The 138841-nt window shown below is 49.8% G+C and overlaps 10 protein-coding genes, 2 long non-coding RNA genes and 1 other non-coding gene across 32 annotated transcripts in view; 9 read left to right on the forward strand and 4 right to left on the reverse strand.

Annotated features, from left to right (window-relative positions):
- Positions 1-665: 665 nt before the first annotated feature.
- Positions 666-19820, forward strand: LOC122370172. The gene is made up of 23 exons (XM_043345534.1): positions 666-1713; positions 2124-2413; positions 3560-3735; positions 4506-4660; positions 5797-5917; positions 6169-6359; positions 6695-6888; positions 7306-7434; positions 7811-7963; positions 12505-12693; positions 12978-13229; positions 14515-14700; positions 15028-15187; positions 15345-15485; positions 15710-15867; positions 16381-16488; positions 16793-17054; positions 17341-17493; positions 17784-17957; positions 18220-18395; positions 18681-18858; positions 19073-19212; positions 19453-19820. The coding sequence occupies exons 1-23, from the start codon at positions 666-668 to the stop codon at positions 19645-19647; spliced, it is 4929 nt and encodes a 1642-aa protein (XP_043201469.1). The 3' UTR covers positions 19648-19820.
- A 5324-nt stretch (positions 19821-25144) lies between these two features.
- LOC122370173 lies at positions 25145-27224 on the forward strand. The gene is made up of 2 exons (XM_043345535.1): positions 25145-26403; positions 26693-27224. The coding sequence occupies exons 1-2, from the start codon at positions 25528-25530 to the stop codon at positions 26942-26944; spliced, it is 1128 nt and encodes a 375-aa protein (XP_043201470.1). The 5' UTR covers positions 25145-25527; the 3' UTR covers positions 26945-27224.
- Positions 27225-31375: 4151 nt separating this feature from the next.
- On the forward strand, positions 31376-31457 carry Trnal-aag. The gene has a single exon. It is a non-coding gene; the product is annotated as a tRNA-Leu (tRNA).
- A 240-nt stretch (positions 31458-31697) lies between these two features.
- On the reverse strand, positions 31698-49838 carry LOC122370176 (ruvB-like 1). 6 transcript variants are annotated; one of them, XM_043345542.1, is made up of 8 exons: positions 49698-49838; positions 46237-46405; positions 46001-46129; positions 45567-45741; positions 35931-36133; positions 33095-33263; positions 32566-32764; positions 31698-32176 (listed from the first exon to the last, which is right to left on the reverse strand). In XM_043345542.1, the coding sequence occupies exons 1-8, from the start codon at positions 49805-49807 to the stop codon at positions 31822-31824; spliced, it is 1509 nt and encodes a 502-aa protein (XP_043201477.1). In that variant the 5' UTR covers positions 49808-49838; the 3' UTR covers positions 31698-31821. The 6 variants fall into 6 exon arrangements, with proteins under 6 accessions (XP_043201477.1, XP_043201474.1, XP_043201478.1 ...); XM_043345539.1 differs by having other exon boundaries at positions 49672-49780; XM_043345543.1 differs by having other exon boundaries at positions 49720-49758.
- A 125-nt stretch (positions 49839-49963) lies between these two features.
- Positions 49964-51688, forward strand: LOC122370179 (swi5-dependent recombination DNA repair protein 1 homolog). 3 transcript variants are annotated; one of them, XM_043345553.1, is made up of 3 exons: positions 49964-50019; positions 50566-50969; positions 51126-51688. In XM_043345553.1, the coding sequence occupies exons 2-3, from the start codon at positions 50718-50720 to the stop codon at positions 51324-51326; spliced, it is 453 nt and encodes a 150-aa protein (XP_043201488.1). In that variant the 5' UTR covers positions 49964-50019; positions 50566-50717; the 3' UTR covers positions 51327-51688. The 3 variants fall into 3 exon arrangements, with proteins under 3 accessions (XP_043201488.1, XP_043201487.1, XP_043201486.1); XM_043345552.1 differs by having other exon boundaries at positions 49984-50030; XM_043345551.1 differs by lacking the exon at positions 49964-50019 and adding an exon at positions 50043-50211.
- On the reverse strand, positions 51635-61936 carry LOC122370178 (beta-centractin-like). Of its 4 annotated transcripts, none has more exons than XM_043345547.1 (11): positions 61859-61936; positions 60627-60754; positions 59344-59408; positions 58743-58844; positions 58520-58619; positions 57933-58057; positions 54146-54289; positions 53565-53730; positions 53123-53296; positions 52780-52842; positions 51635-52466 (listed from the first exon to the last, which is right to left on the reverse strand). In XM_043345547.1, exons 2-11 carry the CDS (start codon positions 60672-60674, stop codon positions 52323-52325), a joined length of 1131 nt encoding a protein of 376 aa, XP_043201482.1. In that variant the 5' UTR covers positions 60675-60754; positions 61859-61936; the 3' UTR covers positions 51635-52322. The 4 variants fall into 4 exon arrangements, with proteins under 4 accessions (XP_043201482.1, XP_043201483.1, XP_043201484.1 ...); XM_043345548.1 differs by having other exon boundaries at positions 61871-61916; XM_043345549.1 differs by having other exon boundaries at positions 61863-61914.
- A 214-nt stretch (positions 61937-62150) lies between these two features.
- LOC122370180 (protein Churchill-like) lies at positions 62151-66384 on the forward strand. Of its 2 annotated transcripts, XM_043345555.1 has the most exons (4): positions 62151-62235; positions 65378-65511; positions 65640-65775; positions 65897-66384. In XM_043345555.1, the coding sequence occupies exons 2-4, from the start codon at positions 65473-65475 to the stop codon at positions 66064-66066; spliced, it is 345 nt and encodes a 114-aa protein (XP_043201490.1). In that variant the 5' UTR covers positions 62151-62235; positions 65378-65472; the 3' UTR covers positions 66067-66384. The 2 variants fall into 2 exon arrangements, with proteins under 2 accessions (XP_043201490.1, XP_043201491.1); XM_043345556.1 differs by lacking the exon at positions 62151-62235 and having other exon boundaries at positions 65243-65511.
- Positions 66385-66664: 280 nt separating this feature from the next.
- On the reverse strand, positions 66665-76741 carry LOC122370177 (tRNA (adenine(58)-N(1))-methyltransferase non-catalytic subunit TRM6-like). The gene is made up of 9 exons (XM_043345546.1): positions 76336-76741; positions 71967-72124; positions 71313-71448; positions 70828-70971; positions 70107-70280; positions 69375-69837; positions 67839-68009; positions 67333-67416; positions 66665-66956 (listed from the first exon to the last, which is right to left on the reverse strand). The coding sequence occupies exons 1-9, from the start codon at positions 76425-76427 to the stop codon at positions 66846-66848; spliced, it is 1533 nt and encodes a 510-aa protein (XP_043201481.1). The 5' UTR covers positions 76428-76741; the 3' UTR covers positions 66665-66845.
- A 2747-nt stretch (positions 76742-79488) lies between these two features.
- On the forward strand, positions 79489-82150 carry LOC122370181. Its single transcript, XR_006254531.1, has 2 exons — positions 79489-80006; positions 81139-82150. It is a non-coding gene; the product is annotated as an uncharacterized LOC122370181 (long non-coding RNA).
- Positions 82151-83522: 1372 nt separating this feature from the next.
- On the forward strand, positions 83523-100452 carry LOC122370182 (Golgi apparatus protein 1-like). 7 transcript variants are annotated; one of them, XM_043345558.1, is made up of 21 exons: positions 83523-83588; positions 87468-87766; positions 88085-88126; positions 90321-90486; positions 90749-90879; positions 91234-91311; positions 91757-91924; positions 92161-92359; positions 92561-92650; positions 93458-93600; positions 94141-94256; positions 94617-94740; positions 95131-95277; positions 95665-95834; positions 96070-96187; positions 96734-96936; positions 97276-97366; positions 97740-97862; positions 98079-98273; positions 98579-99214; positions 99445-100452. In XM_043345558.1, the coding sequence occupies exons 2-21, from the start codon at positions 87509-87511 to the stop codon at positions 99610-99612; spliced, it is 3366 nt and encodes a 1121-aa protein (XP_043201493.1). In that variant the 5' UTR covers positions 83523-83588; positions 87468-87508; the 3' UTR covers positions 99613-100452. The 7 variants fall into 7 exon arrangements, with proteins under 7 accessions (XP_043201493.1, XP_043201495.1, XP_043201497.1 ...); XM_043345560.1 differs by having other exon boundaries at positions 83525-83577; XM_043345562.1 differs by having other exon boundaries at positions 83584-83623.
- Positions 100453-113697: 13245 nt separating this feature from the next.
- Positions 113698-115787, forward strand: LOC122370184 (EKC/KEOPS complex subunit TPRKB-like). Of its 2 annotated transcripts, XM_043345567.1 has the most exons (4): positions 113727-113738; positions 113945-114316; positions 114689-114811; positions 115173-115787. In XM_043345567.1, exons 2-4 carry the CDS (start codon positions 114164-114166, stop codon positions 115425-115427), a joined length of 531 nt encoding a protein of 176 aa, XP_043201502.1. In that variant the 5' UTR covers positions 113727-113738; positions 113945-114163; the 3' UTR covers positions 115428-115787. The 2 variants fall into 2 exon arrangements, with proteins under 2 accessions (XP_043201501.1, XP_043201502.1); XM_043345566.1 differs by having other exon boundaries at positions 113698-114316.
- A 2715-nt stretch (positions 115788-118502) lies between these two features.
- Positions 118503-138841, reverse strand: part of LOC122370183 (splicing factor 3B subunit 3-like) — a 57926-nt gene continuing 37587 nt past the window's right edge. Inside the window, exons 16-22 of the mRNA XM_043345565.1 lie at positions 125274-125479; positions 123760-123879; positions 123102-123267; positions 122681-122893; positions 122198-122347; positions 121643-121840; positions 118503-119015 (exon numbers count right to left, since the gene is read on the reverse strand). Coding sequence (XP_043201500.1) covers positions 118875-119015; positions 121643-121840; positions 122198-122347; positions 122681-122893; positions 123102-123267; positions 123760-123879; positions 125274-125479 — 1194 coding nt within the window. The 3' untranslated portion in view covers positions 118503-118874. The remainder of the gene's footprint in view (positions 119016-121642; positions 121841-122197; positions 122348-122680; positions 122894-123101; positions 123268-123759; positions 123880-125273; positions 125480-138841) is intronic.
- LOC122370185 lies at positions 129810-132088 on the forward strand. Of its 2 annotated transcripts, XR_006254533.1 has the most exons (3): positions 129810-131453; positions 131763-131843; positions 132045-132088. It is a non-coding gene; the product is annotated as an uncharacterized LOC122370185 (long non-coding RNA). The 2 variants fall into 2 exon arrangements; XR_006254532.1 differs by having other exon boundaries at positions 131763-132088.

The raw sequence follows: 138841 nt of genomic DNA on the forward strand, positions 1-138841 counted from the left end.
AGATCTCGTTGAGAGCAATCCGTTGGTCTGTTCCGCTAAGCTCTACAACGCTCCGTTTTCAAACGCCAGGGGGAGGGGGGTCGCACCAACGCCCTGCATGGGCGAAGGTGGCAAAACACCGTTTACGGGCGAGGGTTAATCAACGTCCAATCCCAATCATAGACATCTGTATACCCGGTATACAGAGGTCCATGGTCCAATTGATCCCCATGAGCTTACCACTAACATTTTCAAGTAGGTGCTAACTATAACGACCTCGCCCTGTGGCAGCGGCTCTCCCTGCTCCCCCGCGACCGGCGTTACCGCGCGGGACCGCCGCCGACCCTGACAGGCCGCCGGCCGCCGACAGGGGCCCGTCCAGGCCTACCCGGCGAGGGGTGCGCAGCCGGCGGCGCGGCTCCAGGGGCGGGCGGATCTGGAGAGCTGGAGAGCGGCCAGATCAGCTGTACATCGCCCAGCTTAACGTGCAGTCGGTGAAACCAAAACTGCTCGAACTGCGTGACGACATCGCGCAGCACAATTTTGACCTCATTGTATTATGTGAGACGTGGCTTAAGCCGGCCACACCCGATCGACTTTTACCGGTTCCCGGCTACCAGCTGCTGCGGAGAGACCGAGCTGACGGCAGGGGCTACGGCGGTGTCGCCGTTCTGGTGAGGGAGGGGATGGTGGCCACCGTGCTGGACGGACCTGACCGAGTCACAGCGGACTCCAGGCTAGAGTCGCTGTGGGTCCAGATCGGCACGGGCCCGCAGAAGGTAGTAATCTGCTCCCTCTACCGGCCGCCGGTGCAGACACAGGTCCGTGTCACCGCGGACCTCGACATACTGGAGCAGCAGCTGCAGCACCACATCACTCGCCACAGCGGACCGATCGTCATAGCCGGCGATATTAATATCAACACCGCGGACGGCGGCAGCGCTACGGCTACCAGACTCCGAGAGCTGTTTACCGCCTACGCAGTGCACCAGCATATCGACGGTGCTACGTTCCGGTCATCAGGCTCCACCATCGATGTGATCGCAACGAATCGTGGTGTTGAGCGGGCCGGGACGCTGCACTGTCACTACAGTCCTCACAACTGGTGCCGTGCGGTGGTGCCGACCCCGGGCCGCCGACCGGAGCGGTGCACTCTGGCAGGACGGAGCTGGCGCAAACTGGACACCGCCGAGGCGTGCCGCCGCCTGTGGGCCGTGGACTGGAGCCCTGTGTACCGCAGTGCTGACCCGGGCGAGCAGTGGGACTATTTTATCGCGGTGACTATGCCCATTATTGACAGTCTGGCCCCGGCCAGACGGTTCCGAGTGCGTAACCCGACGGCGCCCCCAGTGACGGAAGCCACAAAGGACCTAATGGCCCGGCGGCGGGCGGCGCTACGTGCCTCAGATCGTGCCTTGTATAAGGAACTGAACCGGCAGGTTAGGTCGGCCGTCCGCCGTGACACGCGAGAGGAGATCGACCGGCGCGTGCGGGAGAGCGGGCCGAGCTCCTTGTGGCGCAGTGTCCGGCCGGTCATCGCGGGGAAGCGGACGACCAAACCTTCACCGGACGCTGACACGGACGCAGTTAACCAGTACTTCGCCAGTATTGGGACCGCCACGGCCCGACAGGTGGACTCCGCGGGGCCCGAGCTGGCGGTGCGGCTGCCGCGCGTTTCCACCGGCCGTTTCCAGGTGGCACCCGTTACACCGGAACAACTGTCGTGTATCGTTGGTAGGATGGCCAGCAGTACATCGTGTGGCGCTGACGGACTATGTATGCGTTTTATCAAACAGTGTTTTGGCTCCATCTATCCCGTCATCACCCACATCGTCAATTCCAGCATCACCAGTCACAGCGTCCCTAGCTCATGGAAATTAGCCTTGATCCATCCCATCCAGAAATCACCCAAATCCACAGACGTAACCAACTTCCGCCCCATATCAATCCTTCCCACCATCGCCAAAATCACTGAACGCGTCGTTTACGAGCAGCTTTTTACCATTTCACCTGTCATCATTTATTCTCGTCTAGTCAGCACGGTTTTAGGACGAACCATTCTACCGACACCGCACTTTTAGATGTTACAGACCGAGTGTTTGAGGCTATGGACCGTAAGGAAATCACACTTTTGTGTCTTTTAGATCTGTCCAAATGCTTTGACGTCGTACCGCACGCCGGACTTTTACGTAAACTCGAACTGTACAATGTCGACACGCGCTGGTTTGAGAGTTATTTGGCCGACCACCAGCAGCAGGTGGTAGCTGAGAGCCACTCTGGCTCTCGAACTCTGTCGGCGGCGCTGCCGAACCCGATCGGCACCTATCAGGGGACATCGCTCGGACCGCTCTTGTACAGCATCTATGCTAATGATATGTCGCTATTCGTTGATGACGCGAGCATCGTGCAGTACGCGGACGACACTCAGGTTCTCGTGGGCGGGAGGCCCGGAGACATTGGCGCCCTGATCGGATCCATGGAACGAAATTTGTCACTGCTCTCGAACTGGTTTGGCAAAAATGGTATGAAAATCAACGCTCAGAAAACTCAGCTCATTGTTCTCGGCACTCGTCAAAATCTCCGGCAGCTTCCAACAGTCAGCATCAACTTTATGGGCGCCATTGTCCCCGGCTCTCCCGCGGTGCGGAATCTGGGTGTCGTATTTGACCAATGTATGTCGTTTGCCGCCCATACCGATGATGTCGTCCGGCGCTGCACAGGTATTTTAATCGGATTGAGTCACTCTAGACATATTTTACCACATTCGACGCTCACCACCCTAGTCCAAAGTCTAGTCATTTCGCTCATCCGCTATTGTATCAGTGTGTACGGCTCCTGCAATACCACTCAGCTCGCACGTCTGCAAAAGCTGCTGAATTTCTCAGCCCGTGTGATATCGGGGCGTCGGAAGTTTGATCATGTTAGTGACGTCCTGCGTGACCTGGGATGGCTGTCCGCGCGTAACATGTACTCATATCATGTGCTGACCCTATTGAAACGTATGCTGGTCACTGCGCAGCCCGAGTCAATCGCGAGTAGAATAGTGCATAGACGTGACGTACATCAGCGAGCCACAAGACAGACAGATATGCTACATGTGCCAAGAATCAAATCGGAGTCCGGGAGGAGACGATTCCTCTTTACCGCCGTGACAGCTTTTAATAGCCTACCACCGGCGATGTGTGACCTGAACCTGCGCGCGTTCAAGGCAGAGTTGCGCCGGCACTTGTTGCGACAACAGGCGGCTGACCGTTAGCAATGCTTCATGACGACACGTTTGTGAGAGAGTGACTGCGAACGAATGTCTGTCTGTGTGCGTGCGTGCGTATGTTTTTCCCACGACACCCATCATTTTATATTGCGACCCTGGTTCAGGAATAGCCATTTTTGTGGAATGAGCCTACGATGTCAAATAAATAAATAAATAAATAAATATAAAGGTATCACGCATCTTGTCTCTAGTTACTTTCGGCAATCATTCCTATCGCTATCATGAGTTCCCTTTGGCACGTGTCGGTCGGTTGGTTTGGATGACTCCGAATTCTCCCTCAGCTCGGTTCCGATGGCACGCGGTGAGCAGTACCACCTGAGAGTGAGCCAGGTCTCCGACTGGAGCGGCGCGCTGCGACTGGGGGTCACCTGGCACGACCCGGCCACGCTGACCTCCCTGCCGCGCTACTCGTTCCCCGACTTAATCCGGCGGCCCGGGTTCTGGGTGCGCACCATCCGCGAACAGCACCTCAGTGACGGCGCCAGGTGAGTGGGCGGGGGAGGGAGAGACAGGGAGGGACAGGGCGAGTGATTCGACAGAAATAAGACGGGATAGAGTTGGGACGGAAGACGGCTTAGGTGACGGGACGGGGTCAGCAACGGGACGAAATAAAATGAAGGAAGAGGTCTATACTCATTCCTAAACTTAAATTCACTCATTTCCTTCATTCAGCGAGACGGGACAGATAAAGGAACGGGTGACAAAGCGGGGTGTGTTATACGGGGTAGTGACGAAACAGGAGGTGTTACAAGATGTGGCCTGATCACTGTGTGGTCGTTGGTGGCCGGGCGACGGGACAGAGCAGCTGCCCTGTCGCGCGCGGAGTCGGGCGTCCACTTAGGGCGAGCTGATGGCGTGCCAACGGCTGTCCCCAAGGAGGCTGTCTTCGTCCCCAGTAAAAAGATTTAATTGGCCAATCGAAGATCCCATCAATGTGGGGCCGTTCGATTCGTTTGATTGATTTGGTCAGTCCTACATCGGACCACCGTTTATCGGAGCCACAAACGGAAGTGGTCGCGTAAGCTTTCAGGAAACGTATTATTAAACGAGACATAAACGTTCAGTGCGAAATTGACTTATAGCGTATGGGAAGTCAACATTTGCTGAACCTCTGTTCACTGAATTCTCACTAATAGCTGTTCAAAACGTGCATTCACGTGTGTAACGTGTGCAAATTTACCGGTCTAATCTGTCTAACCAGCTCCGCTCACCCCTGCCCTAATCATCTAACACCATCCACCTTCTGCATCCCCAGGATCCACTTTTGGCTGACACTGGACGGAGTTCTACACGTCTCGGTCAACCACCAGCAGGTCACCCGGCTGGCCACCGGCGTCGGCGAGGACAGGCCGCTCTGGGCCCTGGTGGACGTCTATGGCAACACACAGTCGGTCCAGGTCACCGGGGATGGTGAGATGATGGGGGCAGGTCACGGGGGGTGGTGAGAGACAAGGGTCAGGTCACTGGGGGTGGTGAGATGGAGACAGGGGTCAGGTCACCAGAAATGGTGAGATGATGGGTCAAGTCAGGTCACAGGAGATGGTGAGATGCCGGGGCCAAATAAGGTTATCGGAGGCATAATGAGATGCTGGGGAAGGGTTATCGGGTGCGGCGTAGTAGTTATTACATATACTGATGAAAACGCTACGGATTTGTGTTGCATTGAGAATAGTTTGACAGCCATCTTACTAGAGAGTGTACCTTTCCTCAGGAAAGAAGGGCTGTATGAACAGACCTGGTGTAATGCATGTCGGCTGTCCGACTCAGTGAATGCGATGGCGAAAACCACGGTGACGTGAAAACATGGCGCGGCCGGTGTAACCTGAGCAGGGGTTACACGAATGACGCGCAGCGTGACGCGTGACGCGAATATGTCGAGTGACGTGTGGCGCGGGCCTTGAGTGGTGCCGAGGGATTACGGCTGACACGGCACCACGGTGGGTCTGTCTGTCGGGGTCACGGCACGGCAGGTCTGTCTGTCAGGGACACGGCCATGTCTGTATTGTCAGGGGACAGGGGCACAGTGCGGTGGTCAGAGGCGTGTGATATATTGGCCCCTGTCTATCTGTGGGGATCGGGGCACAACATCCCGTTTCTGTCTGTCTGTTAGGAGCACAGCGCGGTCAAGGTCGTTTGACAGGGGATCCCTGCCGGAGGCTGCATGTCTGTCAGGGACACAAACAATATCTGTTTTCAGGGACGCAGCGCGGTAACTGGTCGGAAACGTCCAATGTAGACGCTTGACCGTGCGTCTGCCCCTATCGGGAATACAACATTCCGTGTCTGTCCATCGGATTGTGGGTCATTGGGGATCACGGTGCGGTCGGTCCAGTCAAAGGCGTGTGACGGATAGCATTCGTCGTGTAACCTCTCTCCAACAAAACGTCGATAGCAGTGTTGGTGGAGGAGTACGATATATAGGTTTATTATGCCAGTGTAGGTTATATGTGACATCTGCCAGAGGGGACACACCGATGCAAATCTTGTCGCGCTATCAAGGATCTAGCACCAACAGTTCGTGACCTATGCCCTGCGACCCGTTCCAGAGGAGACGCCTCTGGAGATTCTGGCCCGCGGTCAGGCGGCGCGGGACCTGTACCGTCAGGTGCGCAGGGCCGGCACTGTACCGGTGTACCGTAGTCGGCTCTTCATCATCGGGAACTGCGGGTAAGGGGTCACTTCTTACGACAAACGATGGGTATGATGCCGTGTAACGAGGCAATATTCCGCGCAACGAGGTAATCTAAATGTAATGACCCGACGACTACGACCTTGGATAGCCACAAAACGTCCCAATGACATCGTAGCCAGCACAGCCTTGTCTTTAGTACAACTATTGTGTCGCACCACTATCGACTGCCTTCATTTCACTCTGTCTGTGGAATGAAGACCCAGATCGACTGTCCTCCTTGCGCCAGGGCCGGTAAGACGACGCTGCGTCACCTGCTGCTGGGCAGCTCTGCCGTCAGCCAGCCACCGCCGACCGCCGGTCTGGACAGCTCGGATCTGTTCACATTTCCCGTGGACGACCCGTCGGCATGGCAACCGGACAGCGCCTCGGTGGGCAGCCGCCGGCCCAGCACCGGGCGCTGGTCGAGTGCCCAGAGAGGTTAGAGGGGGCTGTCTGGAATCGGTTACTGTCACTTTTATGTCATCAGCCAAAATCAATTTCACATGGGCCGCCGTCATCCCAGTGAAAGGTTTCCGGTCGCGCGCACAGAGAAATTAGCTGACATCTGACGAAGAGGACCATTCACTGCCTTTAGCTTGGAGGTTAGCTGTCTTGGACCATGAGGTACAGTCAGTCACTGTCACACTGTCTGTCGCCAGTTGCAAGCCAGTTACCGTCGTATTTCTCAACGTCACGTTTTCACTTTTTAGTATCACCTCTTCCCGTTATCGCATCACGTCTTTACATCACGTCTCTACCTCCACTTCTCTCAGAGCCGGAGGAAATTGAGGAAGAGTACCAGACGGCCATCGCGCGGAACGTGGTCAGAGAGCTGCTCAAGGACCGAAAGTCGCGGGAGATGGCCAAACGGAAGAGCCGCTCATCGTCGCGCCACTTCTCCAGCACGTTCAGGGTCAACCTCAGCCGCAGCAGCCTCAACAAGGTCATGCCCAGGAAGGATTTCGAGGTCAGTTAGACCGCTGAGCAAAGGACATCGCTCGATTGGTTTTTAATTGAATGTCCCTTAGCGTGGTCCCTTAGGTCAGTGTCACTGTCTGGTGTCTAATGCAAGGTTATCGATTTGGTAGAAGGTGCCACGCCCGCGGATACTCAGAATGACACATAAATAACGCAGCAGTCACTCCGGCACGCTCATTACCTATTTGAATATTTCATACTGAAATGACTGTCTGGTCACTGGACGAGAATGGCTATACGAAATTGGAGCTAATGCATATCATGAGACATTATGTCTGTAACTACTCGTAGGCTGTCCCGCATGACATGCATGTATTGCGGTACAGTATGCCCACACTCTCGGCCGCAACGAGTGATGCAGCTAGGCAGCGGAAGTGAGTCAAGTGACTTTTTCTGATGTGTTCAGGTAACTGACGAGGGTGCACTGAAGGAGCTGCCCCCGGAGATTGTCAGGCTGGTGGAGGAGATGCTGGCTGAATCTCCCGACAACAGCCAGGAGAGGAACGAGTCGCCCGAACCGGGACAGAAACAGCAGGTCGGTGGGACGGGACAGGGAAGGGATGGGACAACACGAGGCGGAACGGGACGATAGAGAACGAGCAGTAGTCACTTAAGAACGTTGGAGTGTCATAGGGGTTGATGTGTCTGTGTCTGACGTTTGTCAAGGGACGGACCAAGGACGGACGCGCTCCCTGCAACTAATGTAGTTATAATGCGCGGGCTGGCGGTCACTATGGCATAAGGCAGTAGTCACCCCAATTAAGCATATTCAGCCCTTATTGGGATAGCTGACAGCCCTGTACCGTTATCTAGCAGTCATTGTGAGATTGGTGGCAACTGGCAACCATTGTATCTGAAATGTGCCAGTCGCTGTATCTGACAGGTGACATCGACATGCCTACATTTAACAGGTGACGGTGAGTGTGTGGGACTGGAGCGGCGACCCGGAGTACGAGGCCGTGCTCCTCCCCCTGCTGGGCTACAGAGGCGTCTACCTGCTGGTGTTTGATGCCTCTCAGCCGCTGGATGGACCGGCTACCATTACCACCTGGGCGAAGGGTCAGGTGAGAGCAAGGGATAAGTTAGGATGGGGATTGGGGCATCAGGACAGGTCAGGGTGGGGTATGGGGATAGGTCAGGACGGGACACGGAATAGATCAAAGAGAGATCCGGTGAGAGATGTAAAGCGGGGCGCAGGAATATGCATAAGCTGGACACAGAGGTCAGAACCGTCAGGGCGAGGCACAGGGACAGGTCAGAGACGTATGGTACACAGGATATGTCACGGAAAGCCACGGGGATAGGTCAGTGCAGGGCCGAGTACAAATAGGCTGCAAGCCTGGGACACAGCAGATGCGGGTACGTGCTCACTTAACTGCAGCCGCAACGATCAACGCTAATCCAATCAATGCTTTATAGCATAGACTAAGTAACTTAAGTTCGGCCTTGCCTGTTAATGCCATCCATTACGATTAATTGTTAATTAAAAACGCATTGAAGAGGTTACAAAAATTAATCATGGTTTATGTCTGTCTATATTTACCTGGACAAGCATTGATTTTTCACGAAACGTCATCATTGGACTGCTTGACATTAACCCTCGCCCGCACATGCCATTTTCCCATCCTAGAACGCACATGGGGGGGGGGGGGTGGTTGCCACCACCCCCCGCGCCATTTCGTTCCTGTTGGAGATAGAGCTTAGCAGTAAAGACCAAAGATTCTTTGGGAAGAGACGAATCCAATGATACCCAGTTTTACCTTCTCAGGTCAGTCATTGACCTTCCAGGTCAGGTCAAACTAAAAAATGTTGCTGTTTTGGGTCACCGTTGGATATCAAGTGCGCTTCTTATCAAATACCGATGACGATGCTGTTTTCTGGTGCCAAGCCAGCTAGAACCTCTTAGTCACACTACCCGACCAGAATTTTGCTGCTGAGGTCATTTCAGGTCAAGTTAGGTCAAGGTCAATTATATGTATAATATATGACTGCGAGGCGCTGGTGGTGCAGCTGGGTACGACGCGCTCTGCATTTCTGGCCACCTGTTACCGCGCTCCAGACGCTGACCGAGAGATGGAGGCTGTGGCGGACCTCCTGCGCGGGCTCCACAGGACCGGCCGCCCGTTCCTCCTGGTGGGAGACTTTAACCTGCCAGAGATCCAGTGGTCGGGCGACAGAGAGGCCGAACTGAGGAGACGCACTGCACGAGCCACCACCTTCATCGACGCCCTCGCGGAGTGTGGCGCGGTTCAGTCGGTGACGGCGGCAACGAGAGGCGTCAACGTCCTCGACCTGGCGGTGTCATCAGGAGGCACTGTGACGTCGGAGGTGCGGGACCAGCTGTTCGCCTCCGATCATCGTGTGGTCGAGACGCGTCTCAGAATCGACACCGGCCCCACGCCCCGAGCATCCAGAACCAGGGTCTACAACTATAAGCGCGCTGACTTCGCCGGCCTGCGTCACGCCTTGCGCGCGGTGCCCTGGACTGTGCTCGAGGCTATGGACGTCAACGGTGCAGTAGAGTTTTTCTATGATGCCGTATTCGCCGCTGTTAGTGACTATGTGCCTATCATAGAGCTGCGCCAGAAATACCCACCATGGTTCGATCGCACTATCAGGGATCTCCTACGGGAGAAGGAACGGGCCCACAGGCGTAAGAAGGCGGACCCCTGCGCTGCGAATGTAGAGCAGCATGCTAGAGCCAAAGCTGAGTTTAAACGTCAGGCTGATGCCGGATATAGAGCGTATTTGTTGGGCCTCGTCCGTGATTTTAAGGATAATCCCAAGCGATATTGGACTTTTATCAAGTCCCTGAAGTCAAATAACCACGTATCTCCTGTCTTAGAGTATGCTGGTAGGCTGGTGACAGAGGCGTCTGCTAGAGCTAACTGTTTCAACCAGTGCTTCTCAGAGAAGTTCAGCGCGCCCTACGTCGGCGACTTACCAGCCGCCCCTGTTCTCGACGCCCCAGGCCTGTCCACGTTCACCGTACCCTGTGGTCGAGTGGCACAGCTCCTGCGTGAGCTCAGCCCTCACAAGGCCTGCGGCGCTGACGGCCTCAGTGCACGAATTATTCACGAGTGTGCTGAGGAGATTGCGATCCCTCTCGACATCATATGTCGATTGTCGGTGCGGTCCGGAGTGTTCCCATCGTCATGGAAGCGGGCCAACATCATTCCCGTCTTCAAAAAGGGCTCTAAAAAGCTTCCATCTAACTACAGACCGGTATCTTTATTATCACTCTGCTCAAAAATTCTGGAGAAGGTAGTGTGCGAGGACCTGCTCCGTGCATGTCTTCCTGCACTGCCTCCTTCCCAGCACGGATTTCTTCCAAAACGCTCTTGCATGAGCAACCTTACCTGTTTCTTGGAACACTGCTGGACCTCACTGACAAAGGGATCGCAAACGGACGCTATCTACACAGATTACTCGTCAGCTTTTACCAGTGTAAGCCACAAGCTGCTTTTACACAAGCTGGAGCACTCTTTTAACATATCGGGTCTTGCACTTGGCTGGGTTGAGTCTTACCTTAGCCAGCGGTCCCAGCGTGTAGTGCTGGATGGAAAACACTCTGACTGGACTCCGGTCATCTCCGGAGTGCCGGAGGGCAGCATCTTGGGCCCCCTGCTCTTCACCTGCTTTGTCGCTGACCTCCCTAAACACATCGGGTCATCTTGCTTGTCATACGCTGACGACGTCAAATTTTTTCACCGTGTATCCTCTCCTGAGGATGCCCACGCCCTTCAGGCTGACTTGGACCGTCTCAGCCGGTGGTCAAGGACCTGGCACCTGAAGCTCAACCCGGCCAAGTGCAAGACCATCACCTTCACTATGCGCTCATCACCTCATGTCGCTTCATACGCGCTCGACGGTCACCAGCTCGAGAGGTGTGTTAACGTGCGTGACCTTGGCATCATCTTAGATAGCAAGCTTAACTTCGCAGACCATGTTGATGCTATAGTCTCGAAGTCGAACCGCATGCTGGGCTTGCTGATGAGGAGCATGCAGGTCTCGACACGGGTGCATCGAGCGCAGTTCGACTGTGTCGCAGCCCTCACCGCCTACAAGGCTCACGTGCGTTCCGTAATGGAATACGGCTGTGTTATCTGGTCGGGTGCCGCTGTCACCCACCTGCGCCGATTAGAGCGACTACAGCACCGTTTTCTCATGTGGCTGGGCGCCCGGACACAGGCGAGGTGCCCTTCACTCGACTATGCATCGCTGCTTAAACTGTTCGGCTGCGAATCAGTGAGGTCACGATTCACACAGTGTGACATCAACTACATGCGCTCCGTGTTCAGTGGTCGCTTGGACTGTCCCGACATCTTGGCCATGTTTTCTCTATCGGCACCCGGCCGTCGCACGCGCCGTCCCGAGCTCTTTCATGTGCCGCGCGGAAGAGTGGACACTGTGAAGCGAGGATTTCTGATTCGTCTTCCCCAGCACGTGAACTCGCTTGTCCACAGCAGCCCCGACGCCGATTTCTTTATGCCTAGCTGCAGGCTAAGGTCGGAGATAGCCAAATTTGCTGACGACCAGGGAACATACTTAGCCTAAGGTCACTGATGTAGCTCCTCATGTAGCAACTAGCCGTTACCGGTTTTATTCTCATTGTCATTGTCTACGCTCATTTTTCGTCTTTTTTGTCTTTTTATTTCATCCACTGTCATTCTTGCTTATACCTACACTCTTTTAGGATTTCAGGCTATTGCCTGTGCTGTTTACTTTTAGGGGATTTCTCATGTCAGTATACTTTTAGCCTCGCTCATTAGCCAGGTGCCTATACTTGTATATTCTCTTAGGCTTTTGCTCATGTCTTCTATATTCTTAGGCTGTTGCCTGTCGGTTTACTTTTAGGCTCTTGCCATCTTGTTAATTTATTTGGATTTTGATCAGTGTTATCATTCATATTTATTTCCATCCAGTGTGTGTGAGTGGTTGTTATTGTCAGTGTGCGACTGCATCCGTAAGTGGGGCTTTGCCTGTGGACGCTATGCCAATAAATAAACAAATATGTGTTTGTATGTCTGTGTGTGTCTGTGTGTATACTGATGTGTGCACCGATTGTTTTTGGGTCCATATCACATAAAATCATGATCTGAGAAGCTTTTACCAAAAATGCAGTCAAAAAACTTCACAAAAAGTAAATTCAGCTTGCCTAAAACGCAATTATCTTAGATGACCTAGGTTGACCTTGACCCTGACCTTGACCCCTGTACATCGTCGAACAACATGTTCCATGATAGGTGGGAGGTAAGACTGGCAAAAAAGGCCGAAATCAGGGTGTCAAAAGCTCACAAGGCCCATGGCAAACGCAAGATGTTGAGAATTGGCCATTTGGGTCATGACATGACCTGAAAAACAAGGTCATATCTCCGAAACCAAAAATCACAGAAACTTGAAATTTTCAGTGAACGTCAAGAAAGGATAGTCGAGCAGCTATACAAAAAATCAGCCTTCTAGCTCTAAAAATGTTGAGTGCAGAGCAGAAAGACTGCCTGGGGGGGTGGCAACCACCCCCCCCCCCCATTGTGCGGGCGAGGGTTAACAAATGTCACCGAACCCTGACCTGACCTCCCCTGACTGCCGTTCGCGCACTGCACAGGCTAGCGAGACTCCGGTGGAGGGCCGCACTCGTCTGGACCAGCTGCTCGACTGGCTGCAACTGGTGCACACAGCTGCCACACCGGGCTCAGCTGGCGAGGGGCTCGGCACGGGCACCCTGGCGCCGCCCGTGCTACTGGTGGGTGTGTGGAGCACACAGGACGACCGGCCGCCGCCCACAGAGACGGAGGTGGGTACGGGAGGCGCAACGGAGAATTACACAAAACATCCGTTGTTGGTCGTTTGCTGCACGGAGAATGAGGTTGCTTAGGGTCTTGGCTTATCGGTTTAGTGAAACTAGGCAGTATGGGAGAAGGGCAAATAAACGATTTCATGGTTGCAACACTCTCCTCCACATCTCATAGTGCAAACTGTAATGCGTTCATATGATAATTTTCGATATGAACGCATTACAGTTTGCACTATGAGAGCCTGCCACTCCCCGTGACGCCAACTCCTCCCATCTCCCCGCAGCTGCAGCAGAGCCGTCAGCTCATCCGTCAGGCCCTGGAGGGCCGGCTCAGCGGCCGGCACGTTCACAGCCAGGTGTTAACCGTGCCAATATCGGGGGACGCGGCGGCCCTGAACGCCCTCAGAGGCTGTCTCGGGCAGCTGACTCTGAGCCAGGCGTATATGGGTGAGAAGGTGCCCGTACGGTGGCTGCGGCTCGAAGAGGAGGTGGCCAGGAGGGTGCGATCCGGGCTGGTGGTGGCTACATGGCCAGAGGTGAGAGGGTGGAGAGGGAGAGAAGGAGAGAGGGAGAGAGAGAGTGAAAGAGAGAGAGAGAGAGAGAGAGAGAGAGAGAGAGAGAGAGAGAGAGAGAGAGAGAGAGAGAGAGAGAGAGAGAGAGAGAGAGAGAGAGAGAGAGAGAGAGAGAGAGAGAGAGAGAGAGAGAGAGTCGTAGAAAGACGGCGAAAACGGCAATCGAAAGCTCTCAACAAGGCGGATCTTAAGAGCCCAATTTTTTTTTGCTTAAGTAAGTCAGAGGTCAGGTCAAGGTCAGGTCAAGGGTACAAAATGCAAGTTTCTACAGTATCGGCCTTGCACCGTAGTTGCCGAAGAATGGACTGAGACTGATTGCCCAAAACGTGTTCTTAGACTACCAAGACAATATTCGTTGCATACAATGTCATTCAAAGGTCAAGGTCAAGGTCAGGTCAGGTCACCAAAAACAAAATATAGAAAAGGGCATGTGCGACACATGTTTTATGGGTCATTTTACTCATAGAATCAATCGGCACACTCAATAAGTGATATGGACCACCTCTGGATGAATCTCAGGTCGAGGTCAGGTCAAGGTCAGGTCAAGTGAGGTCAAATTTTGAAGTTGGTTGTTAAGGCCTAAAAAGGTGTCTATCTGATGCAGTTTTTCACGGCGAATCGAATGGTGCTATTTTTGTTTCTGTACGAGGTCTAGAACTTCCAAAAAATCATTTTTCAAAATTTTTGTGTGTCGTGACGTCATACAATTTTGAATAACTCCAACATTTTTGAACCGATTCTTCTAAAAATTGGTATGTTGGTGCACATAGACCACTTTCTGACATATATTCCGGTTTTTTCGATGCACTCAAAATTTTGGATTTTATAATTATTTTCCCAAAAAAGTCAATTTTTTGAGAAAAAAAAAATTGGGCCAAAATCCAAAATTTTCAAAAAACCGAGATAGCCATTTGATAGACAAAGTAGAATCACGTATAACCTTTTTTGTTACGTCTTGATTCCTTTCAAAATGAAGATGTTAGCGGCGTTTGAAATTTTGCCGTTTTTGAGGCGAAAATGGCGAACATGACGTCACTAAAACGTCAATTTCTCAAAAAATTTCCGACGGATTTCGCTCAAATTTTCAGGGAACGTGTCAAATTGATGTATGATAAGGTATCGAAAGTTTGACGTCACTGGCGTAACGCGTTTAGAATTTATTGGCGAAAAACGGGAGGGGGCAGATTCTGCCCCCCCCCCCAGCGGGGCGCGGGACATACCTCTCACTGCCCCACGCCCCTTCCCCCAGATGGAGACGATGGCGGCGGAGCACGACGTGGCCGGTGAGGAGCTGACGACCTTCCTGCGCTTCCACCACGACCAGGGCAGTCTGCTGCTGCACGGAGACGGCCCGCACCGGCTGGTGCTCCTCTCGCCCCAGTGGCTCGTTCAGCTCTTCGCTGACGTCATCAACGCCAAACGGAAATACTACCAGGTGAGCACGCTTCACTACTAGCATTCGTAAATGAGTTCAACATATATAATTGGAGCTACTATGTAGTCGGAGCCACTCATTACCCATATAACTATCTTGCATCAGTTGCGTCTGTTGCATATTTCCTGTCACTACTGGGCTCATAGATGGAAAAAGCTAGTCAAAAGAGCCTGGACTTATGGAAGCCATCCCAAAGAACCATCGCAGACAGCCCTCGTCTAACCCACTGTTGCCACCACTAGACCAGCCTGACCCCTAACATCACCATCAAGTCGAACGACACTGTTACAATCCGGTGTGATCTTACCGACTCATTGTTACTGACAGTCGGCGCCCAGCGGCTGGCGGCGTCTGGAGTCCGAGGGGGTGGTGGAAGCGGCCTTGCTGAGTCGACACTGGGACCAGTTGACCAACAGTGCCATCACATTGGGCGTCCTGCGCCGACTGGGGCTGGTCTGCCCGCTGGCGCCGCCGCCGCCACTCTACGGTTAGTCACTGGGAAGTGGGATACCGACGTGGCCGGTTGTGAGCTGATACGTCCATTTTGCAAATTTATCTTCCATCGGATAATATCCGATATTCACATCACTTCGAGATATGACCTGACTCTGACTTACCACCTGACCTCTGACCTCTGTTCCCAGACCTGGCGGAGAGCGTGCCTCTTCCCGAGCTGCTGCTGCTGCCCAGCCTCATCTCCCCTCAGGCGAGGAGCTCAGAGGAGACCCCTCGGTCACCCTCTGACTCGCTGACCCTCTTCATCGACTTCTGCGGCTTCCTCACCGGTGAGAAATGACCTTAAATTGAGATGTGACCTCTAGTGCTGAGCGCAGACCTCCACCACGATTGTCCTATATTAATCGATAATTTGCATCGATGACCTCATCAAACGATTATGACTGAATAGTTTCCCGTCATCAACTGAATTCAAGAATCATTCATCGATGAGGCATGGCCGAACCACAATGAGCCGTACCAAACTATGCTAACTTCACCCTCTACTGTCTAGCGAGTCTGGTGAGTCAGCTGGTGGTACGGCTGGCCGTCTGGACCCAGGAGAGCTCCCACCGGGCGCCACACGTGTCCTACGGCCGGGCGCGGCTCTTCGTGGACGGCTCGCACGAGCTGCTGCTGACCGCGGCGCCGCTCCACCTGGCCAGAATACAGGTGAGCAGCCATCCGCTCTTTGGAAACTGAGAAACCGTCCTATCTTCGCCCACTGAGGAACCGTCCTCTCTCCGTTCACCGAGAAACCGTCCGCTCTTTGTCCACTGAACAACCGTTCTCTCTTCGTCCACTAAGCAGCCATCCACCCTCCATCAACGAGCGACCGTCCACTCTTCGTGAAGGGTTCATAGTTGCTGCTGACCGTGGCACAGCTGCACCAGGCCAGAATACACGTGAGAGGAGACCAAACCCACCATTGGATCCAGCAGTCCCGTCCTTGGTCCGAATAGCGACAACATCGTAATTCGTTCGTACCGATATTCGAGTAGGTACCCAAAGATTTCAGTATGGAGTTCAGTGAAGATTTAGGATAGGTTAGCAGTGTCTTTAGGAGGAGCTGTTGGCGTGCATTGTGTATGCGGCAGCTGGAAGTTTCAATGAAACCGGCTATCGCTGGTAAAGTCAGCTGTCAGCTGGCGGCTGATCGTATAAAACACGTATGTTGTCCTGCAGGTGACGGTGGCGCGGATATCTGTGCTGATGGAGGACGGACTGGAGTCGTACCCCACCCTGCCGGACTGCGGACCCACCGGGGGACCCAGCCCCGACGCCTGTCTCCAGGTCAGTACGAACCCACCGGGGACTCGGCCCCACGTGGGGACCCAGCCCCGACGTCTGTCTGCAGGTCAGTCACGAGACGTGGTCTCTAATTAACGGAAGGCAGTCGCAAATATCAGTCATAGAATTTGGTCAAGAAGGCCAGTCACTTGACAGAATCACGGAGGTCGGCTTTGCTTGAAATGATAACGTGGAACGCCATGGTTTCTTGCTAATACAAAATAGCAATACCATGTAGACAGTTTTAGCATATATACCGACTTTCGTCGACACGATATCTGTAGCATTCACCATTGTCCCGTTCCAGATACATCGCCGACTGGACTCCACATTAGCCGAGGTGCGCGCGGCACTGTGCCGCCGTCTGCAGTGGCAGTTTACCGTCGAGTGTCCGTGCGGCCGTCCGTGCACCGTCCACCGGCGCGCCGACTGCCCGGCCCCCGAGTGTCTGCACACGCTGCCGCTGAACCAGTGCCTCTCCGGAGACACCGTCTACTGCGACTTCCGACGGGTGTCCGTGGAGCACGTGAAGCGCTGCTTCGAGCGCCGCCAGCCCGACCGGACGACCGGTCAGTGGACGGGGCAGATGAGGAAAGTGGCAGATTGAGAACCGCCATATCCATTCTTTCTTGATGAAGTGGCAAAAGGTTCAACGTGAAATACGTTACGAACTACATGAGGCAGTAGCTACTCGTGGCATTGCTTGCTTCAAGTGACGCAAATGGCCATGTCAGGTTGTCCGAACCATGTCCCATACTCATCACACCTTTAGACTGTCACCCCAATGGGGTCCAATAAAATCTAAATCTGAATCTGAATCAGTCCCAGCTGATCCCCGCCCTGATGTTCCCTCAGAAGTCAGCCTGGCACCTGTGCTTCCCGCCCGCTACCTAAGTCGCCACGAGAGTCTCAGCTCGGCCTCTGCGCCTCAGTGGGTCAAACAGGCCGCCAAACTGCTCAACGCCGGAGGACCCGGATCAGACTGGATGGCAGTCGCCAAGAAAATCGGTCAGCTGGGTTCTGAGGCGGACGGGTTGGGAGGAACACTAGCAGGGATGCTGGAATCGTACATATTCTGTTGGATGTCCAATACAGGGAGCTGAGAAGATCAGTATGTTAAGGTCACTATGTATTGCATGGGAGAAAACACGCTAAAACGTATTGTTTCAACGTATTCGTCTTGCAAATTCCTTGTAAAATGGTGCGATTTCTAGCGGCGGAAAGTCGAGGCTTCGTTTCCTTCAGCCCGGTACCCATTACCGGCACTCAAATTTGTCTTAAGGGCATTCCACCGGCAGGATACCGTGAGCACAAGATATCCGAGTTTGACGACTGTCTGGACCCGGGCCTAGCGCTCATCACCGACTGGATGCAGATCTCGGGCAACAACGGCTTCAGCTTGGACATGCTCTGTGCTGTGCTGGATAGTCTGGCCAGAGACGACATCTGCGCCGTGCTGAGGAACGTCTCCAGTGAGTAGATACGGTTGGCTTCTAGCCGCTAAAAGAGCAGTGAGTGCCAGTTCCTTTCTGGAGTAAGCACTCCATCTGACACTCATTGAAACATTTTATTCACCATGAGGAGGGAGACTTCGATCAAAGCCCGTTAATGTGAAATGGCTGTCTTACCATACACATTCCACCATACTTTGACTATCCCTTTTGGATGTGCATCCAACTCCATGCATTCCGTCTTCCCAGCTACCCACTGACCGGCCCACTGCCCGCGCCGCAGAGCCGGAGAGCCCAGCGCCAGTGTTTATCAGCTACCAGTGGGACCACCAGGAGGAGGCGGTGCGGCTGCGCGGACGGCTCGAGAGCACCGGCCTCCGCTGCTGGATGGATGTCGGACAGATGGGCGGGGGCGACCTGCTCTACGAGAAAATCTACCAGGGTATCAGCGGCGCCAAGGTGAGCAGGATGACTGAGACTGCGACTGTGACCAGTGGACTGTGACTGTGTTAGGTCGACTAGCCGCGACCTCACGGCACTTACCGAATGCGACGAATCCCGATGGGCATTGGAGCAATCCCGTGCGAGCCAGGGTGATAATGATAAGATTTTATATGTAGAAGACGATACGTCATAAAATGAAGAATTTGCGACGCTGTGTACAAATAAATTGCGAACGACGCATTCACTTGCCCCCGAAGGCAGAAACTCCCGCAGCTGACCGGCTGGCTGGTGTTCTCGCAGGTGTTTGTGGCCTGTCTGAGCCAGCAGTACCTGCAGTCACAGCTGTGTCTGCGCGAGGCGCACCTGGCCGACCTCCTGCAGCTCAAACTGGTGCCCGTCCTGCTGGAAAAGATGCCGTGGCCTCCTGCCGGATCGCTGGCGCTAGTCTTCTCACAACTCGTCTATGTGGACTTCGCAGGTTAGTGAGACCGGAGGCGGGGGTTAAATACAGGCTAGGGAGATCAGCGTTTGGGCGAGGCTAGAGAGGCCTGGGATTCTTCGCCGGCTATTGAGACCGAGCTTTCGGTGAGGGGAATGCCCGTGAGTTAGACATGGATATTGTGAATTGGTGACGCCGGGCATGGTGGCTGTCCGCCTGTGTGACCGTCTGTGACTGAGTGACCCCTCTGTAGGTGTGGGCTGCCACGGCGGCCGCGGCAGGAGTGTCGACTGGGCGCGCCGGGCCGATGAGCTAGTCCGACAGGTCAGCCAGCTGCTGCCGGTGGACGAGCGAACCGACACCGGGGTTGTGCAGGAGCAGATGCAGCTCGAGGTGAGTCGAAAAACCGGGAGAGGTCGGGGGCATGGGTCGATAAATTTCTGTCCCAGCAAGAAGTCGGTCACCTGAGATAAGGGCATCGCTGAGGTGACCAGTTATAGAAGTGCAAAATGGAGTCGTTTTGTCAATAGATCCATTTTGTAGAAGAGTTCCCTATTGGTTTACGATTCAGAAACGAGATTGGGTGTGAGACAGCGATGTAGCCTGACCCTGACCTGGGTCCCCCGTCTGCAGCAGGTGACCGACGCCGGCACGGGCGGCTCCGACTCTGACGCGCCGGCCGAGTCGCCGCCGCCGCCCGAGCCGCCCGTCTCGCCGCCGCCCTGGCAGCCGCCGCCGGCCGCCGAGCCGCCCTCGCCGCCCTCACTCAGTCAGAGACTAAAGATGGCCGCCGTCGGCTGCCTCACCTGCCGAATACCCGTGATCTGAATCGCGAAACGAACGGTCTGAATATGAAATCGTTCGAAATGGTGCTTTGAACCTAGCCTCTTGGAGTACACTGGGCCATCGCATCTTTGTGAGCTGCTAATGGGCAAAGAGCTGCACAGACTTCGTGCGTTTCAAAGTGTGCGGCTACGGAGGAACTACAAGCAGAGGCTAAGAAAAGGCGAAATGGCATATTTACGTCTGGACAACGAGTTGCGTTGGAGAGGCCGGAAATAGTGGCGATTTCAGGACCGCAAGAATGGACCGTCATTGGAATGATTCTTTTTTAAACCGTGCACTGTTTTCGGCCGGAATTTAATAGTTGATACAAAATATTTTGTAATTACGTTGTCACCAAGAATGAATGCAATCAGGGCTAAATTTTTAATACTATTGCATTTTGTCAAGAAGCATATAGTGCTGTTATGTTGCAGTTTTAGCGCGTTTGTTACAAAATATGAAGCGAATAAGCGTCAGTGTAATTCATCAACAGTGCCAGAAGTTAACTTGATGGAAAGATATGCTAATTGCTCTTGTCCATCCACTAAAATTTATTAAATATTTTGCTTTGTGTATTCCAAAAGGAGAGGGAACCATTTCATTTGTGCCTTCATGTCAGAATTGAAGGTGGATCATTAAATTTTCAACGCAGTTTACAAACAAGCATTTCAATTTGGTCTTTCTCGTTTATAAGCAGTGGCTAAGAAAAGGTTGATCAATCCTGAAGTTCAGTCATCGTACCTCAACTTGGCAGCAAGATTCCCCAAGGACAGAGGATATATTGTATACATGTCCTGTAAATCAAAACAAACAAGCATTTGGTCTTTCTCGTATATAAGCAGTGGCTAAGAAAAGGTTGATCAATCCTGAAGTTCAGTCATCATACCTCAACTTGGCAGCAAGATCCCCCAAGGACAGAGGATATATTGTAAACCTGTCCTGTTAATCAAAACATTTTTGTGCCTACAAAGGCTTAAGTTATCTGTGGTGTGTTCGGAGTTAGGCTATATGGCTGTTTTTGTTGTATGTTTATGTGGAGATTGAATATAACTGTGACCCTGTGCTTGTTTGTATACTTACGGTCAAACAGGGAACAGCACATTCACATAACATACTCAGTACCTAACTCATAGCTGAACCCTGCAGGATCTGTACTTGTTCATGTCTCGAGCATTAACAAAGCACTAAAGTAGCTTAGTAATCATTTCCCACATTTTTTGAGCATCTAACATGACATACAGCAGTGCAGAGCAGCTTCAGAGAAGAAACACTTTAAATGCACAGACTCACACCAGCCACCCAATGAGCCAGTTCCTCAGTTGACTGTTTCTCTGGATGCAGCTTGGCAATGTGAGCTATAAGTCTAACTTTTGGCAAGTTGAAGGTTAGCAGGTAAGATTGAGTTAGGGTGAGTACCTACCTATAACTGGGTGCTACTGCCATGCAGGTCTTGGGTAGGCTGCTAATATGTGTGATGATTGAGGTTAGGTCAGCTGTCAGGTTAGTCAGGTTCAGGTATGCTCATTGCTCAGGTCACATTTTTATGGACATTTGGCAAATTAAAAACTAGCAATCTAATCTCAGCTAACCCAACTAAACATACACAACTATACTGACTATAGGAACTGAGCACCTACCTACTTGTGCCTACATCTCATACCACGTCAAAGTAGAGTTCCTTGGTGGAAGATTACCCTCAGTACTTTTTATCCCAGCCCTGTAAAGAAAACTAATACTTCTAAGCTCTGAGTCACTGCTAGCCATCCACAGGAAGAAACGCTGAGACTGAGAGCTTTGCCATTGTATATTGGACCAATAATGACTATCACGAATGACTATGAACACATAATATGATCACCTCGTTGCATGGATTGTCACATTGACAATCCTTCTTTGACAATCCTTTACTACAATCCTTTTTTCAAGAAATACAGTGATGATGATTAACATCAAAATCAACATAAAGTGGATTTAGTGATCCAAGCTTTCTCCTCCAGTAGCAATGGAATGATCGCATGTTTCATTTGCCAGACACTGAGTATACTGATGCACTGGCACATTACAATCTGCATAGCATCTAAGCATAGTAAAACTGCCCAAGTCCATTCATTCTAGATTTAAACTTGATAGTTAGCACTAATTTATCTTGCTGTTGTAAGTTATCATTCAATATTCATACCAATACATCAATATGCGCTCATCAGTCAACATTTTCTGGCATGATCCTGCTCAGCGTGCTCTTCAGTATTGCTCCAAGGTCTGCAATACTATAGCTTGTTTTTGGACAATAAGCTCTTTTAATTTTACTTTTTCCTGCTGATATATGAGCCCGATCAACTTGCGTTTATCAACCAAAATTTCATAACTTGTTCAACTTGATATTGATATTGCTCAGGAGTCAGGAGCTCTGTCAGCCTCCTGGATACTTAAGATTGTTTTCGGTAAAACTTCAGTTTTTTACATTAAAGAAACACAATTTTGATTTGTTTTCAGTCAACATGCTTCTTAAATATGATATAAGTCAATCTTCAGGGATTCAAAACGTCCAACAAAACGACGTACAAGAGCAAGAAAACCAACAGATAAACTAAAAAATGGCCTTGGAACAGAGCCAAGTGGTGCTCCATTTGTTTGTTTACAATGATTGTAGTGCTGATGTATTTTTAGGACTCTGAACGTCGGCTTATAAAAAATGAAACGTTTTTACAAAAGTTGTAAGGCAAGTAATATTTATCTGAAAGAACTAAAATATTCAAAAGCCAAACACTATGAAATACATGAATCGGAACGAAAAAGTAACCCAAAAATCCAGCCTAATCACCGACTCCTAAAACTGCAATACAATCAGCACTTTTCCCCGCAACTCGTTGTCCAGACGTAAATATGCGGCGAAATGAAGGCCCTCATCGGCTCAAGCTAGTCACCGGACGAGTCCTGAATAGACTATTATTAACCCGCGACCTGGTGGGGGGGGGGGCTATTTTTTGCCCCCCCCTCCAGACTTTTCGATATATCTCCAGAACCACTGCGCCGATCGTCACCAAACTTTCAGTACCCTCCCGGACATCAATTTTACACATTGTGACCAAAAATTTTTCCAAAGGCTATGATAGGTTGGCCGGAAATGACGTCAGAGTGACGTCATGTTCTGCCGTTTTCGACCCAAAAAAGGGTTTCGCGGGAAGAGCTGTCAGGCCTATAGCTTTGCAAATACAGAAAAATGATATAGACATAAAAGCTGTAGAATGAACAGGGCTACAAAACTGCTATCTCGGATTTTTGAAATTTTTGGATTTTGACCCCCAAAAATCAAAAAATAGATTTTTTGAATATAATAGCCGAAAAATCCAAAAAGTTTTTTGAATTTCGAAAAAAACCGGAATATATGTGATAGTCCTTACCGCCTTCTATCTACATACCAAATTTGAGATCGATACCTCTTTTTTTGGCCAAGTTATAGCGAAAAAACTGTTCAAAATTGATGACGTCAAATTTTCAAACTCAATTTTCAGCAATTCTAGACCTCGTAGCGCAAAACAAAGACCACCATTAGACTCCCCGTGACGAGCTGCATCGAATCAATACCCATTTTATGCAAAAATATTAACTTTGAAATTTGACCTTTTTTGACCTGACCTTGACCTGACCTCCACCAGAAAGTGACCTAAACCGTACCTGATGGTCTTATAACCAACACCATTGAGTTGGAAATGAAAAACTGGCCATAAAACATGCATCGCATAACCTTAGTAAAGTTGGGTTCATGTGGTGACCCTTGGTGACCTTTGGTGACCTGACCTGTGACCTGACCTGGTATGACCAGTGACCTCTAACAGCAACATATCTACTAGGCAACTGACGCCCTATCGCTGATTCCCGACAAAATGCGTTTTTCTCGGTGTTATAGCGCATTCCCTAGAAGACCCGTGAACGGTGAAACATTTCATCTTTGACCTGACCTGTGACGTCATCGGTGACCCCGAGGTCAATAAAATTTGGTTTCCCTCAACAAATTTGACAGGCCTTTCGAACGCCGTTTGAATTTTTCGGATCCGTCCAGTAGTTTCGGAGATACGAGGGGGGGCAAAAAATAGCCCCCCCCCCACCAGGTCGCGTTATAAACAGACCCCACCAGGGCGCGGGTTAAAGGACCAGGGTGCCGATTGACAGCGATAGCTGTATGAGCTGAGACAATCGGTGATTGTGTGCTTTATATGTGACTGGAGGACTTTGTAGTGCGACCTGTGTAAAGAACCGGCGGTGCTACCAGCTGGTAAAGCATGGGTTGCCGAGGAAGTGTGTAAATCAAACACAACCCTTCGGTGACCTTTGAGATAGACATTGTGGATTGTATCGACCATGAAACTTTGTAGTTTTGGAAAGATTTTGTGGTATCTGACCTTCGCATCGGGTTAGAAAGAGCAGATCTGAGGCAGGTATGCCGATCAGCCACGGCATTGACCAACGATTAATGAATCAAACCATAGGCATTCGGTCCAATTAAACATTAGGTGTGCGTCCGAGGACAGTATTAGTTAGCAGTCAAGTGAGGAAAGTGTGTTGAAGGTGGCACTTGCTAGTCGCGGAGCGGACCAAGGTAATCCGGGGCTAATTGTACCGTAAGCCACGGCAAGAGGGTAGAGATCAAGGTGTGAAATTCGATGCAACATTTTATACCGAACTGAGGTGGCAATTGCCGTGTTGAGCTGTAGCTGGACTGTAAAGTTGCAAACTATATAGGTTGTTGCATTCTAAACGTCTCCGTTTTATATCTCGCATACCAGCGATCTCGCAGGCAATCAACTTGATTTGAGGACAATCGGTAGGCGGCCTTGAAGAATGTACATACCTACGCATTACACAACAAATGTTGTGCATGATGCACACTTGAGGTTTAAAGGGTAAATGTTATCATGTAGGCCCTCAAACATATCTAATTCGCTGTGATGTACTCACCACCAGAGACGTTTTGTTCAATGACTATCTTCGGAATGTTGCGTGCCGTACTTGTTGGATGTTTTGTCACAATCAATTGCTATTACCGCGTTACAACGATTTCACCATTGTAGCAATCCTTATTGCAGTCTAATCTTTGTGCAATGTGTCAGACTGCTTACGGCCTGAACGATATCCGGTTATCATGGATGACACCAAGGTGATGTCACTTATTCCGTCCTGTAAGATTTTTATGTCGATTGTCATCATGTTGGCCGGTGTATTGTGTCATGAGTCATAAGTCATGTATTATGCCGTATTTTCGAAATGCAGTACCTATGTTCGGACATGAGCGCGACTATGATGGTGAGGTAGAAGCTTTAGATGAGGGATAAATGAAATCGTCCACATATGCTTGTATCGCTTATCGCTTGATAGCAATGCGAGGGCTACTATATCCAAGGTCCTAAAACATAACTATATCGACCCCAGTATGGAACTTTTCTGATCTCCAATGCCAATTGAAGCGATAAAATACAATAAAGTAGATGACCCAGGGCCACGTAGTCACGAGAGTGCTCAAAGTTTCGTCATGTTTCATTGCCGTTTGTGATGCCCTGTTTTTTATTTTGTTTTTGGAAAAATACAGATACCAGTGTTGTGCTCGATATTTTTCATTTTTGGGACAGTTATGCACAATGTTTGCGCGTCCATTCATTAATTATCTTCGAAATGTTTCTACCTAAGTACTTTTCTTTCACATGACACGTGGAATGACAGACATAACTCGGCAAAGCATTCCACATGAAACTTTGATAGCTCATTCGCATTCAGTAAGGGACGGCGAAGCAACCAATATAATTCGTGATGCTAACAGAGCGAAAGTCTCCATACCCTTTCATTGAAATTCCGGGAACGAATGCTCAAGCTTAGCAACCCACTAAAGCCATGGCATTATCGCCTCGATCACAGCGAACAGTGTCAGCGCCGCGCCGCTCCCCCGGAAAATGGTCCCCGGTACGGGGCACGCCGCGACTGGCCGACCTCGCCGAGGACGACAAGGAGAAGATTGCACTGATCGTCAAACAGTTCAGCGAGGCGTGCCGCCACCGAGACGAGCTCGCGGACGTGGTGAAGGAGCAGGAGAGCCAGGTGCACCACCTGATCCGAGAGAGGTGGCTCTTCACACAGGAAAACACGCGACTGGCCAAAGAGGTGGAAAATCTCCGACAGAAGCTCAGAGAAGTGGAAGAATCGCAAAACGAACATGTTTCTGAATTGAGGGACAAAATGAAAAAGATCTGCCTCGCAAACAAACAGCTATCTGAAATATGCACTGAGCAAAAACACCGACTTGCCAAACAACACACCAAGGCGGAAGAAATGGACAGTCGCTACCAAACCATGGTGTCTGCCATGAAATGTCTCGAACTAAAGCTCGAGAACAGCAAGAAGTCCATCCGAAAGCTACGCTACCACCTGGACAACGCCCGTAACGCGCGCACCTTCCCTGCGCGCACGGCCGAGGGTTCTGTGCAGACCGAGCCGGCCCCGGTCGGGACGGGGACGGCCTGCCGCTGCTGCGGGGCGCCTCCGAGCTACAGTAACGCGGTCCGGCCGTGTCCACTGACCTCCTCGGGGCCTCTGTCGCAGCCGCCGGCCACCAGACAGGTGTCGGAGGTGTCCACAGGACCAGTGAGCCAGTCGGTCGACACGGTCCAGCCACCGCCGGCAGCTGACGGAGCCGTGACGGCGGCCCGACCGCAGCCGGGACAGACGTGCTCGGAACCGGCGGGCTGTCAGCCACACGGCACGGCGTCACAGGTCAGTCAGGAGACAAAGGTCACGGGTCACGGTTCAGTTAGTGGGTAAAGGTCACAGGTCATGGGCCAGTCAGTGGCAAAGGTCATGGGTCGCGAATCAGTCAGACCCGGGAATCACCCGTATAAGCTAAAGACGACATTTAGATCGTAGTCGGAGCACCGTCTAAAATGTATGCAGCAGACATCTTCGTCTTATACGCTACCTTTTCCCTGTAGTAAATACGCCTCATTTTCTGTGTATTTCCATTCTGGTTCGCCTCAGCTGACACCAGCGCTCTGTTCTGCGGCAGGTGACGTGTCAGGGCTCAGCGGCCAGTCGGTGGACGCTGCCCGGCGCCGCCTGTCCCCCTGCTCCCCCCGGCGGCGGCGGCGGTCTGCTGGAGTGGGCGGCCGCCGAGCCGGCCGGCTGCCCCTGCTGGCACCAGGTGTCCCCCGCCGGTCAGCTGGCCCTCTCGCCGCAGGCCGTCGAGGACTGGATGCTGACCAAGCTGTTCTTCAGCGGCCGGGCGCCCTGCTCCGTGGCGCATGTTCAGCTGCAGTGAAATCCTTGCGGGGAGATTCCTGTGTTAGTGTAGCCATTGTCACAAGCCATCACTGTCATAGCGCCACGCTGCTTTTGTCCGCTCAGTTCCGATCGCGTGGGTCGTAGTCGGCAGTCCGTTGTTCCTTCATCTCATCTCAGAGTTGTCCGCGTTTGGACGAAGGTGCCGCTGTCGGTCGGAGGTGTCATTGGCTATCACCAGAGCCGCTGCCCTCTGTCTTGTTCTGTTCAATACAATTGTGAAACCGTTCATATGATGACATACAGTTGATAAAAGCTGACTCGTTTCAGTTTCAGGTTACTATTCACTGTATCACGACCAGTGAGGCGTGAGCTAAGGTAACCACCCACTCTATGGCCTTGGGCACTGACCAATGACCACGTGTGACAGCAGATACCTGATTTCGAAGCAGATCCACTAGCTGATATCGTGCCATATACTAGAAGCACACGACTGATGCCAGGAGCATACACCAGTCCGGGCTCTTAAAGAGGGTGCGTCACCCACCGAGGCAACTGTTATGATTATGGCAACTGTTAGGTAGATACGGTACGGAGACCGCTGCATATCGGTCATTGCCATCTATATAGCCAACAACAGAGGCTGACATGATGATGGAAATAAAATAAAAGGGCGCCTCAACTGGAAAAGAAACAATAGCGGTAGGGAATGGGCATAGAAAAAGAATAGCTAAACGAGGATCTAGGCCAAGACCGAATAGATGTCGGACACTGAAAGATCTGCTTATCCAATAAGCAGCATCTTGTGGTGAGACCTCCCTTCTACCTACACATGAAGTGACCGTCTCGATAGAACCTTCCGACAGAAGAGACTTGATGAACACCGTTCCGTGTCGTTTCCATCCCCAGGACCTTCGAATCGTTCTCCTACACAGGGTATATCTCCTACATACCTCAGCCTCCCGTGCCGGGCTAGATGGGCAACTTTATCCCATGTGGGAATGTCCGTAAGAGCACGCTCGTAGCCGGGTGTAGTGAGTGTCAGGGGGCTGGTCCGCCTGTCCTCTCTGGACGGGCTCAGCCCCGGGGACTCACCAGGGTGCTCGCTCAGACCAATGTCTCCCCTCAATTCCTTTCATCCTTCCGGCCTTGAAATGATCTCGTCAGACTGAAGGAGCCTAACCCTGACAAAACAAACAACCAAGACAGGCCTGTCGAATTTCGAAAGAGAGCATGACACCTAATATGCCGATATTATATGATTTATATGCTTAATTTGTTTCCCTACGTCAGCTTAGCAACGCTGCCGTGCAGGGGCTAAAACTACTGTGTTGGGTCACCCAGCCCCTGACCCAACATAGCAGTTTTTGCCTTTGCACGGCAAAGCGGTTGACCAATGACCACGTCTGGCCACCTGCGGGGCATGCTTGCATCAGAACGGCGGCCGGTGAGACAGGCCATCCGGTCCCTCAAACGGTCACCGGGGGAGGATCGACTGGCAGACTGTGGGTTGGGACCTGCCTGTCAGCAGTCAGAGAGGCCACTGACTCACTGGGCATCAGGGGCGGATCCAGGAAAACTCCAAGGGGAGGGTCATGAATCGAAGTGGTGCCCCTACCTATACCCAAAATTAAAAACTCAACGGATTTCGTCCACTTCATTTTGGTGGTGCCCCCATTTTCAGTTTTTTATTTTTATTTTTTATTTTTAGTCAGTATCTTAACTCTTAGCCACAACCACATTAAACCAATTGTAAGCAAGTATATATGAATGTGCTATGTGTATATGTTACGGGTATATATGTTGTGGACGCTGAGTAGTGAGTACTTACCAGGAACGTTATCAGGTAAGCAAATCGTTGTCAGTCCGACGAACTTGACCCTGGCGTCTAAAGGGTCTGTCCTTGACACTTCAGGCTTGTCAGGGGCACCAAAGTCCTTCCAGGGACACCACAAACCTGTCAGGGGCACCTACCCCAGTAAACATGACGACGTCGGCCCGACGTCGGGCCGAGGCTCGGCCCGACGTCGGCCCAACGTCGGTTCAACCTCGTCCCGACATCGGCTGGACGTCGGATATGCCCGCATGTTCCGACGTCCAGCCGAAGTCCAGCCGACGTCGAGCCGACGTCGGGCCGAGATCGTTTGCCGAGGTTGACGAGATCCTTTGTCGTTGGACCGACGGGGCCGACGTCGGCATGTTTATTGGGACAACGCGCCAAAAATATCAACCGGCGGCGGGATTCGAGCCCCCCAGTCGCCGACGTCGGCATGTTTACTGGGACAACACGCCAAAACCATCAGCCGGCGATGGGATTCGAACCCCGTGTCTTTCGAACGCGAGGTCAGTGCGCTAACCACTACACCACGCAGCCAGCTAACGAATCAGGTTTGTTTTGTTGGGTTATGCCCTTTCGGTCTGACAAGACCATTTCAAAGCCGGAAAGATCATAGGATGGAGACATTGGTCTTCTTGGCGAGCACCCTGGGTCCAGTTCATATAGAGTCCCTGGTCCCATTGCTGTTACGTGCCACTTATTGGAAAGGGCGACCCCACAATGGGTTCATATAGCCACTCTTACACACCTGCACCAACGTTTCCCAAAGTGTCCCTTTGATAAGTGGCACTTTGGCAAAGTGACACTTGCCGACTGGCCTTTCTATATGAACTGGGCCCGGCCCTGGTGAGTTGCCGGGGCTGAGCCTGACCAAAGGATAGGCCGAGCAGCCCCCAAGCACTCACCCCACCCGGCTACGGGCGAGCTCGGCTTACGGGCCATCCCAAATGGGATAAAGTTTCCCGTCCAGTCCGGATCACGGGGTTGCGGCGTGGAGGAAGATTTGAGTTTCCTGAGGATATTTTGAATACAGAAGCTCTTTATGAAACATGAAACATGTATTTTATATTATTTTAACGGTCAAAACAGCGGCCGATGTCGGTCCGACGTCGCCCCGACGTCGGCCCGACGTCGGCTGGACCTCAGCAATTGATCTCGGTCCGACGTCGGCCCGACGTCGGCTGGACCTCGGCTGGACGTCGGAACATGCGGGCATATACGACATCCAGCCGACGTCGTGCCGAGGTTGGACCGACGTCGGGCCGACGTCGGCATGCTGATGCCGAGTTGCCGACGTCACCCCGACGTCGGCCGACGTCGGGCCGACGTCGGCATGTTTACTGGGACGGCCTTGTAGGGGCGCCACAGGCCCGCCAGGAAGCAGGGGCACCACAGGTCTAGCAAGTATACACGACAGGAAGGGGCACAACGGGCCTGTTGGGCCCATGAGCACCCCTAGGGGCAGGGGCACCACAGTCCTTCCAGGGGCACCGCAGGCCTGTGAGGGGCACCAGCGGCCTAGCAGGGGCACCAGTCAACACAGGCCTGCCAGGGGCACCACAGGCCTGCCAGGGGCACCTCAGACCTGCCAGGGGCACCAGAGGCCTGCCAGGAGCACCACCGACCTCGCAGGGGTAACTTGGGCCTGTCAGAGCCCAGGGGCACCACGGGCCTGTCGAGAGGGGCACTTCAGGCTTTTCAGGGACACCATAGTCCCCTCCGGGCGCAGGGGTAGCAGGGGCACCAGAGGCCTGCCAGGGGCACTACAGGCCTAGCAAGGGCACCACTGGCCTGTCAGGGGCACCTCAAGCTTGTCAGGGCCCAGGGGCACCACAGTCCTTCCAGGGGCATTACAAGCCTGTCAGGGGCACCAGAGGCCTAGCAAGGGCACCACAGGCCTAGCAAGGGCACCACTGGCCTGTCAGGGGCACCTCAAGCTTGTCAGGGCCCAGGGGCACCACAGTCCTTCCAGGGGCATTACAAGCCTGTCAGGGGCACCACGTGCCTGCCGGGGACACTTCAGGCTTGTCAGGGGCGTTACAGTCCTGTCAGGGCCCACGGGCACCAGGCCCGTGGTGTCCCTGCTAGGCCTGTGGTGCCCCTGGCGGTCCTGTGGTGCCCCTGTCAGGACTGTGATACCCCTGATAGGCCGGTGGTGCCCCTGGCAGGTCTTTGGGCCCCCGGGCCTCAAGGGGGGGGGGCATAACCCATGTGACCCCCCCCCCTTGGATCCGCCCCTGCTGGGCATAACCGCAGGTTGTTTGAAAAGACAAACACTATTCGTTAGAATTGTGTTTTTCTATTGAAAAACAACCGGAGCGGTCCTTCTCCGGGCTATGTTTTGCATGGCTGGCAGCGAATCAGTACAACTTGACAGGGGCTTAGACGAATCGCTCAATTTCCGTAAGTTCAGGGTATAGGCTCCCGCAAGCGATCTACCTGATGGCATCGGTCGCTACTCGCTTAAAACCTCGTGGCACGTGGCACGTGCGATTCAATTTTCGCCCCTATGCAGTGGCGCAGCTTCAGTGGTGAATAAATGTGCCCGCTCGGCACTAAAAACCAGCAGCTCTATGTACAACCAGCAGTAACGTCCACTATACAGAACCGCTATTGAATCACTCACGACCATCTGGTAGCGTGGCCGAGCGGTCTAAGGCGCTGGTTTAAGGCACCAGTCTCTTCGGAGGCGTGGGTTCGAATCCCACCGCTGCCAAATCTTTATCGTCGTTTTACACTGGGTCATAGCGAAGAAGACTATCAGGCAATCCAATCACCCACCAACACTGACACACCACAACACCACCTCTACCCATTCACGATGATAATGATGCTAATGGCTTGGTGTGGCGGGGCGCACCAGCGCATTGAGGATATTCATTTGCAGCATTGGGAGACTGGGAAGAAAATAAAACTTATCGATAGGTTTGTCGGGTACCCTTAGCACAGAGCCAGATCAATTTCCAATATATTGTCTTGGAACAGCATGGAATGAGCGACAAAGCAAGCATAATTGAACGATGACTTGAGATGCACCAATGTGGCCCGAGGGCCCTGAATGACCCGTCCTACCTCCCTAATCACTTCATAAACTTGTCACTGTTGGCCGCCAGCACCTTGGCCGACGCCTTGGCGTCGTGGAAGAGCTCGGACACCTCCTTGAGATCGTCAGCCGTGATGGTGGACCTGCCGTTCACCTTGGCGGTGAGGTTGGCGGGCGTGAGCAGCTGGACGGCGTACCTGAGCGTGGTGTCGGCGCCCACCTGGCCGAACGCCTGCAGCGCAGCCGGCTCCACCGTGAGGCCCTCGGCCTGCGCGCGGATCTGGATGATCTTCACCATCTCCTCCTGCGAGTAGGGCAGCGTGCGCACGATCAGCAGCCGGTCCAGCAGGTCCAGCGGGATCCCGTGCGGCGCCACCACGTCCTCGCAGCCCCTGAGGGAGAGGAGGGGGGAGGTCAGATGGGGCGACAAGATCGCACCACTCGATCATGACACTGATAATTACACAAAGCAGGCGATAACCTTGTGTTGATGGGGCAGTCAGCACAGGGTTGGTCAGACACGGTCAGGCAGTCGTCAGTCCTTGTCACGTTTCTCGACACAATTAAATAGCTTTCACTAACCCTGCTCATATATTGCCCATATATCCAGAGATAGCCACGAACCATGTCGGATCCCCGTCACCGTCATTTGCTGTCTCAGGCCTCAGCCGTCTCAGGATCAGTTCCACGTGGATTGCTGCATTATGTGCACCGTCCAGCGCGGTCAACCTTAGCATTTCTCGAAACAAAAGCGACTACATCCACACCCAAGTTTTCTCACCTGACGGCGCAGTTGCCTCGGTTGGTGGCGAAGATGACGATGGGCGCGATGGTCATCTCCAGCGCCCGGTGCAGGTAGGTGAAACACTCGATATCCAGCATGTGGACCTCGTCGACGAACAGGACGCCGGGCACCAGCTCGGCGATACCCTCGTCGATATACTTGTTGACCACCTTGTTGATCTCACGTCGGAGCTTGTCTGTCGGATGGGGACAGCTTATTAGGAAAGGATCGCGTGAACAGTGACGGATTAGGAGACCAAAAGCTTCCCAGCTCTATCAAATTTTCTGTAAATCAAAAGCACCCACCGATACGACAATCTTTCCTGCCAATGCAGCCCATCTACCTATCGATCAGGCTTCCCGGTCGACTCCAAATCTCACATAACCACTCCAATCAGATTGCACTGGGAATACTTGGTCACCTATCTAGTACCTAGTTTACCTAACCAGCAACATATCACACCTGTACCCCACCGTATCCCTTCAAACGAACCCCTTTTGCCGCCAAGCCCCGGTTCCGGCCTCACCTGTGATCTCGGTCTTCTTGGGTTTCATCAGCTGTCCCATCATGGAGAGAATGTCCTGGCCGCCCTGGGGCCTGGCGTTCGCCACGTCCAGATCGTGCAGAGTGACGTCCTGGATCACCTCCTTCTTCTTGTGCACGTCACCCTTGGGTAGCGGTACGTACTCCTCTGCCTGAAGAGGGGGAAATGTGTCATTGAACTGCATAGTTGGGTGAGGGGTGCAGCGCAGCAGCATCGGGACATACAAGAAGGAAATCAGAGACACCACGAAGGATGGGAAAGGACAATGACAACCAGCCCCGATGATATTTATTTGGCTTTGGGTCGCGTCCCAAACAGCAGCCGTCCAAAAGTCTCTTAGAATTCAACTATTAAGTCAATGGAACATCGCATTCTCTTTCCACAATTACGCAAAATGAAAAAATAGCAACACAATACGCATCAGCTCATTCACTTTAGTACCCAAACTTCTTCTCGACCCACCACCACCACCAGCCCCCGTTCACGCAAGATTACTTTACTACCGTTCACGAGCTTCAGAACTCCTTTACCGTGACGTCATCACGGCGCATGAATTTTCCTTCACCCATAGAAATGCATGCAAAGCATGGTGTGTTTGAGGCGGGCTAAGGAGAAATCTAAGGCCTACATGTGTTCAAAAGACGTACCACTAAGCCAATGGATTCGTCTCATTACGATAAATGGGGTTGAAATCGAAACATTCGGCCTTTATTTATCTAAAATGGGCCAATCAAATGGTCCCTGCAACTCATAATGAAGGATTTCCTCTGCGTTGAAAAATTTGTTTCAAGTGTTTTTTCATCAGCGACAGGGGAAATCCTTCATAATTGCTACCAGATTACTACCATATTCCCTCGCATTTCTGTTGCGCATTGCCTCACAAATCAGAGTTTTGTGAAGTTTATATTAATTTAATTGTCATATTTTGACTGATTTTGGCGATTTTCAATTATTTCAACGCAGCATGGATCAGATAGCTCTCATAGTTTGCTGAAGAATGTGGCTTTTGCTTGGTTATTTTCAAGTTATCTGTGATTTGGTGCGCCGTGATCGTAGCATTATACAAATTATATGAACTTTATATATTGAATCAACTTTTGAAGTGAAGTTCACATGAAAAATCAAAAGTTCAAGCATAATAATTGTTAAAACATAATGATGCAACATGTGTCTCCCAGATGGAACTTATATTTCAATTGAAAACTGAAAATGGAAAACAGAAGATGGATCTGCGGAGTTACTGAGATCACAAGGTGCTCTTGATTGTTGGTAATTGAAGATGTTGAGAGAACTTGTGAATCTGCATACCGGTCCTGACTTGCTTGATTGTTTAAAACTATTTTAATTCTCATAATTGTGTAAAGTGTAGTGACTGTGCACACTGCGCAGCACATGTGCGCAGAAATGTGCAGGTGGCTGGTAGGTGGGTTAAACTTCGGAGATGCGAATTTGGATGTCAGTTATAAAATTAATGGTTATGCCTTGTAGAGTAAGCTCTGCTGTTTTTTTTTGTAATTGTCTTTTTTATAATTGTAACCTACAATGCTGTTAGTTTCATTTTTATTAAAATGCTCGACCAGAATTTGCACTTGTTCATGCATGAATGGCTAAGTTTGGGGTGTTTATTCAACCCTGACTGCTCAAGTTTTTCAAAGGCACATGACACAGCACGGCTAGATCAGCTAGTACCTACCTGTTGACTATTTTTGTTTTTGGTGGTGATGTGTTTGCTGTTTGTCTTTTGCAAGGTGGTCAATGAAATAAAATAATGCATTATTTTGGAATGTTTCCTTGACAGAAGCCAGGAGCCGGATTGATGTGTGCTGGTGAATGAGATGGTTCAAAAGCATTATCTGATGTTTTTCAATGTGCATAAGCCATAACATCCCTTTCATACGATGGAGTTTTAATAGCTTCTCAGTCTCTGTCATTTTCCTGAAATATTGGTGTAGATAAGAGATATCAGTACCTTCTCAGAGGTACCTGCCTTCTGCTGGATAAATATTTAATTGGTTGGACGAAATGGACAGGTAGCCTTATGATAATGTAATGTGAAATCTTATTTCTATAAAACTTTGAAAATGAAGTTCTAATTATTCATAAGTGCATACATTTTTGATGACTAAGAAAGTTTTCCACAAGAGTAGAAAATGTGGGAAAGTCTATCAAATAACACATTCTGAAGGCTCAATGCTGACAGAGTGCTGCCTCAAAGAATAACTGACTTGCTGGGTTACGAATATTTCTTTATTTTAATTTTCAAATGTAATGTACAATACATTGCAGTGAAATAACAAAATAGTGCAGTAAAATAGTATTGGCGACGATCAAACAACACGTGCGCCATTGATGTCTGCAAAAATTGCTACCAGATTGCTACCAAATCCGTGACGTAGCTACGGCGCCTTTATTTCCCTAGTGAACCCAGCCCCCGTTCACGAGCTCCAGAATCCCTTTACCGTGACGTCACCACGGCGGCAGAATCTCCCTTACCCATAGGCATGCATGCAAATTTCATCATCTTTCGGGCAAGCTGGATAAAAAATCAAGGCTTATATGTCATCAAAAGATGTACCAATGTAACAACGAATTCGCCTCATTACGATAAATGGGACTGAAACTAAAAAAGTAGGACTATATCGAGCCAAAATCAGCAACTCAAATTACCCATTCATTTGAATGTGAAGGATTTCCCCTGATAACGTCACCACGGCGCCTTTATTTCCCTAGTGAACCAACCTGAGTAGTAAAGGAATCTTGAGTGAACCAACCTGAGTAGTAAAGTAATCTTGACCACCACTATCCCATCCCCGCTCACCTCCAGGTCATACTCTGACGCGAACGTGTCACTGCGTCCCTGGCGCTTCACCGAGCCGCTGTTGGCCTCGATGTAGATGACGTCGCCGACCTCCACCTTCTCCTTCTGAAGCGACTCGTAGATGGAGGGGTCCAGCTTCAGCTGCTTGGTGCCCTTGGCCGTCTTCAATCCGATCACCACAGAGCTGATTGTTTTGCCGTATCCTGGACAAAGCCGAGTGGCGGGGGACGGATGGGTAAATCAAACGGGTAACCGACGTAACGAATGGGCGAACAAGCGGATAAACGGGGCAGGCGAGTGGTCTGGGTACGGAGGAGCGACTGCGGGTAAAATCGAGACTAGAAAAGTGAGGCAGCCGATGAACGGTACTAACGAACGATTAATGGGTCATATAGTAAAAGGACTATCACGGCATAATGCCACTAAATATCTTGGTAGCTTATCTCCAGGCCGGATCGATTGATATGAAACGGTTGGCCAGCAGTACGGGACTTTCCGTATGGGGTTTCCACACTTATTTCCAGCGGTACAAGGCTTCACGTCATTGACTTGTCGTAACTTTTTGGGTCTACAAACATTACCGTTACCATGGATGATATAACACTGGATTGGTGTCTCGTGAAAATTAACATTGGGATCCGCGACATTGGGATCAGGCCTGCCATCTAGCGAGAGAATTGTCGTCAGTTAGGAGCAAGCCGAGTGAACGCCATCTCTCAGCATTATGACACACGTGGGTGTGGTGTGTTAGTTGGCTTGAAGTGCATATTCCCACGAGTTGGAGGTAATCTTACTGGACCTGAGACGACAAAAAAGGTCTTAAATACTTGAAAGCCAAAAACATCAAGCAGTCTTTAGGTAATACCGAAAATAAAATGCGTAAGACGGTGTGCATTGAAACACCCAGTCCCATCGGCTTGTACGACCTTTTATATGGTCATTTACTCGCAATGGTACAGCAGTTTGACAATATGTCATACATATTTGGTAGGCTTATTCCTTCTTCTCCGAATTTCGCCCGATTTTCTTCATCTTAGTTAAAGGGACCCTCCCACCTTCAAAAAAGTTTATGAATTGGCATGAAAGTGATGTCGCTCGGTTCAGAAAGAGCGAGGACGAATATCTACCAAATTTCACCGAAAAATATTCACCCGTTTTCAAGATATTAGACTTTTACTTTTGTTTACTTTTTAGGGATCTCCGCTGTTTCTAGCGACTTTATTTTAGAAGTGCGGCGTTTGCGGCAGATGCTGCGCGCAAATAGCATATACCACCGCATGCTACAAAACATTTTAGTCAAACATTTAAAAATCGTTAGATATCTGCGCTGACGTCACACATTCAGAGGGGTATTCCTAAGCATTAGCCCCTCTGAATCAAAATGCTGCAATTTTAAAATTCAATATTTCCGATTTAAGGGTGCGTTAACTTCGGAGGTGGCTCCGCTCAGCGTTGGTGTCCGAGCACTACTATTCCGATTCTCAGCCAGTAGATGTCACCAGGGTAGAGCGTTTTTTTCCCACGTTAATGACCTTCTCCCCCTCCTCATTTCACGGCCCTTACGATAACGACGTTTGGTTACTGCGCCGGCGCGGCGGGCGGCGCCGACTGAGGGAGATCATGGTGTGTAAACACCGCGCGGAAGGAACACGTCTCTCGACAGGCCTTGCCGGTGCCGTCCTTAGCCTGGTGTAGGTACGTCCTACCCAGTTAGAACGAAAGTGATTATTTGATATGGATACATGTTATCAAATATTGAGTCTGCCGCAGCTCTAGTCACAAGAATGCGTCTGATATCCTCACATGATTGACCTGACGGCATTGTTTTAGTGAAATGCAGTGCTAGATTCACATTGCTACACATACAGGGTTGGGCAGATAAATTGGGAAAAATTTCAACTTCCTCTAAAACGACTATTTTTTGAGTGATAAAGATAATTTTTGAACATAAATATAGGCTAATGAATATTTTTCCATGTTATGCAGGTTGCGTTGTAATTTTGAGTCGGCTGGTCACAGAACGTGGCCTTAAGCAAGCCACTATCAACTTAGTCCGCGCCCACATGCATGCCAATATTCTAATTATGCTCCATCAAATGGCTGAAAGCGGTGTGTATCGAATAGACGTAAACGTTGGAGGAAGAGATGATATTGACTCAATATTACATACCTATTGCGTTGACACCGGCCGCTCCCCCGGTTTTTCAGGGGGGTTAAAAGGCAAAATTCAGTTAAGTCAGAGGATCCTCGCGAAAACAGTGGCGCGAGCTTACAGAAAAGGTAGCCGCGCCATGAGAAAGCGATATACCAGCACCTCAAAACATGTACTCTTATGCATTTATGCATATCAAAACCTGTTAACATAGATGTTGAAGCAGCTGTGACGTTAAAAAGATTGTTTCCTCTTGAAGGGCTTGGAGAAGCGAGCAAGCACGTGCAGGTCTTTTCTGACGATGGTGTCCCCATAACCGAGCATATGAACAACTGCAAACACCATGTAACATCGCAACCAGCCCAGAAGACGTGATATTAGTTCCAAAAAAACATGCAGCAGACATCGGTGATGGCATTCTACTCGGTGACTTCAGACGGTCACGTGGGGCCCCCTTATTTTACGGAATCGGGAGGGGGTTCGCCATTAAAGGGTACCTAACCATTATTCCGGCAGTTCAAACCAACAAGATGGAAGAAGGCAACATCCTGCATGGGGTGATGCTCTTCGAGAAGTCAGCTCCCCGGCATACAGTAAATTAAATACAAAATCTCCTGAAACGGAGGATCCCGCAAACTGTACCCAAGGGAAAATGCCCCCTTCCTCATTAAACCTCAGCCCACACAAGTTCTGGTTGCTGGGGCGTTTTTGCGGGTGAGTCTAACGAACGTCCCCATGTGACTGTGACGAGCCTCAGCAGTGCCAGTCGGCTACAATTACGAGCCATTTCAGACGGAAGATCTCGCCGCGCGTGCAGTCAGTCCAGGCACCGACAAGGACTGATGCAGGTGGACCACGGTGACCATATTTAGTGATAAATGTGTAAAATTGGTGTGACAATATGTGATCCAAATTTGAAATGCCTATGTTTACAAATTTCTAAACTACGGCGTTTTAAATGCAAATACGTATTTTGTCCCAATTTATCTGCCCAACCCTGTACTACCAGTAAAACGCCTTTTGGGCGAAGAACGAGCGAGCGAGATAGTGAGCCCTGCACGTGCGGAAGGGCGAGAGGATACTTCCAACGGGGCTTGTGCAAAGCACCCTTCTAAACGGTCGCTAGCGGTGTGCCAAATTTGAACGCAATCGGCCCAGCCGTTCCTGAGATCTGGAAGCGGCATTCTGCACGTGTGCACGTGCAAACGGGTCCAAACTGACTTTTGCACGGCACTCTACTAACCGGTCCCCAGCCGTGTACCAAATTTGAGCACAATCGGCCCAGCCGTTCTCGAGATCTGGAAACGCCCCCTGCACGTGCGCACGTGCAGTAGCACCCTAACCGCAACACATGGGAATGCATTGCCTGGTGGGTGCCGTTTATGCCCCTGCAGGATAAACGGTGGACCTTACGTCAACTCTGAGGACATGCTAGCAAAAGAACGTTAACCCTCGCCCTGGCAGGGGGGGGGGGTCGATGCGACCCCCCCCCTAAGGTTTTTGGAAGACAGCGTAAAAACGGCGGCGCGTTGCGCAGCGGCGCTTAATTTGGCACGGCCTATGGGGCAACCTTTTGACATATGACCTGAAAGTTTCAGGTCCGGGTGGCCTTGGGTCAGGTTACCAGGTCAGAAAAACCGGTACAAGGTCATGGTCAAATTTCAATTTTATTTTTGCACTTGTCCAACTCACAGTTTTTGACTGATTTCCTTCAAAGTTTCAGGGTGTGCTAAGTTCACCGAGTTGTATAACATATACTTCGGGTTTTTTGATGTCACTGACCTGAGGTCAGTTAGAGGTCATTACGTCGTAATGGGAAAATACTATGGGAAAATACTAAATTCGGAAAATACTGGAGATATCCGCTTCGTTCTATCACTTTTGTTCTTTGAAACCACAGTACTTGACAGCAGGTCACTTGGTGCTTCTTTGTTTGGTGTACTTATCTATGGGTCAGGTCAAATGAGGTCAACTGAGGTCAAATGACGTTTTTGCCAGCGGGGCGCCGGTTAGTAGCTGCTGGAAGTTTAGTCAAGCCAATTTCCTACTAAAAAGCAGACGAGATCTAGTTTAAGTAATTTCCATCTGTTAAAACAGACGACAGAACAGACCCCTAAAGCCCCTAGGCAAAACTGCGACCAAAGCATTGCACTGGTTGCAAACAAAATAAAAAGAGCTGACGGTTGCACAGCGCGTTCCAACTAAACAAAAAACAATGAAACTCGAAAAACTCAAGTCATCGAAGCGATAAATCGAAAAATCGAAAAACCGACGCCAAAAAGCGATAAATCGAACCGAAAAAGCGAAAAACCGAAAAATCAAAAACCGAAAAAGTGTCCCGTGTAGCTTGACCTTTATCCCTTGCCGGACCTATTGGTTTTCTACATACGCGCCGGCCGAGGGGGGGGTACGACCCCCCCTCGCCGTTTCGCCCCTGGTGGAGCTAGCGCGTCGCGGAAAAAACGAGCGTGTGCGCCGTTACGAGACGCAGAGATTGGTACCCGATTTTAAGGTCCTAGGTCAACCGGTGACCTCTGAGGTCAGGTCAAGTGCCCCAAGGTACGGTTCAGTTTTTGGTGAATAACTTCGCGAAAAACGGCCGCAGAGCGCCGATTTTGGCAGCATCGTGTTCGCCTCGCTCAGGCGCGTCGAATGATATACTTTTTGTCCGGGTCAGGTCAACTTGGGGTGCTGACCTCAGGTCAAGGTCAGGTCAGCACCCCCAGGTCACGAAGTTGGTCGAAAGAGGTCATGTCGCATATCATTCGATTCGGCAGGCCTTCCTCCTGAGTCCATTGGTGCTTTCCCCGACTCGCTAGCTCAATTTGATCAAGAGTTATTGACGAAAAACTAATTTGACCTTGATGACGTCATAAATGACGTCACGCAAGGTCAACATTGCAAAAGTGACGCATCTAACCTTGCAAGGAGTGCATCAAATCACGATTCTGTGTGCTTGAGATAGTTGGAGATCGTTCCCGGCGCCAGAATAGCAGTTTTCATTTTTCCCCATTGACTTATAATGGTGAGGTCACGAAAATGACCTGACCTCATATGACCTTTAGGAAAAATCCGAGATATACAAGTTGTGGGACTCATAATGGATACTAGATCCTGCAAGTTTCATTTCCCTGTGACATCTCCTCTGGCAGTGAGGGCGTTGCGAAGTTGCGACATCTGAAGACCGTGCAGAGGTTCACTTATGACGTCATAGGTCAGTGACCTGACCTGACCCAAAAATGCGGTTGGTGTCAAAAGATGCGGCTTGGATCAAAGGTCAGGTATGCCCAGTTTCAGCTCTCTCTCGCCAGCGTGTTCGGAGCTATCGCGAAAAAAACCCTATGGGGGGGGCGGCACCCGCCCCCTCCCCCCTCGGCCGGCGAGGGTTATAGGACGACAAACGGAGCGAGCGAGAGGGTGGGCCTTGCACGTGGGAAATTGTGAGGGGGTACCTCCAACTGACTTGTGCACGGTACCCTACCAACCGGTCTCTAGCAGTGTGCCATATTTGAGCGCAATCGACCCAGCCGTTCTCAAAATTTAGCAGCGGCACCCTGCACGTGCGCACGTGCAAAATGGATGGGTCCCAACTGACGTTTGCACGGCACCCTACTAACGGATCCCTAACCGCTAACCAAATCTGAGCGCAATCGGTCCAGCCGTTCTCGAGATCTGGAATCGACCCCTGCACGTGCGCACGTGCAGCAGCACCCCACATGAACTGTGGGACATGAAAATGCATTGCCTAGTGGGTGCCTACTGCCTACCTACATGCAAAGTTTCAGCTGAGAACACTGCTGATGACAAGGAAGAGTGGCACCGCGAGCGACGCAAACGCGTCACTGCGACAACCTTTCACCAAATAGCGAATATGCGAGACTCAACGTCAAACAAAAACATCATGAACAGACTTCTTTACGATACAACAAAAGATTTAGATACACCTGCTCTGCAGTATGGCCGCGTCAACGAGGAGCTAGCTATAAGTATACAAGCATATGAAAAGCAAACAAACACTGAAGTGAAAAGACCAGATGGGCTGGTAGTGCACCCGAAGCATCCATTTTTGGCCGCCACTCCTGATGGAATCGTTTCTGATGACATCATAGTAGAAGTGAAATGTCCCAAAAGTGCAGAGAACACTTCACTGGAAAGACTGGCAGCGTCTTCTAGTGGACAAACTAGTTTTTTTTTTCTTGACGACAAACTTGAGCTAAAAAAGAGTCACCAATATTACACCAAAGTTCAGTGCCAGTTGGCTTGCACTGGTGCAAGGTTCTGTGACTTTTTTGTCTGGACACCAAACGAAACGTCATGTCAGCGCATAGCTGCTGACGAAACGTTCATCGCAAACAGACTGGAAAAAGTGAAGGCATTTTATGATGAGTGCATCGTGCCTGAAATCGTAGATCCCCGCAAAGCACGACACATGCCGTTCCGTGAGCGGTCAAGGTATAGGGAGCCCAAGGGCAAAGACGTGAAGAAGAAAAAAAAACATACAGGATGAGGCGACTAGCCCCGCCACACATCTAACAAGCTGAAACTTTTTTTGTCACTCATCCGGTATCCCATCATGGCAAAAAGGGTAAAAAAGGGAGCGACTCACAACAGTGAATGAGACTTCGATGTAACATATCATTGGCTCAGATGTCGACCACGCATCAGCTAAGGTAATTTCAGCAATCGTGTCAAAACTGAAGCATTCGCTCAGCATCATGCCGATCTCATTTTGTGCTCCTTGTTCTGTGTCAGTTTCGTGTCATGTACGAATGCAATATGTCAAATCAATGCATGCCATGGATGTAATATTATGTACCGGTTATACTGGTATGTTTTCATTGGCTTCGCCTCTGCACTGTGTCAGCAGAGCAGACGCCATACTGGGGATTTATGTGTGATGCATCGCTGATGTACAACTACTGATGCACTGTTTTATTACTGTCCGTGAGTATTACAATACATAGTGGTACTGGTTCTTCCTTCTTGGTCTTGAGCTTCACCATGTGGTTGCTATATACCGATACCACATTATTTGTCGACGTGTTGTGAATTGTGATCGCTATACAAATGCAGCTTCAGAGTAGGTACTATGCGATTGTAATATTACTGACATATGGACAGACTGGCCACAATCCAATTCAAGCATGCCATCACAGTTCACATGCAATACCCATGTTTATTTAGGGGAAAAGGTAAAGTAAAGGCGCCAAGGTTGGTAGTTGGTAACCTGTGTATCGAATTATCGATATACTACTTATATATAAAATCCACTAATCTCATTCAATCCACCCACCATCCGTATTTTCCTCCGACAACCCCGAGCTCGCTTCTGTTCCGGCAGAGTTTCACGGCCACCGGCACACGCGGGAACCCCAGACCGTAAATCACCGTGTGTTGACAGTCCCTCCCCGCCGGTCGGCGCGACTCGCGGGTTTTATTACATGGGGGAACGGCAGGGACCGAGGCGGAGACCCATACGACATCTAGCGGCACTCCCTTGAACCATCAAAACCGTCAAAAAGTGGATATGAATCGGGCTTAATTCCAGTCACAGTTCAGATATTTCTGAAAATTAAACTTCATTTTCTTGTGAAGAAATGTTCTGTGCCCATTTCTATGTAGCCGGTTTTTTATTTTATGCCTCACACAAAAAATGAAAGATGAGCAAAGTTTTACTTTCATTTTTTGCAACATTGCAAAAAGAAAATGGAAAATCGGAGTACATAGAATTGTTGTCCACGTTGAGGAGATGCGGGTGCCATTCATTTTTTGCGCCTAGTTTGAATGACATTTAATGAATTTCGGCTCAAACTTTTCAGTTTTTCCACCTTTATCGTGCAATATCAACGTGAATATTGCACGGAATCAAACAACTTGTCCAAAGTAGGCTTTGTATACCCATGGAGCAGGTACATGCCAAATTTGAGGCTAATATCTCTATCGGTTTTCAAGATATTGCGGTTTTTCACCTCCCATTGACTTAACATTAACATCGCACCCTTAAGGCATTTCTCGATGTTGTGAGTGCCGAAACCGGTAATTGTGAGCCAGGGACCCCATTTTGGCTATCTCAACTCAAATCTAATGTTAAGGTGGGAGGGTCCCTTTAATGTTACGGCACGTGCCACGTGCCAACTTAGGGGTGTCGAAATTGTTCCACATAAAGTAACTCCGCAATGGCTGGGCCCATTACAGTAAAACTTCGTCAATTGTTAGGCACCCAGTGGCCAATGCATTTCCATGTGTCACTATGGGGGTGCTACTGCACGTGCACACGTGCGGGGTGCCGCTTCCATATCTCAAGAACGGCTGGGCGGATAACACTCAAACTTGGTACACAAATGTCACATCGATGCTCGCACTGAATTGATCAGTGCTTACATTGGTGCAGAGTCGTTAGGAAAACGATGAAAAGAGATGCGTGGTGTTTATGCCTTTCTATTCCAGCAGCTGATTGACCCGCAACAGGAGATCCCTGTTTGTGAAGGCTTCGTCTCCCTTTTCCACTCGTTGTTTGAAATAACATTAACAATGTACGAAGAAGATCACACGTCAAAGTTGTTTTAGGCGGCTATCTTGGGCCAGGGCTGCGGAGTTGTAGTCAGAGCCAGCGGTTCTGTTCCGACTCGGAGTCGGTTGATTTTTAAAAGCTGTAGTCGGAGTATGAGTCGAACGTCACCGAAACGTCATGGACTCCACAGACTTACCAGGTCTGCAGAGTCGGAGTCAGAGTCAGAGTCTGTGTGAATTGACAGTTCTGCCCGAGGAGTCGGAGTCGATATTTGGATACCAGAATCGGAGTTGGAGCCAGAGTCACTGAAATTTCATCGACTACGCAGCACTGGTTGGGTCCTTTTCATAGAGCGTCTTGAATGACATATTGAGCGGCAATGACGTTAGCAGTTCCGTTTAAGTTTTTCATTAGACTTATAGATAGTACTTACGTTCGATTTGTTCTTTGATCGGACAATTTGTTTGATTTAGGCCAAGTAACGACTCATGTGAAAAATAGCGAAAACGACACGTGCTGGCGAAGTCTCCAATAACTCCCTGTTTCACGATTTAATGAGGAAATGACATGGAACTGCTTATCTTCTTACTAACCCTGCACATAAATCTATTAATTTCTTCGCTTTTACTGACACATAAAGACATAACCTTTTGAAAAATTGCACAACAAGCCTGCTACTGCACCACACTCCCGTGTGTCACAATGCTAATCAGCGGCGTTCACTCGGCTTGCTCCTAACTTACGATAATTCTCCCGCTAGATGGCAGGCCTGAGCTCAATGTCGCCAAAAACTGTGAAGACACCAATCCATTATTATCTCATCCATGCCGTTACCAACGGGGGCTACATTACATCATTTCAACGCTCTTGGGGTTCGCAGCAGTCTCCCTTCTCCACTACCATGGGGCTCCACCTTCTCCACCCTCCAATCGGCACTTACGCCCCATGGGGTTATCGGTTTCTTTCCACTCACCTCCCATGGGGTTCTCGGTCTCCTGCGGGGACAGCTCGGTCACCTCGCCCTCATACACCTCCTTCATCTCTTTGATGCGAAGGCCGATGGCGCGCCGGAAGTTTTCCATCAGCACCTCAGTCTTCTTGATCTCAGAGCTAAACACTTCGGAGCCGACCATAGGGCAGAACGGTACCTGCCGAGTGGCGCGACAGCGGTGAGCGGCAAAGGACCACGGCCGGTTCATCGGACGGATTCACCGTCGGCATGGGGACGTATCACTCTACAAACCAAGTGCGCTGTCATAGGAATAAAAAGCGCACATGCAGCGCGACGCAACTCTCAGACTCTCCGTGAACCAGGACTTACGATCGTCATTTCCGAGACAATTATGGTTTCAAATTCATCACACTAGCTACAAGTGTAAGCGGCGGGGACCGCTGTGTCGCGCTCACCTTTGATCCGAGCTCCTGCGACACAGCCAGCGCAACTGCGGTTTTACCGGTACCCGGCGGGCCGACCAGTAGAATACCCCGGCCCGCCATCCGCTTTGACTTGATCAGGTCCACAATAATACCACAGGCCTGTGTACAAATGGCAGTGTTAGAAAATTACATAATAGGGGTCTTGCAGAGGTAGCATGTCCAACTCAAACAAGTCATGTAGAAGGTAGAAAAATCCTCTCGCTCACCTCCCGTGCATCCTCCTGCCCCACAAGACCTGCAGCACATGAGACGGCATGACCAGCCTCATTCAGACCCAGTCCCTTGACATGGCTGTGACTGGAGACACGCTGTGCCTTGGTGGTGCTTTTGACCTCCTCAATCTTCATAGCTGGAGTACTGGTGGGATCAGGTGCTCTGAAACATTGGCTCATGTTACTGCGCAATGTTTAACATTCTATGTAATTGAATAATGCATGAGAGATTAAGAAGCCACACTAAACCAGGTACTTAGGATACTGGACATTGTCACCATCTAACTGCATTCAGCAATGCATAGCATAGACATTATCAGAGATTTTAGGCTGGGAAGACAATTCAACTTTGGTGTTAAGTGAAGCTTTCCAAAAGTTACTTGTTCTATATGCCATTTTAAAATTTGACATGTCATGGAGTGGAGTGAGGAATAGGTTGGAGAGTGATGCATTTGAAAAAGTTCAAATGAATATATGAGTGGCTAGGCTAGTGTGACTGTGAACCCTCAAGTCTTTCTAAGCAGTGCTTAAAGCGACTGGTGCTGAGAACCCACCACCAGACCTTGCTGGCAATGACATCAAGTTCAACAATCATTTAAATGAAAAATTTAATGATTATCAGGTAGGTAGCATAATCAAAATAGTCCTTCCATATTGATATCGAAAAATGACTCCCTGCCAAGATGCCAACTAACTCAATGCAGGAAAGTGGGTTAAACAAAGTAAACTTGGAGGTTCTCAGCAGGGCTGCGGAGTCGATGGATTTTCGGCGACTCCGACTCCGGCTTTCAAAAACCAGCTCCAACTCCGGGCAGAATTGTCGACTCCGACCGACTCCAACTCCGACTCCGACTCCGTAGACCTAGCAGGGTTGCGGAGTCGACAGATTTTCTGTGACTCCGACTCCGGCTTGGGTTTCTAAAATCGACTCAGACTCTGACTCCGACTCCGGTCACAACTGTCGACTCCGACCGACTCCGCAGCCCTGGTTCTCAGAAGCTTGACCACAGGGCACAGTGACTACCAATTAGGTAGGGATGAATTCACTGCCACTAAATTACCAGGAGGATGCCTTATCCACTTGTGGCTTGTGCTGTAAGCACACAGCGCACATTCAAATTGAGGCTCAAACTACTATTGAGTATTGGGCAACTGGGTATAAGCGATATTGCTGTGGTAGGGTGCCGAGTGGAGCATCTTGATCTGTGATGCTGCGTAAAAAGCTCCATTTTCTGGATACTCAAGGCGGCAGATTAATAAGTAACCACCAATTCATCCTTTCAGAATACTGCTTTTAACCCAGAAATTGCCTTTACTTAGCTAGCTAGGAACCAAGCAGCTCAACCATTCCAATTCTTTTAAAATCGAAATTGAGATGTCATGAATCCCGACTGGAAAAAATGCACACTTTCGTCGAGAACTCGAGCGTAGTTGGGCGTTTGCGCCGAAAATTTTCGGCGTACTTCGGCGTAAATCGACGGCTTGCGCCGAAATTTTCGGCGTACTTCGGCGTAAATCGCGAAAAAAACGTCCGGGGGTGGCACCAACCCCCCTCGGCCGGCGAGGGTTAAATGTCTTCGGGAGTTAAACATCTTAAATATCACTTATCTTGTCTCGTGTTCGTCTCAGGGTATTTAAGTCATGTTCAGTGAACCTGATTGCGACTCTCCCACGGCGGGAACAGTTCACCGATCCAGAGTGAGGTTATGGATTGTCGGATCCCCTAGTTCAGATAACGTATGCTATCGTGTGCGTATTGACCGTTGTGATTCCTGTATTTCCGGCGTGTGGTTTGTGAGCGGACGCTGGCAATCGGTCCCGCGTGGCCTGGTATCTGCCCGATCCCATCGGCCGTGCTTGCACCACGCCTGTTGAAGGCCCCGTCAGGCGTCAGTCACCGGCTGGGCACTACTGCTGATCAGAGCCGGGCAACAAAATAAAGGTTACGTTATGGAACATGCCAGTGAGTTTGTGAGTCAGGAGATTTTGTGATAGCGAACCCCGACTGGAAAAAATGCACACCTTCGTCGAGAACTCGAGCGTAGTTGGGCGTTTGCGCCGAAAATTTTCGGCGTACTTCGGCGTAAATCGACGGCTTGCGCCGAAATTTTCGGCGTACTTCGGCGTAAATCGCGAAAAAAAACGTCCGGGGGTGGCACCAACCCCCCCTCGGCCGGCGAGGGTTAAATGTCTTCGGGAGTTAAACATCTTAAATATCACTTATCTTGTCTCGTGTTCGTCTCAGGGTATTTAAGTCATGTTCAGTGAACCTGATTGCGACTCTCCCACGGCGGGAACAGTTCACCGATCCAGAGTGAGGTTATGGATTGTCGGATCCCCTAGTTCAGATAACGTATGCTATCGTGTGCGTATTGACCGTTGTGATTCCTGTATTTCCGGCGTGTGGTTTGTGAGCGGACGCTGGCAATCGGTCCCGCGTGGCCTGGTATCTGCCCGATCCCATCGGCCGTGCTTGCACCACGCCTGTTGAAGGCCCCGTCAGGCGTCAGTCACCGGCTGGGCACTACTGCTGATCAGAGCCGGGCAACAAAATAAAGGTTACGTTATGGAACATGCCAGTGAGTTTGTGAGTCAGGAGATTTTGTGATAGCGAACCCTGGTGCTCGGTCCCGCATGGCCTGCTGGTGTCTTTTGTCTGCCCGATCCCGTCGACCGTGCCAACAACCGTCTGTAGACAGTAGTCACTGGAAGACAGTCACACACACACGCCAGCCCCCCCTCGACGAAAAGTGCGTGGCTACAGCCTGCAGCCATCAGTAAGCCTTGAAAATTTTCGGCGCATGAAGCATGGCTTGGTAAAATAATTTCGGCGCATAAACCCTTGCGCCGAAATTTCGGCGCATCACCTCCGCCGAGAACTTCAGCGTAGTGGAGGCATTTTTTCCAGTCGGGTAGCGAACCCTGGTGCTCGGTCCCGCATGGCCTGCTGGTGTCTTTTGTCTGCCCGATCCCGTCGACCGTGCCAACAACCGTCTGTAGACAGTAGTCACTGGAAGACAGTCACACACACACGCCAGCCCCCCCTCGACGAAAAGTGCGTGGCTACAGCCTGCAGCCATCAGTAAGCCTTGAAAATTTTCGGCGCATGAAGCATGGCTTGGTAAAATAATTTCGGCGCATAAACCCTTGCGCCGAAATTTCGGCGCATCACCTCCGCCGAGAACTTCAGCGTAGTGGAGGCATTTTTTCCAGTCGGGTCATGAATGAAGACGGAAATTTTCGAGCCAGAGCTCATTGTCATGTTGATGCCGCGCTCCGCACTCCGCAGTACACAGACATATGTAATACTGATACTCAAGCCATCATCATGGGCTCAAATTATGCAGGCAATAATATTTTAATGAAAAAATCCAAAGAATCTAATCAAAATACGCTGTAATCTTGAAATATAAAATAAAAGAAACGCACGATGGAAACTGTCACTTGCTACCCACGAGGCAGTATTGAATAAACAACCAGCGGAAAATGAAGAAAGATTTGATGAGTGACGCCAATAGCCAAACTTAGCAGAATAGCCGTTCGTTAGCCAAACAAATATAATCATAGTGTATTTTGCTATTCTAAAATTTAATTTTTTTATTGTGAAAAAATACAAATAGCAGTATTTTGTGAAAATATTTATAATACGTCATTTTTAACTAAATTTTATTATCTTCTGCAAAAACTGCGCAGCTAGGACATCCATGGCGCAGTCTGATTTTTGGGCGGGTGTGGTTGAAAGACGTTGAATTGAAATATTCCAGTTTGATTGCAAATGTTGAAAAGGGGTGATGAATTTTCGTATTTTTTTTATTTATTGCAAAAATAAAGGAGTTAATTCATGAGATTTCCATGAGATAATTACCTACGCATTGTAGATATACCATATAGCATCTTAAACTTGCTATTGGTTATTTTATTTATCATAATGCTTTCATGATTTATAGAATTGGTAGAATGAAAAGAAAGGTATACCACAGCTGAAATTGGTGCATTATAAGTCAAGCTGAAGTGATGTAGTTGTTGGTGAAGAAAACGAATGTGCATGCCTTCAACTTAGTCCATAGGACTGCATGCTCGATGACAGACTCATTGTCCGTTGCGCTGGTCAAGATTATCTCAGACATTTTAAGTCAAATTATGATACTAATATGACAATCAAGTGTAGATATTGGTTAAGCCAGTACCCGCTGAATTACTGAGCTAGCACTTGGTACATACTGATATTTTTTACCATTGATCAAATTCCAAGAATGCCAATGTGGGTTGTAGGCAAAGTCCTGCCCCTAACTGATGACTGACAAGTTGATGACTTTATTTCAGATTCTGCCACTGCAAGGCCTAGCAATTGGTGAACCAATTCACACCTAATTGCCAATCTTTTGTGCAATATATGATTATTCTGGTCTCTGGACTCTGGAGCAGCCTCTGGAGAATCACAAGTTACTGGCATTGGACCTAGTTAGGTGGTTACTATGAGTGCATGTGACAGCACACCACTTGCAGACAGTTCTGCTGAAAGCCTTGCCTCTGCTTCGCCATCTCATGGCGCCAGCGGTGGAACCTTTAACACTCCTGTCATCAGAAAGAGGTCCAGGGATGGGTCGGAGTCGTCCGAGCCGCGACCACGCTTCAAACGGCGACAGCTGAGCCTGGGCAGTGCTGAGCTGCGTGAAAAGGAGGACAAACTGCAGAAACTGCGGCTCGTCAACCACTACAGGCAGAATGTGAGGATTAAAGCAATATTTTTGTCATGTTTTGGAGCGGTAAACTCGACAAAACACGTTACCGGGACATTTCCATTGCATATCATTTCGTCAGCTCCCCTGGCTGACGCCCGTTCCGGGTCACTGCCCGGCTAATCCCTCTCCCCCCGTCCCCAGCACAGCCTACCGGAGCTGGCCCGGCTGACGGGCTGCTGGCGAGAGGCGGCCCAGCAGGCGCTGGCCGAGCTGCAGCAGCGGCTGGAGGCGCGCGGACAGCCGACAGACATGGCGCAGCTGCTGCGCCACCTCGGCATCGACCCGCACCTGGTCCGCTACGACACGGAGGAGCAGGAGTTCCTGCCGCCGAACGGCACGTGAGTTGGCACGTCCCAGGGATGATCTGTGGATATGCGGCCCCTGTTTGGCCTTTCGGACGTCCGCCCCAAACCAATAACAACTTATCCGGTTGAGCTCCAGTGAATGTGATATTCCGCGCCGGACCGTGAAAGAGCTCTAGTTTATTGTCCGTCCCATTGTGTGGCGTGTTGCATATTTTCTGTCAATGAAATAAGCTTAATGGAATGATCACTCTCAGCAAAGTAATCAGGGCTGTGACGTGTATCCATGACTGGGCAATGCTTCTAACATGCAAGCATCGCTCCGATTGGATTCCTGTACAAATACAGTTTTGTTTGTAGTCTTGTATTCGTGTTGACTTAGTAATATATTAACGCCCTTTAGCCTGCAATGAGTGGCCGACGAAGATAGTGACGTTGTTCGTTGCTGCCCGTCATAACTCCAAAACCTAGTCACAACCCGCCCGAGGGACAGTTCAATGGTTACTCCCGCCTTCACGCCTAGAGTCCGTAACAGGGGTGTCAAACTAGAAGCGTCCGTCGCCGCGCTCCGTGGCTGTGCTCGGGAAGAAAGGTGCAGTACACTGACAGGCCGCCGCCACACTCGCAGCCGTCGGGTCGGCGGCCCCCGCCGGGCCTCCCGCGGAATGTCGCCTTCAACGCCGCACGCGGGACACCATAAAGCCGCGCAAGGCATAGACGCGGCGGCGGCGCCCGCGGAGTCCCAAAACCGCGCGCCGCCGCACCCGCGCACACAGACTGACATGGATGACAGATAGACACGCACATACCGCGCCGGACAGCAGCTCGGCCACCACCGGCGCGCCCGTCCAAAATAACTTATCACACACGTTCCGCCGCCCATAGAAAACTATAAGCACGCAATGAGAGATGCGATCACCAGTGACCCGGGCCGGAAGGCCGACCCGGTTCAACTGACGCACCCCAAGGCTGCGCTGACAGCGAGGTCACTGGACCCCGCTCCTCCCCGACCTGCGGGGTCGGGCTAAAGGCGCGCTCAGAAGGTCTTACGGTGGACGGCCCGTGCGCCCTCCTCCTCGTATTCCTTTTTGCTGACCCACATCTTTTTGAAAGTATCGAGCGCGGCCAGGATCGATCCGCCGATCCAGGTGGAGTAGACGCGCTCCTTGGGCGCGGACATCTGACGGGCGGATGGACAGTGGTGGGTGAGAAAAGAGACGACATATACACCAGGGAGCGGCCGGCTAGCGTGGCATGGCAAACAGCAGACATAAGTAACCGGTGCAGTCACTCGAGATCAAGTGTTCATACAAGGGGATGTTTGGCTTTGGCAAGTTTGATATAAAACCTAAGTACTCAGTGAGACTCAATGCTCCTTATTATCGTCGTTTATACACGATGAATGGGTTAGGTAGGTACTAATTGCCAAAGTGAATGGGTTGCACTGTTGATAGCCAAGTAAGTGCGATGTCTTACGTCTGTTGCTCGTTTACCTTTATTTTGATGTCTTTCGGCGCCAACCGCTTCACTTCACTGAGGAAACGGTCTCCGAAGCCCTAAAATCATTCACATTGTCATTCGATTTTCCGACGACGAACACCACGTCGGTAAACACACCCCTGGTTATATTTATGCCCAATACGTGCAACTTTTGATTCATCTGGTTATAACATCTCCGATCTCGAGAAAATGCAATCAAATGTTATACATTAGCTACCCTTTTATAAGCATATTAACACGTAACAAAAAGTCTATCGATAAAGTAACAATCAAAGGTGTTCTTCTAGACCGACTTCAATTAAGAATAAGCCATATTTTGAGGTGTGCTTCACCCACCTTGATGAGCGTCGATCCGCCGGAGAGGACGATGTTCTGGAAGAGCACCTTCCGGAGGTCGAGGTCCGATTTCTGAATAGAGTACATGAGCACCTCGTGAATGCCCTCGTACTCGGCTCCGATCAGGTCGGGCCGGAACAGCACCTCGGGAGCGCGGAACTGCGCCGCGCCAATCTGACGGGGGGGGGGGGGGGCACGGGTCATCAGCTGGTGGTCACAATAACACATCAGCCACGCCTATCTGACGCGGAGGAGGGTCCGGAGGGGTGGCATAAGTCAGGCTGGTTAAATCTTTCAAGACACTCCCATTCTCTGGGCCACCCCACCCACTTCCTCCCCACGGAGACGTTCGATAAGTGGACATCACTGCACTTTCCTAGCACCGGATCCCCCACCAACGCTCCACAGCGTCCGCCACTCGGTGTTCGCCGTGTCCACTGACCTCCAGGTGGCTGCCGTCGGGCAGTGTGTACCGCACCCGCTCCGGCTCTTTGGCCTCCTCTCGGCTCGGGTCCGTGGCCACGTAACAGGCACGCTCCTTGATCGCCTTCACCACCTCGAACTCGGCCGTCGTGTGGAAATTGACGCCCTCCTTCCGCAGCAGAAGCCTGTGACGTCAGAGCGAGAGAATAAGTGATGTCATTGGACCACACGACCGACGTGGGTTTGTAGGTGGGGTGCTACCGATATTCAGGTGTGCCAATGAGACTGAAGCGAACTACACCATTGTACGGAAACGCTGTCGGCGGGAAAGGCCAAGTGAAATGCCAACAATAGCGTCGTCTGGGTCGAAAAAAGCTGGTGCATCAGCATGACTTAAAGGACTCAAATAAATCACATCGCGAAATCCATGACGATGGCAGGCGTCCGATAAAAAAAAAACGCCCAAGGCATAAAGACACGGTAAAAAGTATAAATAAACGTCCATTTCCACCAGTCCTATCCGCCATTGAAAATATAAGTAAGATAACCTTGCATGCATCGAGCGCACATCCGTTTCCAACAGACGCTCGGCTGACGTACCTTAGGTAGCGGGAGACGTCGCGACCGGCCACGTCCACCCTCATGATGCTGTGCGGCAGCGCGAAACCCTCGTAGATGGGCACGGCGTGCGTCACTCCGTCCCCGGCGTCCAGCACCACGCCCGTGGTCCGACCCGTGGCGTACCTGGGGAGGGAGGGGGCCGTCAGTCGACATGGTAGGGTGGCGAGACCGGTAGCGTTATCTGTTAAAAAAGGTCGGCGCAGGATAGTGTGCATAAGATACAGGGTGTCCCAAAAGTAAGGTCATCATTTGTTTTGGCCACACCGCCAAAAATACGCGATGGATAGAAATAAATAGGACATGATATGAAAGAGCATTTTATAAAATTTTATTCTGATATACATATGAGTCAATACATTGGCTCGTAGCCCCACATTTGCTGCTTTTCTGCATGGCTACCATTTCGGGCCGCGTGCATGAATAGACTGCGTTTTACTTCCTCCACTATTCTGGAGCGATTCTCTGGTGAGATGCCGCTTATGTTTGCTCGGAGGGATCATCCTTTAGTTCTTCCCGGCTCGTTGGGTTGTCCTAAAAGACAACCTCTCCGTTGTGTACCCAGAGAATAAAAATATGAAGGTGTAATGTCAGGTGCCCGCTGACTGCTGAGGCCATTCAATGGCGTTGCCCTGACTGAAAATTACGCGATCTCACATCCACTCTCGGAGACAATGCATGATCTTCAGGACGGTGCAAGCATAGTCTCCATCCTGCTGAAACCACTGCTGGTTGATGGTGTCGGCACAGCTGCGTTGCGACGAGCGGAAGAACCACTGGGAGGACTCTCGGCCACCTCTCTTGATTTATTTTCACCCGATTCCCGCTGTTGTCCTTAGGACCTCGAAGCACTGGTGGCTAAGTATACATGCCCTGTGCGTACGTTATACCTTTTTTCTGACGTTTTACCGGTTGAGGCGAAACTATGCATGAGTTCAGAGATAGGGCGAGCTGATAGGGTCTGCTTAGGGCCGAAAACTGGGCGGTATTTACCCTTTGTTTTAATGACGGACCCTCTCTAAGAATTGAATTTCGACCTTCTCAGTTTTATGCCTACTGCTCGGTGTAGTTATGATCAAAAATGGTTTAAGCATGCAAGAAAATAATTTTATGGATGTACCTTGCACGTGTTAAAATTGGAAGTGATTCGGACTCTTACTTCTCGAGATATTTAAGTTTTAAACCATGACCTTACTTTTGGGACACCCTGTATATCTAAAAGGTAATTACAGGGTGGGGCAGAAAGATTTACCTCTTGATTTTCTTAAATATTTCGGCCCTGAACAAAGATATCAAATTGATTTCTGGCACATATATGCAGTAACATGTACATACACTTCTCAGCAGGGCTGCGGAGTCGGAGTCGGAGTCGGAGTCGGTCGGAGTCGACAGTTGTGACCGGAGTCGGAGTCGGAGTCGGAGTCGATTTTAGAAACCCGAGCCGGAGTCGGAGTCGGAGTCACCGAAAATCTGTCGACTCCGCAGCCCTGCTAGGTCTGCGTAGTCGGAGTCGGGAGTTGGAGTCGGTCGGAGTCGACAATTCTGCCCGGAGTCGGAGTCGGAGTCGGAGCTGGTTTTTGAAAGCCGGAGTCGGAGTCGGAGTCGGAGTCGCCGAAAATCCGCCCTGCTTCTCAGCGACGGTATTATGACTCAATATAGTCACCTTTGTCCTTCACCACTGCCTCGAAACGTTCCTCTGCGGAGGGACACGAGCGCCGCACGGTGTCCCCGCCAAGACTCGACGGTGCCGTCTCAAGGGCCAGCTTCAGGGCGGCGATTCTGCTGTGTGCTGCTGCACACACCCTCCTCTCCAAGATGATCCAGATTGCGAAGTCCATCGGGTTCAGGTCTAGACTTGATAATGGCCGAATGTCTTTGTCCCAGAACCCAGGCATGTGGGTCTTCCACCACGGTTGAGCGATGTTGGCCGTTTGCGGCGGCGCACCGTCCTGGACGATGACGTATCCGTCTCGGAACGACTCAGTGACCCAAGGCAAAACATGTTCCACCAGCAGATGGACTTAAACCTGTAAATTAACTTTTACAGCCTCCTTGATGAAGACCAAGGATCCTTTTGAGCCGTCGGATGCGACGGCAGCCCAAACCAAGACACCAGCAGGCTTCTGGCGACGAAAAATGGTGCGAATAGCAGGATCAATGCTGGATGAACCATCTGCCAAAATTCTGACGTTTTGGGAGTGTCTCTGGGGGCTGGGGCTCAAGCATGAACATGTTGTCATTGGACCAGAAGAATGTCTTGTTACCGGCGCTCCTGATCTCCTCCAATGTCTTTTGGATCCTGTGTAGCCGCTTTTCCCTTGATGCCGCCGAAATTAGGTGCCGATGTTGCACCCTGTATGAAATAAAGCCCAAGCCGTCGTTTATGATTCTTCTGGCGATTTTGGGCGCAGATATCCCTTAACCCTCGCCCGCACATGCCATTTTCCCATCCTAGAACGCACATGGGGGGGGGGGGGGTGGTTGCCACCCCCCCGCGCCATTTCGTTCCTGTTGGAGATAGAGCTTAGCGGTAAAGACCAAAAAGATTCTTTGGGAAGAGACGAATCCAATGATATCCAGTTTTACCTTCTCAGATCAGTCATTGACCTTCCAGGTCAGGTCAAACTAAAAAATGTTGCTGTTTTGGGTCACCGTTGGATATCAAGTGCGCTGCTTAGCATATACCGATGACGATGCCGTTTTCTGGTGCCAAGCCAGCTAGAACCTCTTTCTCACACTACCCGACCAGATTTTTGCTTCTGAGGTCATTTCAGGTCAAGTTAGGTCAAGGTCAATTATATGTGTTTGTATGTCTGTGTGTGTCTGTGTGTATACTGATGTGTGCACCGATTGTCTATGTGTCCATATTACATGAAATCATGATCTGAGAAGCTTTTACCAAAAAAGCGGTCAAAAAACTTCACAAAAAGTAAATTCAGCTTGCCTAAAACGCAATTATCTTAGGTGACCTAGGTTGACCTTGACCCTGACCTTGACACCTGTACATCGTCGAACAACATGTTCCATGATAGGTGGGAGGTAAGACTGGCAAAAAAGGCCGAAATCAAGGTGTCAAAAGCTCACAAGGCCCATAGCCAACGCAAGATGTTGAGAATTGGCCACTTGGGTCATGACATGACCTGAAAAACAAGGTCATATCTCCGAAACAAAAAATCACAGAAACTTGAAATTTTCAGTGGACATGAAGAAAGGATAGAGGAGCAGCTATACGAAAAATCAGCCTTCTAGCTCTAAAAATGTCGAGTGCAGAGCAGAAAGACTACCTGGGGGGGGGGGGTGGCAACCACCCCCCCCCCATGTGCGGGCGAGGGTTAATCTGCCTGGCATGGACTTCGTCGACACCAACCCTGTCTTTTTAAGTCATTTAATTACACTGCAAACAGTTTTACGGTAACACCGAGCTGTTTGGCAACGCTTCAGGAGCTATGGCCAGCCTAATTTAGCGACGCAATTTGGGCTCTCTTAGTCATCTTCGCCATAGCTCACCAACAAATATTACGAAATGCAAAAACGATCTTAATGTGGATACATGAGTCAGTTGGGAAGCGGCATGCAAAATTTTATCAAAATCCGTTCATAACTTTTTGAGTTATGGACTGAAAACAAACAGGTAAATCTTTCTGCCCCACCCTGTAGACGAGAACGCGAAGTCAATTATGTTAACCCTTAACAACCGTCAACTGTACGAAAACCAGTACATACTACCAAAAGGGAAGTTAGCGAAAACTGTTGTTTGTTGTTTACTTACAGACTGAGGACGGCTTGCATGGACACAAACAAGGCAGGAACTTGAAGAGTCTCGAAGAACAGGTCTGCGGACTTTTCTCGATTCTTCTTCGGGTTGAGGGGAGCTTCTGTGAGAAGTACAGGATGCTGAAAAACAAAGTATTGTGAGATCCGGAGGCACGCCACTCTATGGCGTGCCGTTATCAGCCAGCTTGAACGCAATGATCGCGATGCATTATTTCCCATGGACGATTTCACCATAATCGCCTTCTGATTGGCCATCGTTCGTAGAGTGACCGTAATTTACCATAGATGGCCTTGGTAAACAGCTGGCAAACCAGATAATTTTACCATGAGTAGTATTTTAGAAACACACTCTTTACCGCCAAATGTTCTAAAAATATATCGTTCCCTCTGCAAGTAAAAATACGTCGTAATTAGGATATTTTGACGAGTGACGAAAAAACGGTGTTTCAGGAAACAAATACACCATTCTATAGGCACAGCAGAAATACAATACTCATGAGTGTAATGAACGTTAAAGTTCACTCCACTCCATGGCCAGGAAGATCTCGATTGGTTGACAGTGCTAGCCGCGCGTCCGCTCACCTCTTCTGAGGATGTCTTGAGCTGGTCCTTGCTGTAAATGTACTGCCAGATACGCTCCATGTCGTTCCAGTCGGTCACAATGCCGTGCTCCATCGGATACCTGTCATCATAGTGGAGCGGTATTGACATTCGACAAACATCACATTACTCACACGAATAGTAAGTTGGGCAGATGACCATACAGAAGGTTTCCAGAGGTGGTCTCATTCCTTAAACGGCCTACCTGATGCTGAGAAGACCTCTGTGCTCTTCCGCCTTGGGACCGACGAAGATGTCTCCCTCCAGCGCCCCGGCCATTACCCGTACGTGTTTCGGCCTTCCCACACTGAAATAAGGAATACCACGCGTCAGCGTCATGGGCAAACGATTGAACTGTAGCCGAATAGGCAGCTACATTTTTTCTTCACAACTATGGTTTGGCACATGATACGACGTGCGGTAACGATCCCTTGGAATACCTAGCAGGAATACAGGAATAGCAGGAATAGCAGCAGGAATACCTAGTCGATTTCGAGGTAGCAGGGATAATCGTTTGTCAAACGAATTTTCATTTGCAAAGATATAAGCCACTCACAAGTGTTTCAGCCAGCAGCCTTCAGGTCGGGTCGGGTCGGGTCGAGTGATGCCGTTCATACTCACGTTTGCTCTGTTCATCAGATTATGTCTCGCTTCATGCTCGCACGTAAAAAGCTGTCACACAAATAGCATGTCGATAGTTGATGACTACGTAAACACTACTCCATAAAACCAATAGCCTTCTTGGTGAAATCTACATAACACTACTACACCACTCTCGCCCCAAGCACGTAGGATCGGGTACTCACTAGTTTGGGAAGTGGCACTTTGGTGTTTGATCTCCAGCAAAGCCTGCCTTGATCACACCAGATCCCTGCAACAACATCGAACAGCATTAGCATAAGCATGACATGCCTGAGCTGAAGCAAATTGCCACTTTGTTTCGATCTTCAAGAACCTGGCACATGACAGAATACAGACACAGAAGACTTCTGACAAAGCTGTTCAGTCACAACTGGTGTAAGCAATCACAGCCAATTGAAATGAGTGAATCTTACACTGTGTCTGGCAATGTGAAAAGCTTAACATGACTGAAATCTGGGGGGGGGGGGCAAAGACTCAAGATACAGGTGGCCATTCAAGTCAAAACAATGGACTTGTGGGAAAGACTCAAGGCCACACAATGTGTATATCCTTAAAGGGACACTCCCACCTTAACATTAGTTTTGAGTTGAGATAGCCAAATTGGTGGCCATGGCCTGCAAATACCGGTTTGGGCACTCACAACATCGAAAAATGCTTTAATTCGAAGATATGGAATTTCAAACTTGCAGTTTTCGGATTCTAAGGGGCTAATGCATTGGAATGCCCCCTTAGAATTTGTGACGTCAGCGGAGATCTAAGGATTTTTAAATCTTTGACTAAAACCATCGTTAACACGTGGTGGTATACGCTGCTTTGCGCGCAACGTCTGCCGCACTTTAAGGCTGCCAAATTATTGCTTCCAAATAAAGTCGCTAGTAACAGGGGAGATCCCAAAAAGTAAACAAAAGTAAAAGCCTAATATCTTGAAAACCAGTGAATATTTTTCGGTGAAATTTGGTAGATATTCGTTTTCGCTCTTTCTGAACCAAGGGACATCACTTTCATGCCAATTCATTAACTTTTTTGAAGGTGGGAGGGTCCCTTTAACTGTCTGTGGCAAAAACTGTGTTGGATAGATACAGCAAATACATTTTGGTGGATTCACTGGAATTAAAACCATGCTAGAAAGAAGTGAAAGAACTGTTATTTCTAGGGCAACAAACACATCTGTGCAAATTTATCATCAATTATGGGAAATGCTTGAACAACAGAGCTGGAAGACAGGCGACAGCTGATGAAATTCAATGACTTGAGAGGGCAGGTAGGTACCTTTCCAAATTAACTGATATGTTGCACAATATAAAGCTTCCAAGAGTGTGAGCATTCACTGAGCATTGAGCAATGGGATAGGTGGATACTGACAGACTGGGTGATAACTTCAATCAAAGTTAGGCATCAAAACAATATCACAAATGACTTATCATACACACATTGACATGACACTCACATTGTCAATGACAACAGGCTGGTTGAAGATAACATCATAGGCATCCATGTTTGCAGAAGGCTGGCACAGTACCAGCTGGCCAGGACTTCCTTATGAACACCTGGCAGAAGCTGGATACTTATTGACTCCTGCAAAGGAAAGGACAGAGTAAAAGTCAATGCCCTATTATATAAAAATATGTAGGATGTCAAGCCATTCTCACAAGGCATCTATGGCAATGAGTGTGCTATGATACTCAAATACTGGAAATTTAGGGGGACAGACAGACTGATTTGCAAGGTAATCCTACAGCTACAAGGAATTACCAATGTGGGAATGCAATCCAATTTCAATTTGAGGGTTTTCTTCACTTCCTTTTTATTGGTTTCATTTTCATTCCCAGCCTTTTTATCCTGTAAATTACAAGCTGTAAGGCACCATTAGTATTACATTTTTTCACAGAAAATGAGACAAATTGACATAATCAAGTGCAGGGAAAGCTTCACATTAATTTCAACACACACTGCAAAGAAAGGATATTTCAATTGCACTTAATTTTCTATTGGCATTTGTCAAAGGTTGCGGAGCATGGATAATTATTGGGAACTTTCTGGAAGGTTGCCAAATTATCCCCCATGGCAATCCCAACTATGAGGACGGCACAGAAGTTATCACATTCCCTCTTGAGTCTGAACTCTCATTTTATTTATAAGGTTTCCCTTTCTGTGACCATAGGCGCGGGAGCCGGGGGGGCAGTGGGGGCAGCTTGCCCCCCCAACTCTGGGGCCGTGGGGGCGGTGCCCCCACAGCTTTGAGACGGAATACCACACTTTTTTGCAAATGTTTTCTTTATTTGTTGAAAAAGCCGAGGGGTGAAAAATAAGTGGCCTAAAACCGGTGAGAAAACTAGATTTGGGGGTACGCTAGGTTAATCTCTAATCTGGTGTGCCCCCCCAGTCGGAAAGTAGTTCCCGCGCCCCTGTCTGTGACTATCACACCTATTGTTAAAACTTGTCAATCAGGGAGTGTCAACAACATCAAGGTAACAAAATGAAATTCAGAGTACTATGCCACCAGATGCCTTTTGAAATAAATCTGATAGGCGCCTCCCATCCCAGCCCAAGCCCACCGTTCCACAACACTATAGGGCAAAACCAACACAGTTGACTGCGTTTACACATCACGAAGTTGCGTGTGATAGAATAGAAATCATTGGAGTGATTTAAAATAAACCAGTCAGCCCAACAACTCACGAACTCTCCGACCGTGACGATAAACCCTTCGTGACACCGCCACCCCACCCTTTCGTGAGTCACGAAAACATAAACAACGCGGTTGCGACATTTGCTGGCGCCCAGTTTCTGTTCACATTTTGAAATAGCTGCTCACAGTTGAATTTCAACCAATAGAAACATTTAGCTGACGTCAGCCTTTTCTGTTCCGCAGCACGATTCGTTCCGCGCTACAAAAACGGTTTTCGTAAATAATGCTGAACAGTGACCACACATCCCCAACGTTCCGTGAAAGCCCGTGATTTGCAATCTCACGAAAATGTAAACGTGTGTGCCAGTGTGTGCACGGTGCGTTGCTGTTGATAATAGACCACAAACGGAACGAAATTCTGTGGTACATACTAGGGTGTATCGTCGAATTTTGATTTTTTTTAATCGTCTTCACTACTAAATTTTATTGGTCCCTGGCATGTTTGAAGCCGTAGCATACCAATCAAAAAAATCTGGGACGAAAACCTAGCCTGCTGCGAGCGGTTGAACGGAGGCCTGTCGGGACGGCGCCAGGCGTTGAAGTCTCCCCGTTAGTTACGCGCACACTAGCACCACGCGGCGGCTGGCGCCGTGCCGCCGCGTTCCCGGTCAGCCGTGTTTTAGCGTTCACTGACGGGTCGAAGTGATTATTATAAGCTTTCCTAAGAAGCTTTCTGCCCCGCAGCTCATTATTGAGCAAGAATATCGCACAAACTGCATAGAACATTGACATGCAGGTTGTCGGCACATATGGAGAAGGGGATGTTTTGGTTAATGCCTCCTCTAATAGGAAGAGATTGTGGAAGAACAACACATTTCTCTTGGAAATTACTCATCCTCCTTCTTCCTACGTGCCTGCTTTAGTAATCGAAGTACCCCTATTGACTCTACGTTCTTGATTCGGCTGTCGATTTTATGCATGGAATTCCGCTATATTATATTTTCTCGCTCAATGTCCCCTGAGCTATATTGAGGCGTCACGGGACAGCAATGCTCAGCACACAACCGCAGAGAAAAAGTCAATGTGGCCATGCGTTTTGTATGCCAAAATGTGTGAGCCTTGGTGTGTACCAGCAGCCGTTGTCACCATTGTAATTTTCACGACTTTATCTTTATAAGGATGCAATTTCCCACTTCCTAGTTCCCAGACTGGGTTTGGAGATATTATAGTTTTACAGAAACATTTGGGAATGTCTGTAATGTAAGTTAAAGCGAATACCGAAAGGAATCCACATATTTTCGATTTCCTGTTTGCTGTATTGCTTATTAAATGCCAGACGTCATGATGGCATGGCTGCGATTGATGGTATGCCGGATGGCCAGGGTACGAACTCACGGTAAGTCAGCTTGGCCGGCAGGCATCAACAGGCACAATAGTCTTACACTGATATCGTCACCCTCAGTTATTCGTCACCATTCAGCAACAAGCCCAGAGCTTCGGGCTTTGAACCGTAAGGTACAGGTGTAGGAGCAAGACATTGCGCCGATTCGAAGGGCTGGAAGGGCAGCATCGCGGGGGCTGGAATGCGCCTGAGCGGCTGAGACCATCCCATTGGGACGGGGGTGTTCTGGGTGCACTCAGCCGCTCATGCTGGGAAATACATCCAATGGAGCTCTCCATTCGAATGATTAGGGTGACCAGTCTAGAACAAGGAAGGATGACTGTTGGCTGGTCCCGAGGATAGATACAAAGGACAGGTAATGACATCATATAATGAATCGAAGACGGCCCCGGTCCGATCCTCTGATAGAGGTTCATCAACACGTATCTCGTTGTGGACCATTTCGTTTTCCTCCACCGTAGTTTTTGCACCGACCTGAACCGGTTGGAAGGTAACGATGTTCAGAAACCATTAAGATCGTAATTGTATATTCGTTGTATATTCGTTCACTAAGCAGGTAGGACAGGTTCAACACAGTGAAAACCTCATCCTATCATCCAATAATTATAAAGTAGTCTTCATGGAATGGAAAGGCTAACCTAACTCAACGAATATACAATTACGACCTTAATGGTTTCTGAACATCGTAATCTTCCAACCCATTGAGGTCGGTACAAAAACCACGGTGGAGGAAAGCGAAATGGTCCACAACGAGATACGTGTTGATGAGCCTCTATCAGAGGATCGGGCCGGGGCCGTCTTCGATTCATTATATGATGTCATTACCTGTCCTTTCTATCCTCGGGACCAGCCAACCATCATCCTTCTTTGTTCTAGACTAAAGGTCAGCCTAATCATTCGAAACGGGTGGGGATGGGGTAGAGCTCCATTGGATGCATTTCCCAGCATGAGCGGCTGAGTGCACCCAGAACACCCCCGTCCCAATGGGATGGTCTCAGCCGCTCAGGCGCATTCCAGCCCCCGCGATGCTGCCCTTCCAGCCCTTCGAATCGGCGCAATGTCTTGCTCCTACACCTGTGCCTTACGGTTCAAAGCCCGAAGCTCTGGGCTTGTTGCTGAATGGTGACGAATAACTGAGGGTGACGATATCAGTGTAAGACTATTGTGCCTGTTGATGCCTGCCGGCCAAGCTGACTTACCGTGAGTTCGTACCCTGGCCATCCGGCATACCATCAATCGCAACCATGCCATCATGACGTCTGGCATTTACTAAGCAATACAGCAAACAGGAAATTCGAAAATATGTGGATTCCTTTCGGTATTAGCTTTTAACTTACATTACAGACATTCCTAAATGTTTCTGTAAAACTATATCTCCAAACCCAGTCTGGGAACTGGGAAGTGGGCAATTGCATCCTTATAAAGATAAAGTCGTGAAAATTACAATGGTGACAACGGCTGCTGGTACACGCCAAGGCTCACACATTTTGGCATACAAAACGCATGACCACATTGACTTTTTCTCTGCAGTTGTGTGCTGAGCATTGCTGTCCCGTGACGCCTCAATATAGCTCAGGGGACATTGAGCGAGAAAATATAATATAGCGGAATTCCATGCATAAAATCGACAGCCGAATCAAGAACGTAGAGTCAATAGGGGTACTTCGATTACTAAAGCAGGCACGTAGGAAGAAGGAGGATGAGTAATTTCCAAGAGAAATGTGTTGTTCTTCCACAATCTCTTCCTATTAGAGGAGGCATTAAACAAAACATCCCCTTCTCCATATGTGCCGACAACCTGCATGTCAATGTTCTATGCAGTCTGTGCGATATTCTTGCTCAATAATGAGCTGCGGGGCAGAAAGCTTCTTAGGAAAGCTTAGAATAATCACCTCGACCCGTCAGTGAACGCTAAAACACGGCTGACCGGGAACGCGGCGGCACGGCGCCAGCCGCCGCGTGGTGCTAGTGTGCGCGTAACTAACGGGGAGACTTCAACGCCTGGCGCCGTCCCGACAGGCCTCCGTTCAACCGCTCGCAGCAGGCTAGGTTTTCGTCCCAGATTTTTTTGATTGGTATCCTACGGCTTCAAACATGCCAGGGACCAATAAAATTTAGTAGTGAAGACGATTAAAAAAAATCAAAATTCGACGATACACCCTAGTACATACGTTCTAGCGGTGCTCTCACCCGAAGGTCGAGTTTTTGGCCAGGCAACTGGCAAAAAAGGAACGTTTTACTCCCTTTTCTGGGTCTACAGCGATGTGTCACAAGTGCATCAAAGACGAATATCCCACCAGGGTAAGCATGATGTACTTGAGATTTTAACTTCACTTCATGATAAACTTATCTTACAATCAATTGAAACATAGCTGTAGAGAGAATTAAGTAAGCTAAAGCACACCCTTATCTGTTTTCTGTTGCTACAGGACCGCATGGTTTTGGAGAGTGGCAGCTTCATACAGAACCTATTGGCCTGCTCAGAGTGTGGCACCCGGGACATCAAGAACGCTGACAAACATGAGCAAGAGGATGAGGATGGCACAGAAGTCATCACATTCTCTCGTGAGTCTGAATTCATTTCGTAAGGCTTTCCTTTCTGTGGTTATCACACCTATTCGTTAATTAGCATCACCCGCAGCCTCCCGTCCCGCTCACCCCTCACGTCTGCCCCCTCTGCGCACAGACCGGTGCTCGGGCTGCCGGCACGTGATCGCCATACACCGGCACACATTCGCCGTGGAGGACGGGTACCAGGAGTACGCCATGGAGTGCAGTCTGTGCGGCCACGCGCAGGACTCGCACTGCGTCCTCCCGGACGATCCGCGGCACAGCCTGCAGGCGCAGCTGTTGTAGGCAGCGGACGATGTGTGCTGAACCTGCAGAGGAACACCGTGAACACGATGTGGTGTTGACTGCCGAGTGGGAAAGATGTCGTCAGCACACGATGGCAGACGTGAGTGTAGCTTTACCGTGTCTTTGCTAAAACACCGGCCTTACAGGTGCTCAAAAGCGTAGAGTTGATGTCAATTTGCTCAGCCTCACGAACGTCGTGTCGTCATTGTTTTGTGATCTGTTGGGTATTATGCCTTCCCAGCAGTGTCTTTTGAGCGTTGCTTTTGCAATCGTGATAGGGTCGACGGTTGTGCTTGTCACTATATATGATGTCGAATATTTATAGTTGCTGAGAGTTATCGATAGCTGACACTTCCAGGCATCTAAAATATGTGAAAAGTGACGCATTCAAAGTGCGTACTAGTCGCACAGTGGTTGAGCTCTTCAACTCGCGCGTAATTGTGGTACTATACGGTTTTTGCCAAACGCGACTGAGTGTTCCCTTACTAACCGAGTATCTAGAAGTTAATTGTTCCATTAGTATTTAATAACTACCATCGATAAATATATCAGGACTTTTGTCAAACAATCATAGCTTTCAGACTAAACCAGTAGGGGACGATCTTTATCAATGTATGACAAAAAGTCGATCATATGAAAACAAAGATCAGCAATGACCGTGGCGCGGTTGTCATCACATACTAACACAGACCAGTGGCGACGCGCCCAGCTCCCTGCCTGTGACTGTGGGTGTCCCCCGGACTGTAACATAGAGGTCGGTGGGCGGGCCCGTCCACCGGTCAGTCCGTGACGGCCGCCCTGTTGAGCGAGCGGTCCACCTTGAAGCCGGAGAGGATGTAGCCGCCGCCGCCCGACATGTTGATCTCGGGGTGAGTCCGCTCAGGAAGCACCTGAGACAGGTCGGGCGGGGGAGGGGGAGGGAGAGTTAAGACAGGACCGCACTGCTCTTACTGCCTTATTTGGTGTAAGTTGTAATCTTGTGAGTGTAACTGTACTTATAGTGCGATAGCTTACATAGTTCGGCCTCATTACGTAAATGTTACCCATTAATCCAGCCGTGCTCATTACTGAAAAGCATGTAACTTACATTTTCCAGCACAAGGCAAGGCTAACACAATGCGAGCAAACATGCCCGTCACGCCACGATTAGGAAAAAATATATTTGTTGGAAAACCCAGTGCTCAATACCAGTTTAACTTGATATAGGCAAAAGCAGTCGATCTCTTGAATTTCTTTGACGCAAGGACGCCGGTTTTAGTTACTTACCTGGTAATTTCTTAGCCACGTCTCGGTGACTTTCAGCATGATGCAGCCCTCGGCTTTCATGGCGAAATAGCACTCCAACAGCGGCTGAAACACACCGCCACCACAGGTCAAAAGCAACACCGAGAGTGACCATGCCAGACATGGCACACCTGGAGCAGCTTTTCGCTAGATTGGTAAACGAGACCTAAAAACGTACTTACACTTATCATGCCATCCCAATACGGGATAACACGCAAAACGCGAATGACCGATTAACCCGCACGCTCTTCCTGATCCTCATGTAGAGGCATTTACTAGTAAAATGGATTAAATGGTAAATGGAGTTAATAAAATGGACCATGGGAAAAAATCGCTGACGTAACTATGCCATAACCCACCTCTAGAATTTTCAAGACCAAGCAAGAGAATGCCAATACTCTACACAAAGGCAAGACAAAAAGAGTAAGACTCCAACCAGTGGTGACAATGCACGCAAGATGTCTCATGGCTGAGACCTGCGAGCGTACCTCTTTATATGGACAGAAGACTGCGAATGGCCGCGACACGGCGAGGAAGCGCAGCAGGTAGCGCAGGAGGTTGACGGGATGCTGTCGGCAGCACAGCAGCAGGCCGTCCATCTCCTTTGAGGACAGCATGTTCAGCGCCAGCTCAGAGTCCTCGCAGCGCGTCCTGGCGTACTGAGGGCGGAGGAGAGGAGCGCGGTGAGAGCATTGTTAGCTGGGGTTGGCAGTGCGGAAAGTCGACGGTTTAGATGTAGGTAAAACCAAGGCCCTAAATGGTAAAACAATGTAAGCGTTACTTGAACTTCTCGCACACTGAATCGTCATCAGCGTTTAAAGGTAGTGTGCCACCTTTGAAAGATTTCCCATTTTATTTTTCCTAGGATGAGAAGCTTCTGTTTTTACCTAATATCGCAAAAAAAAAAAATCAAAAATGGGCCTGGAATAGTGCCTTTTTCGCCTAAAAGTTTATCGGTTTTTCGATATGTATAACAACTGTAGTGGGATGAACTGCAAACAGGCGTCGGCAACAATCGCGAATGCGGCGCACATGTGACAATAAGCAAAGGTCATTATAGAGTTACGACGTACGGGAATGAGATCAGCTGTCTAATCGTAGACAACACAATGTCGAGCCTTAAACTGTAAGCCTGTATTAGTATTGTTTCTTTTATTTGGCTGTCGAACATTATTTATGGTTTGAAATATGATTTTATGTAAAATAATTGATATGAAAAAGCCGTCTCTTAAGTTATGACCCCATTTCACCACACGCAAGTGGCAGAAATGACAATGATCAGCTGACGCATTTTTCTTGGCCGAAGTCAGAGCGCGCGGCCCGACGCACCACCACCGCACCACAAAGTATGAGCAGAAGCCGCGCCCAAAGCCAGGGCCCCGGTAACGTGAGGTAGACGAGTCGGGGCAGCGTGCGCTGACCCAAGCCGGGGCCGCAGCTTTGGGCGCGGTCTACCGCATCCCCGCGGGCAGCCCCGGGCTATCACATGACACCGGGAGGACGTGCGGCCCCGGCTTGGGTCAGCGCACGCTGCCCCGACTCGGCTACCTCACGTTACCGGGGCCCTGGCTTTGGGCGCGGTCTACCGCACCACCTAACAGACGTGTTCGAAACCGCAGGAGATGATGATGAACGGGTTTATCGAAACTTGATTGGATGAGCGAGCATATCGGTAATAGCGATTTCAGTGTGTGCATTTATTGTTCATAGTGGTGTGAAATGTGGTTGGGGTACGACCGACAACCCGTCGGGGCGAATTTCGCACTGGGGTACTCAAAATTTGAAGAATTTAAGACGTTTCCATGAGTTTTGAAGGTATGGATAAGTTCTAAAAATCCGGTTCTCCTTATCTGGGCCATTAACTCCATACGGTCCAGGAAAGCTGGCACACTACCTTTAACTAAAGACCTTACACTTTTGACACTAATATTGTTCTTTGTGCAAAATTGAATTTACAACCTCTACAATTGTGCCTGCATGTGATTCCGCCCCACATGGTACGTCAAAAACAAAACCGCGCCCACCTTGGATTTTCGCTCTCCGGTCTCCGCCTGGCTACCACTGAGGCGGCGCTTCCTCGACTCCTGTGCCTCCGTTCCCTCGACTTCCTCTGCCGCCGCTGCGGGATCCTCAGTCGCGGGTGTGACGTCATCACCGCCGTCAGTTATGACCTCATCACCACCATCTATAGGTGTGGCGTCACCGCCTCCACCTGATGACGGGATCCCGTCGGCAGCTGGTTTCGACGATTCTTCCGCCGTTAACGCGGTCTCACCATTCGGAGCGGCCGTTTTCTGGTCCGCTGCGGCCGTCTTGTCGGCCTGAGCCTCTGCACTGGCGGGGGAAGCGCCAGAAGCGGGAGCTGCAGAGGCGGTGGGGGCGGAGGCGGTGGGATCGGCAGGGTGGTGGGTCATCAGTGTGCGCAGGTCCAGACACGACAGGCAGGCCAGCTGGTCAGATGTGAAGTTGATGGCGTCCACCGCGTGCCTGGAAACCAGTAAACGCAACATTAGACAATGCTCGTAGCGCTAGGATGGGTGTTCGTAGCTCAGTTACAGTCCGGAGCTCTGCCCTCTACGCGTTACCGACTTTGAAGAGGATATGACTTCAGCCCCAACCATTACGGCGCACCCTCATGGCCCAAGTGATGGCCCCCTTCCCTACCTCCGTGGCGTGCTTCCCTAAAGAGATATTTCCCCGTCCCTACCTCAGCTCCAGCGAACCCCCCCCCCCCGAATTCTCCGTCGGAATCCTACCTCTGCGGCGTGCCTCCCTGGAACAGGTGCACCAGGTGACCGTGGCCGCCGAGCCGCTCCAGCACGGCCGCCACAGTCACCGCCAGGCAGCCCGACTCGAGCACCAGGTAGCGGCCGCCCGGCCGGACACTGCACGCCGTCAGCAGCTGGCTCAGCGAGTCCACACGCAGGTTCCTGGCGAAAACGGACGGGTAGTGAGAGTGTTAATCAGTACGGAATATGTGCTGGACGGAGTGGTACGGAAGACGATGTCAGACTGAGGGGTAAATACGGGGACGGATGGTCAGACAGACGGGTCGGTAGGGGACACAGCATCAGACGAACAGGTCAGTTATAGTCGGCATGTGAATGTGTGTCAGGATGTTTAACTGTTTAACAGAAGAGGTACGGTGTTAGACGGGATACGGTACCTAAATAAACAGATCAATGCGGTTCCTCGAAATGAAATGATTGGCGATAGGATATAATCATCAAAGCTTGGCTTAAAACAATTCTTTTTAAACGTACGCTTTTTGTTGACGTTTTTATAAATGAGATAGAATATGTGTATTGATGTACTTTACGCCTCGAACAAACTAAGCACAAGTTAACATCGGCAAGGCACAAAATTCTACCAATTATGTCGAGCTACATTGATCGATATCTGTGAACTGTGCATTGTTCAGGACAACGCAGGGTGCGCGGAGCAATTACAACGTTACGCCGCTGCAATACAACTGACATGATCTTCAGCGGGTCCTGCATGTAGTACATACTGGCGACCAGTCTGACCGTCGGCTCTTGAACACTGATGAACTCGAAATACTTTTTCTGCTTCTTCCGCACATATTTCGCTTGCGAAAACTCAGTTTTCCCCTGAAATGATCTGTGAATGAAAACAAGTAATCAGCTCAAGATCAAAATATTCAGACACAGGAAAAGTAATGGTCAAAACATGAAAGACCGAACACTCCATGTCGGCTTTGTAAAGCATACAACTAAAGTTGCAACCATGCCTATAGAGAGGGAACACATGATAAAAAAAGACACAAATCCCCCCCCCCCAAAAAAAAAACAGAATCTCTGAATTCTTAAAATATCTAATGAATATATCTTATCAATAAGTTATAACACAATTTCCTCGAAAACACGTTCTATCCCGACACCTGAAGTAGCCTCCCGAGTCTAAGATCCCCCGTGCTGAATCAGGGGGACCCCACGCCGTACGTGCTGTTATCGACGATGGTGGTGACGATCTCCCTCCCGGTGGCGCCCTGCTCCCTCATCTCCATGATGCGCTCCTTGGTCATGGCCTGTGACGTCTGATTGGCCAGCAGGTTACGGTTGTCGGCCGCACTCTCGTCTGTGGGTGTGAACACCACGTCTCAGAGCCGGTCGGTATGAAGCCAAACGCTGCAGTTCGACCATAACAGAGCATCATGCGACCGTAATGGAACTCCATGCATGCTCATTAGTGAAAATTGCTGATTTTTACTGTTAACAGCGAACTGACCAGGGGCCGTATTCACGTCGACTTCGTAAGTCGATTTTCTTTCGTAAGTATGATTTGGTATTCACGTCAACACTTCTTAAGTTTTTATCGACGGAGTTCACGTGAATAAAAAAATTTACTTAAGAAGTAGGTCAAACTTAAGAAAATTCTTACGAAAATGATCGACGTGAATACGGCCCCAGGTAGATATGTTAATGAAGATTCACGATGATACAATAATTATAATAAAAAAATAGGACGGAAAACATGATGCTTCTAACTTTACATAATCACCTAACTTATGCTAAGCAGCCCAGACATTAAGCTGGGCTGTTGGACCCTGCCCAAGGCTGCCAAATGTCCCACGCCGAGACAGGCCCCAGACTGACCGGCAGCTATGGCATCCGCCAGGTCCTCTGTGTGTTCGACAGGCTCCGGCCGCATCAGGCGCTGCTTGCCTCCACCAGAGTGTAGTCTGAACTGTGTGCCGACTGGGTGCCCGAGCAGGCCGGCCACGTCCACAGATGCCCGACCCAGCTGACATTGCCTGGCAATGGCAAAGGCAGGTTAGCCGGCTGCAGCACAGGTGAGTGACATAAATTAGAAATACAGATGCACCCGAGCCAGCAAAAACTGCAGCACGGTAGCTCAAAGCGCAGGCAGGATACGAAGTACGCGAAGCTCATACTTACTCTCCTAGGTCTGACACAGACTGGCAAGTATTACATTTTTTACTCAATCAAAATTCAGCATGTGTATGATAAATAGCCGACTGAGAGCTAAAAGGGTGCTCAGCAATTACCTTTGGCATGTGAGGATTAACCACTTTACCAGTGCGAAAGGCAGATTGTAAGGATAACACATTGAGTGGTGCTGGTCCTGTCATGGCCACAACGAGCGTGGCAGCCAACTCGTCTTCATCAGAAGAGGAGGAGACGCCTCTTGAGTAAAGGGTCCTATTACTCGAAGGGGTATCTAATGATCTTTACTTAAGGAAAATACTTAAGGTAAACAACCCTCGCAGGATGACGGTGGGGGGGGGGGGGAAGAAGGGACGTATGGTTTCCGTCTAGATTTTTTTTTTCCGCGAACAAGTCGCGTAAAAGCAGTCGGTCGCGACAAAACATTCAGTGCCCTCGAGCTCATCGGTTGTAAATCGCTTAGGTACCTAACCTTCGCTTAGGTAGGGTCGGGGGATTTTTTACCATACCCGCAAGTTTGTGTGAGTACTGTGTATAAGGAAAACCACGCAGTAAAGTGCTGTGGTTTTCGCAGAAGAAACTTTGTATAGATAATAATAAATTATCATCAATTAAGCATCGGGTGTGTGATTTTTTGACCCACTGGTCACATATTGTTAGGTCATCAGGACACCGGGAGTACACCTCTAAAAAAACTTTGTCTGTCATTACTAGAGACTGCAATCCCGGGATCGGGATCCCGGGAGCCCGGCGGGATTTTAATCCCGATCCCGAAATTCCGCCGATCCCGGGATCCCGAAAAATCAGTTTTTCACCATAAAAAGAATGCATCCGCTGCACGAGTCTTGTTTACACTGTTCATGGTGCTACGTGACATAAAGCAGATAAACTATTTAGTTGGCACCCCGTTTTGGCCGTCCACAATCGACCGTGTTGGTAGCGCCCGGGTATCACTCACAGCGGTTAAGCCGCTTAAATACGTACGAAAAAGGGTCCCGAACGCCAAAAAAATTGCAGCATCAGCGCTGCAACATCTTTATCAGGATCACAGATCGTTCAGCGATTCTGACTTGCCCGTCCGTGGCCGGAACAAAAGAGGTCATCAAGACAGTCTTTGAGCTCGTGTCGCAGAAAGATGTCACAGATGTCACGCAAGTGACGGCAGAGCTCACTGATTCAAACGTTGAAGACGGTAGAGTGGAGAGAGAGAGAGAGAGAGAGAGAGAGAGAGAGAGAGAGAGAGAGAGAGAGAGAGAGAGAGAGAGAGAGCGAGAGCGAGAGCGAGAGCGAGAGCGAGAGCGAGAGCGAGAGCGAGAGCGAGAGCGAGAGCGAGAGCGAGAGCGAGAGCGAGAGCGAGAGCGAGAGCGAGAGCGAGAGCGAGAGCGAGAGCGAGAGCGAGAGCGAGAGCGAGAGCGAGAGCGAGAGCGAGAGCGAGAGCGAGAGCGAGAGCGAGAGCGAGAGAGAGAGAGAGAGAGAGAGAGAGAGAGAGAGAGAGAGAGAGAGAGAGAGAGAGAGAGAGAGAGAGAGAGAGAGAGAGAGAGAGAGAGAGAGAGAGAGAGAGAGAGAGAGAGAGAGAGAGAGAGATTTATTCACACTGCAACAACATAAAATTCATAAATTACATAAGCAATTGGCGCAAAAGTGCTACGCACTTATCTCTTTGGCGCCGCTTGCAAAGAATGGTAACACAATGAATGAAACTAAATAAGACTCCTACCGCCCTATGCCGAGCCGCAACCCCGCAACCCCGGCAGTACGTGCGTTATATTGCGCGTCAAACACGCCGTCATGACTGGACTAGGTACGGATTGGACTTTGGATGTATTAGGTTAGAGGCGATACGATGGAGCTCTCCCAGTCAGTGACTCTGCTCTCAAAGCGACTTTCGAGCAAATTCTGAGAGACATTAGTGATGAAAGCAGAACCGGAAGGAGGTGAAGTGACCAAGCGACGTCTTGAAAACATTGTGAAATAGGGAGCTGCCAAATTTGGCGTACACTGCTTGCGAGTTTTAAAGTAGACACTGACAGACCTACCAGCAATGGCTTAAAACTGTCGCGCTAACTACGAGTAGCGTAGACGAAGAGTGAGTGAGGCATGGATGTGCTGGAACCCTTCTAGTGAACATACTGGTCAACGCACAGTTTTATAAAGGCCAATTGGGAATAAATGCTAATGTTTTCGTTTCAAATCGAAACGTTTTCTTCGCAAAGTCAATCGTTTTTAATGCAAATGACATGGTCTAAGGATGGCTTTTGGTTGCTTCTTTGTTTGTGGTAAGCTAAAAGACGCAAAATATGCCAGCAGGAAATCACTCTTATGACATTTAGTGACAAGACCGGGATCCCGGGATCCGAAATAAAAACTTTCGGGATCTCGGGATTGGCAAAACGTTCCGGGATCGCAATATCTAGTCATTACCACAGTTCAACTCCTAAAAGTTTAAAACTCGGGGTACCTACCTATTGCATGAGACCTTGTTGAACATCGCCGAGCATCGTTAAGTACTACTGCAGTGGGTTCCTGCCGACTGCGGTATCGAGGGGAATGAGAGCGCGGACAACTTGGCGGAACAACCGGCCGCCCTGCCCGCAAATGTCAAATGCCTGCTCGCTGACCAGGGCGGTTCATTCATCACTGTGCGGCCTCGCATCAATGGCACAACTGGTCCGAGTCACTATTCAAGCCACTCCTCGGGAGCACGCCGCCGCTCTGTATCCCCGGAGAGGACCGAGAGGACGCCGTTTCGGTGCACCAGATGAGGGCGGGCCACTGGGGCCGCTCGCTCCAGTATGTGCACCAAATCGGTTGTCTCTAAGTCTAAACTGCGGCGTGCCACCAGTGCTCAGACAAGCAGTGCCCCGCGCTGTGTGCTGAGCAGGGGCTGATGTGCCGGAGCACATGCTACTACGCTACCCCCCGCCAGCCTCAAGCACACTGCTCTGCTTATTTCTGTGGCCCTGGAACCAGGGCTGCGGAATCGATGGATTTTCGGCGACTCCGACTCCGACTTTCAAAAACCAGCTCCGACTCCGACTCCGACTCTGGGCAGAATTGCGACTCCGACCGACTCCAAATCCGCAGACCTAGCAGGGCTGCGGAGTCGACAGATTTTCGGTGATTCCGACTCCTGCTCGGGTTTCTAAAATAGACTCTTAAGTCCTACTCCGGTCACAACTGTCCACTCCAACTCCACAGCCCTGCCTGGAACTGCCGGCTACGGCTTTTTTCACGGCACAACGCTACGGTGTGCCAAGCATATTGAGGCATTAGGTTTCTGTAGAAATACAAAAAAAAACTTATTCAGCAGCTCAAGCGTGGGAGAGCCAGAGAAGGCCATGGAATGCTCTGTCTGGTTGAAATTGCCTTGATTGGTAGAGGTGCACACATGTTTTATATAAAAGTGGCTTAATTTTGGCACAAATAGGCACCCAATTTTCGGAGCAAATCATGCAGAAATTTCAGCGCAAAATCACTTGCACCAAATTGTAGCGCAAGAGGGTCTCGCGGGCCCACAGCTGGCATCTAGCGTAGGTAGTATATGCATGCTTTCCAGTCTGGCTTCAGGCATCAGGGCAGCGCCATAGGGCCTCCGGGCTATAATGGGAGGGAGATAGAAGAGTGGTGCAAAGCATTTGGATACAGCTTTGGAGAAAACTGAGAAAAATGAAAGTTTTACAAGGAATCGGATTAGGATTACAAAAAAGTAGGTACGTAGGTTAGGTATCATTCACTTACCTGGTTTACTTACCTGGTTGGTTCCCTTCACCAAGTAAACAGTCACAGGAAGGAGTGGCAAGGAAAAGAAAGGAACCCATATCGAAAGACACGCCAGTTCCGTTTTAAGACCAGCCATGTTTGAGTATTGCAGTGTGTGAGCCATGAACTGGAAATGTGTGTCGCCATTTAACCTATCGTAATACATGATCGAGTATCGAGTGCTAGTACCTTTTGTTCTCGCTAATACCCTAATTTCACACTAATTGCGTTTCACATGTCACATTAGCACCAAATATTTTACAAACGTATATGAAATATACACAGGGCACAATCATACTTTTGGGTCTTCAACTTCGCAAGCTTCATAAAGGATCCTTTGATGATGATGTAGTTCTTCCCATCACAAATAGCTGGCCCATCTTCTCTCATCTTCCTTTAAAAACACTTAATTCAAATTTCAAAATACTTTCAATCAAATACTTTCACGTGTTTTGGCCACCGCGTCAAATACAGCGCGGAGGATTCGCCTCAGATCAGCCTCGAGGTAATTAATGTCTCGCAATAATCACGTGGGTGCATCAATTAGTCACATTTTTTCCTCAAAGATTTGGCTATTTATATTACAAACAAGCAAATTGATATGATTAAATGAATTTTTACAGGAAAATATAAGAAGTTTCAAAAAAATCTGCAGCAATATTTTAATCATTAAAGTTTAGATCACGTGACAACGCATAGCGTATAGCTCTGTAAATATTGACTCTCTTACAAGAAATCACAAAACTAGAACGTGACGTCTACAGCTCAGATGGTGATGCATACCGCGATTGTACCTTTACATGCAAATCAGGTGCATTTAAATGGCAGAAATATTGCAACTTGAGCCTTTTTCGAGCGGTTTAGAAGTTCTTGAAAGTAAATCATACATATTAGTATAAAAAACAGCTTTGCTTTGTTTAAAAAAAAACTAGATTCAATGACGTCATATAATTTGTCAAAAGATAACAATAAAGACTGCAAACATTTACAAACAACGCATAGCTGACGTGTAGCGGACCCAAGGCTATATAAACCAGGTAGAACGCTCCGGGAAAAAAGTTGGAAACAATAAATTAGTTGCGGCATTCCCTGATGACGCGAATGTGGGTCAGCGGCCGGCGGCCGGCGGCCGCTAACACTGTATGAGGACGCATGCACGGAACTTTTGCTTGTTGGAGATTGCGCTAGGCAGATAAATGTTAATGTTAGGATATGTTTCGAAAGTAAATTGAACGACGCTTCGAACGCCGTCAATGAATTTGCGATACGACGACTATTTGTTTAGTTAAAGCCGGCGAACTTTTACCTTCCGACCGCGCGGGGAGGCGATACGGTGCCACACTGACGGTTTTTACGATAACTCAAAATTCTTTTGAGCTAAAGAGCTGAAATTTGACATGTACAATCTTTGATCAAGCTGGATCTTCTGGTACAAGTCGCATATTTAAGGTACGTCAGGTTGTTGACCTATGTTATCGCTCGTGAGCCTCTACACAGTCCAAAAGCAACGCAATTTCTGGACACTCAGTGCCAAGAAATCCTTCACAGAAAGATGACACTTGGCAGAAAGAAGAGCTGTCTGTTTCTTACCGTTCGTATGTGCCGTGTTTTCACAAGAGTTTAGTAAGGTCAGGTCCCTCACGTGACCTCCCCTCATAACTCAATAGGTTTACTATCATAGAAGCGTTTATCAATCGCCGGAAATCTTAGCCAATCCCACTGGACACTGGATCTATACCCACATGGGGCCCTCCTGACTGGCCACTCCCTCTGAAATCCACAATAACATTGGGCTGCGGCCACGGTTATGTATTAATGCTTTTCACTAACAGAAATACAACAACTTCAACCAACACAGTGCACGCCGCCACAAGTCCGACCCACGTCCCTGATATCGACTAGCACCCGGCCGGATGCACATACGCGGAGCCAATCATTCCGAATGTGACCTGCACAATTGCTGTGTCGCATGGCGCATGGCACAGGATGATTCCTAGCAGCTGTCGGGTGGAGTGGAGAAACAGCACGTTGCGACACACCGCGCCGGCGACAGAGCTCAGCAGGCCTGGTTGGAGGCTGGAGCCGGAGGTAAGGGCGGACGCCGGACACAGGCACATACATTGCAGGACAAATAACAGGATGTCAGTTAGGGATATAATTCAAGACGAATGATTCAAGACGGCCTGAAATAATGCAAATTTTGCTCACTTGGATAGTGGATACCAACTTCAAACTTGACGTTTATAGCACCACGGAAACAATGGGCGCACAGGAAAGAAACAAAAGATGGGGTGTTTCTAACGCAAGGAAGTAAATAGAGGTTGCATATGATGGAACAGCCCGAAGTGCAGACAAGCACATATTTTTGGTAATAGCTATCAGCCTATCAGCTGTCCTACTACTCTTCTCCCTTCATCAACTACTGGACACATCTGAAGCATCATATATAGGTAGCACCAATGTCCATAACAAATGCTTGGAAGTAGTTTTATGAAGCCATGGGAAATACATGCTAACATGCTTACATCATGCATGTAAACTCAAAATTACACAGGCATGACAAAGGAAGCTTATGTAAAGAGAGTAGTTAGCAAAAGCATTTCATAGTTAAAATAATTCAAAACTGCACAGTGCACACAGGGCAAACATAAAAAGCAGTAAGTGTGCACTTTGCTGTTCAGTTATGCTAAGAAATAGTTCAAAACAAAATACATCTTTTCATGTTTACTGGTTGTTCTTCTATGCCACTTCACCCATATCTTGATTACAGATGGGCTGTTACTGTAGGCTGATGAAGTGACACTTGGTTGCCTTTGTGCGAGTTTCAGTTGCAGCCTCCTAGGTACTGCACTGGAAAGCAGATGAATGCCTCTGAAAGATAGGAATGTAGGCAAAGTTAGCTGTAGTAGTGTCAATGATAATAGACATGACATATTTGTCCTTTGACATACATTTGTTGAAGTAAAACAGGTACAAAATAAATTGGTTTGTTTCAAGACACGCTCACTGCACAAAGCCGCACAGACATTACACAGGCATATGAAATTGGTACACATAAAACTTGATGATTAAAAAGGTCAAAACTAGCAATAATAATAATTGAAGTAAAAGTTACAATCACAATCATTTCATTTAAAATGACTTGACATAAGTCACAAGACACAACGCTCCTATTCACTAAAGAAAAGTTTTATGCTTTCATTATCCTCCGCATATCAACCAGCTTGATACCAGGCTGTGCAATAGTGGGTACATAACCCCATGTTGCCATTTTATTAGAGCAAGTGGGGTTACAACAACAATGCTAATGTCAAACCCACATCTGCAACCCGTACTGCAGTTTCAATCACCTTACAAGCACACCTTCTGGCAGTTTGATAGGCAGAATGGTCATTACTGGTCATTACTACCTTCTCCTCATATTCAACACATCAGTTGGGCAAACTAGGCGGCGGGAATCAAAATATGGAGGCATCAAAATATTGATTCTGGTGGGCGGAGCTTTGACCATATATGGGCATAGAATCAATATTTTGATTCAATTTGGGACACTCCCACCTTCAGACGACCCGTTACGGCGGAAATAACCCCCATGACGGCGAGATTTTTTGACAAGTCAATACAAAAAACTTCCCCGCTTCAATTTTTCGCTGCATGGCTATCAGCCGTTTGTCGCGCGTACCTTTACGAATGGCATAAAGATTCCGCCGCCATAATTCAACAAAAACGTGCTGTTAAAATTTGCTCTGTTTATCATTAACGACGAGCCTTTGTAATTTTTTCATAATTTTGTCTAAAAGAAAATAAAAAATGCGTTATTTAGTGGTATAATTCATTTATAAGAAATATTCTTTTTCTTTGCATCTAGCCACGATTTCCGGTTCCCGCCATTTCGCGCCGGCGTCGTGGGTGTCCGGATGCAACGTAGTGCTCCCGGTTTTATTTTGTTTAAGCGACCTTTTCTGAAGTGTAAGTAACAATGGATCATATTTTAAGACACTTTGAAGTGTGTTTTTCAATTTCAGGCATGTGATCTTAACGTTTCTTACCGAAAACTCATTTTAAGAGATGGTTTTAGGAACATGGCGCGGTAGCGACGTCAGCGGCGCGGGACGCCTTCTCACTCTTCTATTGTTTTTTTAAGCTATATATTTTTTGAAAATGATGTCTTAGGTGTAGTATTTCAGTGAAATATGATGTCCTCTAAAATTTACGGTATAAATTAGTTACAAGAAGCCTAATGTTTTGTCTCACATTATAGAATTGTTGGGTGGACTCATGAAATTGGGGCAGTGCATGTCCTGTATTTTACATTATTTGGATGTTTTAGCCTCTGCTTGTGTCTCACTCACCCAATTGTTGCTACAACTTTTATTTGTAGCATTTAAATTTTTAAGGGCAACTAGGCTATTGACTTGTTCCAAGTTAAGATTGAAAAGTCGCAGTGCATGTTCGTGTTTGCCTTATCTAAATAGTAGGTATGTAAGCTTGGCTTGTAATTGCTTCGCCCATTTTTGCTACATATTTAATGATGCTTATTTTAAGTGTAACAAAAGCAAGTTGCTGAATGGTGTAAGCCATATTTACATTATGCGTGATCTTCCAGAAAATTATGTGTCTAATGTACGTCAGTCCAGGGAATGCTGGATAGTTAATGTTCAGGATTGTCCATGCCAATGTTAATTTTAGAGGCCAGTTTTATCAACACAAATAGCTGCCTGCTGGATTTTTTTGCCTAAAGACTGCTTCACATATGGAGCGTTAACATGATGGGCACGTAAACGGATAGGGCTGTACCGTTCATGCTCTGTATGTGAAGTAACTTTTAGTCAAAAAAAAGTCCAGCTGCCACCTATTTTTCTGTTGGTACAACTGGCCTCAAATCTACTTTTTTGGCAGAATTTATATAACTGCATGAGATGACAGTTGTTGGTGCACCTGGTGGCATTCAGTGGAAATTTAAGTGACATTAAGTATTTAATTTTTTATTGAATATATTCTAAAATTAATAGTTGCTGAACAAGTAGAATAATAACACATATAGTTTCCTAATTTATTGTTCACAAATGTCCTAATTATTGTGTTCTGTTGTTTGCTGCAGGTCAACCAAGGTTCAAACACTGGTCGTTGCGGGGATCGGCTTCAGAGGGTCAAGGGTGGCGTCTTGAATCGCTGTTCAGTCGACAGGCAGCTGTACGACAACGCCATCCCTGTCAACCAGAGCGTCGACCGAAGTAGGGCGGCGTTGCGCGGACCTGGCCGCACCCGACCAACCGGTGGAGTACCTGACGGGCTGGGCGGAGACTACCTACATCACGACCTTTTGAACTTTGATCTCGTGGCGAGAAACAATATGACGTAAGGAAGTGTGTATGTGGCTGGCGGGGCCGAGGGTGAAATGCGCCACGTGTTTATCCTGCCGGATGACGACAGCGTCACCAACCTGTCAAAGAACGAGCTGGTGCAGCGCGTGATGACTGCCATCTCGTCCCTAGAACCGGAGTAGAAAAACGTGCGCATAGCCCAAATGAAGCGAACCAAAACACAGACAGGACTGATAGCTTTTCGGTCGAGAATGTTCTGAAGATGCTCATCAGTAGACCAATTGGTGACCGCTTTCGGTGGTAATATGGGATCTTGTGGTGTTCCAAAGCGACCTGCTCTGGGTGTGGACATAAGTGGCTCAACCTGACAGGATTGATGTTTTAGGTAGCCGTGCTAATCATAAACCCCATATTGAGTGTATATGTACAAATTTTGTTTATATTTATTTCATGTATTTGATTCGAAACTGAAAATTGCTCTTTGTAATTAGGCAACATCGAGACGTTGAGGTCATTCTCCAGACGTTTATTTGTTTTTTCTTACCTGTCCACGGTATGTCTTATTGGTTAGGTCTCAGTTTCAAATATTATTAACTGCATGTTTTGCAAATACGTAGCCATATTGAATAAGAGACGTCCTAAAAGTGAGTATTGCTTTGCATGGGATGTGAGCATCAACGACAGGGCTTTGTGATGGCAAATGTGTGGCAATTGCAGGGATCGTAGTGAAATGTGTTATGAATATCATCGTATTATTTGCGACTGCAAATACATCCGTGTATATTTTCATTCAAAGTGTGCAATTTGTGCAACGGGCTTGAGTATATTGTTCGGCGAAATATCTCTTACTGTACTCCACAGAAATGGGACGGGATACAGATGCGTAGAAACACATTCATGAACACGTGAAAGACGATAAGTAAACTTTTTTTTTACTCAAAATCAATGCTACAAAGCAGGGATGTGGAGCCGTGAAAATGGCAGACGGCTTCGGCTCCGGAGGGGAAAATCGGCTCCGGCTCCGAGTAAAATGGTCGGGCTTCGGTTCCGGCTCCGACTCAGTACAACCCCTATACAAAGGTCAGCACGGCTCCCTTCACGCATTCCCTCGAAGGCTTGCGGCTTTGAGCAGGGAGCCAGGGTGAGTGCTGAAAATCCCTGGTCTACCGTGGGAATAAGGTCTAGAAAAAAATTACACGATCCTGTGCTGATAATATCTTCATGAATTTATTGAATTTGCATTATTTGCACACAAGAAACATTCCATAAATCGATTTGAAGAGTGAAGTACGTCTGCAGAAAGTCAGTTCGCAGAATCAATATATTGATAAACCAGCTGATTTCAGAATCAAAATAATGATTAGCCAGCTGTTTGCGGAATCAAAACATTGATTCTCGCCGGGATTAGCCGCCGTGATGAATCAATTTCTTGATTATTTTCAAGACGCTTTCCTAAACTAACCAAAGAGGTTAGGGCTATTGTTTCGTGCCTGGCGGGTAGCTTCAACGTTGTTCTTCATTTTGTGAAGAAACTATCTTGAAATTATAGCCGGTTGCTGAAGAATTGACGTTTCTGTGATGGTCTGCACGTATGCCCATATATGGTCAAAGCTCCGCCCACTAGAATCAATATTTTGATGCCTCCATATTTTGATTCCCGCCGCCTAGTTTGCCCAACTGACATGTTCCATTTATACAGATACAGTTAAGACCTGGTTATGGCAAGCATTTTCGAGAAAAGATAGGATAAGAGTCCAAGACAAAGGTAGAGAGAAACAACACCAACATAAAACACCGACTATGTAGCACTAATACTGTCAAATTCATAAAAATATATACATGAGTCGATCAGAAATTCACTGTAGATTTCGAAAATGGTGTCAAATGCCACTCAAATACCCCCATTCGCATGTACGAAGCAATAAAACACTGACCTTCAGTTCCGCGTGCCATTCTCCATAGGCCACTGTGTATTAAATAACGCGTTCACTGATCGCAAAAAATGAGACCCACATATGACGCGTTTGCTACCAGCCAATCAGCGCTCGGGATGCCGAGCGCTGATTGGTGGAGAGGGCCGTCGTTAGCAGTCCATTACATGTCGTTTTCCTTGAACATATGCGTGAGCGCTGATGCTGCTCACGGGCTGTTGCCATTTTTCGTAATGCTGAAGGCACGGGAGCGAACCCCCCTGAGCGGACCGGTGTCAGGCTTCTGTAAATATACCGTGGGTGTCTATATAAAAATATTGATGCGTAGTAGGTTGTTGCATTACATGTTATTGTTGCATTATTTTTGTCATTTTTTAAGATAACCTCCCATACTGTATCTCAATCTGTTGCTATTGATATTGACCCGTTTTGGTTTCTGTCTCATCAGTGCCCCAAGAGTCCCTGTACTCAGTGTAGGTACTCAAACTGTGCCTGCTAGTCTGCAAGCAGTTTGTTTAAATTGTGGGTGTACAAACTGAAGCTGAAGCATTCAGACCGACGTTGACGTCGATAAATGTTTCAATAGGTTCTTAATTACATATGACATGCGTAGTAGGGTAAGGTGCCTAATTAGCGACCCTTTCCGATTTGCGACCTACCTCCCTACAGAAAAACTGGCAGGAGAAAACGGGGTAAAAACATTGTCAAAAGGTCTGCCATACTTTGGTTATCAAATTAAATTATTTTCCGGTCGTCGATGTTTCTGGTGGGACGTTTCAGGCGAGTTTAAATAAAATTGACGAGTTTCTTATCCAAAATTTGTGTGTTTGGGCCCTCTCTGATGAAAAGTGGTGCACATTAGGATGATGCACCTTTTTTATTCTTAATCGACATTCCTTTTTTAATTGATTGCCGTTTTCCCATAGTGAATCGCTAACTGTGCACAGCATGGCGGTTAAAAATGTGTTGCAACTCATATTTCCTATTTGCGCCTGACATGGTCGCAAATAGCTCAAGAAGGGAAAGAAAGGGGAAAAGAGAGAAATGAAAATGAGGTGTTGCTGAAGCTTGCAATGTGTGGCAGGGGATGCCAAATGTCGTCACCAACTGCAGGGGTGCCGAATTCAGCGCGGACCTCGAATATCATACAAGATAGCCCGCAAAATTTGGGTTTCCGCCTTCTTTTCGCCTTCGGTGCATCACGTGATCAGTTTTTACTTACGTAAATGTGTTGGATAAACGTTCCTGTTCGAGTGATTGAGTGCTTTGCGTATAGGTTACCTTTTTTGAGATCATATTTCATTTTTTCAGGCGTCGCATTTTTTGCCATTTTTAATATGGGGAAACCCATAGACTTATTAGCGACCCTCCCCGGTCGCTAATCGGGAAGAGTTCCCTATTAGCGTTTTTGGCAATGGTTTGCCAAAATGCTCACTACAAATAAGTTAGTGAGTATTGGGGCAGAAAATGACTATATTTTAATAGAAAAATGAACGATCTCTCCGAAAATCAAGCCAGCACAGTGGCACGTACAGAGCGTGAGCAATGACGGTTCGAATTAAGGGGGTCGCTAATTAGGCACCTTACCCTACCCTGTCAGTGTCATAGAGGTAATACCTACCTATCTGCCTCCTGCTCAACTTCGGAATGCAGTAAAAATGTGTTAAAATATGCTCTGATAAGGAATATTAATTAGTTAACCCGCGCCGGGCCCTGGGGTGTTTGAACACCCCTCCCTGCGTTTTTTTTGCAGATACCTATCTAAAATACGAGCCACCGTTTTTGGCACACCTGTTCATGCATTTTTTCTTCACATGTTGTGAAAATTTCAGACCCAGGGCTCTCAAGGTCATGTCAACAGGTCACGTCAAGTGACCTCACCTCAGAAAAAGTTGCAATCCTCGACATAGCTACATCTACTGAATGATCGCCTTGAAACTTTCAGCGATTGATAAGAGTAACAGTATGTACAAAATTTATATCTCGAAATTTTGATATCGGTGACCTAAGGTCAGGTCAATTTTGTGACCTCTCCATTACCTATAGGTAAGTCGACAGGAGAAAATTGAAATGCACCTATTTTGGACGAATGGTGTTCAAAACCCTCTTAAATATCAGTTCATGGGTTAACATGACACACTGAATCGGAAAAATGCACCTGCGACTCGCAGGTGCATTTTTCCGATTCAGTGTGTCATGTTAACCCACTGCGAGCCCTCTGTGTGCCCCTGAAGTCATCTCAGGTCATGAATGGTCACCTGCAGTTTTTTTGCTATAACTTATGATAAAGACGTGCTAGAGCGATGAAAACACGTCAGATGTATTCAGCTCAACGATACGGATCGACTGATATGCAAATTGCAACATGACCCTTTTCAGTCAGGTCATGACCTTGACCTGAGGTCAAATTTTCAAAATTACCTTTCAAGGTCAACAAATAGTTCATTCGACGCGTCTCGACGAGAGGAACACGATGCTGCCAAAAGTAATGTCGTAGCACTCTTGAATCAAAAGCTATTGCCGAAAAACAGTTTTCGTGAAAACTGCTATTTTTACAGTTTTTGCCCTCTGGAGGCTAAACCGTTGACCTGAGGTCAAATCTGAGGACATTATCCCGAAAGGTCTGTAAAAGGGCTATCGAATGCGCTTTTCCGCGGCGCTGTAGCTCTATTGGTTCCCGAGTTAGCCGTTGGCAGTTTCCAAAATTGTTGAAATGGACTACATTTGACCTTTGATGACCTCTGGCGACCTGGCCTTTGACCTGACCCAAAAAATGAGCAGAGTGTTTCCGTCATTATTTTTGACGCTCTTTCGAATGCCGCTTACCGCGTGTCGCTACGTGGCCCAGGAGCCGAGTTAGACAGCGGCCTGGCGCGGAAGTCGCGGAGCACCGGCCCGGCGCGGCGGGTTAAGAAGTGAAGCATCATTGATTTGAGGGTATCAGTAAAGCTGGCGTTACTGATACCGACTTGAGTATAGGTGCATTACCTAGTCAGTGACTGGATGTGACTGTTAGCATCCTTGGTTCCTTACTACCAACTCAGTTCATTAGGTACTTACTGCCAGGTTCAGGGCTGCAGAGTCAATGAAGTTTTGGTGACCCAGACTCTGACTCTAACCCTGGCTTTCAAAAATCAACTCTGACTCCAGGCAGAACTGTCAACTCTGACCAACTCCAAGTCTGGATTTGACTCGGCAGATCTGCGGAGTTGACAGGTTTTTGGTGACTCTGACTCAAACTTAAGATCCAGTTTGTAAAATACACTTAGACTCTGGTCAGAATTGTTGACTCTAACCAACTCAGGCTCTGCAGCCCATGCCAGGGTGCAAGGCGACAGTGTGAGAATCTGATTGAGACGTGGCAAGTTGAGGCTCGGCTGATGCCTGTTAGATGAGAGTGCATGCATGACAAGTAGGAATGCATGTCCTGTGTCAGTAATAAGTAATTGGTATGCCTGGCACATAGCGCTTCACGTTCAACTTCCACACTTGGCACCGGGCACAGCCACAATGAACTGAAGCATTGTGGGATGAGTGAGGCAGTGTTAAAAAGGTTGGATGCATTCAAAACCAAAGTCAGCAAATTCTGTCATAGATGACCTAACCTTCACAGTTTACATTTATATCAGGGGTAGGTTCAGATGGGCCTGATGAGCTCGGTTTATGAATGCAGTTGACTTTATTGGGTTCACAACTCACCTGCAAAATTAACCCTCACACCTATGTGGAGTCAAACTAACCCCCTCGATTTTTCGCCAATGACTCGTGCTAAAAGCGGCCGATCTTGACGTAACTTTCAGTACCCACGATTTGATCAGTTTTACATCTCACCTACCCAGAAAATTTCATGATCTTGACCCAAATGACCTTTGACTTGTGATCTGTATCTCGAGACCATGTTTGTCCGGAATCGAGACTCAGCGTATGTTGGTGTCATGTATGTCGGTGTATGTCGTATGTCGGGTGTATGTCGGTGTCATGTTGATTAAGCTTATTAAACCATATGCCAGTAAGGTAGCGCCTTTTGGGATGAAAAATGAGTGCAGCAGTAAGCCCACATATGCTCAAGGCTCAAGTGTTATGTACTCCTCCCCCTCAAATATTTAACTCCTTGCTAGCTTGCTATTTTGTCTGTTTAAAACTATGACAAACATCCCTTGGTCTCTGCTCTACAGGTGTCCAGCCATTCCTGGTTCCTTGGAAGACCTGGTGAAGGATGGGATCTCTTGGCTTTTGTCAGCTGGTTTTGCTGACTCTGGCGCTGAATGCAGCCGGGAGCATCGCTGCAGCTACTACGGCTCCACCAGCCAGTGACCCGCAGCTGGAAGCGGAGGCCGATATGCTGGGAATACGACTGATCAGACACCCGGCCTGTGCCGCGGACATACACAGGATCTGTGCTGAAGACAAAAGCATCACGCTCAATGATAAAACCCCAAACATCGATGTGATTGGTTGCCTGCTCGATCAACAGGTAAGAATACCTACACGGCGATGTTGCGTCGTTACGGTATAAATGTATCGTAAGACTTTTTATAGTAAATTACAATCATATGGACATCCAACAGCTGTTAACCTTTAAAGAATTAAGCAATGTTCATTATTAACTTAGCATTTAGATCAATACACTGAGTTTCTCAAATCACAGCGAGGGCCTTTCTGCGTGAAAAGTGTTCTAGCTGTGAAAAATAGCCAGGTGAGATGGATTGTTCGTGCCATCATTTGTCTGCACTTTACAAAGGTGCACTTCAGGATGTTTTGGCTGAGTGTCGTTTGTTTTGTTCTGTTCCAGGAGGAGCAGGAGGATGCTGGTGTGTCAAAGGAATGTCATCATGTAAGTAGATACGGCATTTCTTGTCCGCAATGTTACCAAATTTTGCGACAGAGATGACAGGAGTCGCGCCAAGTGAGGATGCTGGCTCGGCTCGTTCCCCCCCTCCCCCTCCCCCTCCCCCGACCTTTCGGCCCTGTCCTCTCCGATAGCCCCGTCCCTCCTCTCGTACCTGTCCTCTTTCCGGAGCCCCGACTCTCCCGCTCCCGGCCCTCTCCGGTCGCCTGTCACTCGTGTCGTGACGCGGCGCCGTGTCACGGTGTCACGAACGTCACGTGTCCGCCGTGACACCCAGCGGACCGCTCACGTGCCGGTGTCCAGCGCCGCCGGCAGCCGCCGGTGGATCGGGGTGCACGCTTTCATATCGTTTTGTTGAACACAGCGGGCAGTTTGTCGCATTTTGGTCCATTGCATACTGTTACAATTACATAAGAGCAGCAGTATCTTACCAGTGTAACGCCTTTTGGGGCGACTAACGGAGCGAGCGAGAGGGTGAGCCTTGCACGTGCGAAATTACGAGGGGGTACCTCCAACTGAGTTGTGCACGGCACCCTACTACCCGGTCTCTAGCGATGTGCCAAATTTGAGCACAATCGGCCCAGCCGTTCTCGAGATCTGGAAGCGGCACCCTGCACGTGCGCACGTGCAAAATGGGTCCCAAATGACTTTTGCATGGCACCCTACTAACCGGTCCCTAACCACGTACCAAATTTGAGCGCCATCGGTCCAGCCGTTCTCGAGATCTGGAATCGACCCCTGCACGTGCGCACGTGCAGCAGCACCTCAACTCTGGCACATGGATATGCATTGCATAGTGGGTGCCTACCTACATGCCAACTTTCAGCGCAATCGGCCAAGTAGTTACCGAGATATTGCAACAATTACAAAAGTGACACCTCTTCGTTTTGCACGTGGCACATGCATAAGGGGTCACCCACATGCATCGGCAATAGTCCAATACTTGGTAGAAGGAATGAAACTACCCTACAAAAATTACCGCATGTAAATCGGTCAAGTGGTTGCTGAGATATAAGCCTCGCAAAAGCGTGACCACGGCCGGCCGGCCGGCCGCTCATACTCAGAAATTTCCGTTAATCTAAGGAAAGACTACGCTCGCTTCGCTCGCTCCGTAATCATGGATGAAATGCTTGCACGCGATGGTAATGGTAAAATGGGCTCTTCTCTATTGGCATTATCGTGGTTTTGGAGCAACCACGTCTGAAATAAGCATGCCTGTGTTGAATGATATAAGAGTCGTTCATATATATAATACTGAACGAGGCCGGTGTAAATAAATTTTCAAGACCGAGGTCCTTACTGGATTTTTGAACGAGGCCGAAGGCCGAGTTCAAAAATCAGTAAGGACTGAGGTCTTGAAAATTTATCACCGGCCGAGTTTGGTATGTATTTTACTGTATGCCAACGATAAATTTATTTTCTGGACCGAAGCTCTTAGCCGACTTAGGAACGAGAACATCCCAAAATGTTGGCTTAAGTGCATTCTGGTAATGCATTTTTGACCGTGGTCAATTTGCTTACACCAGTTATTACCACACCCCTCTGGCTAATGTATTTGAATAGGCCAGGCATACAGTAAAACCCATATCCGGAAAAGGCATTCCTCTTTCCTGGACTTGCGCCGCCACGGCTATTCGATGATTTACCGTTAGCCGTGGCGATGACCGCCGTTCGGCACCTAAAACTCTCTTTTTCCCCGTGATCCGTTTATTGATATCACGGAATATACAGTATACGACATATATGTCGTATACTATGTATTCCGTGTTGATATGCTAAGCGTTTTGCAGTCGAATTATTACCAAATTGTTACATGGACCTAAAGAAGAGCTGCAAGCTCGCTGGATTATTTCAAGTACATCTAAGTTCTATGGTTCATTCGTTCGGTGATTGGAAAGTGGACATTACGTCTGCCATTCAATTTTGTTTATGTTATTTCATTTGTCCAATGTCGTGTACTTTCCTGCCTTGGGACAGCTGAAGCATGTTTTCATGTTCCATGAAACACATTTCCTGCTAAAGTAAAACGAGTACAGTGAGAAATGTTTGCCCACGGTTTAGTGAGCATTTCACAACCCCACAAGCCAATGCCGAGTGACTGCTGAATATTTGCAGAAACAGTCTAGCATCCTGTGTCAGCCTGCATGACAATGACCCGTGCGCTACCGTCTACCCACAGGTTCTGTGGCAGCTGCGTCACAACCTAACGCGCAGCACCAGTCTGGTGCGAGCAGTTGACACAGCGTGTTCCAAGGAGCAGTTTAAGAACTGTGACCGCTCCGACCCCCAGCCGGGCCACTACGTCTCCTGCGTCATGGAACACCTGGACGATGTCGAGGACGATGGTATGTGTGTGTGTGTTTGTGTTTTGTGGCGTGAAATTGACGCCATATGACGTTTGATGGGTGGTTGAAGTGGTATACTGTGACTGAAGGTGGCATAGAGGTTGATGGTGACATGACGTGTCAGGTTATTCTGATGTTGTGAGTGAATCCCCACAAAGTGCCGGAAAACCTCACCTACAAAATATTCAATAAGTTTGCAAAGTGTTGCTGGTGATTCTCGCAATTTCTGACGAAACCTGGCGTGGTCGACTGCTACCCGCAGAGTGTGCCGAGTTCCTGGAGAACCTGAGTGTGATGATTTTCTCCGACTACCGGATGATTTACAAGTTCGCCCAGGACTGCGGGCCCGACATCGACAAACATCAGTGCGGCCGACTCGAGGACGATGACGAGGTAAAACTGGGCCAGCTCGGGCGAGGAGACAGGCCCCGCCTGGGCTGCAGTTCTGATAGGGTCGTGACTCGTGACTCAGGGTGGCTGCAGAACCGTTAATTAATATGGGGGTAGACCAGCTTGTTTAGATCGTTCTGTGCAGTTGACATTGACACACAATAGGCGCATTGATTTCGATAGTATGAACGTGATGGCTGCCAGCCACGCTATTAAGATTCTACAAAGTATGAAATTAATGAATAACGGCGACATTTAAAAAAAAAATGATGCGGATGATGTTTCGGATCTGGGCGCCACAGTAAAGTTGGTCGCCGCTCGTAGTGCCGCTGCTCACTGTGTGTCTGTTTTTCACAGAATGTCCACAGCCAAGGGAAGACAATCGAGTGTGTCTCGTCACACATGGACGAGCTGTCGGATAGCTGCAAACTCCAGGTATGGAATCACGTCCGATGAGAGGGCGGGAAACATCAGGGGCTAGGACGACTGTTTCGCTCGGTATTAGAGCTATTGCAGAGTTTCTCAGTTTGTGGCAGATGCATCGCAGGTTCATGTGTGAGACAATGTTTGGGTTTGAATTTGGTATCAAATCAAGGTCTCTTACATGTTATATCAGTAGTGCAAGTATGAAATTTCCTTCCGCGGTGGCGATGTGTGCAAAGTACTTGGGTAATGGGCATTTTGTACCGCCCCCGTGTATCGGTATTGCGTATATTTTACCCACTGGCCGTCTCATCTTCCTGTGTGCCTGTATTGCTGAGTTCGTCTGGCCTGTACGTTTGCTCTTTTTCGTTATTTTAGAATCCCCGTATGCTTGTTCCGTATGTCCGCCCGTCCATATTGCGGAGTTATCCACGTTATTTACCCTGCCTTCGGTCAGGTGCTGCGCGTTGCCGAGCTGCAGGCCGAGGATTATCACATGGACCGACCGCTCTATTTTGCCTGTCGTGACGACCGGGAGCGCTTCTGCGCCAATGTCGTCTCCGGAAACGGCAAGGTCTACCAGTGTCTACTGCATCACAAAATGGAACAGGAGATGAGCAAGAGGGTAGGAACGCCTCAGCCGCTAGTGTCTTGTGACGATGCGCCGGGGATAGTCGCTAGTTGTGGTCACGCCGAGCTCTTAAGACCCCGGTTGATAGCCTCCGTAATCCCCAGCGTTAATTCCTCCTGTAGTGAGTTGAGTATTCAATCTCTACTGGTCACTCCTGATATTTGTGTACCCACCGTGTTTGTGGAAGACGGCTGTCGCTCTGTTTGACCTTCGTCCTCCGCCGCCCGCAGTGTCGCCAGCAGCTCACCCGGCGCCAGAAGATGACCGCAGTCGACTACAGGGTGGACAAGCGACTGCGAAAGGCGTGCAAACCGGAGCTGGCCGCGAGCGGCTGTCACCAGGCCGGCGGCCAGCCCACGGACACGGCCGCCGCACACTCGGTCAAACTGTCGTTCGTGCTGCTATGTCTAGAGGATCATCAGAAGTCAGGTACGGTGAGAGAAGCTGGGAGTGTGGGACAGGCCGGTGACGATTCACGTCTCAGACCCTGTCAGCGGAGAGTGTCTGTGGGTCTGTGTGGAGTACATCCAGGACGTTACAACTCGCTGTGTAAATGTTTTATCTTAGTCACCCTGCCACCCTGTCTCCAGCACGTTGTCACTCAGTATTCATGTTCTTTTGTTTCCTCAGGTCACGCTGTCAGCGGAGAGTGTCTACAGCAGGTGACCGACCACCGGCGCGCCCTCATGGAGGACTTCAGTATCTCCCCGGAGGTCGTCAGTAAGTAGGCTCACACTCCCCAAACCATTTCTCTCTCTTCTCTCTCTTGCTTTTCTGGCGTGTCCAGACCCACGGAGATATTTCGAATATAAATAAGCAAGTAAAAGTGCCCCTTGCAGCAGCCAGAAGGGGTACTACTCAGCAGTATCAGCATTACTCACTACCCAGCCACCTGAGTTTTAAATCCACTCGGGCTCACTCTCCCAGCTGTCCGGTTGGTCAGTGTCCGAGTACTAGGATGGGTGTGAAGTTCAATCATCTGAGGATTGACTCTGTCCCCTCTCCCTCCTCATGTTACCAGTAGCCTGTGCTGAGGACAATTTTGGAAATAAGGCACTTTGCTGGTCCCAGTCGGGTCCAAACAATTTTGTTCTCCTGTACAAATTTATACTCCAGCACCTGAAATTTCTTAAATTCCCAGCCTGTGTTATCAAAAACTACTATTATTACGCCTAAAACACGCAGTTATAGCATTGAGAGAACACATTTTATCAACTGTCGCATTTAGTAGGCCAGACATGAGATTTTCCTGTTGAGTGTTCTACAAGCTGGCCGGTTCTTCGGACAGATTTTATTCTCCGGGACCAGGACCAAAATTCACCATTCCAACATTGGCTGAGGACATCCCGCGTCTCTGCGACCACAGTTGACCCGCCTCTCTCCCTCCTTACCAGTGGCCTACGCTGAGGACATCCCGCGTCTCTGCGACCACAGTTGACCCGCCTCTCTCCTTCCCTACCAGTGGCCTGCGCTGAGGACATCCCGCGTCTCTGCGACCACTGACCCGCCTCTCTCCTTCCTTACCAGTGGCCTGCGCTGAGGACATCCCGCGTCTCTGCGAGGAGGAGACGCAGAACAAGAACGGCAAGGTGATCCACTGTCTGATGATGCACTCCAACCCGGCCCACTTTGCCGAGGAGCAGCTGGTCTCGGCGCAATGCCAGCGCCAGGTAAATACGGGGACAGAGACTGAGATGTACAGAGGTGGTGGGGCCGCTCAAAGGATAGGTATGGGGACAGAGGCAGCGACACCCGGGGCAAGGCCGGTCCTGGGGATAGGCATAGGGACAGATGCACCTCATTGACAGAGGTATATACTGTACGAAGGGCATTTCGGAAACTTTCAATGATATTACTTACTTTACCAGTCTACGATATTTCAAACTGTTATTAAAATAACAGTTTTAGGTAGATATATGTCGAAGCTAGAATGCGTACTGATCAAGGTCTTCAGCTCGGTATATGTTCCTGTGAAGGCGCGATGAGCGTTCAGGTTCCTTCAGCTCCCCATCTGCCGTATACAGGCCCAGTGGGTGTGACGCCCTCGCCGTTCCGCTCAGCTGGAGGACCAGCCGACAGTGACGAATGACGCCCCCCGCCGTTCCGCTCAGGTGGAGGACCTGCTGACAGTGACGCCCCCCCCCCCCGCCATTCCGCTCAGCTGGATGACCTACTGACAGTGACGCCCCCCCCCCCGCCGTTCCGCTCAGGTGGAGGACCTGCTGACGGTAGTCGAGGTGGCTGACCAGTGGAACGTGGACCCGGTACTACGCCAGGCCTGCTCACCAGTCGCCAGAGAGGCGTGCGCGGACGCCGAGCCCGGAGAGTGAGTGGGGCTGACGGGACGGGCGGAGAGCCGAGACACAGGGTGGGATCGAGAGGAGTGGCCGGCACTGTCTGCAGGCTGGAACCGAGGAGAGGGGACCGTTACGTGGGAATTGGTGCATTATTTGTGGTGTCCTTGATCGATGAAGTACCAGTCACGTCCTGACATGCTGGCCCCTTCAGTGTTCTCTGACCCCTAATTTCATGAGTTGTCGAAAGTCCTACCCGATCTGACGTCCTATGTCCCGACGTGTTCCGTTCAGGATGCTGATTGCTGACGCGATCTGACCTGTGCCTCTTACGTGTTCCGATAAGGATGCTGGCTGACCCTATCTGACCCCTGACCTATCATGCCGGTCAGGATGCTGTCCTGTCTGGCCGAGGCGGTCGGCACGGAGGCGATGACGCCCGCCTGCGAGCAGGTGCTGCTGCAGATTCAGTTCTTCATGTCCAGGGACTTCAAACTCGACCCGCAGCTCTACAAGGTAGGCAGTCGTGGCACGGTCCCGCCTTTCAATTCGTGCACGGGCTGGGGCCTGGTATGCCGACGAATTTTCATGAAATACTGGATTTTGCGGCTGGGCAGCTTGAGATGCATACATTTCCAAACAAGACGGATGTGATAAACTTACTGTTTGTGGAAGTGACTTCAACAGATCGCAATATATTTTTTTTTTCTTTTGCTATAGGTAATCTTTCGTGCTAAGATACCGGCCATCAGTCACCTCAGGCGCAACATGAGACATGTATCTGCGTGGTGGCTCTGCGCCATCATACCCATCCGTGTCAATGTCAGTTTGTCGCTCGTAGTGTCAATCTGTGTCTGCCTCTGCCCCCGTGTCACACGCCCCCCCCCCCCCCCCCTGTGTCGTCAGGCGTGTCACGAGGACGCGCGGACGTTGTGCGCGGCGCCCGAGCACTGGTGGCAGCCGGAGACGGACAGGGGCGGCGTGGACCGCGACCCGAATGTGCTACCCTGTCTCTATCGCAACATCTACCACGCCGACGAGACGCAGGGCAGGGTAGGGTGGCAGTGAGGGAGGTGCGGGCGGGCTAACCCTGACGGGGATGACAACTGACCGGTCGCGATGAAAGTACCGTCCGACTGACCCGCCTGCGGGAGGCAATTTCGGATAAATCCTCTTGCTATTCTGCCTGTGACCTCTCTGATCCGCCTGTGATCTCTATGACCACCCTGTAACCTCTAGCCCACCTGTGACCCTCCCGTGCTGTCCCGCCTGTGACCTGTGACCTCTCTTTCCTGCCGTTGACCTCTGGCTTATCTATGCCCCTTGCAGCCCATCGCTAACCTCTCTAACCCGTCAAGCCTCTCTGGCCCGGCTGTGACCTTTCTGGCTCCGCTCGCTATAACCCGTCTCGAACCCCTCTGACCGGCCACCTGTCCCCAGGTGTCCCCCGGGTGTCGGGCCGCCGTCCGTCGCGTTATGAAAAACCGGGCCGATCAGGTGGATCTGCACCCGCGCATCCAGTCCGTCTGTATGGCCGACCTGGCCAAACTGTGCTCCGAGCACTCTCAGCGCGGGCACGAGATACGCTGCCTGCAGGATAACTACTTCACGTGAGTGCAGGCGGGCGGCGCGGGCTGAGAGCCGGGGAGTCGGGTCTATACGGGCCGGCCAGAGGGTATGGAAAATGTTCAGTATCAAGTCTTCATCTGGCTATCGGACTTGTCTCAGCTTAGCAATATGCTCTCGTCCGCAGGCTATCGGCCCAATGCCAGTTTATAACATGACCCTCCCCTTCAGCTAATGGGCCCAACAACAACAGCTAATGACATGCTTCTCTGCCCTCAGGCTATCGCCCCAGTGTCATAAGGTCATTAAGTCGGTGACGGAGGACGAGGCACGGTACATCGAGCTGAACCCCGAGGTGGCCAAGGCCTGCAAACAAATCATCAAACAGAACTGCATGGTGAGTATGTCTGCCCGGTCTCGTCTTCAGTTCGTAGCTCGTCCTGACGACAGTAGACGCCGGACTGTTTTTTTTCTCGGCGTTGTTAAGGTAAGTTACGATGGGATTGCGGACTGAATTTATTTTTAGGCTGCCGTGTTGGATTTATGTGTGCATAGACGTACGATAACCATACTATCGTGTCAGAGGATTCTTTGGCCACTTCGTATTTATGCCACCGTGACTCGTAAGTATCCGCTGTTCAAAAAACCACGGTGACAATAAAAAAAAAAAACAATGCCAGTTTTTGGTATTGCGCCCCAACAAACTATTTTATAGTAGCATTGTTGCACTTGTAACACAGTAATGGTCAACGGACCAGGCTACTATTGACTTTTATTGACCCAGTCCGTATCCGATTGTGAAGTCCGGCACTGAAAGCTGAACTGACCTGACCTGAGACTGCCCTAACCGCCCCTCAGAAACGCGTCGAGGCCGGTGGTGACCTGAAACTGACCTGACCAGTGACCAACTCGTCCGCCACCCCCCCCCCCCCCCCCCCCCCAGAAACACGTCGAGGCCGGTGGTGACGGCGTCATGGAGTGTCTGATCCGCCACAAGAGCGATCGGGACGTGCGTCAGGCGAGCAAGTGCTGGGCTGCCATCAACCACTTTCAGATTATCAGCATGGAGGACTACAGTTTCAGCTTCCGCTTCAAGCAGAACTGTCAGGAGGATGTGGCCATACACTGCCGCAATGCCGAGAAAAAGTAGGAGGGGGTGTGGGGCTGCGGGATGGGGTTTGCTCATTTGACATGGTGTGAGTAGGCGTGAGCGCTCCGTCTAGCTTATATGAGTGTTTAAGTGTCCGGCCACTGTCCATATTGTTTTGCTTTGTGATTTGCGGTAGGTATGCATTTCTGTCTGTCGGGGCTGTCTGTGACGTGACTGATCAACTCCCCAGATCGGACGTTTTACAATAATATCCTCTGAACGACTTTGATAGTGTACCTGATTGTCCAGGCTGACCGACGACCGTTACTAACGAATAGTGTTTGTCTACTTTAAACAACCTGCGGTTATTCATTGAGTGTGAATTTGCTTCCCAGGGCGGACGTCATTCACTGTTTGAGCGGTATTATGCTGAATAACACTCTGGCTGACAAGCCACAGCAAATCTCCGAAAAGTGCCGACGTCAGGTGAGTCCGACGAAGACTTGACACTTCCAGTTGGATATTATCTGGGCAGTAGAGACCGACGCCATGTCTCGCTGATCAGTGGAGCCTTTTCTGCTATTCTTTATTCTTGAATACAGCTCTTTGTCTTAAATTTAGTGAAAGAAAATAAAGTTAAAGTGTGAGAATACAGGTTACTGAGTTTTTTTTCGTACCAGAAGCCGCGGTCTGGTCGGTGCTCGGAGACGGTGCGGAGTCAGCGGACCCGCTCTGCCCCTCCTCTGACCGGGGACGGTGGGGGCGGCTCAGTGCCGCTGCCACTCAGGTTCAGACACTATAGCGTGGTGAGCCGCTCCTCCCCACCCACCCTGACCATTACACGGTTCCCCCGCCACAGGTGCAGCTCCAGCTGCGGGAACGGGAGGAGAACGAGGACCTCGACCCGCGCCTGAACGCCCAGTGTGGCGCCGACATACACAAATACTGCAAGGAGGAGTCAGAGACCAAGGGATCGGGAAAGGTGAGCATCCGCGGCACAGTGCTGACTGCTGAGTGTTTGATGTGAATTGCAAGACTCACATGTATCGTCTGCGTCCCCCTCCAGAGCCGACTGGCTGCGTCATAGGCCGGAAGGAGACAATAACATGGTGCACTCCGTCGGTCGTGGGACCTCACCAGTATGACGTCAGACTGGCCGCGCCGACCATGTGACGTCATACACACCGTGTGTCGTCAGGTGCTCGAGTGTCTGCGGGAGCACGTGAACGACCTCTCGGCGCCGTGCTCCAAGCTGCTGTTCCGGCGCCAGCAGCAGAGTCTCATCCTGCCCAAGGCTGACTACTTTTTGTTCAGCGCCTGTAAGGGCATGATACTGAAATACTGCGCCTCGCCAGACGTGAACACGGGCGCGGAGGTGCTGGACTGTCTCAAGGTGCGTGCGCCGGGGCGAGCGGCGGGTGGGAGCCCCTGGGCTAGCGAGTTACCAGCAGTGTGGGATAATTTGTGTGAGATTAAAGTCTGAATTGTATCTGAAGGACCAGTGCACGCAGGTTGCGCGGCAGAATAACTTGAAATAATTGAGATATGGTGCTCAGCTGTTAAAGGTTCGCTGTATATTGATAACATTTAACTGATATATTTTTTATTATTCGCAAGCGCTGTCAGTACCCTCCTGTGTTTGTTGCTCTAAATTTTTGCTCCGGCCTCTCTGACCGGGCCGATGCCTTTGTCCGCCAGGGGCCGACACAGGAGGCCTCGTTCGACCCCACCTGCGGTAAGGTAGTGTCTCGCCGGCTGGCCGAGCAGAAGCGCGACTACCGACTGCACCCGGCGCTGCGCAGCGCGTGCATGGCCGACGCCGAGCGACACTGCGCCTCCGAGCTGGCCAAGGTGCGCTCTGGCGGTGTGCCCGCCCAGGGGCGCGTCACCGCCTGCCTGGCCGACGCGTTCCGTCTGGGGCAGCTGACGGACCGCTGCGGCAGACAGCTGGACCAGGTGCTGCGGGAGGCGGCGCGAGACGTCCGTCAGGACCCGCTGCTGGGCCGTGACTGCCGCAACGAGATCACCCAGCTGTGCGCCGGCGAGCCACCCGAAACTGTCGGCGAGTGCCTGCGGCTCAAACTGGCCGACGGCCAGCCCATGAGTGACGCATGCGCCCAGCGCGTGGCGCGTATCGTCGAGGATGTGAACGTGGACGTGCACACAGACCCGCAGCTGAGCGCCGCCTGCGCGCTGGACCTGCAGAAGCACTGCAGGGACGTGCCGGCCGGCCATGGCGCCCAGCTCACCTGTCTGATGGAGTTGAAAGAGCCGACCGCCCGCTGCGCCGACATGATCGCACTCAGGATGAAGATGATTAAAGCGGCGATTAAGGTGAGTGCGATGCTGTGGCTGGCTGGCGAGGCTATTGGTCGGTGATGGTGGGCAATGAGTTAGTGAGTCAGGGAGCTTGCTGGTGGTGGTTTCAGCATCGGGTGCTTTGTTTTGATAAAGGCTAGCTTAATATTTTTAGAAACTTGATTGACCTCTATGATACTGCCTTTTCGCTTTGTTTCATGGTAAACTGTCCTCTTGTTTGACTCTCCCCTCCCGACCGCCCCCAGGTGCGGCCTGCCGAGACAGTCCAGGACCTGTACGTGACGGTGAGAGACTCACCCAGCCGAGACTACTTCGTCATACTGGCCTTCGGCATCCTAATCGTCATGTTCTTCGGCGGCCTCTGCTGCGGGCGCGCCACCAAGCGTGCCAAATACATCCAGAAAATGAAGTAATTGTTGGCGACTTCAGTGATAAATGAATATAAATATCGTGAGGCATAAAGCATCTATCAGCGCCGGGATCCAAGTGCACAAACTGTTGCAGCGGTCGGCGGAAGTGACTGTGTGAGTGTGCGGTGTGCGGTGCTGTAACTGTGCGCGTGCGTGTTGGTGGCTGTTTGGGTGCGTGGTGATCTCTTATTTTACTGAGGTGGCTTGGGTCTGCAGTGGGTGGGGCGTGAGGTCCGTTTACAGAGGCTGAACTTGCTCTGTCTCCTGCTCTGCTCTTGTGCGAGTGTTAGCGTGCGGTAGTGGAGGCTGGTGTCACGAACAACGTCACGACAGATTCGTCAGCGTGACGGTGACGACGGGACGAGGCTATCCGATATGGTGGTTCGCGCATCGACCTTTGTGCCTCAGCGGGCGGGCCGGCGGCGCCGTGTCGCCCCGGCCGGGGGCACCACCGCTGCTTCTGTGCCGCGGTGAGAGCACGGATCAAAGCAGAGGCTACCGAGATGCCAGCCGAGTCCCGCGTTCAGCACGACGCAACGCACGTGTGACACGTGTGATGGTACACGTGGCGAGGTGCGCACGTGTTGGCCCGTGTGGCGTGCGGTGCGTTATCATTCGGACTGCGACTGGCCCCGTTTTCTGAGGGGCCGAGTGATTGGAGACCGGCGGAGGCCGCAGGTCGGTGGCTCACTGCCCAGCGGGATAACGTCCCGGCCCGCGGTCCGGCACGGGACAGGTGGACGGTTTGAGTTGATGGCGTCAGCGGCGGAGTGGCGGACGCTCCACGACCGGCCGCTGCTTTGTTACGGTATAAAATATACGACGCCAGTGGCATTAAATCCGGTCATTGGTTTGCCTGTGGGCATGCATAACTGATGACTCTTACTATGGTTTTCTGAAAACTGTGCAAATCAATACCAGAGAAGTACCTTATTTCCCTGCCATTCACGTTCCTGGCTAGACACACTGAAATATGAACGTAACACCCATCGACGGCCCACCTTAGCGGTGGACCCGGCTAGTGCCCAGTAAACATGCCGACGTCGGCCCGACGTCGGCCGACGTCGGGGTGACGTCGGCAACTCGGCATCGGCATGCCAACGTCGGCCCGACGTCGGTCCAACCTCGGCACGACGTCGGCTGGATGTCGGATATGCCCGCATGTTCCGACGTCCAGCCGAGGTCCAGCCGACGTCGGGCCGACGTCGGACCGAGATCAATTGCTGAGGTCCAGCCGACGTCGGGCCGACGTCGGGGCGACGTCGGACCGACATCGGCCGCTGTTTTGACCGTTAAAATAATATAAAATACATGTTTCATGTTTCATAAAGAGCTTCTGTATTCAAAATATCCTCAGGAAACTCAAATCTTCCTCCACGCCGCAACCCCAGCTGATCCGGACTGGACGGGAAACTTTATCCCATTTGGGATTGCCCGTAAGCCGAGCTCGCCCGTAGCCGGGTGCGGTGAGTGCTTGGGGGCTGCTCGGCCTATCCTTTGGTCAGGCTCAGCCCTGGCAACTCACCAGGGCCGGGCCCAGTTCATACAGAAAGGCCAGTCGGCAAGTGTCACTTTGCCAAAGTGCCACTTATCAAAGGGACACTTTGGGAAACGTTGGTGCAGGTGTGTAAGAGTGACTATATGAATCCATTGTGGGGTCGCCCTTTCCAATAAGTGTCACGTAACAGCAATGGGACCAGGGACTCTATATGAACTGGACCCAGGGTGCTCGCCAAGAAGACCAATGTCTCCATCCTATGATCCTTCCGGCTCTGAAATGGTCTTGTCAGACCGAAAGGGCATAACACAACAAAACAAACCAAATTCGTTAGCTGGCTGCGTGGTGTAGTGGTTAGCGCATTAATCGCGTTCGAATGACACGTGGTTCGAATCCCATCGCCGGCTGATGCTTTTGGCGTGTTGTCCCAGTAAACATGCCGACGTCGGCGACTGGGGGGCTCGAATCCCGCCGCCGGTCGATATTTTTGGCGCGTTGTCCCAATAAACATGCCGACGTCGGCCCCGTCGGTCCAACGACAAACGATCTCGTCAACCTCGGCAAACGATCTCGGCCCGACGTCGGCTCGACGTCGGCTGGACTTCGGCTGGACGTCGGAACATGCGGGCATATCCGACGTCCAGCCGATGTCGGGCCGAGGTTGAACCGACGTTGGGCCGACGTCGGGCCGAGCCTCGGCCCGACGTCGGGCCGACGTCGTCATGGTTACTGGGTGGCTACCCCTCGACCCCACGGCGGTCCGCTTCCCTCCCTACCGGCGGGTTCCGGTTACGGTGGCGGATTGGGATGGACAGAAAGAAGGGGTGGGGTGAGTGGAATTCCATTTGGCGCACGCTATCGACCGCCTGTATTACATCGCCCACCGTGCCGCCCCTGTCGTGCTGGTGCGCCGCTGCATCAACATTTAACGAGCGGCGCATTGATTAAACATCACTGTCGGCCAGCCGACCCCCGCCGTCCCATAGTGAGGGCGGCTGACAGGACTCGATCCAGCGCGACGAATGACATGCTGGATAACTTTGAAGGTGCTACCTAACAGGTTTCTCCATTTCAGCTTATTTTTTATTCAAAATTGAAATGCCCGAAAATTGGCGTAGAACAATATACGAACATTTCTTTAGCCTTACCATACCACTAGTCTTGTCTGCATACACGAACACGGACACGACTTCACACGCTCGTAAGGTCGCCAGAGAACGGGTGACCTCATCTCGCGGGTAATCCGTTGCTGATTTCCCTGGAGTCAGCGACCGGCTACCGTGGCGGGGCGACCGTCTGATACCCGTGCTCGACACCCATGCGGCGGGCGGAGAGACCCGTCCAGAAAGCATGGCTGGACGGTCCAGTACCCAAGATAAGAGGGGGGGGGATGACTGGTGTCTTCATGGTAATGGAGTCGGACCCAAGGCCATATAACCAACGGACCAGCGTGCGCCGGTCGCAGATTTCTGGTCAATCGTGGAGACTTCCATCAGCAGCTGGTGCCTGTCGACTATCCCCAGTTACAGTTTATCTCCGGTTATGCACTCATCGGCTGATGCTTTGACTCAGTCTCGGTCTAAAACGGAATGACTGCTGGACACGTGGATTCAAGACGCGGGTGATTCATGAACAGCTTTGCATAAAACTATAAAATAACAATTAACCATAAACATAACATTAGTAGGAGGTAACGACAGTTCCTGGTCGTAACGTCCTCGGTGCTTGACCACCCACCCGTGCCGGCTTCCCTCAAATAACTGCAGGACTTCACCCTGTTCTCAACCGCCTGGGTGTACCGACGCTTCGCGACACATTCAGAAGAGGTCGCAATGGAAGAGCCTAGGACCCCCCGACGCCGGTGCTGAATAAATGGGCGGACGGTCGGGAGATCGAACAACGGCGTCGGAGTGAGGAAGGCATGGGTTCTGCCAGTGACAGTCCCATTACAGTGCTGATTACCTACTCGACTGAATTTTGGAGGGCACGGACTACATGATTCATTGGCTTCCTACAAAGGAAATGATCAGACCTGCGAGTTCCATTGCGCTATCGGAACGGTACACAGAAGAACGAAGTCTAGCAAGAAGCCGAATATCGGACGCCACGCTGCGTAGCGTTGCGTCGCTGCTGCTAGTGGATCGCAGTCATCACCACATCCGCCAAACGAGCATGTCTGTCAGTCCCCGATCCGAGCCAACAGAGCGGGGTAATCGCACACAGTATATTGCTGAAGGGGCGTGAAACGGGGTACGATGAGCGTCACTCCTACAGGTTTGACTCTCGGATCAACCTTAGAAGTGGTCGAACATGACCGCACAAATGTCAGCGACACACACAGGGACCGTGAAGAAGCGTCGACAAAGTGAACGTGCTCTTCACATTGATAAGAGATGTGGGCGCTTCCAATACGATCTGGAATAGGCAGGCAGTAGACCAGATGCATTCAACACACAATAGTTTACTCTGAGAATTGGGGTGCAAGCAAAAAAGGGGGCCGCGTCAACGAATCCAGCACACGGTAATTAATCCGCAATAGAAATACACGACGCAACGACAAACCACGACAAACTGAGTAAACACAGTCACATAATAAGCTCTCCCACACATACTGTAGCAGCAACAGAACTACCCTTCAGCCGACTGAAACACGCACTCTGAGACCAAAAAACACGCCTCCAGACATCCATCGCACTCGTCAGAGAGCGCGCCGAGGACCATCCGAGCGCAAAGACACGCCACAGACGCACGTCACGTGATCAAGACATAGACGTGCGGTGGTTCGCGCGCTGACGGTGCTTCTAGCCAACGTCCCAAGACATTAGCGGTCGATCGGCAACACTACCCATCTGATCTCCAGCCATTATCACGCAGTCATGAATGAAAAACTGAATTTGGCAGACGTAACGGCGAAAAATAACCTGACCAATAGCACGAGAGGTGTGCCGGGTGCTCACGAATCGTGGTTATGGATCTTTGCGCCACAGAGAAGTGACGTGTTTGAATTTGGGGTACCATGAGCCACGTCATGCGGAAAAGTCACGGTATCGCACCGGTAGCAGCAGTTGCGGCATGACAGGCCCATGTGTGACAGATGACAGCTGGCAGTGTGACGTAATAGTGACGTCAGGCACACCTTGCCATCACCAGAGGGCGTTACTTGTCTCCATCATCGACAGGCTGTGCCTGTGTCATCACATCTGCAACACTCTTCTCGAGCTCATCGATGCGGTCACCCATCTCGTCGATCCTGCTGATGATGTTGTCCGACATGGTCTGGAAGCGCTGCTGCATGTTCTCCAGCAGGCTCTGCACCTGCCCCAGAGACAGTGACAGGTCACAATTTTCTTAATTTTGCCAATAAAAGAATTAGACACAACCTAACATCCAATCGGTCATTAACATGTTTGCTCACATCCTCATGCTTATTTGATTTAAACTTGCTCTGCCAAGTCTGAAACACTACTGGATACCTGATGTACAGGGTGTCCCATAATTACCCGGACATTGTTAATTAGCGTATAAAATAAGGCAAACATGATTGCGCTTTTTTCTTTTTACCGTCCTATATAGTCAACTAGGGTGGCTGTGACATAGCACATGCAATAGATACGCTTGCTACAAGATCAGCCGACAATGATGGAAAATGCCAGCCATTGCTGGTCTCAGTTGTTTTACGGGTCTCCCGGAACTGGGTGTAGGCCTGTTTTCTTTGACCTCTTGCCGGAGGATTACACGATCATATAAGATAAACTTGACATCAAAGTGTTCCCAGGCCATAAGGTAATATCCTCCAAAACAAAAATTTCTGCCTACGCCACTTTTGCTGCGTTTTTTTACATCTGGAGTGGACACACACACACACACACACAATGTTTATTAAGGAACCAAACATACATAAGAAATAAAGCATAATCAATGAAACATACAGTACAATAATTAACAACATAAGCGTGATAGCAGAGTGGTGCAAAAGCGCAATCGCTTGACTCGAGGCACCACTCTGAAACATAAGATAAAACATGTGAAACAACCGCCGCCGCCGCTGGCCAGTCGCTCATGAGCGGTAAATTTTGATGGTTCCAACAGCCGCCTAGCTCACGGGATCGCATGATGAAATTTTGAATAAATCAATTGATTACTTCGAAAATCTGCTTGTTTTAGTTAAAAAGGTTTGGAAGATGTATGCCATATCACGACTGCCCTCGCCACTCAAGCGATCTCCGTGAATTAGCATGTTGAATTTCCGGTCAGGTGAATAGTTTGCAAAATTCTCTCCGAGAATACGAGAAGCGTTATCGATTAGTTCTTTTCTTTGGGCATCATAATTTTGGCAGAATAGTACGTAGTGACGTACATCTTCTTTGAAATGACCACAAGAACATTCAGGCGTATCTGTTTTGTTTATTTGAAATAGATGTGAGTTTAAGCAAGACATATCAGTTCTTAATCGGGTATGTAAAATATTTCCGGTCTTAGAGCCAATTTTGTAGTAGTCTGGGGGTTTGGGCACCCCTAGTCGCTGAAGGATTTCTTTTTTGAAGGATGTTTGAGACAAGGATCTTAATGATTCTGGGAGGTGGTTCCATGTTTTAGCTGTTGATAGAAAGAACGAGGATTGGTAGGATGCGGTGCGGTGTGGTTGGATTGTGTGGTTGCTGTGATTTCGCAAGTCTCTTCCTGTCCTTTGTGAGCGGGTGTCCGGTATGATTGATCGGATATAGCTGGGTGTGTTTTGCATGCGGTTGTTGAGTGTGTGGTATAATGTTATTTTGTGTACCTTTCTTCTTGTTTTTAACTTGTCCCAGCCTAAATCTCTCAACAACTTGTCGGTCGGTGTTCTAAATAAGGTGCCAGTCACAAGACGAGCAGCTCTGTTTTGTAAAACTTCAAGTCTCTGTGCGTCCTGGAGCGTAATATGTCCGTCATACGTAAAAGTCAAAATGTGGTCTCGTGTATGTTTTGTAAATTTGATCTAAAATTTCCCTGGGGATGTACGGAGCAATGGAATACAATGGGTTCAGGGTTCTGTTTACCTTTTTGCAAATTTCATTGATATGCTGATGAAATCGTAAGTCTTTTGAAAAGGTCATTCCAAGATGAGCGTGATTTTCGTGGATAGGTATTATATCGTCCCCAAATGTAAGAGCAGGTGGTGTGTTTTGCTGACTGCGTGAAAATGTCTGTTGTATTGTTTTGCTAATGTTGAAAGTTATCGCCCATTCTTCTCCGTATTTTTGTATTTCGTTAAGATCGTTTTGTAATGATGTTTGCGCTACATTCAAATTATGCTTTGTATGGGATGCATAAATCGATACGTCGTCTGCGAAAAATAAAATGTCGTTTTGTGTCTTAGTAGAGAGGTTATTAAGGTAAATAAGTGCCAAGAGAGGACCCAACACCGAACCCTGTGGGCATCCAGCATTAATAATTTCCGTTTTTGAATAAGTGTCGCCGATCTGGACTCGTTGTCGTCTGTCGGATAGGTATGATTTTAGCCAGTCATAAAGTGAGTCAATGATGCCAAATTCATGTCTACATTTGTACAAAAGTCCCTCGTGCCAAATTTTGTCGAAGTATTTTGAAATATCTAGGTAAATGGCAGTAAAATCGCTTCCTGAGTCCATTGCTTTGTATAAACTATGTGTCAAGTATAATAATTGCTGTTCTGCACTGTGGCCTCGCCGGTACCCACTCTGTTTATCTGTCAAGAGATTATGATGAGAAAGATGTGCATAAATATGTTTGTGAACTACTTTTTCAAAGACCTTGGATAAGGAAGATAGGAGACTTATAGGGCGGTAGTTTGTTGGTTCGGATGGGGAACCTTTGTTTTTAAATATTGGTTTGATATTAGCCTCTTTGAATTTGGAAGGATAAACGCCTAACGCTAGTGATTTGTTATATAGCTTCGACAAAGGAGACGCAATTAAGATAGCGGTTAATTTTAAAAGCTTCACAGGGATGTTGTCTGGGCCAGTGGATTTGTTAGCATCTAGGGAATTTAGAATTTGGAGAACTTCTCTTTCAGATGTTGTAATTTTATTTAGAGTGGGCACCGGCGTAGTAGCTCTTCTCCGGAGTGCTGTCTGCGAGAGCGTCCCATTGCTGTCAGTTTTAGTTTGTTTTGCGAAGAATTCGTTTAAAAGAGTAGCCTTTGTGTAGTTGTCAGTTAGTATTTCTCCGTCTTTACCTTCAAATGGTGGGATGGTATCAATCTTTTTGCGTCCTGTTATTTCACGTAACGTCTGGTGATATTTGTAAGGGTCTCGTCTATGAGTTAAAAGCTTACGAACCTGTTTCTCTATATGCTGTCTCTTCATTTCCCTGTTTAATGATGTCACTACGTTCCTTTGATATTTCCAGCGATTCCAGTCGTAATTAGTGTTAGATCGTTTTGCTTGTTTAAAAAGTCTGTCGCGTTTCCTTATATTTTTGCTAAGTTCAGTTGACAGCCAAGGTTTTTGACAGGGTTTAATGTGAATAGTTTTACGAGGGATAGCTTTCTCAGCGGCATCTAGCAAAACATTAATGAATCTTTCGGTCGCCTCGTTTACGTCATGATCTAAAATGTCATCCCAGTCAACGTCAATTAATAATCGCGTTAAAAGTTCTGAGTCAAGTTTCGAATAGTCACAAATAAGCTTGTGTGTGTCATTGCTCATGTTTGATGGGTTTGATGCTTTGATGGATACGGTTACAGGAAAATGATCAAGGTTTGAAAATGATGACATGGTTCCACTGCTTGATATTATTTGTGTGTTATTAGTGAATATCAAGTCTCGAATATTTTGTGTGTTTTCGGTGATTCTAGTAGGTTGGTGGATGATCTGTTCTAGGTCAAGAGTTTCGGCAGTACGGTACAGTTGATGGTCAAAAGGAGATAAACCGCTATGCGTGTACTGTGTGTCGTGGTTAAGGTAAATGTTCCCTGCATTAAAGTCACCTAAAATTAAAATAGCAGTCGGTGAGTGACACTGCGCGAGGCAAACGCTCTCCGTCAAGTGTTCGAGAAAGTTATTCAGTCTGTCAGCTGTTTGATTTGGGGGTAAGTAGAGGCAGCAAATTATCAGTGTGATGTTGGATATTTTTACTTTTGCCCATATCCACTCTTCGTGTCCAAGTTCGAGTTCGTTTAATCGTTTGATTGGCAGGGAAGCATGGCAGTACAAAGAGACTCCTCCACCCTTCCTAGTCCTGTGACGTGTAAAAGGAGAGTGATATCCATTTAAGTAATACATCGAGCTAGGAATGCTGTCGTCAAGCTTGGTCTCTGTTAAGGCGCAAACTGTGATGTCATTTATGCTAAGAAACTGAGACAACTCATCCCTCCTGTCTGTGGCGGTTATGCTATTTATGTTGATGTGGGATATATTTACCTGTTTTTCTTTAAGAGGACCAGGGTTTGATTCTATGCCACCGATAAGCAGCAAAGTTGTTATGTTGTGCTTTGTGTTTAGACGTGACCATTGCTTGTGTGAGATGTTGATGAACGCACTTGACTGAGGGTGATGAGATTGCAATGGTTTGATGGTTACTTTACGATTATGTACGAGGAGTAGGATGTTAAGGATGAGTGTGTGTTTACCAGCGACCAGGGGTGCCGGGTTGAAGCCGAGTGGTAGTTCAGTTGTTGTCGTCCGTAGTGGCGGGGGCAGTCGGTCGATTATGCCGGGATCGGACGATACTGAGAGATGAAAAGTGAAAGAGCTGCTCTCCCGTGAGCCGGCGGCCACTGCAACACAAAGCAAGTCGGTAAATTTTCGAGCGGCGACGGCGGACGACACTAGCAAATAAGTAATAAATGAACAGAAGAGATAAGCGCATACACACGTCAACAAAGCAAAAATTAACTAAAAATAATACGGGTATAAACGCAAGACTAGAAAAATTAGCACACAGTTGACATTCAAATCTGGGCTTGGGTGGCCTTCAGTTTCCATATTGGAGAACGGAATAATAAAACAAACAAGTACAAAACTCATTACCAAACCGATGACCCTCCCCTCCCGCACCCCTCCCCTCCCTCACTCACCCCTCCCGCACACACAATCACACACAATCACAGCGCCTGAACACAACACTGGTAGAGGCTCCCTTCCCTCTCCTGTGTTACCCCTCCAGCCCCGTCCACACCCGACCCCACCCACAGACAATTCCCGGACACAAGTATCCAAATAAAAAAAAAGGACACAAGTCAGTCGAACCGGCCGCATCCCCGCAGCAGCCGTTCAACATAAAGTCCACCGTCAATCGGGGTCCGCCCTACACGTGAGGCGGGCCTGCGACCTGCGGACCTGCGCACCCTGACAGATGTCAGACGGACCATGACCGTTGGCGAGCCGACCGGTCCGGACCACTGGTCCCGTCCACACTCGGCAGGGGCAGGTCACTCCCAGGCTCTCTCCAATATATCTGGCCGCTGCTGAGTCTCTAGAGGGCCCGCGCGTCCGAGGCACGACCGGCCGCCACAAAGCCACCTAACAGGGAGACGCACCACTGCAGACACGGCCGTCAGACAGCGCCCCAGGCCACCTGAGATCGCCAGCGGGTGCGAGTGTTCGAGAGCGGGGTCAAGTGCTGGTGCACTCCCACAGCCCCGGGCGCTCCCGTGCCAGACGGCAGAACGTGTGGTCGGACACTAGGCAGAGGGGCAGACAAACGAGATACAGGGGCGCGGCCAGGCGAGCGTCAAGGTCGGCAGAGACTCGTCCTCGAGAAAACGGGCGGTCAGACGCTGGGCAGAGGGGTAGGTAAAACGAGATAGAGGGGCATACAAATACCGCACGGATGACCTCGGTAGCTGGGCACGGCAGGGGCGCGGCCAGGCAAGCGCTCGGGTCGGCGACCCCGGTAGCTGGGCTAGTCAGGGGCGCGGCCAGGCAAGCGCCAGGGTCGGCAGAGGCGCGCCCAGGCAGATCTCTCTCAAAGTGGCGCTGATTGCAGTTCGCTCCGGGAAAGTCTGAGGCCTCTTACTTTCTCGCTGACTTCCTGTTGCGCCCCTGAGCTGGCCGGAAGCCCTCGCGGTCAGCGTCGCTCGGCTCACCAGGGTCGGCGTCAGGTCGGTAGTCAGGGTCGGCGGCCTCACGAAGCTCCTCCAGCGATCGGATGATCTTGGTCGGGCCTCCCTCTCGCAGCCGGATCTTCATCCGCCCGACGTCGGTCCAGGCGGAGTGCAGCTTGCCTTCTTTTTTCAAGCACCTGGCCACGTACATCGTGTGCTGGTTATCTCGTGTGAGATTGTCCGAGATGAAGGTTTTCCCAGCTGATTCGGTTGAGACCACCGATCCGCGCACGGGCCGAGGTTTCCGCAGCTCCCGTCGTGAGTTGTAGAACTCCTGGCGCTTTGAGAAGTTTGTGAACCTGGCGATGATGATCCTAGGACCTCCTCCGGTGCCCTTACCGATCCGGTGTGTTCGGTCCAGGTCAGCGGGGGTCACAGTGACTCCGGCCATCTTACCGAGATCCATGATGATCTGATCGGTGGACTCGTTCGGAGTCTCCGGAACACCGCTGACGTTGACGCACAGCCGGCGGGAGTACTGCTCCAGTTCGTTGATGTGCGTGGTGGCCTTTTTCAGCTGATCACGCAGGTCGGCGATCTCCGCGTCCTTCACAGCCATCGCTTCAGCCACGATCTCCTTGAGGATGGACTGGAACTCACCGTCCTTGAAGCACTCCATCATCGCCTTCTTAAGAGTCTCTCTCTCCATATCTCACGATCACGTGCCGTCCGCCGCCGCCACTAGCTCTCACTCAGCGGCCACGCTCTGGCTGCCGCGGCCGAATACACGCCTGTACACTGTACGCACGCTACCACAGTACGGCGGAGCAAACGCTCGAGCGACCGGACCCGGCGGCGGTCAGTCGCAGACTGGAGAAGCTCCATGTCTGAACATTGCGCAACCTTTGGCTTCCAGCAGATTTGGTTTCCAAAACAAACCCGTTCCTGGCCATTTGGTTCACGGCATCCAGTTTTCGCACTGGTAGAATATTACCGCAGTAGTACCCTGTGCTAACGGTTGTCTTTGGGCCATCATATCAAGCCCAATGAGTGCACGGAGGCTCAAAATGTCATACAATTTTATTTTCGACGGGTGCCTGGCCGTCTCTGCTGTTGGGGCGTTGTAGCCATCTGACGTTCACACAAACCTTTTTCGGGCGGTTCAAATGACATAATACCTTCGTTAGACCACAAAGTGTGCCTCAATATACTGTTTTGTTGTATATGTTATGTTTTTGGGATGAATTGTAGTGATTTGCGCTGCTTTTCCCGTAGTTTTCGCATATTTGTCTGGCGAAGGACCCCAAATTCCAAAATTTTGTCGAAGATAGTGGTGCAAAGTAGACTGATGTTTTGTAGATAATCCTGATCTATTGTTTAGCTAGTTTTTAGCTAGATCGGTGACGTTTGTTGTCTATGACAAGCAACCACTTGTTTGACAACTGGTGCATGGCCCTTTTTGGCCGAGCCCAAGCTTGTCAATCAGGTTTATCTCTTGCTCTCTCTGGCTTTGTTAGCTGATATAATTGCGCTTTGCTCAATCCTAACTGCTTGCAGATGAGCTGCTGAAGCTCTCCAGCAAAAACCATGCCGAAAGTCCGTTTACAAAGTTGAGAGCGGGAGTTGATTCACCATGGTTGCCTATTAGTGGCTTAAGCTGAAAACGGAAAAGGACTACTCTTACTTGACTCTGGATAATAATTGATTCGAGTCGTTACCGGCCACCAAAAACACACAGCCCCCAATCTCGATAGCTAAGGGATATCTTGTATGATGCTTGTATATCATTAGAAGCGAGCGCAGTCGTACTTTTAGCCAGAAAATAAATGTCCGGGTAATTCTGGGACACCCTGTATTTAAGGGACTCTATTCAAAAATACCCATGGGATATCTTTTGCTAGGGTATTTTTAAGGTAATTTGAGCTCCCATTTCTTTTTCATTGTGTCACAGTGTTATTTCTATAACAATACTTTATCACCATTATCATTATCTTTCAGGTCTGGCTGCACTACGTGTGACCGTCCAGGAAATTACGTGTGTGATCTGCAGATCCTTGATTGCGAGACTCCCTTGACATCGGTTTCTACGGTTTCCCAGAAATATCAATTACACATAAAATTAAAGAAACAATGATTAATTACATCATTTGATTCATACAGCACGCCACCAAATGCGCCAACAACTGTCTCACATCACGTGATCTCGCAGATTCTGCAAAGAAGTTTGTAGCTATGAACTTTATATCGGCCCAGATCAACCTATCCGGCATTTCCTGTACTGAGCATCCTGGATTTCCTTGACTGAATCTACGTGGCCTTGCTGACTGAACTGACTGACTGACTGAAGTGTAGCTGACCCTGTGTATTTCATTTCAGCTGAACTTCATCTGCCTACTGATTTCCCGCAAAACCCGACAAGACGCAGGTCACACAAGCAGGATCCCGCATAGTGGGGGAGCATTCTGATCTACGGATAAGTTCCTTCATCCTTGCCTCTAGATTCGGCCATCCAGGTTCGATTCCCGGGCAATGCACGTAGCATTGCAGCTGCATGACTGCTTGGAACAGCGTGAGAGTTCCGGTTAGCATCTTGGTCCACTGGACATGGTGCTTAAACCAAACCGACCAACCAAACCGCATAGTGTAGCCAGACATTTACACGACTGTTAGTTCAGTTGGAATCTCAATGCTAGAAAAGGGATGTTCCCTATCTGCAGTGGGTGTCAATACAATACCTTTAAAATAATCATAATTTACTTACATAGGTTGCAAGCTCTTGAACGTTCTTAGGCTCGTCAGGAACTGAATTGGAAGCATTTTGTTCCACTGGCTTGACTTGTTCTTTTTCTGCCATATTGCTTGCAAGGGTTGAACGTCCGTTTGAAACCTCTCACTGCACTTACAAATGCAAAACACACAAAAAGAATCACAATTTCTGCGTCTAGCCTGTCCCCCTTGTTCTTTTCGCACTTCACAGCGAGCTTCACAGTACGTGCTCATTTTTCATTTTCCTATTCAGCAGCAGCCCTCAACCTCTACGATCCACAGCTTCTACGAGATGTCAATTTTCAAAGAAAGTATGATCAGCGAATCATCAAGGAAATATCGGCGTATTGCAGCATAATTATACCATCAACTAATTATTTTTGAGACTCATGGATTTTCCTGAAAGCTCGCAACATCAAAAAACAGCATATATTTTCTGCAAAATTATTTTGAAAAGGAAAGCAAAAGAACAATCGAAAAGAGGGTTTGGCATCTCTATGGCGACCAGTTCCATCAGCGAGCATTCTGAACATCATTCGCCGTTCAGAAGCGTAACAGGCGCGTCATAAATGGAACAGATATTGCATGCGTTCGGCATCCGGATAATCAGGGATAATTTTCCGGGTCACCGGGATCATTCGGCGTTTTAGGGCAGGTTATAGGCCGATACCGTGCACAACGGGCATGGCAATGAGCAAAACAGTCATTCATGAAGCAAAAGCAATATCAAAATGTGACTGATTGCATCAATAGTCTCTGCAATACCAAAAATAACCGGTGATCCCGGAAAATTATCCCTAGTCATCCGGATGTCGAACGCAATGCAAGGCAAAATCTGGGGCAAAATTATTTATATACACTGTGGGCAAAATCATTTATAGGGCAAAATAACCCAAAGGCGCTGGTGCTAGAAGTTGGCGAGTGACGACCCCAACAAGATTTTTACAGATACCAGTCCGTTTTGGCCCCAATTCCAATCCGTTTTGATTTGAATTGATTTGAATTGCGGTTATTGGCCAGAAACTTGTTCTACAGCATTGAAAATCAAATATCCCTGATGGCTGCAGTGTGATTTTCCTATTTGAGTTTATTGAATGCTGGACTACAGTTGGATTGCAGTTGAGCACTCACACAATCTTAAATTTCTTCAAGTTATATTCAGTCACTACAGTGAACCACAGGCCTCTTCCTTGGTTGAGCATTCTCCCATCAACCAACATTGCAGTCAATTTAAGTTTCCTGCCCCAAGTTTTCAAGTAAAGGGATTCTTCTTTTGAGCTTTCACAATGCCAGAACCAGTGGAAACAACAGAGCTGAGAGTAGGTGAAGAAGATATTCCTGTTTACATCATGACATTCAAAGATGTAAAAAATGTCAAGGAGCTGAAACCCATGCTCATGGATGGACGAATCAATGCTGCACTGGTGTCTGCCAAAAAGGTATAATATGACTTATTTTTTACTTTATCTTTGTTTTCATATCTTCCCTGCTCAAACTGCACAAATGATTACTCTCTCTTTTTATTTATACTTCAGCTTGTTTGATGGCCAACATCATATCACCTCATGACCTCATGCTTTCTCATTCTGCTGTGCATAACTTTGAAGGTCATTATTGTAGGCTTTGGAAGCATGTAGTTCTTCAAAGTTGTGAACATTTGTGAACAAGATTAAGGAAAATTTCAAGCTGAATGCTTCATTTTTGGTCCAGTGCTCTAGACAGTCTCTCACTGGTAAGAACTTGTAGGTAATTATGTTGTTGATTTTGCCTAATTTCAAATCAATGTTGATTGGCTGGATCCTCTATTCCAGATTGTCTCACCATTCCAGCTGTTGGTCGCCACCAACATTGCCCTACACAATCAGCTGGATGGCACTATGAAAACAAAAAACATAAACTCTGAGATCATATTCTCACTGTCCCCTGGAAAGCAGGTAACTATTGACAAGCACCTGAAAATCAAGCATGCTGTTGTTTATATCAGTTTCCAGAGCATCTGTTTTTCTTAAATACATTCATAGTATATAGCAATTACAGCATTACGGCAGTTACCTAGAAGCCCGTGTTAACTGCTCTCGCCGATCACATCCCCGCCCTCTCGGTAGATCTCCGAGGCGTTCCACCTGCCGAGAATTGACGCCGATCACCTCCCTCTCAAGTCTCAGCAGATCTGTTGTGAATTGATGCCTATCATGCCCCGGCAGATGATCAGATCTGTTGTGAATTGATGCCGAGAAAACCTCCGTCTCGGCAGATCTGTGGTGAATTGATGCCGATTGTCCCCCCTTTCGGCAGATCTCTGAGGCGTTCCGCTCGTTCGGCGCCGGGCCCGGCGACACGGCGGTGGCGGCCGTGGCTGTGTCGGACCGCTCGCGCCTGGAGCCGCTGTGTCAGGCGCTCCAGGGCACCGCCGTGCCGCCCGAGCAGCTGGCCCAGCTCGCTGACGAACAGGCCGTCATCAAACAGTACGCAGTCACCGAACAGGAACTGACCGTCGGCACCCTCGAACAGGCCGTGGTCAGCCGGATCGCCTCCCGCTGCGCTACGTGACCGGAGTGCTAGTGCTTCGCCACTGGAGACTTGTGGTAACCTCCGGACAGAGCGTCGTGCCGCCATGCAGCGTGTGTTCTCACGCGCCTCTCTGGTGTTTGCGCGACAGCTTTCTCGTTGAGTGCGGACGTGACGTTGGTTCTGAAGTGTGATCATGGTGTGAAGAAGACCGTTTTAGTTGTTCGTTGTTTGTATGAATTGCCAAGGCGCTTCCGGCGCTAGGGTGCACCGCTTAGCTGTTGGTGATGCCACGTCTCTGACTGTGGCGTACGCTTGTGAACGCAGTTATTCTCAGTGGGTTCACTGAACATGGACTGCCTTGTCGTTACGTATTGAATTGAAAATGTACAGTTTTCCACAGACCGTGTATTATTTACATCAATATCTACACTTGTGAACACGAGTCACACATTACATCACGGTCCTGAAGCAACATCGCACAAATCACCGCACACAATTACCATTAACAGGATGCCGACGCGCAGTTTTTTTTCTTCTGCTGGGCACGGTATTTTCCCCTGCTACTGGCACAGCTCAAGAAACTGTTCAGACCGTTCGGATGGCTGTGCACGGTTACTCGTAACGCCGACACCATAGGTCGGTTCACGCCGTGTGCGGTGACCTCACGTAGTCCAACCCACGCCAGTCCCTGGAACCTGCGGAGGGCGGTCGGAACAGTCGTCAGAGGCAGTCGGAAACAGGGTCGATCGAGTGGTAAGAACCGACTGGTCAGCGCTAGGTAGTAATCAGAGTATTACTCAGGTGAAACACGGTGCGAAACATCATCCAAAAATGGTTAAGAATTCAGCTAGATTTTAAGTCAGGTCATGAGTCACAGAGACTCTCCGATGAAAAAATCAGTAGGTTTTTCGGTTTCTTTGCAGTTCGACTTACCGATGATAAGAGGCCAGCAGTTTTTCAACGGGATCAAATCTGACAACGCCCCGATGTCAATTCGTCTCCAACATCATTCGATTCATCATTAGTCTGAATGATCTGAGTAGACTGATCCTGATACTGATCCGGGCCTGCGGAGGAAACCAACGTCTCACTCTCAGGTGCTGCACGGAGGCCCATGCGGTATGATATTCTCAAGAGTAATCAGTGCTAGAAAGTAATCAGTAATGAAAACCTCAGGTGGAACGGCTTCGAAACATGATATACAAAGGGGTAAAGCAATTACCTAGAACTAGATGTTGAGTCTGGCCACAAGTGAGTAGGCCAGAACAAACAGTCTCGAGGCAAGAGTAGATAATCGTCTTACCGGTGATTGAAAGCCATCCACTTCGTTCTCCAATGGGATTAGACTCCACAACGTGAAGACGGGTCGCCTCGGCTCAGACTCGATGATCTGGTGACTATAACGGACCAAGGCCTGCGGAAGGAAACACAGTGTATGTTAGAATATGCCGCAAGATCAATACGGTTTGAGCTCCCGCGGATGCTATTGTCAGCGCGAAATGCTAATCAGTGGCTAGAACCTCAGGTGAAACACGGTGCGAAACATCATATGCAAACGAGTGGGGGTCAGACTATACTCAAGTTGAGTGGTGATTTCTCAGAGCTACCCCTGTCATAGGAAACAAGAAGGAAGGCAAGGTTTTCTCAGCTGTGCATGCTGACTCACTGTTGGTATCCTAAGAGCGCCAGATTCATTCCCCGATAGGACTGAAGTCCGCATTACGAAGTCACGTCGCCTCGGATCACCATCATCGCTCCACGGTCAGATGAGAGTCGGTAATCGATCCATGCCACCTGCGGCGAGGACATATCTGTCAGGGGTCGCAGGGAGGCCAATGTGGTCTGAAATGAGGAGACTACAGTCAGCGCTAAGCAGTAATCAGGCGTGAAAACCTCAGGTGAAACACGGTGCGAAACATCATATAAAAAGGAGTGTCCTTTTGTCCAGTTACATATTGGTAGTTTGGATTACGATCAGTGAGCCTGTTCAAAGAAACTGCGGAGCTTACAGACTTACGGTTGACATTTGAAGAGCAAAGAACGCCAGTTTCGTTTCTTGGACTCCGGAAACCACGCTACATCAAGTCGTTTCTATGCGGCATTGATAGCGATTCAGGCCTGCGAAAGGGAACATATTCTCTCAGGTTTCGGAGGACATCCGATATCATGTGAAATCCTCTAGAGAAGTCAGCGCTAGAGATTAATCAGTGGTGAAAACCTCAGGTGAAACACGGTGCGAAACATCATACCAGAAAACTAATGTCCTTTCCTCCTTGATATCGGGGTAAAAGGTATACAAAGGGATTGCTACACGGCTCAGGTGGCGAGCATATGTGCGGACTTACCGTCGATATTTGTGGTGTTCCGCCTGTAGGGGGAAGTTACGGACTTCACGCCACCACACCAGACTACTTCGAAGCGATCCCATACTTGGTATCCGGCCGATTGGAACTGGTAGCCGACCCAGCTCTGCGGAGAGAAAACGGTCTCAGGACGTATCAAAGGGAGACCAGTGTCCTCAGAAAATCTTAGAGTAGTCAGCGCTAGAGATTAATCAGTGGTAAAAACCTCAGGTGAAACACGGTGCGAAACATCATACAGAAAACACAGATCAGAGATCAAATGTACAAAGACGCGCCCTGACTTACCCGTCACGGCGGATGATGGCCGCTTCCTCTGATGCCAGTCAGGCAGTTCAGCTGAGGAGAGTCGGCTGAGGGCCTCCCGCGGCGGCCTGGCCAGTACCTGACGAGAGCGGGCAGATTAAGTCAGGCAGACCTGCAAACGGCCAAACAGCATGGAGGACATCAACTCGAACAGTACATGTGGGACGGGATGTCCGACCGACCAACAAAAGCCGAAAAAAACTGCTCACAGCTGAAGATAGTCACCCAATACCTCGCATCGTAGAAGCCCCCCCCCCCCCCATAAAGAAAAGTCCTGGAGGTATCTGAACCAGCAGTCCAATAAATGCTCCCATCAGTAATTCCACGTACCTGCTGAGCGACGCAGTCTGTCCCTAGCGTGATGAAGGAGAGTTCCACCAACCTCACCCGCGCAGTCAGGAACCACTTCGACAGTGCTCTCCGTTTGGAGCGAGCCACACCAGCCTAGTTATGTACGTGACGGTATTATTTGACACTTGTGAATATGATGACACGAGACGGCGAGCGAACAAGCACACAGACACACACTGGGGCCGCGACAGTTGCTCCGTTTCCATTGTCTGGCCTCGCTCTACCTGTACAGACAGACATGCCCAGCCGGCCCCTCCTGTACATTCACCACGAGCAGCAGGGCGGCACTCCCAGCCCCGCCAGCTAAGGGCTGTCTTGCCCAGCTCATTCGGTTGATGGCCAGTGCACATTACATATTTACTACACACAGAATGATCTCAAGCACACGCACTAACACTCCACACGCAGTCTCCTTCCGCGGCCGATACACACACAGGACACACGCCAACCCCGGGGACGCGCCGCCTGCCTAGAAGGCGTAGCGCGTTCGGATGTCCTCGAGTTTCTTGGAGACCTCACTGGCGGTGCGATCTAGGTCCTCGGCAATCGACTTCTGCTTGCTCATGTCGATCGTGTTGTACTGTTCGCACATGTCGCCGTCCAGAACGTTCTGTGAGGATCCGGCACCGAGGTTAGAGATAAAAAATAGCAGGCTGCCAGTGGCGGCGGAATAGGGGGTGCAGGGGGTGCAGCTGCACACCCATCGAAAAACATGGGTGTGCAAACATATCTTTTTGCACCCCCAAAATCCGTACAAGGGGCCCGTCGCATCCAATACATTTTTTCCTGAAAACCAGTGATCGGGAAACGAACACTGATGTGGAATCATCCGGGATGTCCAATTATGGTCAGGAGCGCCCCATGCTAGTCTTTGGGGCCCCACACCGGCTAGAAGTGTCCCGAGCCGCGTTTGGTGCTCCATGCGGCATCTGAGGGCCCCCACGACGGCCTCAGAGGGCCCTTCTATGACGATCTCTGAGGGCTCCCACGACGACCTCTGTCCCCTGGGGCCCTACAACGGCCACTAAGGGCCCTCATGACGACCGTTGAGGGTTCCACAGAGACTCCAGGGGCCCAAGGAGACTCCAGGGGCCACGCTGGCCTCTGATGGCCCCTAATGACGGCCTCTGAGGGCCCTTGCGATGATCTCTGAGGGCTCTCACGACGACCTCTGTCCCCTGGGGCCCTATAACGACCACTAAGGGCCCTCATGACGACCGCTGAGGGTCCCACAGGACTCCAGGGGCCCCGCTGGCCTCTGAGGGACTCTACGACGGTCTCTGCGGGCCCTCGTGACGGCTCTAGACCCAACTCAAGTCTGAGGGCCCATTTGGCTTCAGACGGCCCAGCGACGGCCTCTGAGGGCCCCAACACAACCAGGCTGCAGGGGCTATGCTGGCATCTGAGGGCCCTGCAACGGTCTATTGAGGGCCCTAACAATGGCCTCTAGCGGTCTTACCAAGGCCTCTGAGAGCCCTGCAAAGGCATCTGAGGGCCCATGAAGACCCTCACTTTGGCCAAGGGCCCTCATGACGACCTCTGATCATCAATGATCCTCTCGAAGGCTTCTAAGGGCCCTCACAACAAATTCTGAGGACCCCAGGACGGTCCCTGAGGGGCTGAGGGCCCTGACGACGACCTCTCTGGGCCCTCACGATGGTCTCTAAGACCCAACGCAAGCTCCAAAGGCCCACGCTGGCGTCTGAGGGCCCCACGACGGCCTCTGAGGGCCTCGACGCAGGCGGGCTCCAGGGGCCATGCTGACCTCTGAGGGCCCTCTTGACGGCTTCTAGGGCCTAACGAAGGCTTCAAGGGCCAACGCCGGCCTCTGAACAACCCTACGACGGCCTCGGAGGGTCTCAACGCAGGCAGGTGCCAGGAGACATGCTGGCCTCTGAGGGCCCCGCAGAGTTCAGATTCAGAGGACCCAACGACCTTTGTGGACCTTACGAAATACGAAGGTCTCCGAGAGCTCACGCAGGCTCCTGGAATTCCACACTGATTCTCAGGCCCCATGTCGGCTTGTTGAGGCACTTTATCTGCTCTTGGTGCCCCGTCGCCGGCCTCTGAGAGTCTCAATGTCGGAAATTATGGGGCCATGGGTCCTACACCGGCTTTTATGGCCCCTACATCGACTCTTGGGACTCATGACCCATGAAATGTGGGTCTAAGCGGCTTCTAAGAATCCCCATGCTGGTTCTAGTAGCCGCCAGCCGAATATTTGGGCTCACACGCGAGCTCCTGGGACCCCGTGCATACCCCAGGGGTCCACCTGCCTCTAAGACCCCACACATACTTTTGGGGCTCAAACACTTGCCCCTGAAGGCCCCACTGAGACCCCTTTACTCTATTCAGTCCTCCATACCGGCTCTTTAGGCTAAACATCGGCTCCTGTAGCCTCCATCCCGGCTTTGGAGGGCCTCCGCCCTCCATACAGGCTTTTTTAAGGGTCCGATGCCGGTTTCTGAGAGCCCTCAAAAGACTTTCGAGCCTATACTACCTTCTGAAACCTTTCAGCAACTTTCAAGGAACCGACCCTGATCGGAGGGCTCATTCAGTCTGGGGAGTCATGTAGGTCTCTGGAGGAGTCTCTTTGTGGTCGGTTTCAAATGGGCTTCTAAACACGGTCTTCTTGGAACGGTCTCGTAGGGCCCTCAATGGTCCACTGCGGACCCAGAAAAGTGGTTTTAGACGCTGCGGGTGGTGGCTAGACTAAAAGATTAGCCGATAAAAACTAGCTGCATTTGCTTCTTTATGTTTTCATTATTTGAGATAGGTAGGTACCTACACTACAATTTCAAACCTTTTACAGAACTTGTGTGTATGGGGATAGTTTTCCAAAATCTTCGTTTTTTTATAAATCAATAAAAATCACTAAAAAAATTGAAGGGGGGGGGGGGCAAAACTTCCAGAGGGGCCCCTTGAGAAAACTTTGCACCCCCATCCAAAATTACCTTCCGCCGCCACTGCAGGCTGCCGTCACAGTGCGACGATGGAAATGAAAATGAACATGAGTGAACAGTACAATCATGTAGACACGCTACTACCGGCATCACCAGCCATCATTTGGAAGCAGGCAATCATCTGAACAAAAAAGAAAATGCATTCGAAGTAGAGCACTTAAGTAATTATCTGCAATCTATTTTATGACTTTAAGCTACTTCATATTCCGGGTAAAAACACTGCTTAGAAGCTAAGTCCCAGAGCCCGCTCCGATCATACCGCCTCCGTCCTCACCTTGACCGGGAAGTAGTAGCTGCGGAACGAGAGGTGGTCACGGCCGCACAGAGGCCCGTTCTCCGAGCGCATGTGCATCTCGAGGTGCTGGAAAAAGTCCATGTCCTCGTGCGATGTGAAGGGCACCAGCACACCAATGGTGCCCGAAATGGTGGTGTACACCAGCGACTCGCTACCGCCCGGGATCAGCGTCGCTTTCTGTAGTGGAAAAAGAAGGGGTAAGCTTGTCATACGAGGCACGGCAGAGCGAGGGCGGAGACAAATGTGTGATCAGTAGACCGAAAGTCGGGCTATGAACACGACGTAGGCTAAGAACATTTTCATCCACCGAAATCGCTTCTTAAATGGGAGGAAAGTATTCGTCAAACCATAAACTGTTCGTAGTGAATGATCGACAGAAAAATAAATGCGTTGTTCCATTTATAACCAGTCATACCGAATAGCGAGAACCAGAGCCGCGTGACGCGTACGCCCGTGTCGACTTCTATTCACAACCAGACACCAAAGTCCCCCTATAAGCCCATGCACCATCGATTCTCCTAGCACCGGCCTCACCTGTAGGGACAGCGCCGTCTCGCCGAGGTGGAACTGGCAGAGCACGTCGGCCTTCTGTGAGGCGCCGCCGAGCAGACCACGGTCCCACAGCGCCTTGTTACCCGTCGGGTCCTCGTCCACCTCGTCACTGGTGCCCGTGGGCAGACGCAGCTGGACAGGAGAGGGGGGAGGGAGAGTCAGCGGAGGACGGGCATGACGAGCCACATCAGACGTCAGGACCATATTCCACAGAAAACAGAGTAAGAGAGACAGAGGCCAAGCAGCACCCTTCATTAGGCATGACTTAGGCAGTGATAGAAAACCCCGTGAATTTCTACACATCGTCCAGCAAGTCGACGTCATGTCCATAACTGTTGTTCAGCGTGACAACTAACGACATTTTAGCGCTGAGACTACTCCGGTTCCATAACTCGTCCAATAACGCTGCCCCATAAAACACCATATATCCGTCCACCATTCTCCTCTCCGTCCCACCCCACTCACCACAGACACATTTCCGAACTTGTCGGCAGCTGCCACGGTATCGTAATCCAACAGGCACGTGGCCGTCACCCAGCGCTGGTTGGTGTCGTCCGCGAACAGGATCAGCTGGTTCTCCTGCCGCTTGTAGCGCACGTAGAACACCGACTCCTGGACGTCGGCGATGTACACGCGCTGGCCCAGAGCCTGGATGCTGACGATGTGATGCGGGGCACTCTGTACGGAGGGACCGGTGGGGGTTAGAGCGGTGGCAGGGGTAGAGGGGAGAGAAGAGAGAGAGGAGGCGAGAGTCAGCGCTAGAGATTAATCAGTGGTGAAAACCTCAGGTGAAACACGGTGCGAAACATCATACTAAAATGGCGTGAATAGCAAAGACCAGGCTCAAAATTGCCAAAAGGACATCACCTCCCGCTGGTCACCGTACCTTGTTTTCACACTTCCTCAGCATCTTCTTTTTGCCGAGGTCGTAGATGCGGAGTAGGCGTCCGACGCTGATGAGCACGCGGCCTTGGTAAGGACAGATGGCCGTGGGAATATCCTCGACCTCGGTCCGGTGAACCAGCTGCAGCGACGTGCCTTCGTTCACCAGTCTGGGCGCCGGGACACGGTGGGGAGTTAGATGAGCTAAGAGGGCAAATAAAGACACGTCCTGGTGCCGGCTTATCAGTTTTACTGTAAAATGTGAGCATTGGACTACCAAAATATGTAACACCAATACAAACATTCAGTGTAGGACAAGATGTTGACTAATTTAGCGGCTGAATTTGTGTTCCGACGGTGTCCGTCCGGCCGGTGTCGTACCGTCACACCGGGCCGGCCGTCCTATCGGTGATCTCTCTGTAGCGGACGTTCAAATTGGACCCGGCCGAGGCGTGGGCCGGGCACAGAGTGCCGTCCGCAAACACAACTATCTACATAATCTCGGATGAGACCACATTATGGCACAAAAGATCTCCACAGAACCGGTAAGCAATGCATCTCTCAAATCGAGCAAGCTATGTAACTCAAGGACGAAAGCCAATCAGACACCTGGCGAGCAGCAGTGAATACCTGCGTCGGCCAGCCCACCTCTCGGGACTCACTTGTAGCAGTAGATGTAGCCGCAGTCGACCTGTTTGGGACTGAGCTGGTAGTCCTTGGCCACGCCGACCAGTACGTACTGGTCAGACTCGGACTGGCTGGCAAACTTCACCAGCGCGATACTGTGGAAGGAGAGAGCGCAGATTCGGTCAGTTGGCGTACACCTAGGATATACTATACATAGGGAGGTGAACAGCTGGCAAATTCATATCGCTTGCAAACTATGTGATACACTGGCGACTGGCGAGTTGCATTCAAATTGAGAAGTGATCACGGCTCATCTGACAACCGCCTCGTTCTGTTCGAGCCGCACCAGGCGCGTAGTCCGCCCGTCTGCCCGCCTGTCTGTCTGTCCGCCCGTCTGTCTGTCTGTCTGTCCGCCCGTCTGTCTGTCTGTCTGTCCGCCCGTCTGTCTGTCTGTCTGTCCGCCCGTCTGTCTGTCTGTCCGCCCGTCTGTCTGTCCGCCCGTCTGTCTGTCTGTCCGCCCGTCTGTCTGTCTGTCTGTCTGTCCGCCCGTCTGTCTGTCTGTCTGTCTGTCTGTCTGTCTGTCCGCCCGTCTGTCCGCCCGTCTGTCTGTCTGTCTGTCTGTCTGTCTGTCTGTCCGCCCGTCTGTCCGCCCGTCTGTCCGCCCGTCTGTCCGCCCGTCTGTCTGTCTGTCTGTCTGTCCGCCCGTCTGCATCTGTCTGTCTGTCTGTCTGTCTGTCTGTCTGTCTGTCTGTCTGTCTGTCTGTCTGTCTGTCTGTCTGTCTGTCTGTCTGTCTGTCTGTCTGTCTGTCTGTCTGTCTGTCTGTCTGTCTGTCTGTCTGTCTGCCTGCCTGCCTGTCTGTCTGTCTGTCTGTCTGTCTGTCTGTCTGTCTGTCTGTCTGTCTGTCTGTCTGTCTGTCTGTCCGCCCGTCTGTCCGCCCGTCTGTCTGTCCGCCCGTCTGTCCGCCCGTCTGTCCGCCCGTCTGTCCGCCCGTCTGTCTGTCTGTCTGTCTGTCTGTCTGTCTGTCTGTCTGTCTGTCTGTCTGTCTGTCTGTCCGCCCGTCTGTCTGTCTGTCCGCCCGTCTGTCTGTCTGTCTGCCCGTCTGTCTGTCTGTCTGCCCGTCTGTCTGTCTGTCCGCCCGTCTGTCTGTCCGCCCGTCTGTCTGTCCGCCCGTCTGTCTGTCCGCCCGTCTGTCTGTCCGCCCGTCTGTCTGTCCGCCCGTCTGTCTGTCCGCCCGTCTGTCTGTCCGCCCGTCTGTCTGTCTGTCCGCCCGTCTGTCTGTCTGTCTGTCCGCCCGTCTGTCTGTCTGTCCGCCCGTCTGTCTGTCTGTCTGTCTGTCCGCCCGTCTGTCCGCCCGTCTGTCCGCCCGTCTGTCTGTCTGTCTGTCTGTCTGTCTGTCCGCCCGTCTGTCCGCCCGTCTGTCCGCCCGTCTGTCCGCCCGTCTGTCCGCCCGTCTGTCTGTCTGTCTGTCTGTCTGTCTGTCTGTCTGTCTGTCTGTCTGTCTGTCTGTCTGTCTGCCCGCCTGTCTGTCTGTTAGCTGTATGTACCCACCTGAGAGCCGCCTCGTTCTGTTCCAGCCGCACCAGATGCGTGGTCCGGCCGTCGGCGGGGTCCATCACCCTGATCACGGACGCCCACATGCCGGGCCCGGCTTTGGGCGCGCCGAACATGGTCTCGGGCAGGTTCTCGGAGAGGAAGGCCTGCGCCATCTCCTCAGCGAGTTCGGCCTCCTCCTCACCGGCGGCCTCCTTCATCTCCTGCCGGGCCGGCACCGAGAGCACGTCACACACTGACAAATACACAGACACGTAGATACACAGGCGTGCAATGCAGTGATGATTGTGAAGGGCTGGCTGTACAGAGCCGGTCGTATATCGGCGGTACATGACCCAAATGCCCATCAACTGAGCGGCACGCCAAGCGAGGCTTCGAGCCGGACGTAGTGTGGGGTTAAGCGCTGCTCCACGCATGATAGGAACTGCAGCCTATCAGAGCGAAGTGTGACAATCGTCCTGTGGTGTTGATACCTGACTGGAGATGGATTAACCACGATATAGCTTCCGATATAGATATAGGCGAAGGATGCGAAAATGGCAGAGCTAGAACGTTACTCGCACGTTCACAGGCAGCAGCGACCAGCAAATACAGTCACAGATCAGTTTCTATTGACATTGTTGAGACTTTGGTCGGAGCGGAGGCTGCCGGCGCGAAAGATACACTGATACACTTGGTGGTGCAGTACGGGGTATACCGGGCTGTGTTGTTTCGCAATAAATGTGAAAAATGACTCTGGAATCTGCGGCCAAACGCCGCAGAGACCACAGCAAAGTCTGCGAACACATGTAAACCAGAACATCATCGATAATATGTTAATGCAACAGAAACTTGAACACCCGGAAGAAGAACTCAAAATGGCGCATGGTAGTTGACAGACACGTATGAATGTCATTACTAACCTGCCTGCGTACCCCATACCGCACATTGACGATGCTTTGAAGGCGCTCGCTGGCTCCTCTTACTTTTGTGTGCTAGATATGAACAACCTTTCATAAAGGTGTGCCGAGAGTGTTTTGCCCCACGGACGGGAAACGCACGCATATGTGCGCGTGCGGCGCTAACCTTCAGGAGCAGAGGGAGGGGGAGCGAAGTGCAGCCAGGGCCTTCAAACCGAGGCAGGAACGACTGTGTTGGAGACCAATGTCATGATGGGGTGGCTGCCGGGATGGCTGCGGCGCCTGAGGTTGGGGCGCGTCCAGATTCCAGGCTGCGGTGCCAGGGCGCCGGAGACGGCTCCCTAGGGTGTGACGAGGTTGTCTTTTGTTGTGTTGTAGTTGAGTTAGTTTATGCTACCTATTTTGTTTGGTGTTTGTTGGTTGTGTGCCATTTTCCGGTTAGGGGAGGTGTTAATTTCCTTCTATCTGGTTCAAGGTACTCAAGCTTCGGGCAAAAGGCTTCCACCTCGCTTTCATGGGATATCGTGGGACAGCTGCGAAGAGGACCCTGCAAACCATGCTGTTCGGAGACGAGACTCTAGAAAGCCAGCTCCTTGTTAATGCTGGCGATGGAAGGAGGAGTGCGGACAACGCTCGTTGGCTGCCTTGACGCCGAGTCTGTCCAAAGCTGGCCCGAGTGTTGTACTTTGTGCGGTACGGGGTATGCCGAGCTGTGTTGTTTCGCAAGAAATGTGCAAAATGACTCTGGAATCTGCGGCCGCGGCAAACACCGCAGAGACCACAGCAAAGTCTACAAACAAATGTAAACCAGAACATCATCGATAATATGTTAATGCAACAGAAACTTGAAGACCCGGAAGAAGAACTCAAGACGGCGCATGGTAGTTGACAGAGACGCATGAATGTCATTACGTGCAGTCATCACGTGCAGTCCGGCGTGGTGGCGAAAGTCCGCCTGGACCCGAAGAAAGTGTCAGCTATCATATGTAAGTTGTAGGTAGACTGCACATTAATATAAGGTTATTATTAATATAGAATGCTATCATACCACGCAATATCATTTAGAAGCCCATGTTCTTATTATTTTTGTGATTATTTTTCATAAACGTGAGTTTTGAAACTGTAGGTGTTGCAATCTTTCTCAAATTTTAATGTCTAGCACGAACAAAAATATTAGATGCAGAATCTTAGATAAAAAATGACTAAAAATTATACGGATTTCTTTTCTTCAAATCATCTCACTGTTATGAAAATACGGTTGTTGATTTTTTATTTTGTAAAGTTTTCAATCGTAAAATCAATGATTGAGACTCATTTGGCCCTTATTTTTTTCAGCGTTTTGCTCCTCGAAGCTGAAACTACAAGAATCTGATATCAGAAAAATCATCACCGCTAAGTGCAACGATGAAGCGAAGCGTGCCCGCAAGAAGCGTGGGGAATAGGCGCCGGGGAACGCTGGTAGTGCGGAGGAACGTTGAATAAACGTTAATTGACATGCTGGGAGTGCTATTTATAAATTGGATAGGACGAAATGTCATACAGACCACGGAAACGACAGCTAAATCTCATAACACAGACCACAATGGAAGACAATGAAAGACTTGAGGCTCTGGAAGATCTTAAAGGAAATAGTTCACTTTCACGAAATTATATTTTTTGCAATGGATTTATGATTTTTTATGTTCAAAATGATCAGCAAAGAAAATAAAACCTCTTTATAACAAAATATTATTTTCTATATTTTTGATATAGGAAGAACTTTTCAGTTTCTGTAAGGCACACGCGATCCAGTATGAAAAGAGCATGGGTCCCGAAAATTCTTTTGAAGCTAGAGAAATTATCGCGGCCACCGGCATTTGGGCGATCTGCTCATGCTTTTGTTACTGGAGCGCCTCTGAAGAATTTTCTGAATAATTTTCTTTTGTTACTGGAGCGTTTCTGAAGAATTTTCGGGACCCATGCTCGTTTCATACTGGATGCAAATATATGCAAGGCACACAACCTCAACGCAAGGCACCTTTTTCGGGACGAGAAATAGAATATCTTTGCCTAGGGTGATCGTTGGGCTGTAAAAGCTCCTGATTTATGCTCGTCTCAGCCCAAGCTACGGAACTGCTATTCCAGTTAAAAACCCATGTTAAAATGTGAACTATTTCCTTTAAACATTCGTCGGTGCTGCCCGGGGTTCTGTGTTGAGCCGAACGGTGCTTTTTGTGTTTATTTGTTTGTTAAGTTATAGTCCTAGGCGAGACGCGCTTTCAGGGACCGGAACGGCCTCCCTTACCGTATTTGTAATCCAGAAATGTGTGTGGCGCGGATCTCTGTCTCTGCCGCGTTTAGCTTCTCGCTAACGTGATTGATTGTGTTCCAGTAAATGAAAGATCACGAAAAAAAACTTAAAAATATACGGTATAATGCCATTAAAGAAAAAAAAAACAATGGAAGACTTCTTATAGGATTCCTATAAGACGTCTTATAAGGTTCCTATAAGATTCCTATAAGACGTCCTATAGGATTCCTATAAGACGTCCTATAGGATTCCTATAAGACGTCCTATAGGATTCCTATAAGACGTCTTATAGGAATCCTATAGGACGTCTTATAGGAATCCTATAGGACGTCTTATAAGATTCCTATAAGAATTTCTCTATGAGATCCTATAGGATTTCAGCCAGAAAATTCCTATAGGATCCTATAGGATTTTTTCACTAGGGTCCTCTTACTTTTGTGTGCTAGATATGAACAGCCTTTCATAAAGGTGTGCCGAGAGTGTTTTGCCCCACGGACGGGAAACGCACGCATATGTGCGCGTGCGGCGCTAACCTTCAGGAGCAGAGGGAGGGGGGAGCGAAGTGCAGCCAGGGGCCTTCAGACCGAGGCAGGAACGACTGTGTTGGAGACCAATATCAGCCGGGCAGCCGGCTACCGATGGCTGATGGGGTGGCTGCCGGGATGGCTGCGGCGCCTGAGGTTGGGGCGCGTCCAGATTCCAGGCTGCTGTGTCCGGGCGACGGAGACGGCTCCCTAGGGTGTGACGAGGTTGTCTTTTGTTGTGTTGTAGTTAAGTTAGTTTATGTTAAGTTTATGCTACCTATTTTGTTTGGTGTTTGTTGGTTGTGTGCCATTTTCCGGTTAGGGGGAGGTGTTAATTTCCTTCTATCTGGTTCAAGGTACTCAAGCTTCGGGCAAAAGGCTTCAATCTCGCTCTCATGGGACATCGTAAGACAGCTGCCAAGACGACCCTGCGAACCATGCTGTTCGGAGACGAGACGCTAGAAAGCCAGCTCCTTGTTAAAAAAACGTCACAAGTGAGAAGTGTTGCTACTTTATACTTATATATTTATCCTTTGATTACAGATGGAGGCACGGAAACAGTTTAACAGCGCCAAAGAACCTGCTCTTCGCAGAAGACGACGAAGGCAAGAACTAGCGGAATCCATTCAACTGATGCAGACCGACAGCCAACGAAATTGTGAGCTGGCTTATTACAGATGTCAAACAAGGATGGTGGCATGCATGGTGTATGACCGTCCCCGTGACAACTCCATGAAGCTGGCCTCCGTCAGCACATCGGAGAGGTAAATCACAGTCACGTCCATTGCTATGGCCTACAATAAGTCGAAGAAATCACCATCGATTGTCTAATGTTAACCCTAATACTAAGCATTCAGCTTATCAATCAAACCAGTGCAGGTCAATTCAGATATGTTAGTTTACAATTATGGTATAGTTAACAGTTATGGTAGTTATTTTTTTTTTTTTGAATTTTGCATCCCCGCTAGCACAAGGCTATAGCAGGGGAAGGGAAGTTACTTGCTGGCAATTACCCAGATCTTTTGCTTTACGTTAAGTTAATTGCCGGCTATTTTATTCCGGCCCAAGAGGCAAAGCAAAGACAAGCTTTACATTAGACCGGCTCATGTGGCGTGGTAGTTAACATCGTTGAGTAACATTTTCAATTTTCATTCACAGGAACGACGAGGGAGACACAGGCGCCGCCGCCGCTCTGCAGAGTGCCTCCGTCAGCACGTCGGAGAGGTAAATCACGGTCACCATTGCTATGTTACTTTCCTTCTATCTGGTTCAAGGTACTCAAGCTTCGGGCAAAAGGCTTCCACCTCGTTTTCACGGGATATCGTGGGACAGCTGCGAAGACGACCCTGCGAACCATGCTGTTCGGAGACGAGTCTCTGGAAAGTCAGCTCCTTGCTAATGCTGGCGATGGGAGGAAGAGTGCGGACAACGCTCGTTGGCTGCCTTGACGCCGAGTCTGTCAAAAGCTGACCCGAGTGTTGTACTTGGTGCGGTACGGGGTATGCCGAGCTGTGTTGTTTCGCAATAAATGTGCAAAATGACTCTGGAATTTACGGCCAAACGCGGCAGAGACCACAGCAAAGTCTACAAACACATGTAAGCCAGAACATTATCAATATTATGTGCACCCAAACAGTGCACTGACAGAAGAAAGAAACAAGTTGACCCAGTCCGCTATTCAAGAAAAAAAAGCGTACATCCTGGCGCCGATTGATGAGAAGGAACTGAGAGCAGTCCTGAGAATGACTGTTCTCCACGGAACACAGTCCCAAACGGTGGACATGTCACCACCGAACGCGACCCTCAGCTGTTCGGAGCCGCCATGGGAAAGCAGAAATACCTGGCCATCCTCTCCCATCTGGCGTTTGATGAAGCGGAGACATGAGACGATCATCGGCAATTTGACAAGTGTTGCCCACAGCAATAGGAACAGAAAGAGTCGAACAAGTGTGAGGTGAATGAGATTATGTTGACGATTAAGTGAGGTGTAGTTGCCCTCTAGCTATAGCAGCAGTCTAGCGCCGGCAATCACGCTATAGCAGCGGTTTAGCGTTCGATCGTCGCGACATCTATATTAGTTAAGCGCCGATAGTCACGCTATAGCAGCAGTTTGGCGTTCGATCGTCGCGACATCTATATTGACCGAGTGTGATTACGCGTGGGTATTTACAAGTACTCGAATGTGGCAGGTACTTTAAATACTCGAATACCATTCTGATGAATATTTCCACGGTTTTCTTTGAATGCTATGAACAATATTTTGTACAACGTTTTCCGAAACAAATAATTCTGCGTTTTGTGTTTCACGTTTTCGAATCTAAGAACCTAAAACATTGTGACGTGTCAGCATTTTCGGTATGATAGTGGTGGGCACTGTCGTGTTCCTGCCACGCCCGTTTTGTGCGGCCGACATTCTTGTTCAGGATTGTTTCTGAGGATGGTTTGATTTCCCTGGCGCTAATGAGTGAGTTTAGGAAGTGAAATCTTGCATAACTCTATGTGGATTGAATCAGATAAATGTCCGTTGTTGATGGTGATATGAAACTAGCAGATTTACCGTGATCTCTGTCTGATATCAGCACTTGAACTCTGCGCTGGATTTGTATTTGTTTGCCGCATTTCATGTATGTAGAGCTAAAGGTCCGCGATAAGGCCTAGAAACTAGAAAGTATTTTGAGAATGTTATTTTGTTTAAGGCTGTGAATAGCCAAGCCAAAGGTGTTTCAGGTTTGTCCGTGTTTTGAGTACCAAACTGATAACTTTGTTTCTGCAGGAATAATATGAAGAGACTGTTTCGACCGTGTGTCAGAGGGAATCAGCCCCCAGTTAGTCCGGCATGAGGTGCACACAGTCAGTAAGTTTAACCGATTGAACTGGTCGTTTCAGTCTTATGATAGTATGTGCCTAGTATGTGCTACTTGCAGTCGAAATGTGTCAAGGACGAACGAGTATGGGTCATGTCAAGGTCTAATCGTCAGATCGAGTGTGGCTCAGTTGTTGTGTTAGGGAAGAGCTCACTGCTGCTATATGTGACGATTGTTCTGACGTGTTGCAGAAACGGATCTATAGACAAGATGAATACAAGGTCCTGTGTTTGACTACACCTGTTTTGGGACGGAGACATGCCGGAACTAACATGAGGCATTCTCCCTCTTCGACAGAAACTTCAGGCGCCATGTAAAGCCATCATACGATATGACCAACGATGATTCCCTGATCTAGTTAGTACCGCGGGAGATGTCCCTTCAGCGTCTACATGCCTCAAAAGCCAGGACGGCGCGGTGTCTTGATAAGAGCAGTGGCTAAGCGCACTATCCTGTGAAAGGCGTGGGAAATGGGTATACACCGAGAAGCCTCTGGGCCTGACCACAGCCCTCTAGACGTCGTGTTCACAAAGGTAGATGAGCTGAATCGCTTGACAGCATGAGCATTAGTGAACAAAAGTAAACGAGTGAGTAAGTAAATAGTGTCAATGCTAATGCATTTGTGTATAACATGTCCTAACGACAGAAAGTCTTCAATTTCGGATCTACAATGTGGGTGCGGATGTGCTGGAGCAAATTATTTCTGGTAATATCAGCAGAGCATTTGTGTGAAATAGTGAGATAGCGCGCTGCAGCCATCGTGTGCTCCGTAGCTCTCGTGCATGTGCGGAGGCTACACAAGCATAATAGGTGTTCCGCAAATACGTTCGTCACCTCGATCCAGCGCTGGCTCTCGCCTCTCAGACGGTGCGCGAGGTCAACCCGGCCCGAGGAGGGTACACGTCGAGCGTGGTCATTCAGGGACGACTGTACCGCCGCTGCGAGCATGCGCCGGCAAAGTTTCAAAGTTCGCACAACTCTACATCAACGACCGGCCATGACAGGAGCAGGAAGCAGAGGCGGTGCTGCGACTCGATCACGTCCGTCTCGGTGAAAACACCTCGGCGATGACGCAGCGCACCCTGCTGGAGCTGCTGCAGCACCTTCAGCTGCTGATGCGGCAACACAACCCATGGGTCAGGGACCTCATCATGGCCTGCGAGGTACCGGACGACCAGGTGGAGCAGATGCGCTGGATGATTAGCGCCGAAGCACGCTCCACTGGACAACAGGCCCGGCGCTACAACCGACCACTCAAAGGGAGGTTGAGCAAAGAAAACGTCTTCACCGAGACGGTAAACGTTTTCATCAGAATGCAGCTGCACAGGCTGTGCGGCCTAGTGACGGCGCGTTCTGGAAAGGCCAAACGCGCCAACAAACAATCGAGAAATGACAATTTATGCGCCAACGGCATATAAAGACTTTTATCGGTCGTCGCCAACTTAAGCGCTTGTCAACCTGCGGCGGCTGAGCCGGCGCGGCGGCGGCGCCGCACCCGCAGTTGACGCCGCGACAGGCGACACAGTGCCAGCGAAAAAGTCGTTGTTCGCTGTAGTTATTGGTCTTAAGTCTTCTACCGCAGTCTCACTGCGGCAGCACGCCTTGTGCAACATTGCTGGCATCCAGGTTGGTGTTCCACCTCTCCAAAAAACAGACAATACAGCCCCATTACACACTATGACAATGTTTCTTTTTTTGCAAGCGCGAGGGCGGCGACGGATAAATGACAGTTTATGTACAACGGCTCATAAACGCATTTGAGTACGACGACGACGAGCCCATCCCCTGCGGACAGAGCTGCCCCACAAGCAACACTACCACCGATCAGAGAGACGGCGAGCAGCAGCAGCGACGACGAGATCATTCCGCCGACGCCACAGCCCGGACCATCCTCGAAGCGGTCCAAGACGACGAAGCGAACGGCGCCTACGCAACCTTCATCCTCCCAGGAGACCACCGGCAAAAGCTCATCGGCACTAAGTGGAACGGTCTTCTCGCCTTCCACCCGGCAACTCGAAGACATGATAGCGCTGGACCAGCCGCTCGGTCGCGGGACGCGGGACGGTGTGTTGGTACGTGGGCCACGTGACATTGAATACTTTAATACAAGTGCAAGATCGGCCTAAGCGTATCGCTTGTAATATATGGCTACAGGCAGTGGTCCGGGGCATCCCCTTTGCCTCCCGGCCGGCACCTGCCGCGAGTCGTTTGGCCAGCACCGGACAGAGTCGATTTCGGCTCTGCTTCGCCTTCAACCGGGCATGGGGCTGTCACCCCCGGCGCTGTCGCTTCCCGCATGTCTGTCGGTCGTGCCGGGGGCCCCACACAGTGTCGCGCTGCCCCGCTGCCTCCCGAACGCGGGCAGGTCACCTCCCCACCCGACCGGTACTCACCAGCGCCTCCAAATCAGGTCGACCGTGTGCCCGCGTCAGTGCCACCCGCCCGGCTCGACCAGCTCCTCACCGGCTACAATCCTCACCTTCGCCATTACAATACTTAGCATCCGGTTTCCCCAGGGTTTCACTATCGGCTGTACTGGTCTCCTGCCGACGATGATGCGTTTAACTTGCCATCCTGTCACGACGCTCCAGCGGTGATTGACTCTTACAACGAACGTGTTTTTGACAGCCTTAGCACGAGCGAAGGCCGCGCGCCCACCACCACCACAGCGCCTGCCTTCATCTGTATGTCTGAATTGCCTTGGACTGTATGTTGGTCTGTTTTCACCTCACCAAAAAAACCTCAATACCATCCCGATACACACAATCATGGTTTTTCGCGAACGCGAAGGCAACGGATAAATCATGTCGTGGTCACTTCTCGGTTGTAATGACAACTGCAATAGCGATAGTGGATCAAATCAAACTATGTACTCATAAGGTTGTGCAAAGCAAACGTTCTCGCCGAAGCAGTAAACGTGTTTCTTAGGATGCAGTTGCACAGACCCTGCGGATTTGTGGCCTGGGTGTTACATGTTGCCATTATCCATTATCCATTAGCAATCCAGATGTATACTTTCTTTCTGAATAAAAACAGATGTATACTTTCTTTCTGAATAAAAAAAAAATGTGCCTTGGCAAGTAAGTCGGAGGCACGACCAGGAAACGACAAATGTGCTAAAAAGCAGAAAGTGGGGAGCTGAACAACCAGCCCGCCGAGGTCGGCCCTGGCCTCGCGTTGGCGTACTATGTGCTGCGGAGGGGAAGCCGCTCCACGGAAGATCCGTATGACACCGATGACGTGGCCGTCAAGACCAAGGCCCTCGACTGGCTCAAGGTGAATGACAACGGCGTCCTTCCCTGCGGGATAGGAAAGATCTCGCATGCCAACGACGTCTTCCACACGCCGCAAAGATAAGAATGAGTTCTTCCTCATGACGCTTCTGGCCGGCCATGGCCAAACCATCTCCAGAGCGAGGATCCAAAAGGAGGGCGGCGAACACGCCACTCGTCAGAGCTGACTGCGAGATCACACCCGAAGCCCAGCAACAGGTCTGGTATGGTCTCGAAGCAGGCGGAGGTGTCGGCCAGCGGCAGTACCGAGAGCTGGCCTCGATTGTCTACAAGTACAGCCCTCAGCAGACTGCGTGGTAGGTATTCTTTCTTCGACAAAACCGGTGATAACTCAAAGGCTATGTTTGCAGTCGGTCGGAACTCACTGCAAATAGATGCGCCATGCTCCACTTCTTCGATTAGGTCGATCACTAGACAAAGCATACGCCTTGTGTGGCAACAAAATGCAAAAGTCTGTTTTTGGGGCAAATATAAACTTTTGGATTTTGTTGCCAAACTGTATAGAAAATGAACACGATGATAATGCCAATCTAAGGTGCGAAGTCTCGCGCGTCATTCTGTTACGATTTCCGAGTGACCGATGGCATAGTATTCGCGTTATTCTCGGTTTTGTCGAAAAAAAGAATACCTACCACGCAGTTTGCAGAGGGCTGTACGTCCGGGACATCCCGACGTACTCTATGATATCGGACCAAGCCCAGCTCCGCGGGATGGCCGCCTTTCAGCTGGTCGCTCGCCTGCACATCGAGTATGCCCGGGTTGATCTGCAGTCCTGGGCGACTGCGGGCCAGTCAGAGTGTATGGCCCTGAAGGCCGTGTTCCAAAATCTTTAAAAATTAAAAAAAGCAGGAAGAGGAGCCTGTCGAGGTGACATTCTGTTGTACATCTCGATTGTTATAATGACAACTGGAATCGCGATATTGGAGTGTGTACATGTGACGCTTGCTGTGATGGGTGCACAACCGTGGGCCTGCAACTTGCAGTCAGCTAGATAAACCATGTAAAATATGTACAATATATGTACCTTTTAACATATCTTCGCCAACAATCGTATTATGATGTCTATTCATTTGTATCGAAGTGTCACTGAATGTTTGTTCACTAAGCATTTGCAATATGCATAGGAATCATACCTTCCAAGAAACTAAAACTACCGAAGCTTATGTCTACCAAAGTTTTAGGAGAGAGGTAGTCTATTTGTGAACTTATCTTCAGAATATCAAAGCAAGATGGAGATGGACCCTGCCATTTATTATGAGATGGATGATTTGGAGATGCTGGAAGCTGAGGCTTTTCAGGGGCACCTGCCTCAGCATCGGCGACTCAGGAGGGAGCGTGTGTTCCGAGAGCGCGCAAACACGGACTTTCCCGTGGTGGAGGAGTTCCGGTAGGGCTGAATGCCCTTCATTTTGTTCATCCCCAGGACTAGACTTTGTCCAAATGACGTGTCTGCCCAGCGATGTCAGCGACGTCGTTGGCTGGCCAATCGATTTTTGAGGCGGAAGTTTTTCCGTCCCCCGGCACAGCAGGTGTCATTCGTCACTTCTGTCGATTTTCTCGGTGCCGATGGCGTTCAACCGTCCCGAGCGGGTGGGCGTTTCTTAATCACCCAAAAACATGCCGTGGTAGGTGACCGCCGTGTAAATACAAAGACCAAGAACCACTGTCATTTTGTCGCGCCAGCATGACCTCCCAGCTGGACGACGTGCTGCCTTCTGGTGACTTTGCCACCATTAACGAGCTCTATGTGCGCGTGATCAACGGCATCCTGCGACACACGGGCCACAGCGGACGGGGGCGCGCCGTCTGCCAAAGACGGGTGCGCCGTGAGGCGACAGAACGTGGACAAGGTGGCAACACTGCACAGGCGGCGCGTTCGGGGGACGGACATCATTGTGTTTCTTTTTCTCATGCAGGGACGCTCGTCATCGGCGACAGCTACGCGGCCCACCTCTCCACGTGGGGGGGGGGGGGGAGAGAAGGGAGACAGTGAGAGAAAGATGCAACGGGAGAGAGGTAGAGAGAATAAAAAAATGGAGAGAGGGAGAGAGAGGAAGAGGGAGGCAGAGAGCGGGGAGGGAGAGAGGGAGAGAGGGACAGAGGGAGAGAGGGAGAGGGGGAGAGAGGGGGAGGGGGAGAGGGAGAGGGGGAGAGAGGGGGAGGGGAGAGGGAGAGGGAGAGGGAGAGGGAGAGGGAGAGGGGGAGGGAGAGAGAGAGAGAGAGAGAGAGAGAGAGAGAGAGAGAGAGAGAGAGAGAGAGAGAGAGAGAGAGAGAGAGAGAGAGAGAGAGGCAGACAGCTGGGCAGAGGCAGGCATAGGCAGGCAGTCAGGCATAGACAGGCATAGGCTGGCAGTCAGGTATAGACAGGCAGTGATACAAGTCTAAAAGCTGTAAACGAACGTAAATGAGTTTGATTAATTTCATCTCAAACACCCCGTATATTTACATTTACCTTCACCCTTCACCCCTCCCGCCTCCCACACTCGGAAACAAGTTAAATTGTGCATTTTCTTCCAGCACAGGCAGGCTATCATGGCACTAGCCAAACAGCTCGTGTACGCCAACAATGAGGCGGAGATAGCGACGACGATGGAGCTGGTGGCTACCGAGTGGGGCGAGCGCTACCCACTGCTGGACCAGTACCTGCAGGGTTTCGCTGCCCGCCGTCAAGAGTGGGCGCTGTGTCTCCGCACGGATGTCCCCACCCGGGGACACAACACTAACAACATCGTGGAGTCCGCCTTCAGAGTCCTCAAAGACTCTGTCCTCTACAGGTCAGTCTTTATTCATATGTTTCACCTAATTGCGGTTCAATAAATAAAACAGTTAACCTGGCGTTCATAGACAAACCTGTCTTTTAACTAAAGTTGATTGTAAAACTGTTTCGGTGACCGGAGGTATTGCGATAGATTCATTACTATTTTAAAATATTTCAAGTTGTAAGGTTGCCCAAAAGTGGCAAATGTTGAAGAAATGTCAAAGTTGCAGTTTAAGACAAATTCCAATTAATAAAGACAAATAATTTGAAAAAAGCCAAAGCAGGGGAGTAGTTTTTCCTTTCAATATAGGACGGAGGGCTGAGAGTGAGACGGTAAAATGTTCTCGAAAACACCATCAAAATCCCTAGGACTGTGCAATTCTCCCCAGTGTCTGCCAAAGTTCAGAGCCTGAAGCCCCCGGAACGGAATTGGACAATACATCCCTTCGTCAAAGACGTTAATTACTAACTTGTGACTTTCATGGATTAACACGGATTAACTTGTGAATATCACGGTTTTTCATTTCTGTTAACCCTACATGTGGAAGAAAAACAAACTTTCGAATTTCGGGTAGGTTGTGAAATTGTTAGTTGTGCTTTTGGTTGCTCTTCTGAAAGCCTTATTGTGTCCATACGATGGCAGTCTACCGTTAATTATAGTTGCAAAGAAATTGTTGAAATATTCGCTTGACACGCGCTGTTTTTCCAGGACTCGTGCGTTCAACCTGCTGCAGCTGTTTGATTCCGTCACGGTCCAGCTCAGCAAGCACTACGCCAGGAGGGCGTGCGACGTGGCCAACGGCCGGCAGCGGGCGGCACCGCGCCGGTCCGCGGCGGCACCAGCCAAGAAACGGGCACTGTGACGCAGGTATTTTGCATGACACGAGAACTGATTAAGGTCACATAAGACAGCTCGTTTTCCAATGCTGGTCCCACC

Source organism: Amphibalanus amphitrite, unplaced genomic scaffold (assembly GCF_019059575.1).
Source record: "Amphibalanus amphitrite isolate SeventyFive unplaced genomic scaffold, NRLGWU_Aamphi_draft 001106F_arrow, whole genome shotgun sequence".
In the NCBI taxonomy this organism is placed as follows: Eukaryota; Metazoa; Arthropoda; class Thecostraca; order Balanomorpha; family Balanidae; genus Amphibalanus; species Amphibalanus amphitrite.

Bases quoted from the DNA above. Each gene is read 5' to 3' on its own strand.
- LOC122370172 (XM_043345534.1), top strand. From the start codon at position 666: ATGGTGGCCACCGTGCTGGACGGACCTGACCGAGTCACAGCGGACTCC. The intron at 6,889-7,305 runs GTCAGTTAGACC...TGATGTGTTCAG, and splicing joins TGCCCAGGAAGGATTTCGAG to GTAACTGACGAGGGTGCACT. The intron at 13,230-14,514 runs GTGAGAGGGTGG...CCCTTCCCCCAG, and splicing joins TGGTGGCTACATGGCCAGAG to ATGGAGACGATGGCGGCGGA.
- LOC122370173 (XM_043345535.1), top strand. From the start codon at position 25,528: ATGGCATTATCGCCTCGATCACAGCGAACAGTGTCAGCGCCGCGCCGC. The intron at 26,404-26,692 runs GTCAGTCAGGAG...GTTCTGCGGCAG, and splicing joins CACACGGCACGGCGTCACAG to GTGACGTGTCAGGGCTCAGC.
- LOC122370176 (XM_043345542.1), bottom strand. From the start codon at position 49,807: ATGATTATATTTGTTTGGCTAACGAACGGCTATTCTGCTAAGTTTGGC. The intron at 46,406-49,697 runs GTGGGTAGCAAG...CCAATGTTTCAG, and splicing joins TGTTTATTCAATACTGCCTC to AGCACCTGATCCCACCAGTA. The intron at 32,177-32,565 runs GTGAGAAAACTT...CCTCTCCCTCAG, and splicing joins CGAGGCAACTGCGCCGTCAG to GGGCTGCGAGGACGTGGTGG.
- LOC122370179 (XM_043345553.1), top strand. From the start codon at position 50,718: ATGAGTGCATGTGACAGCACACCACTTGCAGACAGTTCTGCTGAAAGC. The intron at 50,970-51,125 runs GTGAGGATTAAA...CCCCGTCCCCAG, and splicing joins TCAACCACTACAGGCAGAAT to CACAGCCTACCGGAGCTGGC.
- LOC122370178 (XM_043345547.1), bottom strand. From the start codon at position 60,674: ATGGATGCCTATGATGTTATCTTCAACCAGCCTGTTGTCATTGACAAT. The intron at 59,409-60,626 runs GTGAGTGTCATG...ATGTTGTTGCAG, and splicing joins AGCCTGTTGTCATTGACAAT to GGATCTGGTGTGATCAAGGC. The intron at 54,290-57,932 runs GTAAGTAAACAA...CTCCCTCCCCAG, and splicing joins ATGCAAGCCGTCCTCAGTCT to GTACGCCACGGGTCGGACCA.
- LOC122370180 (XM_043345555.1), top strand. From the start codon at position 65,473: ATGTGTCACAAGTGCATCAAAGACGAATATCCCACCAGG. The intron at 65,512-65,639 runs GTAAGCATGATG...CTGTTGCTACAG, and splicing joins AAGACGAATATCCCACCAGG to GACCGCATGGTTTTGGAGAG. The intron at 65,776-65,896 runs GTGAGTCTGAAT...CTCTGCGCACAG, and splicing joins AGAAGTCATCACATTCTCTC to ACCGGTGCTCGGGCTGCCGG.
- LOC122370177 (XM_043345546.1), bottom strand. From the start codon at position 76,427: ATGAGAGAAGATGGGCCAGCTATTTGTGATGGGAAGAACTACATCATC. The intron at 71,449-71,966 runs GTCAGTCTGGGG...TCACACCCACAG, and splicing joins GGCGGATGCCATAGCTGCCG to ACGAGAGTGCGGCCGACAAC. The intron at 69,838-70,106 runs GTAGGATTCCGA...ACTGGTTTCCAG, and splicing joins CAGGGAGGCACGCCGCAGAG to GCACGCGGTGGACGCCATCA.
- LOC122370182 (XM_043345558.1), top strand. From the start codon at position 87,509: ATGGGATCTCTTGGCTTTTGTCAGCTGGTTTTGCTGACTCTGGCGCTG. The intron at 92,651-93,457 runs GTAAGTAGGCTC...CTTCCTTACCAG, and splicing joins TATCTCCCCGGAGGTCGTCA to TGGCCTGCGCTGAGGACATC. The intron at 96,188-96,733 runs GTGAGTATGTCT...CCCCCCCCCCAG, and splicing joins TCATCAAACAGAACTGCATG to AAACACGTCGAGGCCGGTGG.
- LOC122370184 (XM_043345566.1), top strand. From the start codon at position 114,164: ATGCCAGAACCAGTGGAAACAACAGAGCTGAGAGTAGGTGAAGAAGAT. The intron at 114,317-114,688 runs GTATAATATGAC...CCTCTATTCCAG, and splicing joins CACTGGTGTCTGCCAAAAAG to ATTGTCTCACCATTCCAGCT. The intron at 114,812-115,172 runs GTAACTATTGAC...CCCTTTCGGCAG, and splicing joins CACTGTCCCCTGGAAAGCAG to ATCTCTGAGGCGTTCCGCTC.